Genomic DNA, 120,432 nt, shown 5'->3' on the forward strand with positions numbered 1-120,432 from the left:
ATATGCAGGTGCGGAGTGAAGACTGAAGGCTCTGGCCCGAGCGAAGACTGAAGAAGACTGATGAGGCTTGGGTTCTCCGCTGCGGCCGGAGCGGAGCAGCCAAGCCTCGCTGCAGCTGGAGCGGAGCAGCCAAGCCTCGCTGCAGCTGGAGCGGAGAAGCCTAGCCTTGGGGGTTAGCTTCTCTGCTGCGGCTGAACCAAAGGCCTGGGTCCCAGGTGCCGGAGGAAAACCTATGCTGGCAGCCAGGGGAAGGAAGGCCTATTGCACGAATCTTCATGCAATGGGCCTCTAGTATTCTCTATAATGTCCCAAAAGTGGACTCAGTAACTTTCTTGCCATGTTTTCTTTTCCTATATATTTACAGGTTGGTTAATGGCTTTAGTATCTGTTATAGCTCCCTAGACTAGTGATTGCTTGTGGTGTTGAATTTGGAGGCTGGGGGCGTTTGTGGTGTGTATCCATTTGGACTTCACCCTCTCTTTGTGCATATTCAGCAAATCATTAAATCCTGTTGCTTTTACCTCATCAATATCTTTCATATTTAGAATGCTCCTGAATGCCCACTGTCACTGTCTTTGTTCAATTTCATTACTTTAGACCAGGGGTCCTCAAACTACGGCCCATGGGCCACATGCAAATACAAATATTGTATTTGTTCCCATTTTGTTTTTTTACTTCAAAATAAGATATGTGCAGTGTGCATAGGAATTTGTTCATAGTTTTTTTAAACTATAGTCCGGCCCTCCAACGGTCTGAGGGACAGTGAACTGGCCCCCTGTTTAAAAAGTTTGAGGACCCCTGCTTTAGACCGTACTATTACTTCGGTGCAGTACCTGACACAGCCTTGGCCTGTGTGGTTCAGTTGGTTGGCACACTGTCCTATACACCAAAATGTGGCAGGTTCGATTCCTGGTCAGGGTGCATACCCAGGTGCAGGTCCGACCCCTGGTAAGGGCACATATGGGAGACAGTCAATTGATGTTTCTCTCTTGCATAGATGTCTCTCTCTCTCTCTCTCTCTCTCTCCCCCCCCCTTCCTCTCTCTCAAATCAATTTTTAAAAAAGTACCAGTGGCTTAAAAATACAGTTAGCCTTTTTGTATATATGGGTTTCATAACCACAGATTCAACCCACCTTGGATCGAAATTATTCAGATTTTAAAAAGTTACCTTGTGGCTGATATGTACCATGTAGTTAGGCCTAGGATGATTGCATCTGTACTGAGCATGCACAGACTTGATCTTCCTTGTCATTATTCCCTAAACGCTACAGTATAACAACTATTTACATAGCATTTGCATTGTATTATCTACACTAATAAAAGAGAAACATGGTAATTAGCGTACGACCGCTACCCTTCCCATTGGCTAATCAGCATATCCTTATGCAAATTAACTGTCAGCCAAGATGGCGGCTGGCAGCCATGCACTGAAGCGAACAGGGAGGCTTGCTTGCTCCAGTGACTGGTGGGCTCCAACGTTCCCCGCCTAACTTGCTGGCCTCTCAGCTGCAACTCTAAGCAACTATGTAGCAAATATAGAAGCTAAACAAAACCCCAGAAACCGGCAGCCAGGGGGACCGCAACATTGTATCAATGTTTTCAGCAGTGAGGCCTCAGAACTAAAGCTGGCCCAGAATAGAAAAAAAAAAAAGAAAAAAGGAGCGGTTGGGAGCTTCAGGACCCGCCAGCCGGAAAACAGCCCTCAGCCCCTCAGCCAGCCTGGCCAGGCACCCCAGTGGGGTCCCCCACCCTGATCCAGGACACCCTTCAGGGCAAACCAGCCGGCTCCCACTTGTGCACCAGGCCTCTATTCTATATAGTAATAGGGTACTATGCCTCCCAGCACCGGGATCAGCGGGACAGGGGGCAGCGTCCAAACCTCCTGATTGCCCTGCGGCTCTGTGTGTGACAGGGGGCAGGGCCACAACCTCCCTATCCGCCCTGCTCTGTTCGTGACAGGGGAAGGCACCCCAAACCCCTGATCAGCCCTGCTCTGTGCCTGATGGGGGGAGCTCCCCAACCCCCTGATCGCCCTGTGGCTCTGTGTTTGACAGGGTGCAGCGCACCAACCCCCTGATCGGCCCTGCTCTGTGTGTGACAGGGTGCGGCTCCCCAAGCCCCGCCCCCCAAGGGCCCTGCTCTGTGTGTGACAGGGTAGAGCCATAACCTCTCCATCGGCCCGGCCCTGAGTGTGACAGTGGTGGCACTCCAACCCCCTGATCAGCCCTGCTCTGTGTGTGACAGGGGGCGGTGCCCCAACTCTCCTATCGGCCCTACTTTGTGAGTGACAGGGGGAGCTCCTCAACCCCCTGATCGGCCCTGCTCTGTGCGTGACAGGGGGGAGCTCCCCAACCCCCTGATCGACCCTGCTCTGTGTGTGACAGGGGGGAGCTCCCCAACCCCCTGATCGGCCCTGCTCTGTGAGTGACAGGGGGCAGCACTCCAACTCCCTGATGGGCCCTGCTCTGTGCGTGACAGGGGGTGGCATCGCAACCTCCCCATCGACCCTGCCTTGAGTGTGACAGGGGGTGGTGCCCCAACCCCCCAATCGGCCCTACCCTGAGCGTGACTGAGGGTGGCATCGCAACCTCCTGATCTGTCCTGCTCTGTGCATGACGGGGGGTGGTGCCCCAACTCCCCAATTGGCCCTGCTCTGAGCCCGACCAGGGGCTGCACCTAGGGATTGGGCCTGTGCATCTGCCACCCGGGAGCAGGCCTAAGCCAGCAGGTCTATATCTCCCGAGGGGTCCCAGACTGTGAGAGGGCACAGGCCGGACTGGGGGACCCCCCTGCAACCCCCCCCGAGTGCACAAATTTTTGTGCACCGGGCCTCTAGTGTATTATAAGTGATCTAGAGATTATTTAAAGTATATGGGAGGATGTGTGTGTGTGTGGGGGGGGTGTGGTGGTCAAAATGTATTTCTTTTGGATAAAAGCAAAACATTTCAAAAGCCAGTGATCTAGATGATCTCTAATGCACCTTCTGGCTTTGAGAGTCTTAAAGCACTCAGAAACTCTCCATGTGCTCTCTGTGTTTGCTACATTAAACACTAAGAGGTGCTTCATATACTCAGTATGGCTGTTGAATACACAAGTGAGAAAACACCAAAAAGACTCTGCTCCTCTCTCAGTCTTCATCACCTTAGTAAGTGGAAGCACCATTTTAGACTTTGTGTGAGAATTAAAGAAAACGATTTCTGGGCACGGAGAGTAGAGACATGGTTTTATCAGTTATAATTTTATATTTATAAATTGTTTCATAACCTCTTGCTACCAAGGATTAATTTGATAATAAATTTAATGAGATGTTAAAACCAGATATTTTCTTAGTGGTTCCACCAGGGAGTCATGAGATAGGCTGTTATGGGGTCCATATGAAGTGATTAAGATCCTCAGTACCCTAAATATCCTGGTCTTCATAATCAGAGACAGAGTAAACTAGAACCAAAGTTCTTATTGGAACTGACTAACTAGCCTCATTTAACTTTTATTTATCTACTGGGACTGTTTGAGTCAGAATATGTGAATAGTGTGGATGGAAACAATTGCATAAAATTAGGAGTCAACTTGGAATGTATGTTCATGCCTTTCTCGATGCTCTAGAAAATTATGATTTGTGATTTTACAGTTTTTCTTTCCTGAAGAGGACAGACCATCTAAAGTGAATTAGAAGTCAGTTTACCCTTTTAAAAAAGGTAATAATAATTTTCTAACTTGTGTGGGTATTACTTTAATTTTGTTATATTTGTAGTAAGGGGTGTCTGAGTGATAGAATTTCCTCTATATACGCCTCCAAATTAAAAAGGTAAGACTTTACAGTCATTTCATCAGTAAGGCCTTTGTCATCTCTCAGCTGGAACAATGTCCAATTCTATAGCCTACCTCTAAACAATGAGCTTATATCAACATTCAGGAGTTTAAATGGCTTGAACAATTATGGGGAGGAAGAAAAAGTCCTGAATTGACAAAGTTTAAACTTGCAATGACTGGGAAAAAACATCCTAAATAACTACATTAGGTCATTAGTTGGAATGGAGGCTAAAAAAAAATTGAGTTGTACAAGGATAAAATTACAGTTCATTGACATGAGGCAGTAGATTAAAGACATGTTGTCTGCAAACACTCCAATAAACTATGCACATTCACTCAGACACAATATGCACATGAATCTCAGGACTCTTATGAGAACTATAGACACAGTGGTAAATGAAAAATCTACAACATGAATGGCTGCATTCTTTCATGTTATCTCTTTGGAATGCCCATTTTGGACTTCTTACATCAGCCAGTGGTAGCCTGTTAATTGTGCTTGTTTACCTCTAGTGCTTCAGAAGTTGTTCAGGTTAAACAATTCTGTCCCACTCTGCCTGGTATATATTTTACAAATCTGTCTCCTCTTTGCTTTCTCCAATACGGTTTGCCCTGATTTTGATCCTTATCTCTTGCTAGAGTTGCCTCAAGCTCAATTCCTCTTGTGTTGCCATCTCTAAAATATCCATCATATATCATATCACTTAAAGAATCTTTCTAACATATACAATAATGTAATCATATTTTGCCTAGCTCAAACTGTTTCAAATCCCGCCTCCCCCCCTCCCATGTACACAGAAACACACTGCTTAAAGAATAAAATTTAAATGAATTAGGACAGAATAAAAAATGTGCTTTAGTCACCATTGGATTTTCCTTCTACTACTACTACTACTACTTGCTCTTCCATTATTATACTTCTAGAGGCCTGGTGCATGAAATTTGTGCGTGTGTAGGGTCCCTAGGCCTGGCCAGCAATCAGGGTCGATCAGGTTCCCCGCCTCCTGGCCTCTTCACCTCCTCCTTCCCTCGCACCCTCAGCGCCCCGCCACCGCCACAGGTCGCCCGCCATGTTCTGCACCGCCCCCTGGTGGTGAGCGCATGTCATAGTGAGTGATCGAACTCCCGGTCTCCCAATTGAACTCTGGAGGGGACAATTTGCATATTAGCCTTTTATTATGTAGGATGTGTGGCTCCTGAAATGCCATGGTCTATCTCAACATCATACCCTTTGCACAGGTGAGGATTAGATTAAGCTGTGAGTGACAGAAAAAAAGAAAAACAATAAAATAACAATAGTTTAAACAAGATGGAAGTTTATTCCTCTTTCATGTAAAAGAAGTATGAAGGGGTGTCCAGGACTAATAGGACAGTTTTCCAAAGGTAGGGACCCAGGCTCTGTCTGTATTGCTTGGCCATGCTCTACATGTGGTCTTGCCTCCAAAGTGGCTGTGTATCCACATTCTAACAAGCCAGATGAGGGAGGAGTGAAGTGCACACCCTCTGAGTGATTCTTAGTGAATCCCAGAACTTTAGAGAAAGCTATTAATAAAGGGAATGTCTCTTTCAGTTGGATTTGAAGTGTTGAGGCTAATGAGTGCAGCCTCCCTGCCATCATGAGGAGAGAGAAAACCTGGAGGAAACAGATTTTTAAACCCAGAAAAGAAACTAAGTTCTTTTGATATCATCTGATCCCCAGCATCAAGCTATAGCTAAAGCAACACATACCCTTGAATTTTAAAATTTCAGGCACACTTTGTTTTATTGAGCTTCTTTGTAGACATTGCATTTTTTACAAATGGAAGGTTTGTGGCAACCCTGCATCAAGCAAGTGTATTGGTGCCATTTCCCCAAAAGCATTTGCTCATTTTGTGTCTCTGTGTATCACATTTTGGTAATTGTTGCAATACTTCATACTTTTCATTACTATTACATTTGTCATTGTGATCTGTGATGTTATTATTGTAATTGTTTTGGGGCATCACACACTATTGAAGATGGTGAACATAATTAATAAGTGTTGTGTGTGTTCTGACTGCTCCACCAACCAGCTGTTCCCCCATTTCTCTCCCTCTCCTCAGCCTTCCTATTCTCCCAGACACAACAATATTGAAATTAGGCCAATTAATAACTCTACAATGACCTCCACGTGTTCAAGTGAAAGGAAGAGTCAATCAACATGGCAAACTTCATTGTCTTATTTTAAGAAGTTGCCACAACCACCCTAACCTTCAGCAAACACCACCCTAATCAATAGCCATCAATACTGAAGTGAAAAGGTTACAACTAATTAAAGGCTCTGATGATAGCTAGCATTTTTTAATTTTTATTTATTTTTTAAAAATATTTTTATTGATATCAGAGAGGAAGGGAGCGAAGGAGAAAGAGATAGAAACAAAAATGAGAAAGAATCATGATTGGTTGCCTCCTGCACGCCCCACACTGGGGATTAAGCCAGCAACCCGGGCATATGCCTTAACTAGGAAATCAAACTGTGACCTCCTGGTGCATAGGTCTATGCTCAACCACTGAGCCATGCCAGCTGGGCAGTTAGCATTTTTTAGCAATACAGTATTCTTAAATTAAGGTATCTACACATGTTGTTGTTTTTTAACATGATGCTATGCATACTTAATAGACTACAGTATAGTGTAAACATAACTTATATGTACTGGAAAACCAAAAACTTCTTATGTCTCACTTTCTGGTAATATTTGCTTTATTGCAGTGGTCTGGAATCAAATTGGCAATATCTCTGAGATGTGCCTAAATTATTATAAATTTAGGCCATGGTTAAACCAAAATGGTGTGATTGGATCTGGGTTCATTGTCTCTCAAAATCTAAGAATGAGTTCATGAGCAAAGAAAATGAGCAGAAGCAAACTTTATTGAGAAATAAACAGATTCCCTGCAGCAGGGAGGGGGCCCAAATGGGTTACCACTGAAGCTTCATTGTCTAGGGGTAGATATATGCCATGTTAGCTCTTGATTGGTCCTTTCAAAGTATTCTGCCTTGCCCTAAGCCGGTTTGACTCAGTGGATAAGGCGCTGGCTTGTGGACTGAAGGGTCCCAGGTTTGATTCTGGTCAAGGGCACATGTCTGGGTTGTGGGCTCCATCCCCAGTAGGGAGTGTGCAGGAGGCAGCCAATCAATGATTCTCTCTCATCATTGATGTTTCTCTCTCTCCCTCTCCCTTCCTCTCTGAAGCCAATAAAAATATATATTAAAAAAGAGTATTCTGCCTTAATAACAACCATACATTTTCAAGTTCACATCTGCCCCCATCTGGGTTGCCTTAGCAACTTCCATCCATCTCCACCCCCTCTCCTCCCCTCCCCTACCCCCTTCCCAGCCCCCACTGCAGGTTCACCTGTAGGTCACTTTGTTTTTTCTAGGAACATGGCGCAATCAGCAGGCTATATCCTGTTCATGTCTGCAAGGTCCTGTTATTCTAGGAGTTCCCAATTCTTCTCCCAAGGTCCTATCCTGACTTATCTAGCCCTCTTCTATCTCCTCAATGGTACCTAAGGTGGATAAGAAAGACAAAAAGACCTTGGTGGCCGTGGTGGTGTCAATGGATAGCTGCTCTTAATGAGATGAAGAGTGTGGCAGTATGCTACTTGAGTAAAAGAGCTAGGTGGACAGCAAAGAAGTTGAGATATTAGATTTGTCATTTTGGAAGTGATACAGTTTCTGGCGATGACATCAGGATGTGACTCTGGAAAGTGGGTACCTTAAGTAGTATGATAAAAAATGTCCGCCCTAGCCGGTTTGGCTCAGTGGATAGAACGTCAGCCTGCAGACTGAAGGGTCCCAGGTTCGATTCTGGTCAAGGGCACATGCCCGGGTTGCAGGTTCGGTCCCCCCGTAGGGGGTGTGCATGAGGCAGCCAATCAATGATTCTCTCTCATCATTGATGTTTCTATCTCTCTCTCCCTATTACTTCCTCTCTGAAATTAATAAAAAATATATATATTTAAAAAAATGTTCATGGTGATGACAAGGTCATATGAAAGTTATGTTTACACTATACTGTAGTCTATTAAGTATTCAGAGCACCATGTCTAAAAAAACAATGTAGATACAATAATTTAAGAATACTTTATTGCTGCCCGGCCAGTGTGGCCCAGTGGTTTAGCACTAACCTATGAACCAGAAGGTCATGGTTCAATCACAGGTCAGGGCACATGCCCAGGTTGCAGGCTTGATCCCCAGTGTGGGGCATGCAGGAGGCAACTGATCAATGATTCTCTCTCATCGTTGATGTTTTTAACTCTCCCTTTCCCTCTGAAATTAATAAAAATATATGAAAAAAAATACTGTATTGCTGCCCTAGGCGGTTTGGCTCAGGGGATAGAATGTTGGCCCTAAATCCGAAGGGTCCTGGATTAGGTTCCAGTCAAGGGCATGTACCTCCTTGGTTGCAGGCTTGAGATCCCAGACTAAAGGAGCTAAATTCTCCCTTGTTTCAGGACCCCTTGCTGTTTATTAACACAAATTGTCCTAAGGCAAGGTAGATATACACATCAAAGGGCCTGGTTTGGTTTACAGAATCCATTGTCAGATTGGGGGAATTTGTCTGTGGCTATTCAGGTGTTTGGCCAGTAGGAGGCAATAACATGTAGATTGAGATGCCCTTAGCTGTCTGGCAGTAAGCAATCATTTATGCATCCTTTTCAGGGTTGAGGAAATGCCCTCAGCCATCTCCAGATGATTCAGCCCTGCTGTCATGCTGGAATTGGCTTCCGGCAAATATTTTATTGCTAAAAAATGCTAACTATTATCAGAGCCTTTAACTAGTTGCAAATGCCCTTCAGTGTAAGCCAGTGGCATCATGCCTGACCTTAGTTCTGCAAGAACAGATGCTAGAGGCCAGGGCCCAACTCTCTTCTGGTTTGGTCTTTACTAATAATAGATCTTAGCATAAACTAGAAGAATAGACCATTCAGTCAATCTTCCATAAAATATTTGTCTCACTTTGGACAGGTATTGTGAATTCAGTTATTCTCATTGCCAAGCACTTGGAGTGTAGTTATCCTCAAGAACTAGTTCGGAATTCACTTTAGCACATAGATGAGAGGGTCAAAAGCCCACAGAGTTTTGTAACTTAACTTGGGCAGTTTTTAAGTTAGGTGAAACTATTGCCTATCTCAACATTCAAAGTGAAAATACATGTCGGTTACTCAATGGGTTAACTTGTGTAAGTTTATGATAAAAGTAAGTTAAACATTAGCATCTGTCTTTCAAGGGTAAGAATTTATTTTTAGAACAGTTGAGTTTCTAGAAACATTTCTTGTCTGAAAATAGAGAGCAGATCAGTTATAGCAAAAACACTAAAACTGATTTACATTTGAGAGGAAGGCTGGTATTTGTGTTTTGTTTTGTTTTATGGCTAGAGGCCCGTAATCTACTCATCCAGGAACAGTAAGTATCATTAAGGAGCAAATTTAAAAAAAAAAATTTTTAAATATATTTTTATTGATTTCAGAGAGGAAGGGAGAGGGAGAGAGCTAGAAACATCAATGATGAGAGAGAATCATTGATCGGCTGCCTCCTGCACACCCCCACAGGGGATTGAGCCCGCAACCCAGGCATGTGCCCTTGACCGGAATCAAACCTGCGACTCATCAGTCTGCAGGCTGACACTCTATCCACTGACCCAAACTGGCTAGGGCAGGAGCAAATTTAAAAAGAAAGGGACCAGTTTGTCTTTATCCCACTGGAAATTGCTATCTGATTTATCAAAAGACCATCCTACCTGTGAACAGGTTATTCACAAATGAAGAAATATAATGTCCATTAAGCGCTGAAAAAATGTCTAACCTCTCTAGTAATCAAGGAGATGTAAATTAAATCATTGATATGCAATTTTTACCTGTCAACTTGACAGTTTGCTAAGGATGACTAGTTTGATGATCGATCTGTCTAGTTTTTCTTTACCTCACTTTTCCCATCATTGGAAATTGAATGAATCAAAGGTCAGGGTATACAAATCATCACAATGAATTTCAAGATCATTAAAGAAAGCAATTTGTTGGAATTTCTGAACTGTGAAAGTAGAAGCAAATTTTCCTCTAGAACCAAGCCTAAAACATTTAGAAAATTTTGCTTTATAAATATATCCAGAGATCAATATTATTGAGGAAGATAAAAGAGAAAGAATTGGCTCTCTTCCAATTCTAAGCCTTCTCAGATGCCAGTTATTTCTGATTGGAAGTCTACCAAAGAGTGTGCAGGACCTATTCACCTCATCAGAGCTAAATGCTTGGGCTCTGATCATTCCTTAAGAAATGATTTAGCTTTTACTACGTTTTTACCAAGGAACATTTCATTATGAATAGGCAACCTGAATGTAGCCTGCATTCTTCAATAATGCATTCATGGAATTACTGCAAAAGAGTGCCCATTTATTTTTATTAAAAACGGAGACCTGGCATATTATGAAAGAGTCAATATTATGGTCCTCCCTAGAGTTAAACATATTGAATTGCATTTCCCTAACATCCTAAAGATCTCAAAATGAAGAAAAGAAAAGTTTTTTTACCCACCAAACCACTTAAAGTATTTTCTGATGATGGTGGCTGGCCAGTCATTCTTTGAAATCTTGTCTGGTCATCTTTTCAGCCTGTCCTTGGAGGTGTTCAGGGACAATCAACAGGATCTACATGGCTGGCTGCTACACTCTTCCCTGATCACCTCACCCCACATGCTTGTATCCCTTTTCTATCTCTCCTCTTGAAATACACCTGCCCCCACCCATACATATACAGTTTTTATTTTATTTATTTACTAGTGACCCAGTGCACAGATTCGTGCACATTGAAAGGGAATTAATTAGAAGGTGGCCAGTGGGGCAGGACTGAGCGAGATGGTCCAGACACGCCCTGGAGCCAACCTCCCGAGATCCCTCCCCGGCTGGCCAGCTGCACCTGGGGCAGCTCCATGGCTCAAAGGGCTTCTGAGGAGTGAACAGAGGTCCCTCTGGCAGGTGAGGTTCCTTGGCCTGGCCTGTGGGGATTGGGCCAAAACCGGCTCTCCAACATCCCCTGAGGGGTCCTGCATTGCAAGAGGGTGGTTACCGGAGAACCGACGCTGCCAAGTCATTGCAGCTCTGCAGCTCCTGCGTTGAGTGTCTGCCCCCTGGTGGTCAGTACACTTCATTGCTACCAGTCGGATGGTTGCTTAGCCTTTTATATATAGACTAGAGGCCTGGTGCACAAAAATTTGTGCACTTGGTGGGGGTGTCCCTCAGCCCGGCCTGTGCTCTCTTGCAGTCTGGGACCCCTCGGGGGATGACCACCTGCTGGCTTAGGCCTGCTCCCTGGGGAATTGGGCCTAAGCTGGCAATCAGACATCTTTCTGGCAGCCCGGCAGCCCTCGGGGGATGTCCACTTGCCAGTGGGGAGCAGACCTAAGCTGCAGTCAGACATCCTTAACGCTGCTGAGGAGGAAGGAGAGGCTCCCACCACTACCGCTGTACTGGCAGCCATCAGCCTGGCTTGAGGCTAGCAGAGTTCCCCCATGTGGGAGCACACTGACCACCAGAGGGCAGCGCCTGCATTGAGCGTCTGCCCTCTGGTGGTCAGTGTGTGTCATAGTGACCAGTCATTCCCAGTCTTTCTGCTGTTAGGGTCAGTTTGCATATTACCCTTTTACTATATAGGATAGAGGCCTGGTGCATGGGTGGGGGCCGGCTGGTTTGCCCTGAAGGGTGTCCTGGATCAGGGTGGGGGTCCCGCTGGGGTGCCTGGCCAGCCTGGGTGAGGGGATGATGGCTGTTTGCAGCTGGTCACACCCCCTTCAGGGTGGGGGTCCCCACTGGGGTGCCTGGCCAGCCTGGATGAGGGGCTAATGGCTGTTTTCAGGCTGGCCACACCCCCTTTAGGGTGGGGATCACCATTGGGATGCCTGGCCAGTCTGGGTGAGGGGCTGAGGGCCATTTTCAGGCTGGCCGGCAACTGAAGCTCCCAGCCTCTCTTTTTTTTCTTTTCTTTTTTTTAAATTCTGGGATTTATTTACCTTCTATAATTGAAACTTTGTTGCCACCACTGGAACTGAGAGCAGACTCCTGCTCGCTCCAGCTCTGAGGCCATGGCCTGCTGAAAGCAGGTATCTGGGGTTTGTTTAGCTTCTATAATTGCAACTTTGTTGCTTTCAGTGTAGCTTAGAGCTGGGCCACGGAAGGTGGGGAACCTTGCCTTCCTCCATCACTGGAGCAAGCAAGCCTCCTGCTCGCTGCAGCTCCGTGGCTGCCGGCCGCCATCTTGGTTGGCGGTTAATTTGAATATCTCATTGATTAGCCAATGGGAGACATAGCGAAGGTACGGTCAATTACCCTTTTTGTCTTTTTTTAGATTAGACTAGAGGCCTGTTGCCCAAAGAGATTTGTCCTGGCTATCTGTTCCAATGCAAGAGCAAAGGAGAGGTTGAGGACGTGTTGGGACTAAGATGCATTTATTTTTTTTATTTTTTCTTTCTTTTTATAACCTGTATTTCTCTACTTCATTTGGGCAAAGGATGAGTATTTTCTATATATCAGAAGGAAATCATGCATGTGAGAGAGCCAGCATGGAAGTCTTAGGTTCCATACAAAAGGATTCTGTGGATGTACCATTGGATGCCCATGGCATGGAAGGAACAGCAACCAGCTGGAAGCACCCAAGGCAAGGGACTGACAAGTGAAAGCTTCCTGGTGATGTGGGAGTTATGAAGAGCCCACAAAATCTGCCAAAGTGCCCAGGAAAAAAAGAGCTGGTTTAAAACCTTCTCTGAGACCAGAGAACATTTTGCCTTATCACTGCAACAGTGCCAGTTAGGTACGGATTTTTCTGCTTCTCTTTCCATGCACTCAGACCTTAGAGTGGCCAAAATCCAGGATTGGCAAGATGTGGGAGGAGAAGGAGAAGCACTAGGCCAGTGGTTCTCAACCTTGGCTGCACATTAGAATCACCTGGGAATCTTTTTAAAATCCTGATTTCTGGGCCTCATCTCCGGAAATTCTGTTTCTTTGTTACTAATGTTGTGGCCCTACCCTATAACAAAGAAACAGAATTTCCAGAGGATGAAGCCCAGAAATCAGGATTTAAAAAAGATTCCCAGGTGATTCTAATGTGCAGCCAAGGTTGAGAACCACTGCACTAGGCGATATAGGAGGCAGAAGCTGCCTTCCCCCTCTTCCCTGATTGCAGCCTTCTCACTGCAGAACAGAGTACCGACGGGCCATAGTCCAGGAGCCTTTGGGGGATGTCTGACTGACAGCTTAGGCCCGTGTGGAGTGGGCCTAAGCCAGCAGTAGGACATCCTTAGTGCTGCCACAGAAGTGGGAGAGGCTCCTGCAACTGCCACTGTGCTCACCAGCCATAAGCCCAGCTTCTGGCTGAGCGGCGCTGCCCCTATGGGAGTGCACTGACCACCAGGGGGCAACTCCTGCATTGAGTGTCTGCCCAAAGTGGTCAGTGCGTGTCATAATGATCAGTTGTTCCACTGTTCAGTCTATTTGCATATTAGCCTTTTATTATATAGGAAAGACTTAAAATAGATTTTCAGAGAGAGAGAGAAAAACATTGACATGAGAAGGAGACATCAATCAGCTACTTCCTGCATACTTCTTGGGATTGAGCCCAGAACTCTGACTGGGAGTCGAACTGGCAATCATTTGGTGCACGGGATGACACCCAATCAACTGAGCCACATCAGCTAGGGGAGAGGAGAGGAGAGGAGAGGAGAGGAGAGGAGAGGAGAGGAGAGGAGAGGAGGGAGAGAAAGGGAAAGAGAAAGAATCTAAAGAAAATATTGGGGAAAAACACCAAAAAACCAAACAAGTGAAGTTCATCTTGGCAGATTTTAGTGCTTTAGGTTTCCCTTTGGACCCTGCTTTTATGCTGCCTGAGGCTAATTGTATGCTGATTTTGGGTCTCTATGGAGGACTTTTGTGCCAGCCAATGTCAGAAGCTGTCTAAGTTTGGTTCTCAGCATCCTGTTCAAAGCTTCAAGTGATCCACAGCTTGTGGCTGCTTTCATTGGGCTAGCTCTCCCCCAGGAGGAGCCGAGCTGAGCTCTCAGGTTGGCTTTTTGTCAGCACACGGCACTAAGGCAGGTGGAGGGTGTGTACCTGCACTATTTCCCTGTCCTCCACTGGACCACATGGAGACACTGAGGGAGGCCAGCTGGGTCTACTGGAAGCCAGGAGTTCCTATCAGCTCTTGCATGAGAGGAAAGCGCGAGCCAGGTTCCTGGGATTGTGGGGGGATGTCTGGGCCCCACAGGCAACCACTGACACTGCCCGAGACCGCTGCTCCCTGAGGCTGCTGCCGCCTCAGCTGGGTTTGTGGGGCAGAATTGGGCAAGCTGGATTCCAGAGCGGTAATTCTTAAGGTGGGGCAAGCTGGGGTGGGGGTAAGGGGTAGGGTATTTGCCTTTCCCCAGGCTTCAGCTGTTGGGAGGGGCTTGTCGCTCTCAGGATGTCAGTGGATGACTCAGCACAGGCATCCTTGCAGCCATCCTCCCAGTCACTGTCCCCAACTCCCTGCACTCCCGTCCCTCCTCAGGCAGTTCCAGTCCACACCACCCTCCCTCCCCCAAAACCTAGAGTGAGTGGCTGCGAACGAAGATCCTGTGGGCCAGTCCCTCCAAAGCAGTGGCTTTACCTCCCCAGGGAGCTCCGTTCTGTGACCAGTTGTTGGAGGGTCGCTCAGCTCTCTGTCCAGTAGAAACCCTGCCGCTGGTCGCCACATGGCAGTTGAGGTCGACGCTGGCTGTCCCAGCTGGGGTGCCCTTCTGGGGCTCCAGCCCCCCTCTCTCTGGGGGAACCCTCCTTACCCTTGGCCCATAGCTCCTGAGAGCTTGGCCAGTGCCTCTTGGGGTCCCATCCTTCCTTCCTGCCTCAATGTGGTTTCTGTCCTTCCTTGTTTAAAAGTCTCTTCTTGGGTTGGGGGGAAGGGGAGGTAAAAGTCTCTTCTTCAGTCAATCCCCAGCCGGTATTTCAGGGTGACTACTCCCCAGTTTTATTCTAATTCCAGTTAGATTCTGGGAGGAGATGGCAGAAAGATCCTCTTATTCTGCCACTGTCTTCCACCCTCTCCATTCCTGAGGTTTTGATATGTCATATTGTCATTCTCATTCGTCTCTCTCTCTCTATTTTTTTAAAAATATATTTTTATTGATTTCAGAGAGGAAAGGAGAGGAGGAGAGAGATAGAAACATCAATGATGAGAGGGAATCATTGATTGGCTGCCTCCTGCACGCCCCCTACTGGGGACCGAGCTCAAACCCGGCATGTGCCCTTGACTGGAATCAAACCTGTGACCCTTGAGTCCTCAGGCCGACGCTCTGTACACCAAGCCAAACTGGCTAGGGCTCTCTCTATATTTTGATCTCACCTTGTATTTCTTCTTTGACTCAGTTATTTTTTCAGTAATATGTTGTTTAATCTCCACATATTTGTGGGTTGTTTTTTTTACTTCCTTTTTGCAGGTGATTTCTAATTTTAAAGCATTGTGGTCAGAGAATATGCTTGGTATAATTTCAATCTTCTTTAATTTTTTGAGGCTAGTTTTGTGACCCAACATATAGTCTATCCTTGAGAATGTTCCATGTGCACTGGAGAAGAATGTATAATTTGATGTTCTGGGATGAAAGGCTCTGTAAATATCAATGAAGTCCATTTGGTCTAGTGTGTCATTAAGGCAGATATTTCTTTATTGATTTTCTGTTTGGATGATCTATGTAGAGCTGTCCATGGAGTACTAAGGTCCCCAACTATGATTGTGTTTCTGTCAGTTTCTTCCTTTAGTTCTGTTAGTAGTTGCTTTATATATTTTGGTGCTCCCTCTTGGGTGCATATATATTAAGATGTGTTATGTCTTCTTGATGTAGTGTTCCCTTTATAATTATGAAATGTCCATCTTTGTCTCTTCTTACCCTTGTTATCTTGAAATCTATTTTGTCAGATATAAGTATGGCTACACCTGCTTTTCTATGGATCTTATTTGCTCAGAGATTCATTTTCTACCCTTTCACTTGGAGTCTAACTTTGTCTTTGCAGCTTAGATGGGTCTCCTGAAGGAAGCATATGGTTGGGTTTTATTTTTTTCATCCAATTTCTACTCTGTGCCTCTTTATTGGTGAAGTCAGTCCAATTATGTTTAGGGAAATTATTGATATATAAGAATTTCCCATAGCCATTTTACCTTTTGTTTTCTGGTAGCTCTGTTGCCTCCATTGGTTCTTTTCCTTTGTGTTGCTGTCTGGTGTTTTTGTTTGGTAGTATTCATACTTCTTTACTCTGTTTCCTCTTTTTTTTAAATGATGTGTCTCAATTTTGGGTTTGTCATATATGGTCACCATTGGGCTATGAAAAAGAAAGTTTCATATATATAGTAGTCCTTTTTCTTTTGAATGCATCTGATCTTCATCCTCCTTTGCAAATTCAGACCTTTACTCCCTCTGCCTTTAGGTTGTTGTCACAACTTACCCGTTTATGCTGTAGGTTTGCTGGTGATCATACTTGTAGTTCTGTGACCTTTTGTTCTTTGTTTCTGGTAGAATAACCCATTTGAGTACTTCATTTCACTTTCATTTTTTTGTTGTTGTTGTTTTTAGGAAACATCTTTTATTTGGGAAACATGTCCCAAAACAGATCAGTAAGTAGAATAGATTCCAGAGAATATGGCCCTGTGCACAGCCCTACCCCCCCCCCCCCCAAAAAATAACCCTGAGGGTGAACATTCCCCTTCCCTCCTTGGGCTCCTATGGTCTAAAACATGTTGGCAGCTCAATGTTTGTCTTCTGGGTATGGGGCACCATATCCATGTCACTGTTCCTAGGGTGCAGAGTGGTAGGGCCCGTGGGTCTGCCAACCCTCCCTCCACCCCAACTCAGCAAACATTTCTGCCCCACCCCAGACTAAAATAAGGAGCAAGAGGACCCCTTTACTGAGGTGCTGAGCAGGGCTCAGTCCATCACCGTGCTTTGAGAAAGAGGGAGGCATTTTACTTGGCACTTTAAAAATAGAGTGAGCAGAACTGGAGAAGCCAGAGAAGGTACCAAAACTGGCAGGAAGAGGCCAATTGGCACTAGTGTCTTGGGAGAAGGGAAGAGGGAGATGTGAGAGTAGGAGCTGAGAAAATTAGGAGGGATCCACTCCAAACGACAGAGGGATGAAATGGGCTAGAAACAAGAGAACTGCTGACTCTGGGCCTGTGTCCTCTCTACTTCCATCCCCAAGCATCTGGGTACCGTACCCAATTTCAGCCTCCCCTGTGCCAGCTTGTCCCTGTGTAGTGTCTGCCAGATTCTAGCACTCAGAGTCTTCCCCCATACTAATGTCTCTTGACCATGTCTCTAGTGACTTGACCATGCCTTGTCCCTTGAGCCTGGGGACCAGGCTTTTGTCTACCCACTTCTTTCCCATTGGTCAGATTGTCCCAAAGGCTCCATCCCACCTCTCAGAGAATTCTTTGGTCCTCAATACTTCTCTTCCCCATTCCTGAGGAGGGGAGGTGGGTCAAGGGCACCTGGTACCCAATCTCCCCTGCCCCTCTTGGAGCCCCCTAGACTTGGATGAAGAGTGGGCCAGTAAGAAGGGCAAAGCCTGATAGAAGCAGAATGATCTTGAGGATCCTCAGCTGGGAAGTGGCCAGCTCCTGGGGCAGGATTTCCAAGAAAGTGATATAGAGAAAGGTGTCAGCTGCCATGCCCTCCAGCACAGACTGGGCCAGCTGGTGCAGTGGGCCAGCTGACTCTGCCAGAGCTGCACCCAGCCCAATGCCCGGGGTGTCGTGCATGAGAAGAGAATGCCACAGCCAGCCACCACCTTTGCTCGCAGGTGGCTCTGCAGCAGCCTCAGGGACAAGCTGAGGGCCAGCTTTGCTGATGGAGCAGCAAAGCCAAACACAGCTACATGGCCCGAGCCGGTCTCGTTGCAGTCCCACTGCCAGCCCCTCTAACACTGAGTGCAGAGCCAGGGAGGAGACCAGTACACCAGCACGCAGGGCTGAGGGAGCTGCCAGAGCTCCGCTGGCCTGTGGGAAGCTTTGTGTGTGCCAGTGCTGCGGCCCACCATTCACTGTTCCCAGCAGCGCCCTTGTCTCCTCTCGAGGTGGTGGCACTGGCTGCTCTTTGTAAGCCAGCGTGATCTGCTCCATCTCCAGGACCAGGAAGAAGCCCAGGACCAGGATAAACTCTTGTAGGGGAAACTGGAGCGTCACACGCAGGGCTGCCAGGGCCTCATCTATGGCAGACAGGTAGTCAGGCAGCAGGTCCAGGAGACAGGTGACCAGAAACACATCTCTGGCAAAGCAGCTTACAAGGCTCAGCGCTTTCTGGCGGAAGGCTCAGGGCTTCCGGGTTAGTTCCAGGCGAGCAAAGGACACGGATGGGCACTGGACTGCAGGTGAGAGTGAGCACCAGCAGGAGCACCAAGGCCCCCAACTTCACCTCCAGTCCCACGGGCACTGGGGGATCCGAGGCCCCTGCCTCTGGGCGCCACACCAGGAGCTCTGGTTCTCCCAGGGCCCCATGGTAGCTGTGGTTGCTCCAGTGACTCTCAGACCTCGCAAGGGTCTCACTGCATGGCACCCGCTCGGTTCCAGCCTCCAGTCGGGCCTCACTTTCATTTCTAAAGGATTACTCTGGACAGATCACCTTGGCTGGTAATTTCTCTCAATAGTTTGAATATCTGGCTCCACTCTCTTCTGGCTTGTAGAGTTTCTACTGAGAAGTCCCATGTAACCAAATGGGCTTTCCTTTATAGATTACTTTCTTCTTTTCCTTGACTGCCTTGAGAATTCTTTCTTTGTCATTAATTTTTGACAGTCTTAATACCATATGCCTTAGAGAAGACCTCTTTGGATTGAGGCAAGTAGGTATTCTGTTTGTTACAGCCAGGGTCTTTTGCTTATTCTTCCATGGTCACACATAATATTCTACTTTTTACATTGCTTCCAAATGCTCTCTTACTTCTCATCTGTTCAAGATCCTAACCATAATTTAAAGCTCAGGAAAAAAGGGTATTTTGCCCCTAGGAAGTCTTCTCTGAGCCTGGAATCATCTCACCTAATTCTGAATATTTGTAGAATTTATGGTGCTTGATATTTACTGTTTTACTTTGTTAGTCAACCTTTATTATACACTAGAGGCCTGGTGCACAAAAATTTGTACACTGGGGGGGGGGGGGGACTGCGCATCCCTCAGCCCAGACTGTGCTCTTTCGCAGTCTGGGACCCCTCGGGGGATGTACACCTGCTGGCTTAGGCCTGCTCCCCAGGGGATCAGGCCTAAGTTGGCAGTCAGACATCCCTCTAGCAGCCTGGCAGCCCTCGGGGGATGTCCACTTGCCAGCAGGGACCAGGCCTAAGCTGCAGTTGGACATCCTTAGTGCTGCTGAAGAGGCAGGAGAGGCTCCCACCATCACTGCTGTGCTGGCAGCCATCAGCCTGGCTTGTGGCTGAGCAGAGCTCCCTCTGTGGGAGCACACTGACCACCAGGGGGCAGCTCCTGCATTGAGCATCTGCCCCCTAGTGGTCAGTGTGTTTCATAGTGACCAGTCATTCCCAGTGGTTCTGCTGTTAGGGTCAGTTTGCATATTACCCTTTTATTATATGCCTGGTGCATGGGTGGGGGCTGGCTGGTTTGCCCTGAAGGGTGTCCCAGATCAGGGTGGGGGTCCCATTAGAGTGCCTGGCCAGCCTGGGTGAGGGGCTGAGGGTCGTTTTCAGGCTGGCCACAGCCCCTTCAGGGTGGGGGTCCCCTGGGGTGCCTGGTCAGCCTGGGTGAGGGGCTGATGGCTGTTACCAGGCTGTCCATGGCCCCGAGCCATGCAAGGTCCCAGTGGAGCCTGGATGGAAGCAGGTATCTGAGATATATTTATCTTCTATAATTGAAACTTTGTTGCCTTTAGCGGAGGCCACAGCAGGCCAGGGAAGGTGGGAAGCTTGGCTTCCTCCATCGCCGGGGCATCCAAGCTTCCTGCTTGCTCCAGCTCCGTGGCTGCCGGCCACCATCTTGGTTGGGTTAATTTGCATATAGTCGCTCTGAGTGGCTGGTGGGCATGGCTTGGGGCGTAGTGAAGGTACGGTCAATTTGCATGTTTTCTTTTATTAGATTAGATGTTATATTTTGCCAATAAAGACCTAAGTTCTTGATGTATGTGTGTGTATATATATATATATATATAAATATATATATATGTTAATGTCTTGAGCCTAAGCACTGCATACATTAAACCAAAAATTGGGACATATGGTCTGTGAAAATGTGTACTTATAGGGAGAGAATACTGCTATTTGAATTGGGCCACTCATAACTTGTAGAAATCCATTAAAACTTCAAACTTTATGTCTTTTTGTTGATGCATTTAAATTTGTTTTCTAACAATTGAGTTTGCAGGACAGTCAACGTGATGTTATTTGGCATATATAAGTTAAAAGTTTAACTTTAAAAAATATGTTTTTATTGATTTTAGAGAGAAAGAAAGGGAGAGAGAGAGAGAGAGAGAGAGAGAGAGAGAGAGAGAAATATCAATGACAGATAAACATCATTGGGCTGCCTCCTGCTCCCTCCACACGGGATCAAGCCTGCAACCTGGGCATATGCCCTGACTGGGAATTGAACCGGAGACCTCTCTGTGCATGGGATGATGCTCCACCAACTGAGCCACACTGGCCAGGGCAAGTTTAAATGTTTTATTAATTTTAATTTATCTGATAATGAGAAAGCAAATAAATCAAAGCACGAAAATAAAATATATTAAGTCTAAAAATATTCTTAGCTGATTTATTTTGACAAGTGTTTAAATTATTTAGCTGTTCTGAATTTATTTTATTTTAATTATTTATAACAATACACTGTAGTGCATTAGGGAATGTCTTGAAAAGTGTTTTGTAAAAGTGGGCAGCATCTCAGTAATAATAGCACTATAACTCTGCCATTTAATTTTTGCTGACAGTGGGTTGAACTTGTGAGGATAATCATAAGAAACGTTAGGGGACAGTACCTATGCAATTGAGACAGGAAGGCACTGTAGTTGCCTTTTCAATTTTTTGTGCTACTATAGTTTTTCAATACTTTTTAAAACTGTCAGCAGTTCAATAAGACTTTTAGTTCTTTCTTGATCTTAAAATATCTTCTTTACATGCGCTCAATGCTATATGCACAAATTTCTCAAGTGCTTACCTCCTTACTTTTCAAAAGCAGTACTTTTAAATGATGTTCCATTACCTTCTAAATGTTCAAACCTCTTCTTTTTTTTTACTCCTGCTTGGAAACTCTTTCAAAAGCACTTCAGTATTTGCACAATAATGCAATAGTGTACAATGTAAATTTTATGTGGAACAACTTTATGTAATGAACCTAGCTTCCTTATGCATTTTTCTTCGTGATTTCTTTCCTGTTGACATTTCCAGTAGACGTACCTCAGTTATTCCCCAATGAGAATGAGATAAATAGAAAGAGGGCTAAAAGTTTGTTGACTTTGAGAAGAATCAGCTCTGGCCAGTGTGGCTCAGTTGTTTGAGTGTTACCCCAGATACCAAGTCGTCACCAGTTCAATTCCTGGTTGCGTGCTCAGTCTGGTGGGGAGTGTGCAGGAGGCAGCCGATTGATTTTTCTCCCTCTTTTCCCCCCTCCCTTCCCCTCTCTCTCTCTCTAAAAATCAATAAAACATATTTTAAAACAACAACAACACAAAAACCCAAGAAGAATCAATGCATGGGTTATTTAACTCCTGCCGTGGACATCACCTGTGTTTTTTGCTAATAAACACTGTGCTTAGACTACTCTTAGTTCTGGTTAATAACCCAGAAATTTGTAACCTTCAGCACTATCCAAGACTTATATTTATATCTGTGAAATACAGAGATAAATACTTACTGGAGAGATGGACTCTATGATGGGACAAAGGCTTTCTAATTTATGTATCGACTCTTTTGTGTTTCATGTAGGTGGTAACATCATGACTTAGCACTTGATCTCCATCCTTCCTAGCACTTGATTTCCTTCCAGTGAGCTTTCCTGGTTAGCAAAGGCTGGAACGGTAAAAATTAGATCCCCAGACTTTTTTGTGGCTTTAAAATAAGAAGTCCATACCTTCAGGATGGACATTACAAACATTTACAAAAGTCGGAAGGCTAATATTTTGGATCCTACATCCAGCTTCAACAATGATCAACATTTTGCCACTCTTGTTCCATCTATCCCTCTCTACTTTTTTGTTGTTGGAATTTTAAAAAACAAATTTAAGATGTCATTTCTTTGTGCCTATAAATATTTCAGAAGGCATCTCTAACGATAAGTACATTAAAAATATTGACAACAGCTAGGTTCTTGCAAGATGTGTATGATCACGATATGGAAGGTAGAGGTGAGGTAGAGGTCATCTGTCTGTAACGTCTACTGCTGAGCATGGGTGGTGAAGACTTTTGGGTGTTTTTTGCAATAGCAGTCCAGTGTCTAGTTCACTATTGGCTAATACAGGGTCACTGCACTTCCTAGATGATTGATCTTTATCATCAAGGATATATAGTGTTGCCACTAGCAATATAGGGGACCCAAAAAAGGAGTTTTTCTGGAATCTAGGGAGGCCTCTGGGTTGCCTCTTGTGTACCATGCCGGTGATAAAAGTTAATGGAAGGCTAAGCTACTTAATACAGGCAGGACTTCTCAGGAAATAAACAACAGCTTACATGGCATCGACTATGTGTCATTTACTCTAAGCATTTCACATTTATCAACTCATCTAATGCTTGCAATAACCCTATGCTGGAGACACTTTCATTATCTTTGTTTTACAGATGAGCATCGAGGCACAGAGAGATTAAATGACATGACCAAGGTCATAGAATTAATAAGTAGCAGAGCTGGGCTTTAAACCCAGAAAATATAACTCCAGAGCCAGGTGCCTAAAAACTGCATTCTACTAGTTATTAGTTTGGAGCATCCTACCAGGTAAGAATCAAACCAGTTGAGGGCAAAGGGAACATGGAATGAGTAATGAAGAAGCAAATTATAAGTATCAGCTGTGGTTTTAGGACCTGTAGCAGAAATATGACCTGTAGTAGCAACCCAGATATCTTTCCTTTCTGTTTATATATTGGTGCTCTTTGATTCATCTGCAGTTATTGCCAACAGGTTCCCTGGTAGACTATTCCTTTGCTTGCTGACATGACAGTGCCTCACTGCGAGTTTTGCTCTGTTTTCCTGCTTAGGGCTTTCTCTGAAGTTGTTAGCGTCTGCTCAGCCCATGCACAGGGCAGCCCAGATGGGAGAGGCATTAATGCCCTGGGGTAACTCTCTACCCTGGGGGGTTGGAATTGTTGGATAAATGCCCATCTTCATTCTTCAGAGGGAGAAGTTGGAGTTGCATTTGATCTGTGCCTTAGGGCCGTGGTGGGCAAACTGCGGCTCACGAGCCACATGCGGCTCTTTGGCCCCTTGAGTGTGGCTCTTCCTAAGCCTTAGGAGTACCCCAAATTAAGTTAATAACAATGTACCTACCTATATAGTTTAAGTTTAAAAAATTTGGCTCTCAAAAGAAATTTCAATCGTTGTACTGTTGATATTTGGCTCTGTTGACTAATGAATTTGCCGACCACTGCCTTAGGGGATTCCCAGTGGAATGAGCTCCAGTTACCCCCAGTGGTAACCAGCTCAATAATGGATTCTAGCCGAAGCCCGTTTGGCTCAGTGGATAGAGCGTCGGCCTGCGGACTAAAAGGTCCTGGGTTCGATTCCGGTCAAGGGCATGTACCTGGGTTGCGGGCGCATCCCCAGTAGGAGATGTGCAGGAGGCAGCTGATCGATGTTTCTCTCTCATCGATGTTTCTAACTCTCTATCTCTCTCCCTTCCTCTCTGTAAAAAATCAATAAAATATATTTAAAAAAAATAATGGATTCTATCTCTCTACTATCTATCTATCTATCTATCTATCTATCAATCATCTCTTTATCATCCTCACTGGAAGATTTTTAAAAATTTCTCCCAGAGAGAGAGAGAGAAACATCAATTGGTTGCCTCTTGAATGTGCCCTGACCAGGGATTGATCCCATAACCTGGGTATGTGCCCTGACCCGAAATTGAACTCAGGACCCTTTGGTGCATGGGTTGACCCTCCAACCAACTGAGTCACACCAGCCAGGGCACATACTTTATTGTATTTCCACCTTTCCTGCCTCACACACCCCACTCTTTTATTCCTCCTTCGAAGGATCGCCTCCCAAATACATACATGCATTCATGTCCTGTCTCGGGTATATTTATACACGTGAACCAATTTCCATAATTTTTCTTCTTCCTTTCTCATTTGCGTAGTGTGTGTTGGTGGTTAACTTCATAATTTAGCCCCCTGCTTATAGAATATGATGGTAGGATTGGGACTAAATAAGATGAGGAATGAGCAGCACCCTGAGATGGATGCAGTGATTCTTTTTTTTTTTATAACCTTACTTTTTTTTATGTAAAGAGTATAGAATAATGGGGGTTGCAAATATTATATACTTTATTGATTTTTTACAGAGAGGAAGGGAGAGGGATAGAGAGTTAGAAACATCAATGAGTGAGAAACATCAATCAGCTGCCTCTGGCACACCTCCTACTGGGGATATGCCTGCAACCAAGGTACATGCCCTTGACCGGAATCAAACCTGGGACCTTTTAGTCTCCAGGCTGATGCTCTATCCACTGAGCCAAACTGGTTAGGGTGGATGCAGTGATTCTTAAGAATTCGAACCTACCCTTCTTGTGAGAGATTTCACATCTTTTTATTAGAAAGGGTAATTGCATTCTGTTAGGTAGGAGCAGGTTGTTTTTGCTTTCTGTTGTTTAGAAGGTTAAGTATGGCTATTGAGAAGCCAAAGGGCTGAATTATACAGAATATAATTCATAATTCAATCCCCATTTCCAATGCCTTCCACTTTCCCTTCATATACTCAGAATCTGAAAAGTTACAAAATGCACGTTTAAGACTCCCTTGTAGTTGTGATACAATTTCCACAAGTTAGATGCATTTTGTATGCTTTAAAGGTGGGAGTGAGACAAAGCTATGTGGTAGCACTTCTAGTATTTTCCGCTACCAAGTATGGGGGTGGGGTGTTGGTTTTTTTCTTCAATTCTTAGCTTTGCTGGTAGCAAGAGGCAAGGCATTGGACAGCTGACAGGCACGGAGAGAGCTGACAACCACCACGTGTGGCGGCAGAGACTTCGTGATCATCGCGGTCTCCATACTGTGTTCCAGACTGTGCAGAGGCCCAGTCCGCTGGCCAGCTAGTTCTACGGTGCTGTTCTTCCTACAAGTCATCCCTGGAAACGGGGTTAGTGTCTGCTTCTCCAGGCACTCAAAATGTTTCCTTTTGTAAGCACCTAATTCTCTTATATCCTTTATGTTTAAAATAGTTCCCAGTTACAACTGGACCCTGACTGAAAAAATTAGAATGAGACCTATCTCTAGGTGGTATCACCTCAGGGTTTATTACCAGACTCAGCTTCTGGATCAGCAGAGTTTGGACCTCAACTACTCTTTTTTTTTTTAAAAAAAATGTTAATCCTCACCTGTGGGGATTTCATTGTTTTTCTACTAAAACAGAAGCTCTTATTAAGAATCTTTAGGGCCCTGGCCAGGTAGCTCAGTTGGTTAGAGTGTCATTCTGCTATGCCAAGGTTGTGGGTTCAATCCCCAGTCAGGGCACATACAAGAATCAACCAATGAGTGCATAAATAAGTGGAACAACAAAATGGATCTTTCTCTCTCTTTATCTTTCTCAAATCAATCGATAAAAAAAGAGAATCTTTAGGTTTGGAGGCATGTAAGAGATAATCTCTTTCAGCAGCCTCATTTTACTTCATTTTATTGTATGTACTATGTTTTTTCTGTTTGGTTTCCTTTTTATCTACTTTTAAAAAATTGGTATAACTTAAAGTGCACACAAAAGTGTAGCTCTATGAATTTTTAAGTATGTGTACACCATGTTAACACCACTCAGGTCAAGATACAAACATTTTTTAGTACCCCAGAAGACTCTTTCATGTTCTCTCCCAGTTGATAGCTCCCTATAATGTATTAGTTTTATAGGACTGCCATAGCAGGAGGTCAGGGTTTGATTCCTGGTTGGGACTCGATCCCCAGTAGGGGGTGTGCAGAAGGCAGCCGATAAATGATTCTCTCTCATCATTGATGTTCCTATCTCTCTCCCTCCCCTTTCTCTCTGAAATCAATAAAAATATATTTTTTAAAAAGGAGTTCTTAAAGAAGATAATACAGTAAATAGAAAAAGGGCACTATCCATTGAACGATATCTTCAGATCCAGAAAGCCCAGCAAATTCCAAGCAAAAAATCTAGACAGATCATAATGAAATGCACAACCCCAAAGAAAAAGAGAAGGTAGTAAGAAGTCACAGGAAAAGAGTCAAATCACCTACAAAGAAAAGGTAAATACTAGTAGATGGCTGGATGACTCTCATTGCCACAGTGAAGACAGGGAAAGTATATTCAAAGTGATTAGAGAAAATATTAGTCAATCTAAAGTTCTATACCCACCAAAGCTATCTTAAAGAACAAAGAGGGCCCTAGCCTGTTTGGCTCAGTGGATAGAGAGTAGGCCTGTGAACTGAAAGGTCCCAGGTTCTATTCCGGTCAAGGGCACATGCCCGGATTATGGGCTTGATCCCCAGTGGGGGATTTGCAGGAAGGCAGCCAATCCATGGTTCTCTCTCATCATGTCTGTCTGTCTGTCTGTCTCTCTCTCTCTCTCACTCTTCCTTCCTCTCTGAAATCAATAAAAATGTATTTTAAAAAAAAAGAACAAAGGGGGTAAAAATAAAGATATTTTCAGAAAGCAAAAATAGACTTTACCACCAAAAGACTCCAAAATAAATTCTAAAGACCTAGCTAAAGTAGAAAGAAAATAAATTCCTGCTGGGAGATCTGGCTACATAATTTTTGGGTCTCAGTGCAAGGCCCCCAAAATGCAGGGGTCTTTGTTTAAAAAATATTAAGAATTTCAAGCCCTAGCTGGTTTGGCTTAGTGGATAGAGCCTTGGCCAGCAGACTGAAGGGCCCCAGGTTCGATTCTAGCCAAGGGCACATGCTTCGGTTGTGGACTCAATCCTCAGTAGGGGGCGTGTAGGAGGCAGCCAATCAATGATTCTTTCTCATCATTGATGTTTCTATCTCTCCCTCTCCCTTCCTCTCTGAAATCAATAAAAAATATTCTTTTAAAGAATAAAGCTCATTCTCTCGAAAGATGGCGGCGATATAGGCAGACGCGTCCCAGGTCTTGTCCCGGAGCAAACGGAGTAAGCAGCTGAAACTAATAACACCCACCCCGAATTGGCAAATTTACTCAGCTGGTGAGACGGCTTGCAGCCTGGAAGGGCAGACCTCCCCTGGAAAGGTTAAAAACCAGGGATCTGGGCAGGAAAGTTTGCCAGACCTGAGCCCAGAGGGTCGGAGGGAGACCGCATGGCAGACAGCCGCGTCTCTTGGGACAGACACAGACCCTGACCAGGGTAAGGAGTTCCGCGGGTTTGCTGGCGCCAGGAGATTTGAGATTTGGATTTTGTGACTGCGGAGAACTGAGACTAAAGGGGGCATCCTGAGGAACTGATCAGACCATGCAGTGCCCATAAGAGAGGAGCGTTTCCCAGACCGCAGATCCAAGCAACAGCAGCCCCCTGAGCACCGCAGCCTCCTGATCACCACAGCCTCCTGATCACCACACCCTCTGTCTGTGGAACAGCAACTGTACGTGAAGCCTCCCCCCACCAGCCAGAAGAGCCAACACAGCTGTGAACAACACCCACCAGAGGAGCTGCTGCCAACTGGAAAGCAGCTGCTACCGCAATCATCTGAGCAGCAACCACAACCCAAGGAGCCCCTGCCACCCAGGGAGCAGCCACTGAACATCTCAACATCTACATATGTCAGCGAGATCAAACATGGGTAGGCAAAGAAACCCCCAAAGGAAAGAAAAGGAGGACTCCCCAGAAAAGCAGCTAAGTGAGACAGAGATATGCAACATGACGGAAAAAGAATTCAGAATAAGGTTCCTAGAGTACATGCACCACATGTTCAAGAAGCAAGAAGAAACAGATGAAAAACTCAACTACTTATGCAAGAAGCTAGAAGAAACAGATGAAAAAATCAACAACTTAAGTAAGTCCCAAGAAGAAATGAAGAGTGACATAGCTTCAATAAAAAACTCCATTGAAAGTATCAACAGTAGACTGGGAGAAGCGGAGGACCGAATTAGTGAATTAGAAGACAAGGAAGCAAAACACACTCAAACTGTACGGCAAATGGAGAAAAAAATTAAAAGACAGGAGGAGAGCCTAAGGGAGCTTTGGGACAACATGAAACGAAACAACATACGAATAATAGGGGTGCCAGAACAACAGAAAGATGAACATGGATTAGAAAACCTATTCGAAGAAATAATATCAGAAAACTTCCCTGAGGTGGGGAAGAAAAAAGTCACACAAGCCCAGAGAGTTCCAAACAAGGTGAACCCGAAAAGACCCACACCAAGACACATCATAATTACCATGGCAAATGTTCAGGATAAAGAGAGAATCTTACAGGCTGCAAGAGAGAGACGGAAAGTAACATACAAGGGATCTCCCATTAGATTATCAAATGATTTCTCAACAGAAACACATCAGGCCAGAAAAGAATGGACGGAAATCTACAAAGTGATGCAAAGCAAAGGACTGAATCCAAGAATACTCTATCCAGCAAGGCTATCATTCAAAATTGAAGGGGAAATAAGAAGCTTCACAGACAAAAAAGGGCTAAGGGAGTTTATCACCACCAAGCCAGCCATGCAAGAAATGCTAAAGGAACTGGTCTAAACAGAAGAAATATCAAGCTCAGAAAGAAAACAGCCACATACACACACACAAAAAAAGAAATGGCTACAAACAAATACCTTTCAATAATAACTTTAAATGTAAATGGACTAAATGCTCCAACCAAAAGACATCGAGTGGCTGAATGGATAAAAAAACATGACCCATACATCTGCTGTCTACAAGAGACCCACCTCATTAGAAGGGACTCACACAGACTGAAAGTGAAGGGATGGAAAAATATCTTTCACGCAAATGGAAAGGAAAAGAAAGCTGGGGTAGCAATACTTATATCTGACAAAATACATCTCAAAGTGAAGGCCATAACCAGAGATAAGGAAGGCCACTTCATAATACTAAAGGGATCAATACAACAAGAAGATATAACCCTGGTAAACATATATGCACCCAATGCAGGAGCACCCACATTCATAAGAAAACTTCTGGAAGATATCAGGGGAGAGATCGACAACAATACAATCATAGTAGGGGACTTTAATACACCACTGACATCACTGGATAAATCCGCTAGACAAAAACTCAGCAAAGAAACAGCAATCCTAAATGACTCACTAGATCAGATGGACTTAATTGACATCTTCAGAACACTTCACCCCACAGCTGCGGAATATACATTCCTCTCAGGTGCTCATGGGACATATTCAAAAATAGACCACATATTGGGTCACAAGCAAAGTCTCCACAAATTCAAGAAGATTGAAATCATAAAAAGCTTCTTCGCAGACCACAATGGCATAATGTTAGAAATAAACTACAATAAAAACAACCCAAAATACTCAAACACTTGGAAGCTGAATAGCATGTTATTAAATATTGATTGGGTTACCGATGACATCAAAGAAGAAATTAAAAACATCCTGGACACTAATGACAATGAAAACACAACAATCCAAAACCTCTGGGACACAATGAAAGCAGTCCTGAGAGGAAAGTTTATAGCTCTACAGGCCTATCTCAAAAAACAAGAAAAAATGGTAGTCAATCATCTAACTCTACAACTCAAAGAATTAGAAAGAGAGCAACAAGAAAACCCCAGAGTGAGCAGAAGGAAGGAGATAATAAAGATTAGAGCAGAAATCAATGAAATAGAGACCAAAAAAACAATACAGAAAATCAATGAAACCAAGAGCTGGTTCTTTGAAAGGATAAACAAGATTGACAAACCCCTAGCCAGGCTCACCAAGAAGCAAAGAGAGAGGTCCCAAATAAACCAAATCAGAAATGATAGAGGCGAAATAACAACAGACCCCACAGAAATACAAATGATTGTTAAACAATACTACGAGCAACTCTACTCCAACAAACTGGACAACCTGGAGGAAATGGAAAAATTCCTAGAAAAATACAACATTCCAAAACTCAATCAGGAAGAATCTAAAAACCTCAATAGGCCAATAACTATGGAAGAAATTGAAGCAGTCATCAGAAAGCTTCCAGCAAACAAAAGCCCAGGGCCAGACGGCTTCACAGGGGAGTTCTACCAAACATTCAAGGAAGAACTAAAACCCACCCTCCTCAGACTACTACAAAAAATTCAAGAGGAAGGAACGCTTCCAAGCTCATTCTATGAAGCCAGCATCACCCTAATACCAAAACCAGGTAAAGACATCACAATGAAAGAGAATTACAGGCCAATATCCCTCATGAACATAGATGCCAAAATCCTCAACAAAATCTTAGCAAATCGGATCCAGCAGTACATCAGAAGGATCATACACCATGACCAAGTAGGATTTATCCCAGAGATGCAAGGATGGTACAACATCCGTAAATCAATAAATGTGATACATCACATAAACAAATTGAAAGAAAAAAACCACATGGTCATATCAATTGATGCAGAAAAAGCATTCGACAAAATCCAACACCCATTTTTGATAAAAACTCTCAGAAAGGTGGGAATAGAAGGATCATACCTCAACATAATAAAAGCCATATATGACAGGCCCACAGCCAACATCATACTCAATGGACAAAAACTAACACCATTTCCCCTAAGAACAGGAACAAGACAGGGATGCCCACTCTCACCACTCCTGTTCAACATAGTCCTGGAAGTATTAGCCATTGCAATTAGGCAAGAAGAAGAAATAAAAGGCATCCAAATTGGAAAAGAGGAAGTAAAACTGTCCTTATTTGCAGATGACATGATATTATACATACAAAACCCTAGAGACTCCATCAAAAAGCTTCTAGACTTAATACATGAATTTGGCAATGTAGCAGGATACAAAATTAACGCCAAGAAATCTGAGGCATTTCTATACACCAATAGTGAACTTTCAGAAAGGGAGATCAGAAAAACAATCCCATTTACCATCGCACCAAAAAAATTAAGATACCTAGGAATAAACTTAACTAAAGAGGTTAAAGACCTCTACTCAGAAAACTACAGGACGTTGAAAAAAGAGATAGAGGAAGACATAAACAGATGGAAGAACATACCATGTTCTTGGATTGGTAGAATCAACATTATTAAAATGTCCATACTACCCAAAGCAATCTATACATTCAACGCACTTCCCATTAAAATACCAATGGCCTTCTTCACAGATCTAGAACGAACTCTCCAAAAATTCATCTGGAATAAAAAAAGACCCCGAATAGCTGCAACGATCCTGAGAAAGAACAAAGTAGGTGGGATCTCAATGCCAGATATCAAGCTGTATTACAAAGCCACTGTTCTCAAAACTGCCTGGTACTGGCACAAGAACAGGCATATAGATCAGTGGAATAGAATAGAGAGTCCAGAAATTAGCCCGAACCAATATGCTCAATTAATTTTTGACAAAGGAGGCATGAACATACAATGGAGCCAAGATAGTCTCTTCAATAAATGGTGTTGGGAAAATTGGACAGACATATGCAAGAAAATGAAACTAGACCACCAACTTACACCATACACAAGAATAAACTCAAAATGGATAAAGGACTTAAATGTACGACAGGAAACCATAAAAATTCTAGAAGAATACAAAGGCAACAAAATCTCAGACATATGCCAAAACAATTTCTTCACTGATACAGCTCCTAGGGCAGTTGAAACTAAAGAGAAACTGAACAAATGGGACTACATCAAAATAAAAAGCTTCTGCACAGCAAAAGAAACCATCAATAAAACAACAAGAAAACCCACCTCGTGGGAAAACATATTTGCCAACGTCATATCTGATAAGGGCTTAATCTCCAAAATTTATAGGGAACTCATACAACTTAACAAAAAGAAGATAAACAATCCAATCAAAAAATGGGCAAAGGATCTAAATAGACACCTTTCAAAAGAGGACATTCAGAAAGCCAAGAGACATATGAAAACATGCTCAAAGTCACTAATCATCCGAGAGATGCAAATCAAAACAACAATGAGGTACCATCTCACACCTGGCAGAATGGCCATCATCAACAAATCAACAAACGACAAGTGCTGGAGAGGATGTGGAGAAAAAGGAACACTTGTGCACTGCTGGTGGGAATGCAGACTGGTGCAGCCACTATGGAAGGCAGTATGGAGGTTCCTCAAAAAATTGGAAATGGAACTCCCATTTGACCCTGTGATCCCACTCCTAGGAATATATCCCAAGAAACCAGAAACACCAATCAGAAAGGATATATGCACCCAGATGTTCATAGCAGCACAATTCACCATAGCTAAGATCTGGAAACAGCCTAAGTGCCCATCAGTAGATGAATGGATTAGAAAACTGTGGTACATCTACACGATGGAATACTATGCTGCTGTTAAAAAGAAGGAACTCCTACCATTTGCAACATCATGGATGGAACTGGAGAGCATTATGCTAAGTGAAACAAGCCAGTCAATGAAGGAAAAATACCACATGATCTCACTCATTCATGGATAATAAAGACCATTACAAACTTTTGAACAATAATAGATACAGAGGCAGAGCTGCCTCAAACTGATTGTCAAACTGCAGTGGGAAGGCCAGAGAGAGTTGGGGGGCAGGAGGGAGGGGAGTAAGAGATCAACCGAAGGACTTGTATGCATGCATATAAGCATAACTAATGGACATAAGACACTGGGGGGTAAGGGAGTGTAGGGGTTTGTCAAGGGGGGGGGGAAGGATACTTATGTAATACCCTTTGTAATACTTTAAGCGAAAAATAAAAAAAAAAAAAAAAAAAAAAAAAAAAAAAAAAAAGAATAAAGCTCATTTAAAAAATATTTCAAGATGGCAACAGCAGAGCATGAAATCAGGCATGGGGCCCTTCTGAGCAGGGGTCCTATGTGACTGCCAGGTCACGCACCCATGAATTTGACCCTAAACATTTCTAAACAATCAACTGCATGTAACAATAATAAATTTATCTACTTTATGGGAGAGAAAAAGCAAGCTAGAATTAAATTACTAGACAAAAGCATATAAATTGGAGGAGTTACAGTTCAAGTATTCTAAGGTTCGTGTATTATTTGGGGAGAATGAAGACAATTTTTAACTTTAAGTTTGCATGTTAAAATAGCTATGGCAACCATAAAAGAATAGACATAGTGGAATGCATATATGCATAACCCCAGGATACAGACAATAGTGTGGTGAAGGCTTGGGACAGGGGTGGGGGCAAGCTAGAAGAGGTCAATGGGGGAGAAAAGGGAACATATATAATACTTTCAACAATAAAGATTAAAAAAAAAAGTAACCTAACAAAAAAAAAAGAATAGATATAGTATATATAACTTTCAAATAAGTAGAGGAGAAAAAAACATAGCCAAATCAAAAGGCAAGAAAGAGGGAAAAAAGTACCATTAAGTGACATAGTAATTTGATATAAATAAATCCAAATATTCCAGTAATCCTTTCATAGGCAAACAGACTAAACTCCAATGAAAAGTCAAAGATTGCCAGTTTGCAAAATAAAACAAAATCCAGCTATATGCTATTTCAAGAGACGTATAAACATCATTATTATACAGACATACTGAAAGACAAAGAATGGGGAAAAAATACCCCAGGCCAATACTAAACTACATTAAAAGAAGCTAGTAAAGATACTAATATATTAGTTTCAAGAAAAATGGACTCTAACACAAAAAGTATATAGATAAAGATTGTCATTTCATAATGATAAAAATATTCGATTCACTAAAAATAAATAACATTTTAATAGTTGCTATGTACCTAATAAGAAAATATTAAAATATACAAAGCAAATATTGGCAAATCTACAAGGAGAAGCTGACAAAGCCCCCATCACAGAGGGATTGCTTAATGCACTGGTTCTCAAACTTCAGTATACATCAGAACCCACTGAAGGCTTATTAAAACATAGGCTGTTGGGCCCACCTCCAGAGCTTCTGATGTAACAGGCTGAAGGTAACCCTGGTTGGTGTGGCTCAGTTGGTCAGAGTGTCCTCTGGTACACGAAAAAGTCGCAGGTTTGATTCTGGGTCAGGGCACATACCCAGGCATCAGGTTCCATCTCTGGTCAGGGCGAGTGAGGAGGCAATGGTCTTTCTTTCTTTCTTTCTTTTTTAAATATATTTTATTGATTTTTTACAGAGAGGAAGGGAGAGGGATAGAGAGCTAGAAACATCGATGAGAGAGAAACATCAACCAGCCGCCTCCTGCACACCTCCCACTGGAGACATGCCTGCAACCAAGGCACATGCCCTTGACTGGAATTGAACCCGGGACCCTCCAGTCCACAGGCCGATGCTCTATCCACTGAGCCAAAGCGGTTAGGGCGGCAAAGGTGTTTCTTATCTCACATCGATGTCCCTCCCTCCTCCCTCTCTTTCTCCCTTCCTCTCTCTCTCTCAAATCAACAAAAAGCATGTCCTCAGGTGAGGATTAAAAAAAAAAAAATGCTGAAGATGGAGTCTCAGAATTTCCAGTTCTAACAAGTTCTCAAGTACTGTTGATGTTTTTGGTACCAGAATTACATTTTTAGCATCACTGGTTTCAATAATGGATAGGTCAAACACAAAAAAATCAGTAGGAGATGGAATATTTGAAAGGCACCATTACTAAGCTTGATCAAATGGACATATTAGAACATTAGAGAATACACATTATTTTAAACACACTGAAACCTTTATGAAAATTGACCATTTACACTCAGTCTTAAAGCTAGGCTTGGCAAATTTCAAAGTATTGGTACCAGAGGCTATATTATCATGCAATTAAGTTAGAAATCAACTGTATAAAAATAACTGAAAAAGTCTTATTTTGCTTAGAAATTAAGGGATGTCTTAATAACCCCTGAGCAAAGAAGAAATTATAATGGAAAGATGGAAGGAAGGGTAGAAGCATCTTTCATTTCTTGAATACCACTGATCATATCTGGAACTGTGGTCTGTATATATTTACTTTCAGCCAATACTGGTAGATTGATTTGCAATCTGTCCTATAATAAGACAATGGAAATAATGTGAATTCTTCAAACAAAGTTGCCATCGAAGCACACAGTATTACTGATTTAGTCTGTTTAATAACAAATAATTCTGACATTTTCATTTTTGGTACCTTCTGTACTTTTGGAAATTTAAATTGAAGACAGATTGACTCCAACATTCTTAGAACTCCTCTGAAACAGAAAATAAGGAGGTTTAGCTGGAACAAGACAGTTATTTGTCTTTGGGGATTGCAAGTATAATAGCTACAGATGTATTTAATAGATGCTATAAATAGGACCTTTTAAAATAATGGGTTTTCTCCCTTCACCTCATATAATTATCATTTTTGTGTGGCCGCAACAATAGTTCCCATCTCTCACATATGACCTCTCACATATCTCCTATCACGATGTGGGGGTTGTCTTAGTTTGTTGGGGCTGCTCTAACAAGTTAGCATTGACTGTGTGCCTTAAACAACAAACCTTTATTTCTCACAGTCTGCAAGAGGGAAATCTGAGGCCTGGGTAGCAGCCTGGTCGGGTTCTGGCAAGAGTCCTCTCCTGGGCTGTTGACTGCCAACTTCTCATTGTATCCTCACGTGGCGGAACAAAGCCAACGGGCTCTCTGGCCTCTCACAGGGCTCAACTCTCATGCTCTATAACAGCGGTTCTCAACCTGTAGGTCGAGACCCCTTTGAAGGTCGAATGACCCTTTCACAGGGGTCACCTAAGACCATCGGAAAACACATATATAATTACATATTGTTTTTGTGATTAATCCCTATGCTTTAATTATGTTCAATTTGTAACAATGAAATTGGGGGTCACCACAACATGAGGAACTGTATTAAAGGGTCTCGGCATTAGGAAGGTTGAGAACCACTGCTCTATAACCTCCCACAGTCCCCACCTCCAAATGCCATTGGGAATTAGATTTCAGAACACGAAATTTGGAGGGTCATAGACATTCACTCCATAACAGTGTCTCGCCTTGTATCTCGGTTTGTGATTATGGTATTGATGGTGCTCTGTGACTTCTGAAGCTAGGTCATGAAAGGCGATACTGGGGGGAAAAAATCAGTCTTTAACATTTGGAAGCCGGCCATATTTTTTCTCTTATTGAGCATAAACAATCTTAAGAATATCATCCTTAGACCTGATTGTTCTGAGACCATGATAAAATGAGACAAAGTAAGGCCAGTTCATAATTTTATCTAAGCACAAAAACAAGGTCACTGTGCCACCCACACAATACCAACTCTCCTTCTCTTGGTCAAAATGAGTGAGGCAACTTCTTCCCCAATTGCAGTTTTATTCTTACCTTAGTCTGCTCTTCGTATAGGTAGGATAATTGAGATATCAACTGGAATTGCATCCAATCTGACAGCGTTCAATCCAGGGAGAATCAATCCCTCCTTCCTCAGATCCTCCCTCAAATAACTCAAGCACAGCCTAAATCCTTTAATAGGTTCTTTCTCTTTTTTTTATTGTCTAAAATTTTACATATGTCTCCTTTTTCCCTGATTAACATCCTCTTTTTTAAAAAATATATTTTTATTTATTTCAGAGAGGAAGGGAGAGGGAGAGAGAGTTTGAAACACCAATGATGAGAGAGAATCATTGATTGGCTGCCTCCCACATGCCCCACACTGGGGATTGAGCCTACAACCTGGGCATGTGCCCTGATCGGGAATCAAACTGTGACCTCCTGGTTCATAGGTCGATGCTCAACCACTGAGCCACGCTGGTTGGGCTCTAACATCCTCTTACTGAGACATCCGATGGTTCTCCCATGGGATTTTGTTCTCCCTCACTGCCAGGAGAAATGAATTCAATTTGTTTAACGACATGTATATTCATGATGGTCTTTGACTGGAGTATATCAACTACATTTTTTTTCCTCCTAGGACACTTGGGGGTGGGGGTGGAGACAGGGTGGGGAGGGAAACCAGGTGCCAGGTAAGCAGACCAATTACCCTAAAGTCACCAGGTTGTGAGGACCAAGTGGAGAGAGATGGGCTGGTCAGCCCCTAGATGCTCCAGCCCTAATACCCCACTCCACTGTCCCCCATCTCACCCCACCGCGGGACTTCTAGCTTCAGCTGCCTTCTGACTGGAACTGCACGGAAGACTTGAGCCAGATCTCCTGGCCCAGACCTTCCTAAATTTCTGACCCACAGAAACCACAGAGATAATAAAAATGATTGTTGTTTGAAACCACTAAGATTTTGGGTGATTTGATACATTCAATAGATAACTGGAACAGGATTGAAAATGTTTAGCCCGGCTGGTGTGGCTCAGTGGTTGAGTGTTAATCCATGCACCAAGAAGTTGATGGTTTGATTCCAGGTCAGGGCACGTGCCTGGGTTTGGGGCTCCATCCCCCAGTAAGGGGTGCGCAGGATGCAGTCGATCCATGATTCTCTCTTATTGTTAATGTTTCTATATCTCTATACCTCTACTTTTTTCTCTAAAATCAATAAAGGCATTTAAAAAAATGAGAAAATGTTTATAACATATCTGGCACACAGCAGGTGCTCAATAAGCGGTAGCTGTCTTTTGAAATTTATAAGAAGGAGATTGCTATGTACAAAATCTCTAACACCCAAGTAAATATTTTTTTTTCCAGTGAATTTTCTTTAACAGAAAAATCATTGGTGCCCATGGATCCACTCAATTTATTTTAGTCCTGATACCAAAATAATGGAGACTGATCAATAATCCTCAGTAAGGGGATGAATTTATTTTAGACCAATGCTAGAGCATTACTATCATTGCTACTTTTTGAGGAGGATTTTCTGTTTAGGAAATACTACCTATCAGTTAGGTCAGAACTTTAGAGTCCCTATCAGTGGTAGACTATATTTCCCAGCTCCATTTTCCTGTGGGGTGATATGTTGAGTCTAACATGTTTTGAATTAGGATTAATGTGATTTATTGAATAATATCTTAACTGAATATTTTTCAAATTGCAAAAGTAGAATATTCCCATAGTAAGAACACAAAATGAAGATGTGTAAGGCCATTTCTCTTCCCTTATTCCTCTCCTCACTTTTCCCACCACCACTCCCATGACCTAAACTAATATCAGTAGCCTGGACACAGGAAATATAAAGATATATATGTACATATAAAGATAGTTACTTAATTGGTGGTTTTTACTAAAATGTAATTGTGTTATACAATTATTCTGCAACTTTTTTTCCCACTTGACAGTATATCATGATCTCTACATGTTAGTGTACATGCATTTGCTTTTGTTTCCTATGGCTGCTACAACAAATTACAACCAACATAATGGCAACACAAATTTATTCTCTTACAGTTCTGGAGGTCAGAAGTCTGAAATCAGTTTTACTGGGCTACAGTTAAGGCTAAAGTTGGCAGGACTACTTTATTTTTGAGGCTCTGAGCTTCTAGTGACTGCCTTTATTCCTTGGTTTGTGATGCCTTCTCCATCTTCAAAGTCTCTTTTGCTATCCAGTAGTTCCCCGTACCCATGGGCATATGTTCCAAGAGCCCAGTGGATATCTGAAACCACAGATGGTACCAAATCCTATATATACTATGTTTTTTCTTATATGTACATAGTTTTTCACTTAAAGAAACACTTTTGGCATATCTGAATTGCCAGCATCATTACTCTTGTATTTTGTGGCCAATATTGAGTAAAATAAGGACGACTAGAACACAAGCACCGCGATACAGCAAGAGTTGATTTGATAATGGAGAACTAAGCGATGAGCAGATATTGTATACAGCATTGATATGCTGGACAAAGGGATGATTCATAATTTAAAATTCATGAATTGTTCACATCTGGAATTTCTCATTTAATATTTTTGGACTGTGGGTGACCATGGGTAACTGAAACTGGGGAAAGTGAAACCATGAAAAAGGGAGGGACTACTGTATAAAGCAGCATTCTCAGGTTCTAGGGATGAACTGGGTATTTTCGGGGTGACATTATTCAGCCTGCCACAACATCTAAATCCATCTTTTAATCTCATGTGTTTATAGAAAACACACATCCTATATCAGTGATAGCGAACCTATGAAATGTGTGTCAGAGGTGACATGTGTGTCAGAGGTGACACGTGTATCAGAGGTGACACGTGAACTCATTTTTTTGGTTGATTTTTCTTTGTTAAATGGCATTTAAATATATAAAATAAATATCAAAAATATAAGTCTTTGTTTTACTATGGTTGCAAATATCAAAAAATTTCTATATGTGACACAGCATCAGAGTTAAGTTAGGGTTTTTCAAAATGCTGACACGCCGAGCTCAAAAGGTTCGCCACCACTGTCCTATATAATAAAAGCCTAATATGCAAATCGACTGAATAGTGGAATGACCTGTCGCTATGATGTGCACTGACCACCAGGGGGCAGATGCTCAACACAGGAGCTGCCCGCTGGTGGTCAGTGCGCTCCCATAGGGGGAGCGCCACTCAGCCAGAAGCCAGGCAAGCGCAGCAGTGGTGGCGGGAGCCTCTCCTGCCTCCAGGGCAGTGCTAAGGAGCAGTGAGACGAGCAGTAAGGAGCAGCGAGCAGGTAAGGAGCGAAGGGTCCCAGACTGCGAGAGGGCACAGGCCGGGCTGAGGGACCTCCCCCCTCCAGTGCACAAATTTTGTGCACGAGGCCCCTAGTCCTATATAATAAAACCCTAATATGCAAATCGACCAAGTGAGGGAACGACTGGTCGCTATGACGCTTACTGACCACCAGGGAGCAGACACTCAACACAGGAGCTTCCCCCTGGTGGTCAATGTGCTCCTACAGGGGGAGCGCCGCTCAGTCAGAGCCGGCTCACGGCTGGCGAGCGCAGCAGCAGTGGCTGGAGTGGGCCAATGTCACTGCAGTCGGACATTGCCCAAGGGGCCCCATATTGCGAGAGGGTGCAGGCTGGGCTGAGGGACCCCCCTAGTGCATGAATGTCATGCACCAGGTCTCTAATTTTTACATAAAAGGGACTGGATCAGGCATGCTGGAGTGTCATAGTGTAGTAGTTTTCTTTTTCTTCTTTCTGTATCCCTTAACTTTTTAAAGATTACTTCTGTTGACATGTATCCCACCCTATTCTCCATGCTCACTAACCATATACATATTGCCAAATAAAAAACAAATCTGATTTAGGTGGGGAGAGACTTTATCTGAAAGGATTATTGCAAGGTGTGAGGGGTACTGCAATAGTAGGAAGGAGGCTCTTCCCTGACAGCGGGGAGTGGAATGAAAGGGTTCTTGACTGGATAGTAGATCAGAGAATATTTCACCCTGAGGCAAACATGTTCTCAGGACAGGCCTAATAAGAAGGGATTACTTGCTGACTCAGACCACACTGGGTGTAAGTTCCCAGGCCTTGAGGGAGAAGAGGAATTTAACCAGTTTGATTAAGGAGCACTTTATTCCTATTGGTCAGGGGCTACAGGTAGTTCAGCTAATTATTTATAAGGCAAAGGATAAAGTTGGAGAATCAGTGTCTGGCTTTGTTCTGGGTAACAAAGAGTACCTCTGGGTCTTATCTAAGTCCCATGGGGAATGCTGTTCCTTTGCAGTATGCCACTTCCAAGAACACAAAAATGTAGAAGTGTGAGCGGCGAAATGGCATCGGGTATTACTGGTGGAGTTAGGCCGGACCTGGGTTCAGCAACCTTGGTACTTGGGTTCTGGCTAAGAAAGAATTCAGATCCAAGACTCAAATAAAAGCAAAAGTTTATTTAGAAAGTCAGAGAGGTAGAAGTGAGCCATGGAAGAAGTGAGCCAGTTGGGCTGTGTGGGCTCAGGAAACAAGCTACAGAGGCAAAAGAAGGACCCTTGGAGCTTAGGAGAAAGAGAGAAGGCTATACATGCCTGGGGGAAGGAGAGTGGAGAAAGGCCCTGGTGGGCGTGGTCCTTCTCTCTCTTTTTTTTTAAAAAAAATATTTTATTTATTTTTTACAGAGAGGAAGGGAGAGGGATAGAGAGTTAGAAACATCGGTGAGAGAAAAACATCGACCAGCTGCCTCCTGCACACCTCCTACTGGGGATGTGCCACAACCAAGTTCCCGGAATTGAACCTGGGACCTTTCAGTCCGAAGGCCGATGCTCTATCCACTAAGCCAAACCGGTTTGGCCATGGTCCTTCTCTTGAGGGGTTTTATCTGGAGGTCTCCTCAGTAGACTATTCATCAGCTTTCCAGGTGTGTCCTCTCAGGGTTCTGGTCTTCACTGACTGGTCATGGCCAGGGCAGGTGGTCATTAGTAATGGACACTGGCCCTGATGTCAGCCATGGAATCACCCTACCTGACCTTGCGGTTTTTCTGGGCCTGCTGCTGAGACACAACTGAGGCCTACGTGTTATCTCTAGAGCTTAATACTTAAGGGAATGATCCTGCAAGGGCTTGTATGGGAGTCGTCTGAAGCTGTTCTCCAGTCCCATTTATACCTACCTCCTCTAAGGGTCTACTGTATGGTGGGCAACATGTCAGGGGAGGAAAGGTGAGGGGGGATACATCACATGATCAGTGATATGTATGCTAGGGGAAGAAAAGGTCAACCTGGGGATGAGGCCCCACCCTATAGTTGTCCATTGCTAGGCACCCTGGGCTTTCTGCCTTGGTGACCTCTGTACTTGGTCTACGTTCATACTCTGCTCAGGCCCAAGACCCAAGTCTGGTCTGACCCCATTGGTCTAACACCTCCCTCTCCCCCTCCCAACACTTCCCTGTATCTTATCTTTTTAGTCAAAAACAGCCAGAGAAAATCCTTTCAAGGTCTGTACAGCTCTTTTCCATTCTTTAAATGTCCTCATAATGTTTCATGACGTGGTTGTGAACCAGCACCAAATGTTAGACCCATAGGGTCATACCGATCCTGAGTTCAGCAACCTTGGTACTTGAATTCAGGCTAGGAACGAATTCAGAGCCAAGACTCCAACTATAAAATAACATTTACAGTACTTATAAAATCACAGAGGTAGGCCGTAGCCGGTTTGGCTCAGACTGAAGGGTCCAGGGTTCGATTCTGGTCAAGGGCACATGTCCGGGTTGCAGGCTGGGTCCCAGGTTGGGCTGGGGTGGGGGGTTGGGGGGGGGTGAGGGGGTGTGTGTGCAGGAGGCAGCCAATCAGTGATTCTCTCCCTTTCCCTTCCTCTCTGAAATCAATAAAAATATATTTAAAAAATAAAATAAAATCACAGAGGTAGAATAAGTAATTTCTAGAAAACAAGTTATAGAAGTAAAGGAAGGGGCCTTGGAGCTTGGGAGTGAGAAAGCTAAGCCTGGTGGAGAGAAGGAAGGGGGAGGGAAAAGGAAGGGCCTGGGGTGCTCTTGGGAGCACTGGGTCCTCATCCTAAGGGTTGAAGGGTGAAGAGTTAGGAGAGGTCCCAGGGGGAAGGTCTTAGTAGACTATTCAGCAGCTTTCCAGGCATGTCCATTCAGGGTCTAGGGCAGTGGTCGGCAAACTCATTAGTCAACAGAGCCAAACATCAACAGTACAACGATTGAAATTTCTTTTGAGAGCCAAATTTTTTAAACTTAAAACTATACAGGTAGCTACATTGTTATTAACTTAACTAAGGTACTCCTAAGGCTTATGAAGAGCCACACTTAAGGGGCCAAAGAGCCGCATGTGGCTCTCGAGCAGCAGTTTGCCCGACCACCGGTCTAGGTCTCCACTGATTCAATCAATCAGCTCCAGGGCAGGGGGTATCCAATGGTCCCCCTGAGGTCAGCCTTGGGGTGACTGGTCTGTGTTTTGCTGCTTTTCTGGGCCTGGAGCGAAAATACAATTGAGGCCCAGATGTTATCTCTCTGGAGGAAAGGTCAGAGGTTCCAAACTGCATGACCAGCGATATCCTAGGGGAGGAAAGTCACCCTGGGGGCGAGGTCCCCCCTACAGCTGTCCTTTGCTAGGCACATGGGGCTTTCCACCTGGTGACCTTCTGCACCTGGCCGGTGGTCCTTGCTCGGCTCCTGTCTAAATGCCTACCACAGTTGTTCCATATTATTGAGTCATCTCTCTATGGATGACCATGTTCCTCATTTTCATTTGTTCCCCATCTCACAATAACAATCGGAAAAAAAAAATCATTTCACTTAGACATTGGGGTTCCTGTAGCCGCTAAACTTGGGGTTCCCAAAGTTGCATTTCATTTTTCAAAATCCATTTTCTTTCTTAGAATCTCCTCGCAGAACCGTCCACCTGTTTGAATTTACATTTATTTCGCTCCTCCCTCACTTCCACCTCCTCCCACCTTGCCCGAGGCAGGAGGTGGTTGGGGGGAACACGGTCTCAATACCTTTTGTTTGCCTTCCTGCTCCCCTTTCCCGAAGCAGCAGGTGGCCCCCTGAGGTCCTGCCAGCGGGAGTCAGGAACCTGTGGGCGCAGCTCCTCGTCCCCGTCTCTCCGGGTCCGCTGCAGCCTGGGCAGGAAGGCGTGGCCAGACCTGGGCATCTTGGCCGAGCGCCAGGCTTGGCACGGTCCCCTGGGCTGGCAGCTCCCAGCCAACTGAACACTGAAAGGCAAGCCGCACACACCCCAGCGTGAGGAAGGAGGCACACCACAAAGACACGTTTCCGGGATCCGTTCAAGACTTTACCCATGTCTTTTGAAAAAGAAACAGAAGTAGAAGCGCCTCCAGTTGTTTTAGACCAGCGGTTCTCAACCTGTGGGTGGCGACCCCTTGGGGATCGAACGACCCTTTCACAGGCGTTGCCTAAGACCATCGGAAAACACATATATAATTACATATTGTTTTTGTGATTAATCACTATGCTTTAATTATGTTCAATTTGTAACAATGAAAATACATCCTGCATATCAGATATTTACATTACGATTCATAACAGTAGCAAAATTACAGTTATGAAGTAGCAACGAAAATAATTTTATGGTTGGGGGTCACCACAACATGAGGAACGGTATTAAAGGGTCGCGGCATTAGGAAGGTTGAGAACCACTGTTTTAGATGGAAAATGTGCTTCCTAAATGAGTCAGAGGGCGGCAGGCTGGGAGGGAGGGGCCAGCCGGTTCTCTCCAGTTTGCAAAGTTCAGGCAGTGGCTACACCTCTCCCTCCCCAGCGAGCACACGGGGCACAAGCTCGCCGCGCCTGGTTTGCTGGTTTTACACCAGGGCCCATAAAAACCTGGGGTGCGTGCTGGGTGCCACCCAACTCCGAGGCTCGACTGCCAAGGAGGAAAAAAAGCGCCCTTTCCCCGCCGCCACCCCGGCCCCGCTGCCGGGCTGTAATCGGCCAATGAATTCCCGTCTGGCCCTCGGGGCTTGACAGTTAATGATTTGCCGCAGCCGGAGCCGGCGGGGGAAGCCGGGGGACCGGGCGAGCGGGCGAGCGGGCGAGCGGGCGCAGGGGCCGGGCCGAGCCGAGCCCCGCCGGCCTCACAGGCGCCGCCTCCCGTCTTCCGGGCCCGGGCACATCGGGGGGTTCCGGGCGCATCGGGGGGGTTCCGGGAGCGGAGATCGCGGGCAACCCGATGGACGCAGCCCCGCCGGCGGGGCCCGGCGCCCCGCAGCCGCAGCCGCAGGGATCCGCGGACCGGGTCGCCGGTCTGCTGCGCAGGCTGCGGGGCAAACTCTTCACCTGGTGAGTGGACGGGAGCGCGGGGCCGCGTGGACGGGCGCGCGGGGCCGGACCCGCCCGCACGTGGCGGCGGAGCGCCCGGCGGGCAGCGGGGGCGGCGGCGGGGACTTTGGAGCTGGTTCAGGCGACCCCACATGTGCAGCAGGGATGCAGCGCTTTACCTGGCTTTGTGAAGCGCTCAGTGCTCCTCCCTCGGCCCCTCTTAGGAATCGCGGGAATGGATTGCAGAGGATCGGGGGGATAAATTCGCCCTGTTGGCACCGCGAGGTCAGTCCCAGGGGGCCTCCCAGCGGGACGGGGCCAAGCCCCCAGGGATGCTGTGCAGGAGGGGTGCCCACCCTGCGGCTTGGCAGGTGGGTGAGCTCCCCTTCCCGGCGCCGGCGCGCGCGTTCCTGCTGCAGCCGAGCCGTCCGACGGGCCCTGCTCCTGCGCTGCCAGGAGTGCACCCAAGTGAGAAATCTGGGTTAAGTTTGGTGGTGCCGCCCGGACGTAGCCTGGAGCCTGTTGCCTCCTCCCCGGGGCCTGAGCGAGGCGACACGGCCTCCTCCAGGGCCGGGGCCAGGGAAGCCTGCTTCTGCTGTCGCTGTGGGAGATGGAAACGTGCTGAAGGGATGGATAGAGGCGCTGGGACCCAGAAAGCATTTCTGTGGCTACCGGAGGGCTTGAATCTGGAAATAGAAACAACCCAGGATCTAAATAATGAAAGCCAAGGATTATTGAGCATTCACTGGGTCAAGTACTGTGCTTAGCAATTTAAATGGATAATATCGACTGATCCTCTCCACTTCAGGAGAGGGCACTATTGTTATACCCACTGTGCAGATGGAGAGAGAACAGAGAAGGCTAAGCAACTTGCCTCAGGCCCTGAGATGAACTCCGAGGAATGGTGCCTGCGAGCTCCAGTCCTAACTGCAGCCTCAACCACTCCTGCCCACTGGCACGGCTCATGAACAGGCATTTTGACCGCCCCCCTTCCCCCCAGCCAGATTAACAGAGAATTTCAGTGCTTGCTTTGGAAGCATATGTACAAAGAGAATTTCTCTTTAAAGATCGTGAAAACTATGTCCTGAAAAGTCATACCATTTTCAAAACTAGATCAATAATGCTTGTGTTTAAAGGGGAAAGCTGACCCAAAGTTACCTAGTACCAGGCAGCTGTATATGTCCTGATAAATGTAACCTCAAGTTCTCAGCTGGGAGGAGGCAGTGTACTGTATGATAATGACTAAGGCCACAGATTCATTCTGGACTCAAATCCTGTCTGTGCCACTTACCAGCTGGGTGACTTTGGGCAAGTTGCTCAACTTCTCTGCCCCAGTTGTCTTTGTGAAATGGAGACAGTAATAGCACCTGCCTTGGGGATGTTGTGAGCATTAAGTGGCTGACTGCACAGGAGCGTGCAGACAGCTTGCTCATGCTACCATCACTCACCACAGCTCTCCACACTCACCACCAGCGCTCCAGGGGTCCTCAAACTACGGCCCGAGGGCCCATGCGGCCTGCCGGCCACCGGGTGTTTTTGCCGCCGCTGTGTGCATAGGAATTTGTTCATAGCTTTTTTTAAAACTATAGTCCGGCCCTCCGACGGTCTGAGGGACAGTGAACTGGCCCCCTGTTTAAAAAGTTTGAGGACCCCTACTCCACACTCACCACCAGCTCTCCACACTCACCGCCAGCTCTCCACACTCACCACCAGCTCTCCATACTTGGTGATGGGAATATGCTCCCAGAGACACCAGCATCCTGGTTGTTGGGGCAGACAGTATGGCAGCTGTCATTGCTAACAAGGTTTAGCAATGTTTTTTTCTCTTAATGTTCTAATATTTTAAAAATCCCGGTATGCTTTACAGTCAGGAGTACCTAATAGCTTCCTAAATATGAGATTTCTTGTGCCTTTGAACATACTGCTTTGTGTCTCCCTTGTGGATCTTTACTTCCTTCCTTATGTGAGAGCTGTTTGGGCAGCTTCCATTCCTGATGGGCAAAGTCCTTAACAGCAGAATCAAGTCTTTTTCATTCCTGTGTTTCCCACAAGCCTTAGCACAAGAGTGAATGTACGGATGAGGGAAGGCATTCTGCCATACACCCTGCACTCCTCCCTCTATTGGCCTCTATGTATTCTGAGGGCCTTGGGCAGGTGCCTTTCTTGGGTTGGCAGAGCTCTTCAGTTCATTACGGGCTTCAGTCTTACACACCAGACACTGGGTTCTGGTGTGTAGTTTCTTCTTGCCTTAGCCAGCAGTCAGAAGAGTGCAGTTTACCAGATACCCAGCACTTCTTATACTCAATATTTTAAACTCTCAGTATTAAAACTTATCTCCCAAATTTGAGTTTAGCTCCACAAATCACTAACAGTGGCCAGGGGTCCAAGAGGGATGGAGAGGGGTTTGGTGAGTTAGATGTGTTATCATCAGATGGATAGGATATAGATGGGTAGTTTGTGACCACACAACCCTTTTCTACTCTTATACCAAAGTGGGATAAGAATAGCTTGGAAATGGTCCTAAATATAGGGGAAAAGCTTGGGGCCTAGAGCTGGTTCTGTTTTCATTATGGGAGGTACATATTTTAGGTAACCCCACCTACTGACGTAACTGCCTTACTAGCATTACAGATAACTTTTCTCTACGATGAAGAATATCAGGCCTGGCTGGTGTGGCTCGGTTGAGCATTGTTCCATGCACCAGTAGGATGCTGGTTCGATTCTGATGTTTCTATCTATCTCCAAAATCAATTAAAAAAAAAAAAAGAATATCAGATTACTGCCCTGGCCAGTGTTTCTCAGTGGTTAGAGTGTTGACCTGTGCACAGAAGGGTTGTGGGTTCAACTCCCAGTCAAGGGCACACACCTGGGTTTCAGGTTTAATCCCCTACCCCTGCGTGCAGTAGACAACCAATTGATGTTTTTTTCTCCCTCTCTACCTCTCCCTCCCTTGTGCTCTCTCTAAAAATCAATGGGAAAAATATCCTCGGGTGAGAATTAACAAACAAACAAAAGAATATCGGATCACTCATTCTGTGCCGAGCCGGCAGGGCCATGGGTGAGCCTGAGAGGGGGCAGTGAAGGATTTAGAAAAGACAGACAAGAAAAGAAAGCTGAGGCTGGGTGGATCGCTGCTCTCTCTGATGGAGAGACAGCGCCACAGCCTGTAAGCCAAGTCTTTATTTTATAGCCAGATTCCAGGAGGCAAAGTAAGGGCGTGGTTACAACGTTCTCGCGGGTTTCGAATCTACTCAATTACATGCACCTGTTCAAGCTTTGTTTACTTGCTGCACCTCCTGCAACCCATATCACTTAGCCACGTGGGGCTACAGGTTCATACCTTTGGCTATAATTGTGCTGGGACTTGCATGTGGCTTTGTCACGAGAGGATCATGCCCTCTCATTAGTCCCAGGCTAGAACCTGTCCAAACGCTGTAGCCACTCTCCACATCTCTCCCTTTTTTCCCCCCTGTTTTTAAACACTTCCATTTACATCATCAAAAGCTCTAGGCAAATTATGCAGCATAACCAAAACATCATGAACAAAACTCTGGCTATTAATAAAACAGTAAACACAGTTACTGTTAATGTAATACAGCAACAAGAGAGAACAAAACTCTGGCTATTAATCAACACAGCAATAAGAAAGAAACCAAACTACAGACATGTTAACATTTTCAGTCTATTAACAAAACGGCCAACACAGTAACAAGAGAAAAACCAAACCACAGATAGGTTAAAGTTTCTTTTGCTGTTGGTGTATATCTACTCAGAGTCCTCAGACTTGGCTGCGTAAGGCTTCACAGAAAACTGGCAGCTCACCAATGCTTGCATAGCCAGAAACATGGTTGAGGGAGTAGCTTCCACTCCTCGCTTTTCTACCATCTGCTGGGCCTCAGTCGCTGACTTCTTCAGCTGACCCCATGTTGGCACCTCGGTCCCTTGTGCGTAGCCTTTGTTATCTTCTTTCACATCACAACTCTCAGTCTTTTGAACGGAGTGACAAGGAGCTTCTCTGGGTCCACCATGGTGATGCACGTTCTGCCCTGGCACCCAAATCAGCTGCTCCGCTCCCTCTGGATTCTGAGGATCAGGCTGCTTGGACGGTTGGCTTTGGGACTGAGCCAGCTGGAAAGGCACCAGTCCCAGTCAGATCAGCCCCGTCCGCGCCTGTGGAAGTCTGGTCCCTTCCTCAGCTTCTTCAGCCGTTGCTGCATGGAAACCAGCTGCCCTCGGTCCTGCAGAGCTGGAGACCTCCAACTCCGAGTCTGGCGTCTCACACAGACCCAAAGTCCCAGGAAGCTATCAGGTCGCACAAGAAAGAAATAACCAAAGCCTAGAAACAATGCAATTGAGGCAAGAGCTTGCAATCTAGGCCCACTTCTGTGTCAGAAATAAAAGTTGCCCTAATCGGTTTAACTCAGTGGATAGAGTGTTGGCCTGTGGACTGAAGGGTCCCAGGTTCGATTCCGGTCAAGGGCATGTACCTTGGTTGTGGGCACATCCCCAGTGGGGTTTTGCAGGAGGCAGCTGATCGATGTTTCTCTCTCATTGATGTTTCTAACCATCTATCCTTCTCCCTTCCTCTCTGTAATAAAAAAAAAAAAAATCAATAAAATATATTAAAAAAAAGAAATAAAAGTTACTTCCACAAACATCAACCACAGCCATTTTTTGCTTTACAGTAGCTTAACAAAACCTAAGAGATTTCTACCTTATTTTCTACCTCTTCTTTTCTTTTCTTTTTTTAAAAATATATTTTATTGATTTTTTTTTACAGAGAGGGAGAGAGAGGGATAGAGAGTTAGAAACATCAATGAGAGAGAAACATCGATTCAGCTGCCTCCTGCACACTCCCTACTGGGGATGTGCCCGCAACCAAGGTACATGCCCTTGACCAGAATCGAACCCGGGACCCTTGAGTCCACAGGCTGACTCTCTATCCACTGAGCCAAACCGGTTAGGGCTCTACCTCTTATTTTCTATCTTCTATTTTCTAGCTCCTATTTCTTATCTTCTATCTTATTTTCTGTCTTATCTATCTTATTTTCTATCTCTTATTTTCTATATTTCTTATCTTCACTATCAGGACTTCCATTTTTTGCTTTACAGTTCCTAACAAAACTTAAGAAATTTAAAAAATGCTTCAATAAGCATTGTTTTAGGGATCCCCTTCCTCAGCTTCTGAATTTCCCATGTTTTATACCCAGCGACTACCAAACCTCGCTCCCTACCTTACTTTTGCTTTCTGACCTTACTTTTGCTTTCCTACTTTTGCTTTCTGCTCGTGCTTCAAGGGAGCCTCCTTTCACCTGACCACAGCAGTTCCCCGTACTCAAGTCCCTGTTCGGGCAACATATGTGCCGGGCCGCCATGGCCATGGGTGAACCTGAGAGGGGGCGGTGAAGGATTTAGAAAAGACAGACAAGAGAAGAAAGCTGAGGCTGGGTGGGCCGCTGCTCTCTGATGGAGAGACAGTGCCATGGCCTGTAAGCTGAGCCTTTATTTTATAGCCAGATTCCACTAGGCCAGTGATCGGCAAGCTGTGGCTTGGCAAACTGCGGCTCTCGAGCCACATGCGGCTCTTTGGCCCATTGAGTGTGGCTCTTCCACAAAATACTGACTCCTGCGCATGGGCCACAAAGTTTCAATTGGACTGTACGTGCGCACCCGCATGTGGTATTTTGTGGAAGAGCCACACTCAAGGGGCCAAAGAGCCACATGTGGCTCTCGAGCTGCGGTTTGCTGACCACGGCACTAGGCAAAGTAAGGGTGTGGTTACAACGTTCTCATGGGTTTTGAATCTACTCAATTACATGCACCTGATCAAACTTTGTTTCCTTGTTGCACCTCCTGCAGCCCATATCACTTAGCCACGTGGGGCTACAGGTTTGGACCATAAGGTCAAGCTTACAACTATAGCCTTTGGCTATAATTGTGCTGGGACTTGCACGTGGCTTTGCCACCAGAGGATTGTGCCCTCTCATTAGTCCCAGGCTTGAACCTGTTCAAATGCTATAGCCACTCTCCACATCATTCAATAAAAGTTTATGAGTAATTACTATGTGCCAGGCATCCTATATAGTAAAAACCTAATATGCTAAGTGTTCAACTGTTTGACCAGTCATTATGACGAGCACTGACCACCAGGGGGCAGACGCTCTGACCGGTAGGTTAGCTTGCTGCTGGGGTCCGGCTGATCAGGACTGGGCAAGAATGGCTGCACACACCTTGGAGCCCTCCTGCAGTCCCTTCCTGTCCGGCCAACCTCCCATGGTCCCTCCCCGGCTGGCCGGCCCTGATCGGCCCCGATCGACCCCAATGGGGACTAGGCAAGATGGCCCCGATTGCCCCAATCAGGACTGGGCTAGATGGGCTGGACACGCCCTGGAGCCCTCCCGAGGTCCCTCCCTGGCCCTGATCGTGCACTAGTGGGGTCCCCGGCCTGGCCTGCACTCTCTCGAAATCTGGGACCCCTTGGGTGATGTCCGAGAGCCGGTTTTGGCCCGATCCCCACAGGCCAGGCCGAGAGACCCCACCAGTGCATGAATCTGTGCACTGGGACTCTAGTTCATAGTAAGGACAGTTATAAGTTTCCAAGTGGACTATATCTATAATTTTGCCCTTTGCTTTTAGTGTTATGAACTCAAATGACAAATACTGTAGTAGGAGGATATGGATTTCTAGGAGTACCTAAAGATTTATTTAATTGTATGCCATCTAGCAGTTTACATTCTAATACCTTATTCCAATTCATACATAAAAAAATGTATATTCCTTATAATGACTATCAAATTTATATCTCTAGCAAAAATCTTTAATTATTATTTGATATATTTATCCTTTCCCATTGAATAAACCGTAAGCTTTTTGAGGTCATAAATTTTATCCTATTCTTTTTGTAGCACAATACTGGACATGTGTTCATTCATTCATTTATTCACTCATTCCTTCATTCTTTCATTCACCAAACCTTGAGTATCTATTATGCTCTAGGTTCTTGACTAGTCTCTGGGCTACAGAGATGAATAGGATTTGGTTCCTGTTCCCAAAAGAGCTCATACTCAAATTATGGTAAGAAGTTATGATAGGTGCTTTAGAGGTGAGCACAAAATACAGATAGCACAAACAGAAGCAGAGAGGTAAGGTTGGGGAGCTCAACAGAGAAGGTGATCAGGATTTTGAAGCACAAAAAAGAGTTTTCCAGCTGGGCTAGGTGAGAAAGGGTACTTCAGGCTTGGAGGTGCTACAGAGTTTTTCTCAAGGGACTGAAAGTAGCTTGGGGTGAGGGGGCATGGGCTTGAGGAAGAATGAATAATAGTAGTCGGTGAATCTGCACGGGCACTCCTTGTTATTGTCTAGCAAAGGGCCTGGCCCTCTCTAATCTCTGAAATCAATTTAAAAAATCCTTGCGTAAAAGTCCAACTATAAAATAGGCAGAGTAACAGACCCAGTGAGTGCCCAAAGCCTCCAGAAGCCCATCAGCAACTACTTCCCACCTTGCCCCTGCAATGAACCCTGAGGAACCTCCAGAGAACCCAAAGAACTCCCCCAGTTTGCAAACCACTGGTGCAAGTGATGGGAGGAAGCGGAAATGTTTCAGCCTGAACAGGATGCAGTGAGATTTCTGAACTAGTAAAGTGGGCCTGGTCTTCAGAATCAAATGAGCATCTCAGCTCTGCCTCTCACCAGGTATGTGCCCTAGGGCAAGTTACTTATCTGCTGTCCAAGGGACTAAGAAAACTATTTTCATAAGATTGTCTAAGGACGGATGAACTATAAGTAGAATGCCCACTACAGGGTGAATTCTCATTTGATGGCAGCTGTGGAGCCCTTTACTTTTATTTGGCATCACTCTGGTTCCTGTGTAGTGAGATGATTTGGAGGCATGCATGGAAGGCATGACAAGAGTCCAATGAGAGATGGTAAAGCCTGAACTGAAGTGGTGACAATAGGGATTGGAGGGGAAGGTGAACTCCAGAAAATTCTGGAAGTGCTGTAAAGATGGGGAATGAATAAACACTGGCAGCCATCTCATCTTCTTCCAAATCAGCCGCAAGAAAGGAGCAGAGAAAAGCAGGAATAACCCAAAGGTTGCCTAGAACTGATCTGTTTGGTAGAGGGGAGAGGACTATAGCCTGGGGCAGAGAACAGCCAGGGCACGTAGAGAAAAAGCGTTTAAAGTCCACCCTTACCTCTCCCCTGTATTCCATGGAGACAATTACTGACTGTCCCTTTAACAACTCCTTGCTGTATTGAGAAGCTAATAAAAAGGTTCATCTCTGTCCAGCCAGGAATCCAAGCTCCTAGGGCGAATGCCTGCTCTTTCCTCTTCCAGAGCAGCTGAGGGCAAACCCATGGTCATAGAATAGCCTGATGAAGAGGCACTGGACAATAGCAGTCGACAGGGGTTCTGTGGCACCCGAGGATCCTCCATCCCAGGGTTCACCCCTCCCTTCTACTTAAAGTCACCTAGAGGGACTCAGAACCAGGCCTCACCATTGGTTCTTCCTGCTGCATAAGGGGACGGCTATAAGAATACTCATCCCAGTGATGTTTGTGGAGGCTGGCAGCTGAAAACTACCTGGGTGCCCATCACTGGACTATCATGGAAGCACAGAATTGTCTGCAGCAGTTAGGAACAATAGGCTAGATCAGTGGTTCTCAACCAGGGGTGACTTTTTTCCCCTAAAGAGACATCTGAATGTCTGGAGAGATTTTTTAATTGTCACAATGCAGAGGGGAGGAATTGGGGGGTGGAGGGGTAAGAGGGGAGTGTTATACTGGCATTAATTAATTTATTCATAATTTTGGGTAGCAGTTCTTCAACATTTAATTGGCTTGCATCAAACAACTTTATAGTGTAGGGCAACCTATTGACTTATTTAGTGGGGCCATTTGCAACTAATCCAGGAGATTTTACCAAGAAAAACCCCACATTATTTAAAAGTCTTCATGGTGCATTTGAAACAGATGTATGGGACTACTTGCCTTTTAATAAACAACATATCACCTTTTCTTTATGACTCAGTTTCATTATTATGAAATTCATTCTGCTGAGTGGAACTAATCTGCTTAGGGGGCGTTGAAGTGAATTATTTTTTCTGACAGTCATTAGTCATGACGTCTTCCGTTACTAAGCCTATCTCTGGAAGCCTGAATTCTTTCTAAATTATGACTTTTAACCTGTTAACACTGTAAACACCGGCTACCCCAGTTCCTTAGAATTGCTTGCACTGAAAATATAAAAAGCTCCTGTATAAATATTTAAATGGTTTTCATTTTAATAAACTATAGCAACTTTTAGTCCACAGATTTGGGGACTTTTTTTTGTGGATGGTTACAGGAGTCCATGTTAATTAGCCCTCAGATAAAGTGACACTCCACAAACACTTGGTTATTTATGTTAATGATGCAGAGATAGAGTCCATGAAAAACCACAGGTAAGTCCCAAACTTCTTTCTAGTCATTCCTTGGAAACCAGAGCATTTAAGGATCAAATCCTTATTGACAGCTGGAGGCTAGTGTTTTGCTGTGATTTAGAGCTTCCTAAAGTAGTACTGGGATAAGCTTGCCCGGAAGTCTTTAGAACATTTCCTAAGCTTTTCACTATCTCTGGTATCAAGCCAGAGATAAAAATAATAAGCCAATGTTTCTTGAGTACAGCTTACTTAGTGTACCTAGAGGAACCCACTATTTGAGGACCTCGGGGTGGACTGACTCATGTCATCTTTACAATAATTTTCTGCAGCATGTCAAACTCAAAGGCTAACAAGGGCCAACTAAACAAGGTTTAAGTTTATGTGGGCCGAAAAAAAAAAGCTTCAATTTTCACAGAAACGTAGGTTTATTTCGATAGAGACATGCTGAACACAAAGGGCTGAAATAAATGAGTAATCACTAACATAAAATAATAGAACATTTTGATAAAATTAGTATTTCTTTCTTGAACATTAACTTACCAGATACTGAATAACTACACAAATTAGTAAGTGTAACGCAAATAAACCTATTTTTCTTTTTCTCCGAAAGCAAAATATTTCCTTTTGCACACACCAAATAGGTCAGTCCAAACTAATGAGATGGCCATCGGCTGCTAAAATATTTGCTGTTAATATTAGTGGAGAGAAATGGTGCGCCTGGGCATAAGGCATGTAAGGGAAATGAATGCAACACGATTGTAGTAATCAGTCGTTAGCAAATGTTGTAGTTTGTTATTAATAATTATGTATAAGAGGATATTGTAAAAATTAAGTTATGAAATTTTTATTAAAATGTTTCTTACATACCGTTATATTGGCTGGGCTGTGAAATTATTTGTTGTGGGCCACATGCGGCCGACAGGCCGGGAGTTTGACATGCTTGGCATAATAGTTTGGTTGTAGGCAGAGAAATTCTTTGCACCACTGGTGGAGGTAACAAAGAAGATTTATAACTTTACAGAATTCAAGGACGGCCCCAGTGCCAGGCCACAGAGCAGAGCAGCAGCAGGAGCTAGAGCCCAGCCACATCAGTTTCTCCGTCTGTGCTGTTATTTCCTTCTCTGACTGCAGACAGGTTGATTATCTTCATCAGAGGATTCCTTTTTACAGCTTAAACCACAAAAAGCAAGCAAAAAAAACCCTCAAGTTTCAAAACTGTATTTTTGTTTTGATAATCCACAAGGAGGTTCATTTAGATTTTACAGTAGTTAAAAAAACAGCCCTTTGAAACTTCCTATTCCGCCTCAATGGGCAGGCCATATCAGGAATTTAACATTTTATGGGCATGGCTTCTCGCTGCCTGTTGGGAACAGGGCTACTCTGTTCTCTTGGGCGCCTGTGCCAGGCTGGAGTGGGTGGAGAGTGGGTTGGGTGTCTGTCGCAGGGTTCTAAACTCTGATCATCCAGACCCTTGCAACGTCAGTGCATTATTGCCCGTTACTAATCCCATCCTTCCCTATCTATCTGCCCGTCCCCCACTCCTACACCCTCCTCAGCAGCCCTTCTCCAGCTCCTGGTCCTGGCTTTTGGAGTGTGTTCACATTGGTGCCCCTCTTAGAATTTTCACAGAAGAGTCGGGGTCGAGGTGAGGGAGGATCCTGGAGGTAAAGGCTACGTCCTCCTTGTATGGCCTACTGTCCTCCTTATAAGGCCTACTGTCCTCCTTGTATGGCCCACCATTTAATGTCGACCCTCCCCCATCTAGACTGTAGGACTCAGTTCCTCTGATGAGTATCCAAGAAGAGTAGGGATTTGGAAATGTTTCACCCTTTCTCATTTCAGCCAATCGAAAAATCAGAGGATAGCCCTAGCTGGTTTGGCTTAGTGGATAGAGCCTGTGGACTGAAGGTCCCCGGTTTGATTCTGATCAAGGGCATATGCCTGGGTTGCCGGTCGATCCCCAGTAGGAGGAGTGCAGGAAGCAGCTGATCAGTGATTCTCTCTCATTATTGATGTTTCTATCTCTCTCTCCCTCTCACTTCCTCTCTGAAATCAGTAAAAATATATTTTAAAAAAATCAGAGGACAGAGAATGTCATAAGTAGATTTTATGTCCTCTCTCTTAATTTCATTAGAACACTCCTTATTAAACTGTAGAACATACAACCAAATGGGTTGTGGTAATCAATGCCCATTGTTAGAGATGCAGGATAATTTGTATCAATTGATCTCCCTGCATGGTATCATAACCCTCAATGTTTTGTATATACATTGTTATTAGGGAGGCAATGTGTAGAATGGGAAACATATACTTACTAATTTTCTGACTTTAGGCAAGTTATTTAACTTCTCCATTCAACTGAAACTCAGTTTCCCACTGGTAGTTATAATCTCTCACAGAATTTTTGTGAGATTTAAATGAAATAACATACAGGTTGGGGCAAAAGTAGGTTTACAGTTGTGAGTATGGAAGTTAATTCTTGTATTATTATTTATTAATTATTATATTATTTTCCATACGACCAACTATAAACCTACTTTTGCCCCACCCTGTGTATAAGCATTTAATATGGCATCTGACATAGCTGTTTTTATTAAACCACCTCACTTTTGTTAGGATAATAAGGTGTTCTGAGTCCCTAATGGGTGCAAGTAGTGTACGTATGAACCACACTGCTTGATTTGCTCTCCAGGTTCTATTATTTGCTACCTGTGTGATATTGGACAAGATGTCTAACATCTCTGTGCCTGCCTCAAGTTTCTTTATCTATAAACAGCAAAATTCATAGTACCTACATCATAGGATCGTTGGGAGGATTGAATAGATTAGGACTATGAAATAAGTGTAGGTATTATTATTCATAATCATAGTAACTAAAAGTAGGAATAGTATAGTAACAATAACAATAATAACAACAGTACTAGATATTGTATGGTTATGTATATAAGGAAAGGGACACAACAATATCCCTGTCACAGTTTCTGCATTTATAATCTAGTAAAGCAAATACAGCAGACATATGAAACCCTACAGGCAGAATGTGGAAAGTGGAGAAAGAGGGTTGCCACCCAAATGCCATAGGAATCGAGAGGCCGTCATTCTGGAACGAGGTACCTTTCTTACTATTTTTCTTCCCACAATTATTTGCTTTTCTATTTCTTTAGAAAGAATAGCTTTAGAGTTTTATTTGGATTTTAACACAGTGCTATTTATTTACCATATGAATATGGTTAAAAGTCTTGAACTTTGGCAAAATGATACCTACATTTTAGTGTTGTATGAAAAACCAAGAAATTAATCGATGTAAGGGCTCAGTTCAGTGGCTGGTCCTTGCCTCTCTTTTATTGTATAGGGGGCAGGTATTAATGTTTCCCCTTTATTTTTGACTCGTTAAGAGTCAAGCAGGACATAGTATATAAGAAAAAACACACACACAATTTTCACTTCTGTTGGTTTACCTAAAATTAGTTCTATCATTTCCGGCTTGATGCATGGTTTTATTTTCCTCCTTGGGAAGTGATGAAGCTGTTTTAATCCAGAATGGCTCCTGATTAGCTTTGTCTGCAGTAATTTTAATAGATTCTGCTCATTTGATGTGATAATCTCATTACTAAGGAAATTCATTTAGATGAATGTAAATAGTTATAGCTTTATGATTCAAGGATCGCTTTAAAGCATCATAAGCATAATTAGTTTATTAGTTTCTATTGCAGTCATAACAAACTAACAAAAGCGTAGAAGCTTAAAACAACACCGGTTATAATTATTTTACGGTCCTGCAGGGCAGAGACCTGACAAGGTCTCACTGGGCTAAAATCAAGGTGTCAGCAGGGTTGTGTTCTTGTCTGGAGACTGTGGGTGGATTGGATTTCCTTGCCTTGTCCCGCTTCCAGTGTCTACCTGCATTTCTTGGCTCATGGCCCCTTCCTCCGCCTTCAAAGCCAGTAATCTCTCTCTTTTTCTGTGGTCACATCTTCCTCTGAGGACAGTTTGGGAAAGTTCTCCTTTTAAGGACTCGTGTTTAGATTGGGTTTACCTGGATAACCCAGGATAATCTCCCCATCTCAGAGTACTTAACCACCATCGCATCTGCAAAGTCCCTTTTGCCATGTAAAAGGAAAAAACTGTTTTCCTATACTCAGTACTTCTGACAACAAATGTGTGGGTTGTTTTTTTCCCCTCACATCAACCAGTTCTTCAACTTTCCAGACACAAACTGCATATCTTATGATTCATTTATGACACTAATTACCTGGAGTTAGCACAGCCCCCACAGGGTGAGGGCTCAGTCCCACAGGTTACCCTCCTACTCCGTCAGCCGCCCTTGTAGACACCAGTTTCAAGTCTCAGGTTGTCACCTTGTACTTGTGATCATTCAGGAGCCAAGACCAGTGTGTGTGTGTGTGTGTGTGTGTGTGTGTATCTTATTAGATCACAATATCACACCAGGTAAAGTTCCAGGGGACTGGGACATGGACTTTTTTGGAGAACCATTATTCTGCCTACTACATTTAGCGATACAATCTAAAAATGGCTCCAATAAAAAAATAGCTTTAGAGCACAGAGACCATCTGGATACTGGTAAAAATGTAAGCAAAAATTCATAAAATGTCGAGGCAGTCTTTTCTCATCTCACCTAACCCACAACCTTTGACCTGTGGCCAGTGTTTGAAATAATCCACCAGTAATTGCTGAACTCTTTTCCAGTTGTACCACAGGTTGGACGAGATTTGGTAGCTGCTGATTCCTTTGAAGACGTTGCATGTCCAGGCTCAGTCATGCTGGTCCCTCTGCGGGGACAGGCATTCCTGTTCCCTTTCTCTTGACCTGAATAACTTGTCTCCATTCTTCAAGTCTCAGGTGAAATATCACCTCATGAGTAAAGCCTTCCATGAAATCCCATCCTAATTACTGTTTTTCTTCACTTCTGTATTGTGAATTCCATGAGAGCAGGGGCTCTGTACTTCTCTGTATTCCCAGAGCCTGACACAGTGTCAGGAATCGACTAGGTACTAAAAAACATTTGCTGACTTGAACTGGGAACCATTAAGATGATGGTAATAAGGCTCACTGTGGGGTGCTGAAGTTGCCTGCCAGTTTGCACTATTTCACTAAAACAGGCAAAGAATTCCCACACATTCTGGTCTCTAGGTAGAAGTCTTAGAGTGGTGTAGTAACAAAGGCCATTCCAATAAAAAAAATCTACTTAGGCAATACAAGATCTGAAGCTGCTTGGTGAAGCTAGAACAAGGACAATAGAAATTACATGTTCCCACCTCCGTCAGGACACTCCTCTACGCTTGGTAGCTGCCTTCCAAGCAGTTAAGACTGAGTTGTTAATGGACCCCTGGACTTTTGCTGCTGTACAGACAGGGCTGGAGAAACTGGGCAGGTTTCCTTTTTCTAAAATTTACATTGCCCAGCAGAAGAGACCCCTATCACTCTGTCCTGTTTCAATATGCATTGCAATTTATTTTGCATTTTAAAGTTGAATGCTTTCTGGTGGTATTTGGGCTGACACATTTCCAGGCTACCCTGTAGAGCTTTCTTTTTGTAGTCCATTGTAGTTCCATCTGCTGCAGATGGGCTAATAGAGGCTTCAGAAAAGCCTGTTTTTCTGGTGGCATTTTTTTTTTTTTTTTTAACCTTTGCAGCAATTCAGCCAGATAAACAAAGATGAAAATTTACATGGATTCTGCCTTTCAGGAGCCTACAACCTACCTGGGGAGCCTGGCATATGCCAAGTAGAATACAGTGTGAAACATTTTTATTAGATCAGTAACCCTTAGGGTTTTATTCCATTATAAACCACTTTTATTAGTTTTCTGCCAGGAATTATATATTTTGAAAAATTTTGAAACTCCTTTAAATTGCAGTTGTTAAGTAATAATTAATTTATTTTCTCTTAACTAAAGCTTCTGATTAGCAAGAGAAAACGAGTGTTAATACACTTGATTGTTATAATTATAGCTGGAAGCATATATAGGTGATGCTTTGGTTTGTCTGTACAGCCTTTTCATGGGTAAATGTAGGATTTCTGTGTTTTTGGTTTTTTTTTCCCCCTTCAAAACCAACTTTTAATTATGGGAATGTTCAAGTAAAATTGGCCACTATTACCTATTGGATGAAGTGTCACCCAGTTTCAATAATTATCAACTCATCTTATTTCGTTTATACCTCTCCACCCCTTCTGGATTATCTTAAAGTCATTCTCAGGCATCATCTAACTTCACAAATAGCTATCCCAGTATTCATCTCTAAAAGATAAGGACTTAAAAATAGCCACAGTACCATTATTCCACCAAAATATAAACAATAATTCCTTAATATCATATATATCTAGTCCATGTTCAAATTTCTTCAGTTGTCATATAATTTTCTAAATAGTTTATTCAGTTTGTGAACATAGTTGGGGCTTGTGCAGGAGGCAACCAATTGATGTGTCTCTCACATTGATGTTTCTCTCTCTCTCTCTCCCTCTCCCCACCTCCTCCTCCCTCCCTTTCATTCTCTCTAACAATCAATGGAACAAAATCCTCAGGTGAGGATTACCGAAAAATAAATAAATAAAAAACAGAAAAGGGGCCACATAGCAGACCTGACAAGCTCAGGGGCTGGACAGCAGGCCTGACAGTCAGTGAGTGAAAATACTCACAGGATGATCTGATCATAAATTCCAAGCTGGGCAGGCCATGGTGGGCAGTCACATCCCAGGCCGACAGCTTCTTTAGTTTGAAACTTCTCATTGTTATCTTGTTGCCTGCATAGCATCTCTATTTACTGTAAATGTTAAATGTTCACTATTCTAGACCCACCAATGTCAAAGAAGTTTGTATCTCTCCATTTTACTTTTTACCCAATTTTAGAGTTCTCCCTGTTTTGCTTTCTCCCATCTCTTTAATCTACCACCAGTGGATTTCATGTAACCTTCCTTAGCTTTTCTCCTTTGACTCTAAATGTATAAAAGTAAGTAACTGCCATTCTCAGGAATATTTTCTCAATCCGTTGAGATCTTGCTTCCGGGCATGTCCTCAGTTATTGGTGGAAATAAACTCGTATAAAGTTTTTTTTTCTACAGGTTTGGATTTTCTTTCATTGACAAAATCAAAATGCACACAAGGCCCATGCATTTAAAGGTTGTTATATCCACATTTCTTTCTCCTGTAGGCTTCCCCTTATTCTTGTAGTTTATTTTTTGAAGAAATAGTTCATTTGTCATGTAGACTTTTCCATATTCTGAGTTTTGCTGATTGTATCTTTCTGGTGGATTTTCAGTATTTCTTTCTCAGAATAATGTGTCTAAATGCATAAAATAAACTACATAGGCTTATAATAGAAACCAATTACACCCATTTATTAAAACTATTGAAAACTCTTTGTGATATGTTAATATATGTGCTTCTTTTTTAAAAAACACACACTTAAATAAGATCTCACAATGGGTCTTTAATTGCCATGATTTTGGAGTAGTGATGCGTGTAAATGATATTTTGGAATTTCAACAACAGCTGTTGTATGATAGGAAAATGTCTGTGAGTTCTTTGGTAGCAAACTCATGCTTGCTGCTAGTGCTAGTGTAGTTGGTTGCTTCCATTCATAATCGGAGGGAATATTACATTTTAGTTAATTATTACTGAAAATCAAGATATGTTTTTCCCCCCATTCAAGTTCCTAGATTCCCCAGAATATTTTCATGGACCTAATCTATGAACACCTGTTAAAAATCCCATGATCCTATTTTTTTTTTTTTTTTGCCAGAATATTGCATAGATATTGTGTACCGCCATCACAAGGCACTAATGTTTGCTTATCTCTCTTTTGTTATATGAGGAGCTATTGAGGTTTATTGCGTAGATTCATTATCTTATTAGGGGTTATAAAATATTCTATTCCTGTCATTTCATTTTTATTAATTATCCACATTACTTCTACAAAGACACTCCCTGTCATTAACTCATTACTCCCATTAACTCATTACCCTGAGATGTAATTTGAATAGGAAGGGCAGGATAAATGTTTGCTCTTTCCTCCTTTATTTGCCAGTTTTCAAAATAATCTGTTGGTTCTCTAACTTCCTCCAAAGATGACCAATGAGTTTTGTTTTTTTAAAAAAATGTAAGTATTGCAATTAACTCATGGATTTAAACATATTGGAGGTATTTCAATCCATTGCAATTGTTCTTATTGATGTCAGAATGTCTTTTTGTCACGACTCCACTACTCTTTGGTAGCTTTCTTGCCACTTGGTGTGACAAGGTGTTCCAGGCTTAGGTTGTGCTTTTCTTGCCCAGGTCTGCAGTCACTCTCTAAGGAGGCCTGGTTCTCTTCAGTAGGAAGTATTATTTAGTTGCTATTTTCCAGGCACAGGAGTGTTCATGATTATTGGTGGGTCATTGTTTTGTCACAGATAGGAAATATATTTAAAAATATATAAAATGTCTTATGAGTTCATTCTTTCACGAATGTTCAGAATTATAGTTTTTTTTTAAACTTAGCCTCTTTAATCTTACACATTCATTTTCTTTCCTGTACCAAAAATTAATACATCAATATATTTTCTTGCTTTGTTCCACAGTATATACACACAATCTTAAAATAATAATACCACCTCCAAACAAATTAAATTATTGAGTTATTTATGTATTTTAGAGAGAGAGAGAGGAAAGGAGAGAGAGAAACATTGACTTGCTCCACTTATTTATGCATTCATTGGCTGACTCTTATATGTGCTCTGACTGGGGATCAAACCCACAACCTTGGAGTATCAAGATGATGCTCTAACCAACTGAGCTATCCAGCCTGGGTATCACCTCCAAACAATTTAAGATATTTTACATTTCTTACTATTCCTATGGTATATTCTAGTAGGAATGTTCTGTTAAATTAGTGTTTTGAAATCACTTGGAATAATTCCCATTTTTTTTTTCACTACCAACTTAAAATATCCTTAAGTTTATTTTATAATTTGATTTTACATGTGGCTGTTTAAAAAATTAATTTTTGTTTTATAATTATGTAAAATATTTACATGGCTCAGAAGACAAATCTATGAAACATTATATATATATATATATATATATATATATATATATATATGTATGCCTTTTATTTTGCTCTCTTTCCTGACCTATAGGTAACTTTAAAACAGTTTTTATCTTTATCTTTCCATTTGAAAATATTAACAAAGACAAATACATCTTAGCATCTCATATCATTTTTCTCCACATTTGCTTTTTTTTTTCTTTTTTAAAAAATTATATCCTGGCAGTCAGTTTGTATGGTGTGTGAAATATTTGCCTTGCTTTTTATAGCTGCACAGCACTCCTTTGTGTTTACTCAGCTAGTTTCCTACTGTTAACCCTTTAGATTTTCTTTAGTCTTTTACTATTATGAACAGTGCACGAATGAATAGCCTGTATATACACCTTACATATTTTTGCCAAAGTATCCACAGAATAGATTCCTAGAAGTAAAATTTAGAAATTGCACTTTCCCTCCCCCCATAAGTACTGTATCGCTTTGCATTCTTGCCAGCAATGGTCAGAAGTACTCCTAAGCTTTTTGAAATGTCCAAGACGAGCTCCTGAGCAGTCCATGGATTTCTGTCACCAGTTCCATGGATGCCTGGAGTTGCGAGACCTCCGAGTCGGAAGCACAGCTTTCGAGCTTTGCTCCTCAAAGTGTGGCCTGTGGACCAGCAGCAGAGGCATCACCCGAGAGCATGTTTGAAATGCAGAATCTCAGGCTTCTCGCTAACTTACTGAATCAGAAGATACAATTTAGCAAGATCCTCATACACATGAAGATTTGAGAAGCACTGGTCTAGAGCTATGCTCTTCAGGCCTTTAGCCTCCAGGCACATGTGGCTATTTAAATGAAAATGAATTACGGTGACATAGAGTGGAAAATTGAGTTCCTCATTCACACTGGCCGAATTTCAAGTGCTCAATAGCCACTTCTCAGCTGTTTCTGTCACTGCAGTAACTTCTGTGGCACAACACAGGTCCATGGCTACGCTGTCCAATGTGATGGTCGCCTGTAGCCACATATCACTCTTTTACTTTAAATTGAAATTGATAACACTAAAAATTCACATTTTTATTCCCATTAGTCCTATTTCAAGTGCTTAATTGCTACATAACTAGAAACTACTGTATTGGTGCACATATTGGACATTCTCATCATCACGGAAAGTTCTATTGGACAGCTGTGGTCACGGTGTTCCCAAAAGGCTGGTGAACCAGAAGAAGGAAGGAGGGAAGATTCGTTGGGTGCCTAAGGTGGTAGATATTTTACATAGCTTACATCAGTAACCCTTAAACCCACCAAAACAAAACAAAACAAAACAGTTTTGAGAGGCTAACTAATGTATTCAACTTCCTAACACTAATAAGAGATGAAGTTACTCTGGTTCAAAGTTTAATGCACTTTCCACTGTGTTTGGAAGGAATACTTTCCCAAAGGCTACCTCTGGGGCACAATCTCTACCCGCCTTTTACAAAACAAAACGAACTTAATGCAAACCATTGTTTTCACTTGCCCGCACCTATTTCTTTTTTCTCTCATGCTTCAAATTTAAATTTAGACTCTCATTTTTATCTAACTCCCAAGCTCATATTCGTTTTGCTATAAATGCCTTGAGTTCACATCTTAGGGTGTCCTAGCTAAGGGTCCCCTATCTTGCATTTTAACATTATGGCATCTCAATAATTAATTGCAGCATTTATTCATTAATTTAATAAACATTTACTGAGCACCTACTACGCATAAGATATAATGCAGGGGAAAAAGGAAAACATAAATTTCCTTTCCTACATGCCTGCCTTTTAAGGTAATATTTACACATTACTACATTTTCCATAGTTTGAAATTTGGCTTTTTTTGGTCACTTTGAGTTTTGAAAATGTCCCAATACATCAGAATGTGTGTTCTTCAAAACTGCTAGCTAGCTACTTATGCTCATTAGAATTAGGCGATACACTAATGGCTAAATTTTTGAACCATAGAAATGTAGATATGGAAAGAATATAAAGGTCAGCCAGGCTACTACTCACTATGTGAAGAAAAGCTACTATTTGCTTTCGAGGTTTCCAGCTTACTTCCAATATGATTTAAAATGCTCCAGTAACAGACACTAGGTCATCTATGTGCTAAATATGAGGATCTTCTGTAAATGAATATTTCTTTTCAGACTTGTACTAGGATTTTTACAGAAGTGCTGGGAGTTACTCTGTACCCAGTATTTATAGGTGGCAGATGTAATGCATTTAAAAATCTCCCCAAAGAAGCTATGCTCTGAAGAAGTCTACTACAGAATCCTGCCTCTAGTTGACAAGGTGCAATCTAGCAGCAGAGATTTATGGAGACAAAACGTGAAGAAAAATATATGATTTGCATCCAAACAATCTATTTTATCAGTCACCTGGAACTCTTTCTTCAAATAAAAGGGAGAGACTAATTCAGTGGTTTGCCATCCTATTGCCTGGTAGACTCATTGAGAGGGCTTTTAAAAATAGGCTGATATTTGGATCCATCTCCTGAGAACCTGATTCAGTTGGCTTGGGCTAGTCTTAATGTCATTTTTTTTTCTGTTTAAGCCCTCAATGATTATTTAATGTACACCCAGGTGAAGGGATACCGATCTAACCTGACATTGCAAATGAAGAAGAGCTAACGAAACGCATCAGTCCCATCATTTTATGTAAAACTAGTGTTTGAATTAGGCAGAAGCCCTAATTCCAGCCTTCCTTCAGTCCTGAATCTATCTGGAAATTGTTTTCACATTTCTGGTCTGTGATCAGGGGTCTTTAGGTTTCCTGTAAGAAAGGCAGAGGGAAAATAAAATGCCTTCAATATTTTCTTTTTTCAACCCTTAAATTCATACAATATCTCCAAATAGTAAAGTAGTCTGAAGTGACCTTACTCAGGTTACTTTCTACCCTGTGTGCCTGCCTCGGCCCCAGATGACCCATAGCTCTTGTTCGCTCTGCTTTCTGCTGGCCGGGCTCCCCCAGTGTGAAGTCGCCTTGGGAAACATGTCTTGGAGTTGGACCACATCCTACCATTGAAGTTCACATCAGTGGAGGTTCCGTTTGAAGCCCTGTAACAGGATATATCCCATGGTTAGATGCACATTGTTTCTGGCAGCTTCCTTTAGAGAGGGACAGGTTTTGTTAAGGCATAAAGAGTCCCTGGGTTCAGTTCACAGTTCATATGAATGGGACCTTGTGGTGGAATGCTTAAATGTGAAGCTATAAGTAACAAAAATTGTTTTGAGGCCTCTCTCTACCAGTCTGTTTTTCTCTTCTTTCTCCTTTTGTTCCGCCTCCACCCCCCCAACCCCTTCTGCCTGCCTCCCCCCCCCCCCCCCCCCCCACCTTGCTCCCGCTCTTCCATTATGGATGAGGTCATTATGATTTGGAGCCAAGAGAAGTGCATTCTGTAACCTTAAATATCCATTCTCCTTTTTTTTTTTTTTTTTTTTTTTTTTAGAAGATGGCTATACTTTATTGTTGGAGGACAGCTTGCTTAATTGGGATGTTTTAGAATGCAAATATGAGCTTGCTGGAGGAATTTTGTCCATTTGTGAACAGGGACACACTTATTATTCTCACTTATTTCACATGCATAATGGTTTCCACGTCCATTATGGGATGTGAAAAATGGTCTAAGTTTGATTAGGTTATTGGACACTTGATTGGCTTTTCCACAACCTGTACTTTGGACAGCTAACTCATCCCCTGATGTCCCCGGAAGTAGTGTAAAACTGGTGGGAGAGAAATCAGGCCAGACTCCTTTCCCGACAGCAGGGTGGGGTGCAAGAATCTCTTGAAGAAAGGGTTTACTAATATAAGCTCTATTATAAAATCGTAATGGAGAAGTAAAGAAGGGTATCTGGGGGAAGGAGAAAGTGATACAGAAGGTAAGAAGGTGTCAACTCTAAGGAGAGATGACCACACTTATCCCAAGACCATGTGCTGTTGTGGGGGCAGCAGATGTTTAATGGTCAGAAAATTTGGGCATCAATTCTGCTCCTGTGTGATCTTAGGCAAAACACTTTCCTCTTCTGGGCCACAGTATCTTCACCTAAAAAAATGGGCCACAGCACCGAAGTTCTGCAGTTCTGAGACTTCCTTCCAGGAGAGGAGATGTTTCCCTAGATCTGATTCTTGGAAGTAAATTTGAACTCCCTCATCTAGGCCTTTCACAGCAAAGGGCACTGACTTCCTCTGCCTTTTAATTACTGTGGGACTGTGGGTGAATTTGGAGCCACTCTGAGTCTCATGCTTCTCTCTGTAATAGGAGTGGAGGAAGACTACTGTTCTCAGGGTTGTGGTGAGCATTAGGTTGAGAATGTGTGCTCTGATGATGCCAACTGGACCATGAAATACAGGAAAATCGGAACCATGTCCTTGGCCAGGCACCCTTCACCACAGGTTTCTTGAGGGGAGTATGTGACTGGGGACAATGACACCTGTCTCCCAAAATGTACTTTTCCACTCGTGGCTTTGGCTCTACAGGACCATGTGGTGAATTTCTTTTGTCTAAGATAGGGCAGCCTAAAATCCAGAATCAGGGCCTTGTTCAGGAGGAAGTGAGTACAGAGAACGCCGCCAGGGATAGATAGAACATCCCTAGGAACACTGCTGCCTCTGTGGGAGCAAGGTCTTAACCCTTTGCTCACCTGGGCAAAAAATTTGCTTCCCTAGCCTAATAAAATGTCTGCCTCTGGCCAGTTCCTGCTATTGTTCCTCCCCTGGAAGGGTGGGGGGTTTTGGCTCCTTCCTTTTGAGAATACAGAGCAAACAACATGAAGGAATATAACTTTTGAAGAGCTATCTAGCAAAACAAGTAAATTTGAAGATGCTTATGCCCTGAGACTAACAATTCCACCCTTTGATGTATCTTCAAAGCAAACGGTCCTTTTAAACTTCATGGCACAAATAGAAAGTCATTATAATTGTAGGTACTCTGAGTACACTGCTTGCAGAGGATGGATGCCTTCAGTAGGCCCAGCAGGCCATCCTGAGTCCTGACAGAGACTTTATCTTAGCACATCAGGGACGCATTTGCACCAGTTTGCAAAACAAACCCAGAAAAACTCTTAGATGTGTGCATCAGGAGACATAAGCAAGAATGTTTGTGGAGGCATTGTATATAAGAGAAAAAAAAGAGCTAAATATCAACAAGGAATGGATAAAGTGACAAATCATGTTGTGGAAAGGCATGAACTAGAACTAATGCATCAATATGGATCCCTCTCTCCAACAATGTTGATTAAAACAGCCAGTTGCACCCTAACCGGTTTGGCTCAGTGGATAGAGCGTCAGCCTGCGGACTGAAGGGTCCCAGGTTCGATTCTGGTCAAGGGCATGTACCTTGGTTGCGGGAACATCCCCAGGAGGGGGTGTGCAAGAGGCAGCTGATCGATGTTTCTCTCTCATCGATGTTTCTAACTCTATCCCTCTCCCTTCCACTCTGTAAAAAAATCAATAAAATATATTAAAAAAAAAAAAAAAAAGAACTTGCAAAGGGATCCGGAAAAACACCATAAAAAAAAAATAAAACTGCCAGTTGCAAAAGTACACATATAGTACTTTAGGGATACTTATGTAAATATTAAAATATATAGAAATACATGGAATGATAGATGCCAAGTGGAAAACACAAGGGGGATATGTTGACGCTGCCAATATTTTCTTTCTTAAGCTGCCTAGTAGATATATGAATACATGTTGATTTTGCATATACTTTATTATATTTTAAATATCTTTTAGGAAATTTTAAAATATTAAAACTTAAAGCTATGAGAGAGTAGTCCAAGATGAGGCTGGAGAGCTAGATGGGGGTCAGATGGTAGGGTGCCTCAGAGGCCATTTAAAAGTTTGGCTTTCATTTGAGGGCAAAGGGGAGCTACTGAAAGGTCTGAGGCGTGGGAGGGATGCCATTAGGTGACCCTTCAGCACACCAACTCCTGCTGCAGTGCAGATGCTGTGTGTGGGGGAGGGAGAGAGGAGCAGGCGGAGTAGGGGGCTTTGCTGCCGTCCTAGCTCCAGGGCACTTCCTCCATGGAACACCATTTCCTCTTGCTTCCAGGAAGCTCTTCCTTCCCTGTTCTCTCTCTGCCTCTCTGGCCAAGCCCCTTCGTTTCTATTTACAATTCCTCTTCCTCCTCCAGCCCCTTACACATTGCTGTTTTCAAGACTGTTTTTCTTAACCCTCTTTTCTAGTTTTAGGCCTATGTCCCGATCTCATTTATAACCCAACTTTCAGCTACCACCTTTATGCTCATGATTCCCAAATTTATTTCTTCAGCTTGGTCCTCTATCTCAGGTCCAAACTGTCTACTGGACATTTCTTCTCGACTGGATTCATTCTCCCTTCCAAATGTACCTTTTCCTCCTGTTTTTGGGATATTGATGAACCATATTGCTGTCTATCCAGTTATCTGATCCAGAAAACTGGGTATTATTCTAGACTGCTCCGTCTCTGCCACCTTTCCTGTTTATTTTGCTTTCATGTTGGAGCGAAGGGTAAGGCTTAGGTGCTTTGTGCCACGATGTTTGTGCTGTGACACATCTAGAAATGCTCGATTCCCACCTTGCTGATCACTTTGCTCCATGCTCTTCACATGATTGGGATGACTTCACCACCGTCCTGATCTGGCTCCTGTTGGCTGTTCCCCCCTCATCTGCTGCTGTGTTTCTCTCCTACACTCTGTGCTGCAGCTACCCCAACCCCCTGAGGCCCCCAAATGAACCGTATTGTTTCAGCTCCGTGCCTTGGTGTGTGGTGTTCCTTCTGCTTGGAATGCCTTTCCTTACTGTGCTAGCTAGTGAACTCTTGAGTTTTTTGTTCTTTTAAACTATTTTCCCACTGGTCTGCCTGTGCCCTCATTGCTAATTTACATGCCTACTTACTAGTATTTCCAATAGTATCCGAGCTCCCGAGACACAGAGAGAGCTGTTCAGTTTTGTATCTTCAAACCCTGACGCGTGGTAGATGCCCTACAAGTGTGTTTAGGGTTGTCCCACCCTGCAAACTCCCCCTTTCTTTTCTGCCCTGTGCAGGGATTGTTTGGGGTTAATTGCTTGTTACTGAAACAGATATTCCAGAGAAAAGAATACACGGCAAACTTTCAGAAGAGATATTCTGTGTCTGCTGTTTTGGCTTTTTTTTTTTTTTTTTTACTTTGTGTAAAACAACTCTGGAAGGAAGTACTTATATGGAGAACATTTTAAATAAAAGTTGCAATGTTCTCCGTCCTGGCCCCTAAACCTTGCAGGCACTGTCGCCTTCATCATCTCTTAAATTGTTTTGCCAGTCTTCAAGGTTTTACTCTTATTGCCTTTGCTCATCTCCCAAACATCTATAAGTTTCCTTAATGCTTTAACAAGATAATATTAATCTCCAAACTCTTACCCCATTCCTATTCTCCTTTTCATCATTTAAAAAAAAGCTATTTCTGTTTGGTGCTTATCTTCTCACTCAGCCCACTAACAAAAAGCTTTCCTTCAAAGATCTCTAGCGACTTCCAGCTTGCCAGTCCAACTGTGTCTCTCTAGCTGTAAGGCCACCTCTTCCCTCTGCAGTTTTGGACACTACAGTATTGATTTCTTCCTTCTTAAAATGTTTTCCCACTCTTAGCTTCTGTGTCACGGCACTCTCATAACTTGTCTTTAACTATGGCATTTCATTGGAAGAGGTGGGGAGAGTCTTACCTTGGGCATATATAGTCACTTCTTTATCAATTTATATTTATTCAACAGATATTTACTGAGTGACAACCAAGTACCAGGCACTGGATATGTAGTGGAGAGCAAATCAGATATGGTCTAATTTTCTGAAGTCCAGAGTTTTAACCTTATATTTGTTACCTATTTGCTGTTTAACAGATGACCACAAACTTAGTGGCTTCAAACAACACACATTTATTATCTCACAGTTTTTATGGATCAGGCATCTGGGCATGGCTTCAGGGTCTCACACAGGCTGTAGTCGGGGTGTCGGCCAGGGCAGGGTCTCATCTGCAGCCTCGGCAAGTTCATTTTGGTTGGGCGGGATTCATTTCCTTGTGACTGTTGCTCTGAGGGCCTCGGTTCCCTGCTGGTTGTTGGCCAGAGGCTACCCTCAGGTCCTTGACATGTGAGCCTCTGTATATGGCAGCTTGTTTCATCAGAGCCAGCAAGGAAGAGAACTAATAAGAGAGTTGCCTAGCGTGATGGAGGTGATGACCTTACGTGATATATTCATGGAAACGACATCCTATTACTTTCATTGTGTTCTAATGGTTAGAAGTGAGTCGTAGCTTCCTCCTCACCCTCCCACCCTCCCACCCCCGCCCCCCTACTCAGGAGGAGGAGATCACTTGGGGCAACAATACCAGGAAGCACAGATGCACTGGGCACACCTTAGAGGCCACCTGTCCCAAGCCTGGTATTGTCTCCCCTGCCCCCCTTCTGCCTTTTCCGCAAGGTTCCAGGCACCTCAATTTCTACTGCTCTCAAATGGAACTCACTACTCTCCCCTTGCCCCAAACCTGTTTCTCACCCTGTCTTCCTGTCCCGGTCAGTAGCCCCATAGGCATCCAATCATTTAGTCTAGAAACCCAGATATCATTTCAACACCTCCTCCCGAGAGCTAATGGTGTGCTGAGCTGTGTGGAGTCTTTCATGTCATTCTCTGCTTTCCGTTCATGCTAACATGGCTTTCAGTCAGGTCTTGCTTTGGCCTGGGCCATTGTATTAGCTTTCTTTTATTTATTTTTTAAATTAAAGATATTTTATTGATTTTTACAGGAGGAAGGGAGAGGGATAGAGAATTAGAAACATTGATGAGAGAGAAACATCAATCAGCTGCCTCCAGCACACCCCCTATTGGGGGATGTGCTCGCAACCAAGGTACATGCCCTTGACTGGAATCGAACCTGGGACCCTTGAGTCCACAGGCCGATGCTCTATCCACTGAGCCAAACCGGTTAGGGCTGTATTAGCTTTCTAACTGCTTCTCTGCCTCGTTCTCTTCTCATCAATTCTTCTTTTCCTAACCACCAGAGTCACTTTCATCAGTCCCTCTGTTCGAAACGCTTTGTGCCTCCCAGCCGCCTATGGCATAAAGGCCTAATTTCTGAGTTTGCTATTCAACCTTTTACGATCTGGCCTCAGCTCTTCCATTTGCCCACCACTCTCTGCCGTTGCCCTTATGCCCCAGGCACACTGGGCCACTTGGTGCTCCCTGAGCCCATCCCTGCCTGTGTGTGCCTCTGCATTTGGTCCTAGTTACTTCTTCCTGTATTCCCTTTTCCTTCCTCCTTCATATACTTCCAAACCTGTCTGAAAACCCCCTCTTCCAGGAAGCCTTCCCCGGTGTCCCCTGCGGGCTGAGGCCTCACTCAGAATGAATCGCTGTCCCAGACTGCTGTTTGCAGTGGGCTGCTCAGGTGCCCCTCTCTCTTAAAATGCTAAAGGGCAGGGTCTGGGTTTTACTCTTCTTTGGATCCAAAGTGCCAGGCTCCAGCGCAGTGAATCACAATCTTGGCTGCATGTTGGAATCACTTGGGGAGCTTCAAACATCACTGATGCCTGGAATCCACCCCAAAGGTGATGCTGTGATTGGTCTCAGGTGTAGCCTGATGTTGGCATTTTTAAAAGTGCTCTGATTGCCCGGCTGTGTGCTCGGTGGCTGAGCTTCCCCTATGAACCAGGGGGTCTCCATTCGATTCCCAGTCAGGGCACATGCCTGGGTGGTGGGCTCGATTCCCAGTGTGGGGTGTGCAGGAGGCAACCGATCAATGATTCTCTCTCATCATTGATGTTTCTATCTCTCTCTCCCTTTCCCTTCCTTTCTCTGAAATCAGTAAAAATATATATTAAAGAAAATAATGGTGAGGGCCTTCGGTGGGGGGCGGGGGGTAAGCAGCGGGGCCGACTGGAGTAGGCTGGAAGAGGTTATTGGGGGAAAAAGGAGGACCTATGCGATACTTTCAACAATAGAGATAAAAAACAAAAACAAACAAACAAAAAAGGCGCTGTGATTCTAACATGTAGGTAACATTGAAAACCTCTACTTCTAGCTGAAGAAATCAAGACTAGGAGAAGGAAAGGATGAGACTATGCTAAACATTTAATGTATAGGAAGGCCTTAAAACAAGTGAAAACTGAGTTTTTAAAAGTCATACACACAAACTCACTTCAAACAGTATATCACATAGCTAAGTAATCAAAATGACTTCTAAATGGGTGGACAATAAAATGGGGGAAATACGTATTTTTGTGGTAATGAGGGAAATCAGAAACGTAAAAGAGAATAAAATCTCAAAATCCAACACTTACTCATGGACCTGGACAGCAGTGCGGTGATGGTGGGGGAGAGGAGTGGGTGGAGGTAGAAAAGGGCAGAGGGGGGATAAATGGTGATGAGAAAAAAAATCCAACACTTTAATTTTTCTACATATGAAGTAAGCAATGAAATGAAATAATGACAAAACAGGAATAACTAGCATTTCCCTTTTCGTTGAGCACTAAAGTATATGTTATATGTTGTGTGTTGTGCATGTTTGTGTTTGTGTCAGAGGTATAACTTACTTGCATGTTATTCAGATTTCCTTCTTGTTTTCTAGGAATATTTTGAAAACAATTGCCCTGGGTCAGATATTGTCCTTGTGTATATGTGGAACAGCCATCACCAGCCAGTATTTGGCAGAAAAATATGAAGTGAATACCCCCATGCTTCAGAGCTTCATCAACTATTGCTTGCTGTTTCTAGTTTATACAGTGATGCTGGCGTTTCAGTCAGGTATGCCGAGTGTGGGAATTAACTTTTTCAGTGACCTATCTTCATTAAATATCTGAATTCTGTGAAAGTACTGATTAGAGATTTATGCATCATCTCTGGCATTGTTGATTAAAATAAATAGCACCAAACTGGAACAGTACAAATTATCAGAAAAATTAAATGTGTAAATATTGTTACAAGTTAGGTTGATAAGGTTAAGAGACAATATTAAAAACACTTAAAGTCAAGAACCTCACTCTTCAAAGGCTGTATATGCAGCTAAGTGGAGGATGCTAAAGGGAGCATCGATCGCACGTAGGTCAAATCTATGTTATGAGAGAAACAAAGACAGGGAATTGGGAAGGAATTAACATCTTTATCACTGACTGGTTAAGTTGTTTTAGAATCATTACAGAATTATCATTTCTCACTAGCTACACACACACACAAAGGAAAAAACTAGGTTCTGACAAACATTTTTGTGCCAGAAATAATTTTAATTGCTTAGCACATCTAGGTTTGGTATAAACTCATTGAAGACTTCCAACAAGTCAAATGAGTATTATTACTATCCCCACCTTACAGATGATCAAACTGAGGCAGGTAGTACTTACATAACTTGCTCTAAGTCATATAGGTGGTAACTGGTGAGCCAGGATTCCAACCTAGGCAGGCAGCCCCCGCCCCTCCCCCTCCCCCGGGGCCCATGCTCTTACCACCAATCTGTATTAGGGACTCCTAGTCATGCTAAGAAGATTCTTCTCACAAGAAAAGAGCACGGTACTATAAAATAAATTAAGTGAGATTGAATTTAGGGATGTGAGGACAATGGGTAACTCAACCAAATCAATTGGCCGGTTGCAATACTTCTATTTTCACCGTATTTAAAACACAGAAAAAGTACCATAATAAAAGCAGATTTGCTAATCCTCTTTTTAAAAAAATTTAAATATTTTAAAAATTGATTTGAGAGAGAGAGGGAGAGAGAGAAACATTGATGTAAGAGAGAAAATAGGCTGGCTGCCTCCTGCACACACCCCCTATTGGGGATTGAGCCTGCAACCTGGGCGACCTTTTAGTGCATAGGACAACACTTAACCAACTGAGCCACACTGGCCAGGGTGCTAACCCTCTTTTAATATGGACCTTAAAGCATCAATAGTTTTCCTATATGTCAGGATAAAAAATGTTCTTTGAAAGAAAATAGAAACCAGTGGTAGGAGTGGGGAAACCATCTGAAGGGTAATGCACCAAATTTGGCAAGAGCTTTAGGAGTTGGAAATAGAACTGGTATTAGTACGTGGCTAGTAGGGACTTTGCTCTTCTCTGTAAGCACTGGCCTTTAGTAAATTCGTGTGATTCATAAACACAGCAATACGGTCTCCCAAAGGGATGGTTGTTAGGTCCCTTCCGTACCATCTCGTGTCAAGGAAGACTGACTGTGCTTTCAGGATTTTCTTGTAAATTGGGTTTTTATGATAATTACCTGGCTGTGAGTCTCACTACCTTTATTTCTTTGTAGGTTATCTTACAAGAAGCCTTCTAATCTATGTTCCAACTCTGTGTCCTGTGATGCTAGATTCTCCAAAGAAGTGAATCATAGTTAACTTGAATAATAGAATTTGGTGAATAAAAGGTGTTTCTTCACTGGTGCCACTAAATCCTTTTTTCCAAACTTATAACTGACATACTTTTCTCTTGAAAGCACATCTTTTTTTTTTTTTAATTTTATTTTTTTGAAAGCACATCTCTTTTAAAATAATGACCAAGGCAGAGTTTCCTTTGAAGAAGCTCATGAATGGAGGTTCCATAGCCAATGGATTAATAAGAAAACATTGCATTTCCTAGGATAATCGGTAGCTTGTCAGGAATGGCAACACCCAAACCTGTTTTAGATATTAGATTTCTGTCACAAAGAGGAAGGGGATTTAACCACTTTTCTCTACTTACTGTCTCTCTGGTGTTTTCATTGAACATTTGGTCTGTGATGACACCTTAGCTGGGTCTCATATTAGAAAAATTTGATTCTGCTGAACTGTTGTAGGAATTTGTAGGAACTATTGCATTAGGAGGGGCCACTTCCAAAATATACAGTAAATATAAATAAACATGCACGGCTTCATTTTCAAGGAACATGTACTAACCCAGATGTCTTTCAACCAGGCCCTGATAGCCTTTTACACATCTTGAAAAGAAAATGGTGGAAGTACATCCTGCTGGGCCTAGCAGACGTGGAAGCGAATTACCTGATTGTCAAAGCGTACCAGTACACAACTCTCACCAGCGTCCAGGTGAGAGGGCGTTCTCGACCAATTTGGCTTGTATAGTTTTAAGAGAAGAATCTGAACTCGTATGCATGAACCTCATTTTGTGGCGAACCTGTTCACTCGAAGAAAACCTAAACACAGGTGGTTGCTATCTGTTTTCAGAGGAGCATATGTGCTAGTGAGTAAGCAGCTGGGAATTAGGGAACATGTACATGAGTTAATGAGTTCCCAAACTGCAAATGCTGTAGCATATTAGAACAGTGTCTTCCCAAATAAGCATAAATATTTAGTTGGCAACCGATGCTGTGATGTTGACGAGAGCTCTGTATACGTTGCTCACACATGGCATATAAAGTGGCTGTACATTTGTGCTATGGAAAAGTGGGAGGTTTGCAAGTAGGTATTCAAACAAAGGAGCGACTGGAAGGAATCTGCTAGACATCTTGGGTAGAGATGGTAGCCAAAGGCAAAGCTTATATCCTTATTCATTTATTACGTTTTTGCTTGATTGAAAGAAATAGGTTCCTATATAGCAGGATTTTTCAGCCGGTGGAGTTGAGTGAGACCCATTCAGTTGCCTTTTTTAAAATTGAATTTATTGGGTGTCTGTGAATCTAATGAACAGAATAAAGTGGCAAAGAAAATAAAAACAGAGGCATGGAGACATGGAACAGACTGACTGCTGTCAGAGAGGAGGAGGATGGGGGGCTGGATGAAAGAAGGTGAAGGGATTAAGCAAAAAAACATATGGGAAAGGGAGTGGGAGTAGGTAGAGGTGAGCAAAGGGGGCTTAAATGGGGATGGAAAGGGACTTTGCTTTGGGTGATGGGTGCACGATGCAGTTGTTGTAATGTTAGGAAACTATGGGAAGTATCGTAACACTGAGTCACCAGTACTAACAACAAAATGTTTTATAAATGGAGGTGAAAGTGAGATAGACGCCATTGCCAGGTTTAGACTTCACCGTTTAATGAATTTATAACTTTCTGATGCATTGTTCTTCTCACTGTGTAAAACAGAGATGTTTATTTGATCTCCAAATTTTAGGAATGTTGACAAATTGAAGTGAGATTAGACTTACTTCATTTGGAAAACATAAGGACAGATGGAAACTCAGTATTTTTCCAATGTGAATATACATTAAGTGCTATTATTACCAGAATGCATTTTATTAAATGCTCGCTTTTCTGTCACATGGTGCTAAGCACGGTCTATAGCAGACCTCTTGGTTTTTGACTGGCATGAGCTTCAAAGTCCCGATAGGAAATATTTGTTGTCAGACATTATAGGAGGTACATGGAAAAACCCAGAATTTCATAAAAATTAAAACCGGAAGTTAGTTTCCTAGAGGGTGAAGTTCATCACAAATAGTATTAACTGTGCTTTAAACAACGGGCAGGGAGAATGTAGAAAATAGCATTTTCTAGTCACATCTACCCTCATAATCTCACACATAATTCAATTAATTGACTACAATTTCCAGAAACTTTGATCTCTGACTAATAATAATTAGAAGATTTGAATTGGTGCAAGGTCTAAACACAAAGGTGTGTTAAAACACTTGCACTGGGGTTTTTGTGACTGAAGGTCATGCCTTACCAGTATACTACCCAAAATGTCTTGTAGCCTCTTAGAAAAACCTAAGCATTTGGTTGTCAAAAGTTACGTACTTAGGGCTCCAGCAAGGAGTATATTTTTATTTTCTTTATTTTTTCCCCCATCACCATTTATTTATTTTTTATTTTTTTAAAATATATTTTTATTGTTTTCAAAGAGGAAGGGAGAAGGAGAGAGAGAAACATCAATGATGAAAGACAATCATTGATTGGCCGCTTTTTGCACGCCTCACACTGGGGATTGAGCCTGCAACCCTGGCATGTGCCCTGACCGGGAATCGAACCCTGACCTTCTGGTTCGTAGATTGATGATCAACCACTGAACCACACTGGCAGGGCTAACTCAATGTTATACTTATGCCTTCCCTGCCCCTCATGATCTTACTTAGTACCGTGCTTACTATGGCTGCACAATAATTTATAAAAATTAAAATAGGGGGACTCTCTTAGAATTGAAAGCATCAGAGTCACCAAGAATACATTTTGAAAAGGAGGTTCAATGTAGATAAATAGCTGGATGTGATAGATATAAGATAAGAAATCCTGGAGTTTTGGAGTTGGGAGAGATTTGTGAGGAGATCATTTGTTCTGGCCTCTTCATGTCCTATTTTGGTTTAGAGGTTGACTGGTTGTAACTCACACAGTTGGTTGGGGGTCCGGGGAGTCTGGAACTCTTACCATGACCTAGGCAGTTCCCTTTATGTGGCCACTGATTGCCCACTAAAATTGTTAAAAATAGAGCAAATTTAAGTTTGATTTTAACATAAGATTCAAGGACAGGGAATCTCCTGTGAGAATTTTTAGAGCGACTTTTTCTTTTTTGCTTAAGGAATGTAGTACTTGAGACTTTAAGTCATTACAGCCAGATCCTGCTGTGTCTTCTGGGACAGGCTATTATCATTTGCATCGTTTGAGGCTTTGTTATTCAGGCAGGCTCGATAAAGCACTTAGGAGATTAGAGTTCTGCAGCTGGAATAAATAACAAGGCAAGGCGCCCATTCCTGCACAGGCATCTGACTCCAGGAATGACACTGCAGTGAAAGATGATGAGCTAGCAACTGTGGGCAGGATCTAACAGGCTGCTGCTGGAGACTTAGGGGCCTGCCTTGTCCCAGGTTAGAAAGACATAGAGAAAATCCAGGACAAGGTTAAAAACAAGAAGATATGCAAAAAACAGCAGATTGAAGAATGTTATAAGGACTATCTTTTATCCTTGAATTTTCGAAATTTGTGAAGAACTGAGTGAATGAAATCTCTATTTTTTCCTTGATCTTACAAGTAATTTTGGATTTGCTATCATTTTGTCACTCTTAATCCCCCTGCTTTTCAGACTGGCAATAGTAGGGTGTAGCAAATATTTTCTGGACCCAGGATCAACAGGTGATGACAAGCAAGAGTATTTGCTCTGAGCAGGTGTTTGTCTGACAAAGTGGGGTTGGACTCTGTCAGGGAGATGGTGTCTTCTTGCTTTCTCATAATAACCAGTACTTTTCCGTAGCTCTTACTCCAACGGCAGAAATATCTGGCTGTGTGATTATTTATGCCATGTCTGTCTAGCCCTGTGTATGCTACTGAGGGCAGGACTGGGGGGTCTCTTTTTCTCTACATTCCAGCTCCTCTCAGTGTTTTCCATGCTGAAATATTTGTTGACTGAGTGAATGGGGACATGCAGGTAGGAAAGTTTGCTTATTGAGTATAACACAGGAGGGAGTGTAGAGGTAATTTGCACAGGCTCTTGGGCAGAATTCCTGAACTGAGCAACTATCTCCCAGACTTTTGTTTGTTTGTTAATCCTCACATGAGGGTATTTTTTCCATTGATTTTTAGAGAGAGGGGAGGAAAGGGAGGGAGGGGAGATAGAAATACAGGGAAACATCGATCTGAGAGAAACACATTGATTGGTTGCCTCCCATACATGCCCCGACCAACCCACCAGGGACTAGGGATTGAACCCTCAACACAGGTAGGTACCCTTGACTGGGAATTGCACCTGCAACCCTTTGGTCCATAGGCCGATGTCGTAACCACAGAGCTGGCCAGGGATATATCTCTTTGACTTTTATTTATTTATTTATTTATTTATTTATTTATTATTACTAGAGGCCCAGTGCACAAAAATTTGTGCACTCGGGAGGGTCCCTCAGCCCAGCCTGTGCCCTCTCGCAGTCTGGGACCCCTTAGGGGGATGACCTCCTGCTGGCAGTCAGACATCCCTCTGGCAGCCCAGGAGCCCTCGGGAGCTGTCCACTTGCCAGCGGGGAGCAGGCCTAAGCTGCAGTCGGACATCCTTAGTGCTGCTGAGGAGGTGGGAGAGGCTCCCACCACCACTGCTGTACTGGCAGCCGGCAACCTGTCTTGTGGCTGAGCAGAACTCCCCCTGTGGGAGCACAATGACCACCAGGGGCAACTCCTGCATTAAGCATCTGCCCCCTGGAGGTCAGTGTGTGTCATAGTGACCAGTGATTCCCAGTCGCTCTGCTGTTAGGGTCAATTTTCATATTACCCTTTTATTATATAGGATAGAGGCCTGGTGCATGGGTGGAGGCCAGCTGGTTTGCCCTGAAAGGTGTCCCAGATCAGGGTGGGGGTCCGGCTGGGGTGCCTGGCCAGCCTGGGTGAGGGGCTGAGGGCCGTTTTCAAACTGGCCACACCCCCTTCAGGGTGGGGGTCTCCACTGGGATGCCTGGCCAGCCTGGGTGAGTGGCTGATGGCTGTTTGCAGGCTGGCCAAGCCCCCCAGCAGGGACCCTCATCCCATCAGGGTGTGGCCATCATGTGTGAGGGGCTGATGGCTGTTTGCAGGCTGGCCAACCCCCCAGCGGGGACCCTCACCCCATGAGGGTATGGCCATCCTGGGTGAAGGGCTGATGTCTGTTTGCAGGCTGGCCACAGCCCCCAGCCACCCAGGCTCCCAGTGGAGGTTGGCTGGAAGCAGGTTTCTGGGATTTATTTAGCTTCTATATTTGAAACTTTGTTGCCTTTTGCAGAGGCCACAGCTGGCCAGAGCAGGCAGGAAGTTTGGCTTCCTCCATCGCCGGAGCAACCAAGCCTCCTGCTTGCTCCAGCTCGTGGCTGCTGGCCGCCATCTTGGTTGGGTTAATTTGCATATAGTTGCTCTAATTGGCTGGTGGGCGTGGCTTGGGCATAGCAAAGGTATGGTCAATTAGTGTCTTTGTCTTTTATTAGTGTAGATTATTATTATTATTTTTAAATGGTATTATGGGAGACAGAACTCAAAGGGCACTATATATTGTATTTTCTTTCCTTCCTTTCTTTTGTAAATACATTTTTATTGATTTCAGAGAGGAAGGGAGAGGGAGAGAGTGATAGAATCATCAATGATGAGAGAGAATCATCGATCGACTGCCTCCTGCATTCCCCACACTGGGGATCGAACCTGCAACCTGGGTATGTGCCCTGACTGGGAATCAAACTGTGATCTCCTGGTTCATAGTCAATACTCAACCACTGAGCCATGCCAGCCGAGCATAAATGCTAACTTTTATTATTACTTAATCACCTACCTCTTGGCTAATGAGAGGTGTTTTAAGCTGTCTGTTTCTCCTTCCATGCAGCTTTTGGATTGCTTTGGAATTCCCGTGTTGATGGCTCTCTCCTGGTTCATCCTTTATGCAAGATACAAAGTGATCCATTTCGTTGCCGTGGCTATCTGTCTGCTGGGCGTAGGAACTATGGTTGGTGCAGACATATTAGCAAAGAGGAGCGACAATTCAGGTAAGACTATGACTTCTTTCTGGTTCAGTCCCAGAGAAAAGTTTTGCTTAGGTTTTCACTTTTATTTTTTAAACACACAGTACAATGGAAACATGCCCTGGTTCACTATCTTTTCAATTTTATCTTCAGATTTACTTGCTTCTGGTATAGTGACCATTTCCACAAAGCACTCTTTATGCTCCCACCTGCCCACAGTTCTTGTTCCTTTTTGTCACACTGGTTTTGTTTCATTTCATGAAATAAATTTCTTTATATATTTGCAACCTTCTTTTGGTCCATACATTTGGATTAGTTATTAGAAATATACTGTAGATTCTTTTTTTAAAAAAAATCAAATAGAGACTTTGTGTCTACTCTGTTGATGAAAATACTTTGATATCCTTTGGGTCAAGGTTCAGACAATTGATGGTGTAAATCTCAATAAGGTCTATGAGTTCATCCAACCTACAAGTGACTTCAATATCTCCATTAAGAGAGAAATGACCTTGTTTACCTACCTTCCTTCTTTATCCTTTTAAATTAATTCCCTTCAATAGATTCCATTAATTTCTCATGTCATAGAATGATTTTCTGAGACCTTACATTAAGGCATATACCACTGTCTTCCAGTCTGTTAGTCTCTTGAGCAGTCACGATATGAAAAATCATAGCAGAATTGTGCCAGAAAGAAAGAAGATCAAGAGTCTTTAGACATCTAGAAATCAGGGTTTCTCCTTCCTTAAAATCTTAATCTTAAGTGAACACTAGCCACATAAACTCCTAGGAGCAAGCTAAAGAGGTTTTCCTATTGATAATTGTTCCTTTTTGTGGCTTGTCTTTCTGTAGGCAGCGATGTACTGATTGGTGACATCTTCGTCCTTGTTGGGGCTTCCCTCTATGCCATTTCTAATGTGTGTGAAGAGTACATCGTGAAGAAGCTGAGCAGGCAGGAGTTTCTAGGAATGCTGGGCTTATTTGGAACAATCATCAGTGGCATACAGCTGTAAGTCTAAAATATTCCTTAAAAATAAAATAAGCAAATATGTCATAGGTTATTACTTCCCAACTACTAATAGTCATTGTTTACTTGGCCCAAACTCACATTTAAAATCAGTAACTTGCTATAATGAACAACATAAACCGATGAACAAAAATAGAACCAGAGACATAGAAGTATCGAACAGACTGTCCAACCTATGAGGAGATCAACCAAAGGACTTATAGGCATGCATATGAGCCTAACCAATGGACTCAGACAGTAGGAGGGTGAGGGCATGTGCTTGGGGATGGGAGCGGCTGGGGAGAAAAAGGAGACTCATGTAATACTTTAAACAATAAAGAATTTAAATTTAAAAAATAAAATAAAACCAGTAACTTGCTACCTATATATTAGAGGATTTTTGAAATGTTAAGAATTATGTCTCATTTTCTTATACATGTGGTAGAGGCAGTACCAATAAAGAGTCTCTTTATCAATTATTTCCAGAAAATATTAACTTCCTATCCAAAGGGAAAACACAATGTCATATTTTTCTCCTATAGCTGACTACTACTGAAGAGTGCTTTAAGACAGTCAGATATGTTTATGGATCTTTTTGGTTTTATTCTTTGTCATTTAAAAGAATATTTTTATTGATTTCAGAGAGAAAGGGAGAGGGAGAAGGAGAGGGAGAGGGGGAGAGAGAGAGAGAGAGAGAGAGAGAGAGAGAGAGAGAGAGAGAGAAACATCAATGATGAGAGAGAATCATTGATCGACTGTCTCCTGCATGCCCCACATTGGGGATCAAGTCTGCAACTCGGGCATATGTCCTGACCGGGAATCGGACCGTGACCTCCTGGTTCATAGGTCGACACTCAACCACTGAGCCACGCCGGCTGGGCTCTTCTTTGTCATTTTTTTATAAAAAAGATAGTTATTTTATACTTTAAGAAAAATTCAAAAGTCAACATAATTCCTCACCTTATTTGAAGTATAGCAACTAAGTGCTTATACAATAGTGAAAACTAGTGTGTGCACCTCTCTGTGACCTCTTGTTTTAACCTTAGATTGCTTATGGAATATAAGAATATTGCCAGCATTCATTGGGACTGGAAAATTGGTATGTATATAAATGATCATTCTTTTTAGTCAGTATCCTTTCCTCTGACAAAGACACACATCAAGAAGTAAATACTTCATTTTAATAATATTTAGGCATTTTTTGTAAAATCACAGAGTAATTCAATACCCAGGATAGTGATTTGCATTGAGTTTTCTCTGAGAACTTGTAAATGAACCTCCATAGAAGTTAATTTTTAATCTTTACCTTCAGGAATAGCCTTTCTTTACCAGGAATTCTGAACAAGAGAGACCTTTGTCACATGAGCTTTCAATGACTAGATCTGTATCTTCAGTCTTCAGACTTTTTGTGAAGGTTGCCTGCTTGATCATTCAACACCCTGTTGGATTTTTTATTTTTATTGATTTCAGAGAGGAAGGGAGAAGGAGAGAGATAGAAACATCAATGATGAGAGAGAACCATTGATCAGCTGCCTCCCGGAGGCCCCCCACTGGGGATCAAGCCTACAACCCAGGCATGTGCCCTTGAGCGGAATTGAACCTGGGACCCTTCAGTCTGTAGGCTGATGCTCTATCCGCTGAGCCAAACTAGCCAGGGCCCCTGTTGGATTTTTGAAGTCCTTTATCTACATCACATCTTGCTGTTCTTTTCTTTCTTTCTTTTTTTTTTTTTTTTTGAGGGTGTTGTGCGTATCATTTGCAAGGCTGTTATTAACAAGGGGCTTTGTAGATAGTGTTATAGGACCAGCAATTTTAAATGGCTGCCAGGCCTTAAGCACGTTGACTTCTGATTTCTTCCATGTTTTCACAGCCCTGCTGTTCGTGGCATTTGCCCTCTGTATGTTCTGCCTGTACAGCTTCATGCCACTGGTGATTAAAGTTACCAGTGCCACCTCAGTGAACCTGGGCATCCTGACATCTGACCTCTACAGCCTTTTCTTTGGGCTCTTTCTCTTTGGCTATACGGTAAGTAAACAGAAACCAGGTTCACATAAGAACACTTTGTTTCATCCAAAAGAAGTAGTAAGTTTTTTTACGACTTTAGACCCAAAAGTAAAACCTTCTTACCCTCTTGGCAAAAATGTCATTGCACAGTCCTCACTCCCTTTGTTACTGCTTCCAAGTTGGAAAATTGGCCCAAATAAGAATTGTTTTTCTAGGTTTTTCTAAAAGGTGAAATGCAATGAATTTCCTCTTCGGTATGGCCCATAACACCATTGCATGGAAATGCTAACGCATGTCGCCTGGTGATAAGCAAGGAATCCCAGAGCCACTGTTGACTCTGAGAGACCATCTCAGGTTGGGCATCCTGAGCTTTCCCCCTCCAGATTTATTGAGACATAATTGACAAGTGTATGAATTTAAGGTTTACAACATGTTGATTTGATACCCTTACATATTGCAAAGCCCTACTACACAGATAGAGTCTGTGGTACCCGGTGGAAGGGAAGGAGGTCATTGTATTATCATGCATGCAGTGATGGTAATTTTATATCTGGAAGGGAGCTTAAAGGTAATTCAATTTAGTGGGTTTTTCAGACTTTTTCTGTCTCCAAAGCCTCACAGCATTTCGAGGTGTAACCTGCTCCCAGTAGGAACAGCTCTTGTGACATGTAGTAATTCTCAAAAAGAGTGGGGTGGGAGGGAGTGGATCAGTGTCTTCAAGGGAAACAGGAGAGCAAAGATAGTATCTCCAGAGAATTTGCTTCACCTTCCCTCGAAAATTACAGAATGAATGATTTTATTTTAGAAGTGAAGAAACAAAGGCTTATCAGTCTTATAGTGCAGTCTTCTATTGACTGCACTTTTTTCTCTATTGTAATTAATAAGACGTGCATCTCAAGCTTATGTATTTATCAAGGTAAAGTCTCATGCATTAGAAAGAACCAAATAGGGAGATTTTTTTTTTCTGTACTTCACAGCTAATTTAAAAACTCTTTGGACAGCAGTTCTCATACTTTTTGATATCAGGATCCTTTTAAAATGCTTAAAAATTATGAACTGCAGCTCACTTACTTCTATATTTATCATATTAGAATTTAAAACTGAGAAACTTAAACAATATTTATTAACTCATTAAGAAAATAAAAAACATATGTTAGCATAAAACATTTTAAAAAAAACCTTAATTGCCCAAAATAAAAAAAAAATTAGTAAAAATGGTATTGATTTACATTAAAAAAAATCTCTTTAATGTGTGGCTTAATGGAAAATAGCTGGAATTCCACATCTGGTTCTTCATTTTGCCTTGTGATATCACATGTCATGTAGTCTCTGGAACATTCCATTGTGCACTTCTAAGAGAATGAAGGTGAAAAAGGCAAATAGCATGTTGGTATAATTATAAAAAGAGTTTTGACCTGACAGACTTTGACCTTCAAGAGTCTTTGGACCACATTTTGAGAACTGCTGCCTTAGAGATCCGTCTTTCCTTGCATGCCTTCAGTGAATGCTTCTGGACCTGTTTGCTGTCTTTGCAACAAATAGTTAGGGTGAACAAATAGTTGGGATGTTGGCCGTCAACTGGTAATTTTAGTTTCGGCAGGGAATAGCAACTGCATTTCTTAGTCTTTGTACAATTTTGTATCCAGGCAGAAATCTTTGGCACTGATTTTACACTATGCCTAGGAATTGGCTATGAACTCACACTGCTTAGTTCAGTGGATTCTCAGAAATTTCTACTTAAGGAGTGTAAACTATTTTGCCTTGCCAGGTACACGTGACAGGAATCAGCTGTTATCTTTGCAAACTTGCTGGTTAAGGTATTCCTGAACTAAGACTAAAAGAGTATTTTTAGTTTTTTTTTTTTGTTTTTTTTTTAGTAGCAGCATTAAACAGTAAAAAATTTTCAAAGTGAATCAGTGACCCTGACAGGCTTAGATTTCTTTTCCTGTGTGAGTGAGTTGTTCTGTGGTGCTGAGCTTGCATTTCACAGAGCCACCACTAGAAGACGATGGTTTTTCTATTCTTCAGGTCAAGGCCAGTTGTTGGCTACCGTGCCCAAAGAAAGCTGGAGTTCAACAGTGTAACTAATGGCTCTGCTCACCCGTGCTTTTTTTTTTTTTAATTTTATTTTATTGTTTAAAGTATTACAAATAGTAGTACATATGTCTCCTTTTTTTCCCCCATTGACCTTCCCCCAGCCTCTCCTACCCTTGGGCACGTGCCCTTACCCACCCCCCCCCCCCCCCCCGCCCCCTTCCCGTGTCTTGTGTCCATTGGTTATGCTTATATGCATGCATTCAAGTCCTTTGGTTGATCTCTTACCCCCACCCCCACAACACTCCCTAGCCTTCTCTCTGTAAACATACTGATTTAGCTTTAGTAGTTTAACTTTAACTGTCCCTCATAAGTAAAATAATGTTCAAGGAGGAAGTAAGGTTAAAGAAATAAAAGCTTAGAGGTAAAAGTACCCTTGTCACTACCAAACTGTTGGAAGCTCCCTTAATGTAAATATTTGCTCTTTAACTGCTCTAACTGTAATATGTGTAAGTCCTTCTATGTGCCATTTTCCCCCCCCGGTCATGTGACTTTAAACTATTCTCAAAATTGGAGACCACAAATTGTAAATTCCTTTCTGGCTGTTTTGCTTTTTGTTTCCTTGACTCTGCATGCCTAGCAGTTCACTCTTGAATCAGATCAGATTTCATCGCTCTTGGTCAAAGGTCATTTCAAGACAGAGCAAAGAGCGGGTCTTCTGTGATTTTCAGAGTCAGTTACAGAGGTGGAAAACCAAACATGAAGAAGCAAAAGAAGAGCATAAAGAAGATACCTACCATTTTAAAAATAGTTTTTAAAGACAGAATCGTAAGTCCAGTGTACCTCCAATTATTAAAATTGTAGTATCTAAATTAACTGGCTCTGACTTTTTGAAAGACAGTTGAAGAAGAGGTTTAAAATTTTCTGCACTTGTCTGTGTCAGACTCTGCCTCCTTTGGAATTGATCTTGAGTAAATACCTAGAGTGTCTAATTCAGGAGACTTACCTCATTTCTTCTCAGTCTCTCCCTTCTAATAAAGGTGCCTTGATTTAATCACCTGTCTTCTTAAGAAGGACAAGATGATTTTTCTTCTAAATATTTAAAACTACCAAACCAAACAAGACATGTTTTGAATAACATATGTAGGTTTTCCCTCAGTAACTGAACATTTTATAGGAGAGCATGATTAACTTTCATAATACCAACCTAAAAAGTTCAGGGTACTCTAAATAGCTTTCACTTTTTCTTCCTCTAATCTTCTCTGGATCTTTCCCTCCAACCCCCAATAAACATTATTAAACACCAGCTATGTATAGGGTACTGGGCTGCATAGTAGATCCAAGAATTAAAGGCAATGGTAGGAAATGAGTTGGGTTGCTCAGCTTGACATTCACACTGGCTTTGCATCACCACTGGATCCCGTGAAGGCTTTTCTGCCCCAGGGAGGGCTGTGGCTCTTCCATTCCTTAAGCCAGTGATGGTGAACCTATGACACACGTGTCAGAGGTGACACGCAAACTCATTTTTTTGGTTGATTTTTCTTTGTTAAATGGCATTTAAATATATAAAATAAATATCAAAAATATAAATCTTTGTTTTACTATGGTTGCAAAGATCAAAAAATTCCTATATGTGACACGGCACCAGAGTTAAGTTAGGGCTTTTCAAAATGCTGACCCACCGAGCTCAAAAGGTTTGCCATCACTGCCTTAAGCAGTTCTAACGGTTCAGGGTTAAGAGGTAATTGAGCATCACCCTTGAGCCAATGGTGACCCACGGAAGCCCCCAGCTGGAGATGACCAGAATCTACCCAATACTCATTCCAAAATCTATTTAGTTTTTTCTTCTACCTTTGAGAGTGTATCTTGCTTTTTCTCCTGTCTCTCATCTTTCTCTTCTCCTTTCCCAACCCACTCTGTTTTGTTACTGTTTTTCTTTGTTATCTCCCGAGTAGAACTGTTTTTATTGGGCACACTATGGAATCTAAGCTAATTTAAAAATATTTATTGGCTTGACTAAAGTAGCACCCCCTATTTTTAATTTACAGTCAGGTTAGCAGGGCCACTTATAAATTGTGTTTGCTTGTTCCAAAGAAAAAAACACGATCCTGGGCATTTAATTACACATTCATTATGCTGCATAGTTTCCCTAATTTTTATTACATCCTTCTTGGCCAGTCTTTCCTTATTCTCTTTCTGTGTTTTATTTTTCATGCTGTTAAAAACGCGAATTTCCTTACACTTGAACTTTTGTATGGATCCTTAATTAAAATAAAAACAAATATGCAGAGTACTTATTATCAATTTAATTAATTTATTTTTGTTCATCTTCACCCGAGGATATTTTTTCCATTGAATTTTTAGAGAGAGTGGGAAGGAGGTAGGTAAGTGGGGGAGAGAGAGAAGGAGAGAGAGAAACATCGATGTGAGAGAGACACAGCGATTTGTTGCCTCCCGCATGCCCCCCCCCCTCCCCCACTGGGGCCAGGGATCGAACCTGCAACCTAGGTACATGCCCTTGACCGGGAATCGAACCCACAACCTTTTTTGATGTACAGGATGGTGCTTCAACCAAGTTAGCACCCGGCCAGGACTGTGCACCCACATTTTATCTGAGATCCTGTGCTCCTCTGTTTCATACCAATATTGTAAGCTGTGCTTTGGGTCTGAATTGGGCTCTCTCATGGTATCCACTCACCTTTCATTCTCTTCATTAAGTGGGACTGCGGCCAGGTTGTCACAGAAAAAGGCAGAAGTTCCATTTCCTAGAGCTGTAGGTAGCCAGGAGGCTGATGTGCCAGGGGACGTTGTCAGAGACCCAGCGTTTACCAGCACACACACACACACACACACACACACACACACACACTCTCTCTCTCTCTCTCTCTCTCTCTCTCTTTCACACACACACACTCTCTCACACACACACACACTCACCCACACTCACACACACGAGGGTTTTGGCAAAAGGCAGCTGCAAAGCTGTGTGTGTGAGGGAGCATAATCCTCAGCTGTTCTTCTCTCCTAGTTTTCGGGGCTCTACATCCTGTCTTTCGCCGTCATCATGGTGGGCTTTATTCTGTACTGCTCCACCCCCACGCGCACGGCAGAGCCGGCCGAGAGCAGCGTGCCCCCCGTCACCAGCATCGGCATCGACAACCTGGGCCTGAAGCTGGAGGAGAACCTCCCGGAGACCCACTCCGCATTCCTGTAGCTGGAGAAGAAGGGGCGCCGTCCCCCCGAGGCCTCCTGGGAAACGGGGAGCTGCCACTGGGACAAAGCAGAGCCCGCTGACTGCCGAGTGGAAACCTGGGAAATGATCAGACTGAGAGCAAACACTCGGAGCATCGGATTGGATCCACCGGTTAGATTTTACAAAGGGATGTCCCACAAGTAGAAATACCAAGATGAAGCAGAAGCCAAGGCGAGGACTGTGTTTCTGTGTGTGAGGGCCAACACTGTTAGTGTCAGGAGACAGGGTGTGGGCCCCATTCTGGGGTCTGGGAGGCACAGGTGGGCGAGCAGGATGGGGCAGAACCCACACATGAGCCAGCCTCAGAACAGGGCTGTCGAGGCTGGGCTGGTGGGCAGGAGTAGGGGCGGCCCAGGGCAGTTTGGGAGTGGGTTTCCTCTCGGTTTTGTCCTTCTGAGGCAGCCATTGTCCACAAGCCCCAGCTGAGGTCTGGGGACTGCTTGCACACGGCAGGAAAGTGGGTGGGGCAGCACCGGAGAATCCTGAGACACAGTGAGTGCCACAGAAGCTTTGGAGTGGAGTGCCGTAAACCTAGGGACCCTCTCTTCTTGGTTAAAGAGGATGCTACCCCACTTCTTACAACTATTTACGCTCCGTGAGATTTTTATGATCCTTCTTCAATGAAAGTGTTCATAGGCAGCATCATTATGATACCAACTACCAGTGTGCAACTTTACAGAGACTGCATGCAAGCTTTTTTTGGATAAAAATATAATAAAAGAAATTGAGGATAAGTGTTCATATTATTAAAAGATTTCTGATTTCATGGAAATACACCCGCTGTGGGTTTTTTTGATTAACCAGTTTCCCTTGTTGGTTTTATTTCATTTAAAAAAATATTTTTATTGATTTCAGAGAGGAAAGGAGAGGGAGAGAGAGACAGAAACATCAATGATGAAAGAGTATCATTGATTGGTCGCCCCCTGCACATCCCACACTAGGGATTGAGCCCGCAACCCGGGCATGTGCCCTGATGGGGCATCGAACCGTGACCTCTTGGTTCTTAGGTCGATCCTCAACCACTGAGCCATGCCGGCCGAGCTCCCTCATTGATTTTAAATGTCATAATATACTCAAGATTTCTTCACATCCAGCTTTTCAGAATCATGTCTTCTGTAAGGTAAAATAAACCTATCTCTTTGGAGCTAGGATGGGATGAAAGGAAATTCAGAGTGAGCTCACAGATAATTTGCTGGAATAAGTATTTTAAAATTATTTTAATTTCTTTTTTAGAGTGAAATATCTCTCATTCTCTGAAGCCTGTTAAAACTGATGTTTGGTTTTCACCTCCTACCAATAGCAACTGTCAATAACTGAAAAAAAGTTGTGTTAAAATGTTGGGCACTTTGGGGATACAATACTTTCAGTTTGTACACACTGATTATTTCTTAAAATACCTCACTTAAGAATAAACCTGTGTGTATAAAGGGATGGTGATGACTCAGGGGCTCTCCGGTGACAACATCCCAGATGTCTGCCTGGCGGAGCTCCAATGTCATCTCTTCTATGGAGCCTCTCCCAGGCCCGCCGGGCGGGGGCTCCTCGGCGCTTGTTGGGATCCTCCTCGTAGCTCCTGCTGAAGTGCTTGCTGGGTACCTGCCCCTCCTCACCACAGGTTGAGCTCTTCCAGGTCAAACACAGACTTTTTTCATCTTTCTGGTCCCACGGTTCTCTCATGCGTTCTGTGTTTATTAAATGAACTTTGTCTCTGGTGCCAGATCAGAACATTTAAAGGGAAATAGACCTAAAGGAAGGCCTTATATGCAGGTACATGTCGGTAGTGAGTTATTCTACCCCGCTCTGCTCTTTCCATCATCCCCCTTCATACTAGTGTACGCTCCCTCCGGAGCTGGGCAAAGTAGTTCCACTCCGGGTGTCCTGAGTTAAAACTCAGAACTCAGTGTACACTGCAAATCACATTCAGCAGCTAAACAACAGGGACTGTGAGCCTGTGCATCCCGTTTAAATAAGTGTGTGGAGACTGGGAGTTGGCTGAGCCAGCCTGGGCAACGTGGTCTTCAACATCTGGCTTATACGCACGCTTTTGAAACTCAGCACGTTCTTACGTGGAGAACCTCCTGTAAGTTCTTTTCAGCCCATTAGGACAGTATTCAGTTTTCAAGAATTTTGTAGCTATCGATGCCATTAAAGAAGCCCGCTGAATAGTATAATAGTTGCTAGATTGTTCCCTAGTGTTGTAGAGAGGTAATAAATTGTGTAACTGGACTGCGGTAACACTGAGAAGAGAGGGCTTGGCTGCTGCCATTTTCGCTACTCGCATTTTGAAGCGAGGTTCTCTTTTGTGGACAGGTAGCGAACACTTCTCACCTTTCTGATACCAGCATCTCAGAGAATTGGTATGTCTGATCAGTGGTGTTTCCAGCAGGTTGCACTTTAACAAATATACCAAAGACCCATGACAAAAAATAATCTCTCATTTTATGGAGCCAAGATAATGTCCTGTTAAATCAGTGGTTCTCAACCTTCTGGCCCTTTAAATACAGTTCCTCATGTTGTGACCCAACCATAAAATTATTTTCGTTGCTACTTCATAACTGTAATGTTGCCACTGTTATGAATCGTAATGTAAGTATCTGATATGCAGGATGGTCTTAGGCGACCCCTGTGAAAGGGTCGTTCGACCGCCAAAGGGGTCGCGACCCACAGGTTGAGAACCGCTGTGTTAAATCAAAGTGTTTTGGTTTAAAAGAGGGTGTTAGGATGACTGCCCTCAGCAGGGATCACCCTTGATGAACAGATGAAGAATGAAATCTCCAGAGAAGTGGAAACATTCTTGCGGGCTGCATGGTTATTGGGTTGACAGGGCCAGCCTGACAAGGTTGAGCCGGGCTGAGGCAGGGAGGTGGGCATCGAGAAAAGAAAGAACGACAGGAAAGCAGGATCGGGAGGACTCCAGTTCTCGAAGAACTGAAGCGAGTTTATTAGCTATACAACCTTATTTATACATAACACACTGAATAGGAGGTCTGTCAAGAGGAATGTATTCTTTGTTCCTCTTTATCTCTAAGAGAGAGACACAGCAGAAGGACAAGTTCTCAGTACAGCATATCTCAGTAAATAGATACAGACTTCTTGGTAAGCCATGAAAGGCTGTTCTCATTCTACTGATAATCGCCATCCAAACAAGTCTGGGAAAACTGTGTGGGTAAGGGTCCCAGCCTTGCTAGCCCCTTCAGGTGCAAGGACCTTGCCAGCTTACAAAAGGCTCCAAACATTGGGTAAGGGGAAAACGAAATCCAGGATTCCTTTCAGCATGACTAGCAGCTTACAGTTCGCCACTGCTTCTCTGAAACAGTGGACTCCAAGGGGGCCGTGGTTCTTGTGGACTGCTGAGCCCGCGAATGTGAGTGCATCTCTCGTGAGAGGAATTGGGTAGATTTTCGTGTGAAAACTAGCTTGATGGTGCCATTTTCTCTGCAGCTCTGGAGCCTGCCCTCTTAAGAAGCTGCCCACATTCATCTCTGTGAGGTCTTATGTATGCCAAGGCACGATTCCCTTTTCTGTCATTATGGGATGTACCATTTTCATCCACATTTAATCACTTAGTATCTGGACGTATCCTCAGCCCTCATAAGATGTCAATAAATCATGGAAATTCGGCAGATAGCCACTTAGCTGATTAAAAGGCAAGAGATTTATGAGGAAATTAGGTAATGCTGAACATGCAGCTCTCCCACAGTCTGATGCAGGGTGTCTTGAGAAGCCTGGTGATGAAGACGAGGTGTATCCAGGGAGATGAAGCCTTTTCAGAACACCACGATTATACTTATAGGACTGAATGTCCCTAAATTTCTTCTCCCAATGCTTTCATCATGCACTTTATCCCTTGGCTTAAATATTGCCCTCTTTCAGCAATTGTAATTTAAAGTGTAGATACCTTTGGGGAAGGAAATTTAGATCGAAAAGGGGAGAGCAGTGATATCAATAAAACCATAAACCATTTGAGCAATTATTGGCTTCAACTGAGCACGACAAGCCTTCAGATGGTGCCCTATCATCACCATTCATTCAACTATTAGTATTCAAGGCCTGCTCAGTGCGGAGGCCGGATTTCCTACACAAGCTGTGATGTACAGGACTTGCAGTGCTGGTAGCTAGAGTGTCCATGTGGAATCCCACCTTCCCTGACCTGGGATGTTTCTTTCCACCCGGTGACTGTGTTTTTCCATTTTTGCCCGAGTGTTTCACATTCTTTCATATTCCTATTCTGACTCTAGTCTTGTGATCTATGTGGGACCTTACCCACCTCGGTTGTCATGAAAAGCCTGCTGGTTCAGTGCATGCACCTTTACACGGACACACACACGCACACACACACACCGTTGTCACCATCACCCCCTCCTCTCTGCCCCCAACATCTTATTTCTCCAGAAATTTCTGTTGTTGATAAGACTGCAGCAGCGTCAGGGAATCTGCTCCCAGCCCTGACGAACAACTAGAAGCATTCCTGTAGAACTTCATTCCCCCAATCCACCCATTGGGTTGAGTGTATGTGATACCTTTAGTCAGACATAATTGATGTACAACATTTATTTGATCTCTGCTGTCAATTTGGAGGGTTAGATAGCAGGGGGAGGGCCAAGGCTTGATCCCTGATCTGCTAACTAGTGTGAGACGTTCCAGAACAGGGACATGTGGCTCAGTTGGGAGCCAAACTTGGCTGGTCAGCATGGTGTACTGTCTTGAGAACTCTTCAGTCGTGATGTAGGGATATGGCTCAAGCCCAATCTCATTGTGGGGAGCAGAGTGGAGGATTCAAGGCCAGACCAGGAGACACTGGAAGATAGTAGAGAGCGGCGTACTCTAATTGCCTGGAGTTGAGTGACTTCCTGCTAATCTAGGAAGAAGTCTGGTGAGGGAGGACACTCAAATAGATCTTCTCAATGGGGATGTGTGGGGTAGGGAGAAGAAAGGGGAAGGTGAGAGTCCTAGGCCCTTGGTACTAGAATGAGCTCAAGAAAGGTAACCAGGAGCACCAAAGAAAGCACTCCATTTATGTGGGGAGCAGCTATAGGGTTAAGCCTCGGACTGACCTGTTGGCAAAGTCACAAACAAGTCCCAGCTAGAGGGCACAGTCCTCTTAGCATAATTAGGCTTAACCTTATGACACTCCCTAGATCTTATCTGGGAAGCTAATGGGCTGAGGGAGGTGCAGGAAGTGGCCAAAACAAGTGAAACTCACAAGAACAGTGTAACTATGGTAACCACTACCTTGTTTACCTCTGACTATAAAATAAAGGCTCAGCTTACCTCTGGATCTTTCTCTGTGGCCTCAGCCAGGCACAGGAAGATCCGCAGAGACTAAAGAGAGCTATGCTGATCATCTGAACTCTGTCTCCATGTAAATCATTCTTCGCCGACTCCGTCCACACCTTTGGGAACCCCTGGCCCGCTGGGGCTGGACCCTGGCATATTTAGCCTCCAATAATATGCCTGTACCCTCTGAATGTTCTTTAACCTAAAGTGGACATTTCTCCAACTCTGTCCCACCATTGCCTCAAGTTCAGTAAGCTGAACTGAAGTCCATCATGGTTTCTCTGCCCTTCATGTCCTTTATCATCTGCTCTCACTTCTGAGTCAAAATGGCACATCCTGTAATGACAGAAAAGGGAATCATTGATCGGCTGCCTCTTGCATGCCCCACACTGGAGATCTTTCCACTTCTGATTTTCATATTTTATTAACGGCATTATTCTAGTGCAACTCAGTTCAAACACTTGAAGTTATAGGGGATTTATTCCTCACCCTTCACATCCAGCAGGGCACAAATGTCTGCTAGTTTTTTTGGTGACTTCTCTCATGGCTGTCTCTCTGTCTGTCCCTTTTTTTTTCTTTCTTGTTTTTGTTTGTTTTCACATCAGCTTAAAGCCTTGTTACTTTTGCTTGGACCAGCCCTATAGCCATCTAACAATCTTGAGTCTCTGTCGATGGTTTCTTTTATTCTCTAAATATTCCTAAAGTTGTTGCAATCCGGCAAGTTCCTGCCAGTGGAACCTTTCTCAAATATCCCCAGTTGCCCAGAAACCTTCAATGGCTCTTGATTGCTCTTAGAATAAAGTCCAAGCTGAACCCAACTCACTCTGTTTTCACCATCCCAATATGGTTACCTGTTACTGTTTGTTCACATGAATTCAGCCAACAAGCATCCTCCCTGATCTATACTCACAGCCTTGTGGATTCTGACTCCACATGCTTTACAGGCAGTTCTCCTTAGCTACAACTCCTCCTTCCACTTCGCCTTTGTGTACCCAGTGCTTACTTCACTCTCCAAGCTTCAGCTCAAGTCCATCTCCTCCTTCCCAGTGATGGAGTCCACAGGATCTCCTCTCTCTTCAGAGTGCCCATTACACTTCCTCTTTTCTTCTGCTCTGTTGACACATCTGTTGACACATCAGTCATCCAGTAGCATGAACATACTGCCTTCCTTGGAATGTGCAACCTGCTGGAAACACCACTGATAATACATACCAATTCTCTGAGATGCTGGTATCAGAAAGGTGAGAAATGTTAGCTACCTGTCCACAAAAGAGAACCTAGCTTCAAAATGCAAGTAGTGAAAATGGCAGCAGCAAAGCCCTCTCAGTGTTACCGCAGTCCAATTACACAATTTATTACCTCTCTACAACACTAGGGAACAATCTAGCAACTATTGTACTATTCAGAATGTGTATGACAGTTGTATGTGGAAGCTACTTGTGTTGTGCTCAGAGTTGCCCAGGAGAGGGTAAGCTGTGGACCAAGGCAGGCTGATGCTAGTGCTGGGCCTAGGGCCATTTATTGATTGGTATGGGGCACACTGAAGCCAGCTGCTGCTTGTTTGAGAGATTTTAAGAAAGTCTGAAGCCTGAGCTAGGACACTCCATTCATATAGAAAAGTAACTGGAAATGGCTTAGATGAGCCTGCAAGTTGGGTGGGGCAGGGTCTCAGGGAATCACCAGAGCAGGGTGAACAGTGTGAGACAGGTTGATGGAGACTCAGACATGGTGACTGTCTATAGGCACTATGGTGGAAAGGTCTCAGAAAAGGAACAATGGCCTCTGCGAACACTTTTGTCTGGGAGAAAGCTGCACCCCAGTTCTTGCCCTGATGCCAGACAATTTAGTTCATCCCATATGTCCCTGGATCCTTCCAAGCTGCTGACCCAGTGCTGGAGCTCAGAGGGAGTGAGTCTGAGTAAATCCATGCACCGGCCCTTTAGGAGGAACTGCCTGGGACTCCAGTAAACCTCCGTCACTCAGCCACAATTTCCCCTAGTTTCTAAAGCCCAAAGTTATGGGGACTTCTCTTCTTGGCAGTGGAGCTCTGGGCTGAGGATCTGGGACCCTTTGCTCCACACAGGGGACCTCTACCGTGAAGATATCCCTCCAAATTAAAAAAAAACATCTCAGGTGGGTGTCAGACCAGTCCATTCTGTGCCGCCACCCCTCCTACTAGTCTCAATGTGGCTTCTTCTTTAAATCCCTAGTTATGGGATTTCTGTTCAGCCAGATTTCTGAATGATGGTCATTCTTTAGTTGTGATTTTGATGTGGTTGTGGGGGGAGGTGATACTGCATTTACCTATGCCACCATCTTGATCTTCCTCCAACTTGTTTTTGTTTATTTATTTATTTATTTATTTATTTATAAATATACTAGAGGCCCAGTGCATGAACTTCATGCATGAGTAGGGTCCCTAGCGGCTGCTGGATGCCGGCTGGGGCCTTCCTTTATTCCGTGCTGCCGCCTGGTGGTCAGCGAACATCATAGAGAGTGATCGAACTCCCAGTCGGTTGAACTCCCGAGGGGACACTTTCCATATGAGGCTTTATATATATAGATTTTTATTACTTTCAGGGAGAAAGATAAAGGGAGATAGAGATAGAAACATCAATAATGAAAGAAAATCAGGGGCTGGAGAAACCAAGATAGCGGCATAGGTTAACACGGGAGTTTGCTGCCTCGAACAACCACTTCAAAAATACAACTAAAAGACGCAACGGACATCATCCAGAACCACAGGAAGGCTGGCTGAGTGGAAGTTTTACAACTAGGAGGAACCGAGAATCAGAGGAGGCGCAGTGCTGAAGTAAAATACTAAGGTGCAGAGTGCACGCAGTGCGGGCTGCTGGCTGAGGGTGAGGTTGACTGTTTCAATCCGGAGGGAGCCTCAGACTCTGAGCTCCAGATCTGGCGAGTCTCTGGGGACCCAAACCTTCGAGGTTTGCAGTGGTTGCTGGGACAGAGAGGCAGAGCCCCTGGGGACAGACTGAGAGCAGCCATAACTGCTCCCTCCTCCGCCCTGTTGATCCTGTGGGACCCGCCCCACCTAAACCCTGCACAGAGCCATTTGCCGGATAGCCTCAGGCAAAGGCTAGATTAGCACCTCCCTAGAGGACAGAAGTTCTCCCACTGCAAACACAGCTGATTCTCACAGCCAGTTGGCCTGGAGGTCAAGTAGTAATTACCTACAACAATCAAGGCTTGACTACAAGACTGCTCACAGAGACCACAAGGGGGCACCAAGAGTGTCTACCTCAGGTAATTGGGACACTTAACACGGAGAGCCACTCTATCGACACAGCAAAGCATAAAAAAATGCCAAGACAAAGAAACAGGCCACAAAGGACAGAACCGGAGGAAAGCAAGCTACTGGATATAGAATTCAAAACCACACTTTTGAGGTCTCTCAAGAGGCTTCTAGAGGCTGTCAATAAACTTGATGAGATGTACAGGAAATCTAATGAGACCCTCGATGGTGTGATAAAGGACCAACTAGAAAGTAAGCATACACTGACTGAAATAAAGAATATTATACAGACTCCCAACAGCAGACCAGAGGAGCGCAAGAATCAAGTCAAAGATTTAAAATACGAAGAAGCAAAAAACACCCAACCGGAAAAGCAAAATGAAAAAAGAACCCAAAAATACGAAGATAGTGTAAGGAGTCTCTGGGACAACTTCAAGCATACCAACATCAGAATTATAGGGGTACCAGAAGATGAGAGAGAGCAAGATATTGAAAAGCTATTTGAAGAAATAATGGTAGAAAACTTCCCCTACTTGGTGAAAGAAATAGATTTACAAGTCCATGAGGCGCAGAGAACCCCAAACAAAAGGAATCCAAAGAGGACCACACCAAGACACATCATAATTAAAATGCCAAGAGCAAAAGACAAAGAGAGAATCTTAAAAGCAGCAAGAGAAAGAAACTCAGTTACCTACAAGGGAATACCCATACGACTGTCAGCTGATTTCTCAACAGAAACTTTGCGGGCCAGAAGGGAGTGGCAAGAAATATTCAAAGTGCTGAATACCAAGAACCTACAACCAAGATTACTTTATCCAGCAAAGCTATCATTCAGAATTGAAGGTCAGATAAAGAGCTTCACAGATAAGGAAAAGCTAAAGGAGGAGTTCATCACCACCAAACCAGTATTATATGAAATGCTGAAAGGTATCTTTTAAGAAGAGGAAGAAGAAGAAAAAGGTAAAGATACAAATTATGAACAACAAATACGCATCTGTCAACAAGGTAATCTAAGAATCAAGTGAATAAATAATCTGATGAACAGAATGAACTGGTGATTATAATAGAATCAGGGACATAGAAAGGGAATGGACTGACTATTCTTGGGGGGGAAAGGGGAATGGGAGATGCGGGAAGAGACTGGACAAAAATCATGCACCTATGGATGAGAACAGTGGGTGGGGAGTGAGAGCGGAGGGTGAGGTGGGAACTGGGAGGAGGGGAGTTATGGGGGGGAAAAAGAGGAACAAATGTAATAATCTGAACAATAAAGATTTAATTATTAAAAAAAAAAAAGAAAATCATTGATCAGCTGCCTGCTGCATGCCCCACACTGAAGATCGAACCCACAACTTGGGAATATGCCATGACTGGGAATTGAACCTTGACCTTCTGGTTCATAGGTTGACATTCAACCACTGAATCATGCCAGTCGGGCTCATTTGGTATTTTTAAAAACTGTGCATTCTTTCTATTTACACAAATGATCAATTATTGTTATGAAAAACGGAATAAGTACAGATAAGAATAAAGAAGTAGCAAAAATTACCCCAAATCCTACCAACCAGAGATACCATCAATAATTTAGAAAATGTTTTTCCAGATTTTTATGTATGCACATATAAAGTTTGCACACATACATACACACAAATCTACATGCATGGAACTATATAGTACATATCATTTTTAAATGTTTCCTTTTTTCATTCAACAAAGTGTCTTAGATATCTTTCCAAAGCAGAGAATATTGATCTTCCTGTTTAAGAGCTTAACAGCTTTTCCTTGAATGGATAACCTGAGACCTGTTAAGTCACAGAACTGGACACTAGATGGCAGTGTTGAAATAAAAAAATTGGAAAATAAATAGTACTGGGATTTATACAGAAACAAGAGCCCCCTGGGACCTTGTTCAGCTGAATCCTGTTATTGACATTCTGATAATTAATAACTGGTGAAAGGACATTTATCTGATTAAGATTGTATCACTTTGGAGGCTCCACATCCCCCTAGCTTGGGCTGCAAACATCAAGCTCCTAAGACAAAGATTTGTAAGACTGCATTCAGATTTGTTTCATCATCCATCTGTGACAGTGAAAATTTGCCCTCTATGGAAGGAATAAAGTACTTGCCATCTCTTTCACACTCTCTCCGCAGCCCCCATACCAGATACAGCAGATGGACTGACGCTCTTGCTGCTCGCCCCCCGCCCCCCCTCCCCCCCAAAACAACCCCTGATTCTTGTACTCCATCCAAGGCAGCAGGAGAAGCCATGTTCCATGGCAGTTAGAACCGGTTCCCTGTCTGGCTCACGGTCTCAGGGTGGTGCTTCACTCTGATCCATGTCTCCTGAGAATTTATACTCCCTATAGCAACTGCATGCACGGAGAGAGAGCAGGTCAACCCAGGCCTTCAGAATCCCAGGCTTCCTTACGTCACAGTGTTTTTGTTTTTATTTATTTAATTATATATATATATATATATATATATATCTTTATTGATTTCAGAGAGGAAGGGAGAGGGAAAGAGAGATAGAAACATCAATGATGAGAGCATCATTGATCAACTGCCTCCTGGACACCCCCTACTGGGATCCAGCCTGCAAACCAAGCATATACCCTTGACCGAAACTAAAGCCAGGACCCTTCAGTCCGCAGGCCGATGCTCTATCCACTGGGCCAAACCAGCTAGGGCTTGGTATTTTCTGCTCCAGGCCTTCACCACCCTATTGTCTGTGTCCATGGGTTATGCATATATGCATACAAGGTCTTTGGCTGTGTTTTTTGTAAATACTTTCCAATTTTGATTCAAAGACATAACCGCCCACACGCATGCACACACATGCACATGCATGCACATATATATGAATGCATGCAGACATACACAACACACACACACATCCCTTGCTTGGTATTTGTTCTGAATGCTCTATTCGGAAAAGTGTAAGGTGCATGTCTGGAATTTCAGCTCTGCTACTAATTGACCTTGTGATCTTGGTTAAATCCCTAAATATCTCAGTTTTGTTACATATGAGTAATAACTATAACTGACCCCATTCTGGGGTGTTATATATGTAGATTGTACATGTGTTTAGGGTTTTCTCAGCCACACCCATAAAAATGAGAAAAAAATATTCTGAATTTGGTAATTTCTATTTTTAAAAACAGCTGTCTTGGGAAAAACAGCACTTTATGAGTTTCTTTACATTTATCTTACGACTTTGTTTGTATCTTGCACTCCACTGATTTCCTAAACCACTCTATGGTTAGAGGCTCCCACAAGCTTACTACCATCAAAATACTCTGTGATTCAGGACATGAGGGCGTTTTCAGAGTCAGAGCTCAGCCATGCCACATTCACTTGCAGTAACCCCATGGGTCTGCTATAGCACTGAGTCATGGACACAGATTCCATCTTATGAGAAGTGACTTTGTTCACACAGACTCTATGGAAAGCCACAAGAGTCACTTGCTCTGCAAACTGACCTTTCTGGCTTTTACTGAAGAAAATATGTCTTAATTCAGAGCCTGAATAGGGAAAGCTTGAAGAGATGATTTGGGAAAGGCCGTTATTGAAGATTTAAAGGCAATCTAGCTCTCTTCCTGGTCACGAGCAACCAAAATGAGAGTTTAACTAGTAACCCAAATGAAGCATTATCAGTTTGATAACATTTTATTGAATTCAAATATACTTCAATTCAATTAACAGCTTTTGAGTGCCTACTGTGGCTAGAATAGGTAACAGATGAAGTGACTGTGACTTCCTCCCTGCCTTTAGGAGATATAATCTAGAAGAGACAACCATACACTCAGGTCTCTTCTCTCTGGTAGCCAGTAAGCACAGGGACTTTGTATATCTTACCCATTGCCCTTTATCCTGTGCTTTGAACACAGTAGAAGCTAATGATTGTTTTTGGATGAATATACATATGCTTATATATTATTATATATGAATATATATTATCCAGGCCAGGCAGAATGTGACAACTACTAACAAAGAGATAAAGAGTAATGTTACCGTGCCAATTAAAAGGAAAAAAAAAGAGTGCTGAGGGAAGGATTTGAGCAGAGGTTTGAGGGATGGGTAGAATTTTTGATGAGGGGAGTGAGGGTGATAGCGAAAACATAGGCAGAAAAATCTCTGGCATTTGTCTTAGCAATATTTTTCTGATATATTTTTTCAGGCAAGGGAAACAAAAGAAAAAATAAACAAATGGGACTACATCCAGTTAAAAGGTCTTTGCATAGCAAAAGAAAACATCAACAAAACAAAAAGATAACTACTGCATGGAAGGAGATATTCACCAATGACACAGCTGAGAAGGAGTTAATATCCAACATTTATAAAGTACTCAGACAACTCAAACCCCCCCCCCCCCCAAATCAAACAAACAATCCAATTAAAAAATGGGCAGAAGAGCTGAATAGACACGTCTCCAAGGAGGACATACAGGTGGCCAATAGACATATGAAAAGATGCTCATAAGAGAAATGCAAATTATAATCACAATGAGATGTCACCTCACACTTGTCAGAATGGCTATCATCAAATTCACAAACAACAAATGTTGGTGAGAATGTGGATAAAAGAGAACCTTGTTCACTCCTGGTGGGAATGCAGATTGGTGTACTTGAAAAACAGTGTGGAGGGACCTAAAAAAATTAAAAATGAAACTGCCTTATGTCCCAGTGATTCCATTTCTGGGTGTATACCCCAAACCCCCCCAAACACGATTCGAAAGAATATATGCACCCCTGTTCATTGCAGTGTTATTTACAATAGCCAAGATTTTGAAGCAACCCAAGTGCTTATCATGAGACAAGTGGATAAAAAAGTGGTGGCACCTAGTATACAAAATAGAATATTACTCGGCCATGAAAGAGTAAAATCTTACCATTTGCAACAGTTTGAATGGACCTAGAGGGTATTATGCTAAGTGAAATGTCAGACATAGAAAGACAAATACCATATTATTTCACATATATGTGAAATCTAAAGAAAAAAATAAACAAACAAAATTAATACAAACTCACAGAAACAGACAACAGAATGATGGTTGCCAGAGGGGAGGGGATTGGGGAACTGGGTGAAAAAGAGTGAAGGGATTAGAGATACAAATTGGGCCCTAGCTGGTTTGGCTCAGTGGACAGAGCGTCGGCCTGTGGACTGAAGGTTCGATTCTGGTCAAGGGCACATGCCGAGGTTGCAGGCTCGAACCCCAGTGGGAGGCGTGCAGGAAGCAGCCGATCAATGATTCTTTCATCATTGATGTTTCTGTCTCTCCCTCTCCCTCTCTCTCTGAAATCAATAAAAAAAATTATATAAAAAAAGAGATACAAATTGATAGTTGCAATATAGTCATGGGGATGTAAAGTACAGACTAGGAAGGATAGTCAATAATAGTCAATCCTATATAATAAAAGGCGAGAGGCATCACGCCCAGAATGACCAGAGACCAGACCACCACGGCCCCTCGCCAGGCTGGCCCCGCCCCCAAGCAAGCGATCAGGGGCAACCAGGCAGGCAGGCAGAGCGATTAGGGGAGATCAGATAGGCAGACAGCCCCTCACAGGGCTGGCCCCACCCCCCAGCAAAGAAAGAGGGAGAGCCAGGCCAGCTAAGCCATCACACCCCAGCTTGTCGCCTGCAGAGGGAGGCCACCGGTGGCAGGGGAGGGAGGGCAGCCCTGCACAGATGGCAAGCAGTGGCAGCGGCGGGGGTGGGGCCAGCTGCCTGCTGCCGGGGGAAGGAAAGCCCCAATAGGCCCTGATCTTAGGCCAGGCCTAGGGACCCTACCAGAGGGGTCCCGGATTGTGAGAGGGTGTAGGCTGGGCTGAGGGACCTCCCCCTTCCTCCCGAGTGCACGAATTTTCATGCACTAGGCCTCTAGTATTATAATAACTATATGGTGCCAGATGGGTACTGGAAATATTGGGGGGGGGGAGGGGGAACACTTTGTAAAGTATATGATTATCTAAGCACTATGTTGTACACCTGAAACTAATACAAAATAATATTGAATGTAAACTGAAATTGAAAAAAATAGATTATGATTCTGGAGAGGTTGAAATAGTCATTAGGTCAGGTATTAAATCTAGGTTTGGTGCCATGGGCTTTAGCACAAGTGACACCATTTGGGGCTTGTGGACTAAGACTTTAAAATAAAACAAGCTTAATAAATACCCTTAAAGAATTAGGATTGTAAAGCAGGGACAAAAAGGAACCAAGAAGAACCAAGTAGATATCCTGAGTATAAGATCTTAATAATTGCACATTGGATTCAATAGGCATGTCACTAAGCAGAATAAATACAGACAAGACTACTGAGTGAGAATGTCAGGTCAGAACAGCTTCCCTCGTCTGTGCTTTACATCCCCGTGACGATTTTGTAATGATCGATTTGTACCTCTTAATCCCTTCACCTTTCTCACCTTTTACGAGTATAAAGAATTGAGGCCTTGGCTCCACTCTAGTTCGCACCAAATCCTGGAGAGTTTCGTTGAAATAAATGTCTAGGCCTAAGAAAGAACTACTCCTGTCCAGGGTGCCACATCAGCAAACTGCAACTTAGATAACTTTCATGCCCTGTAAATGCGCTGCTCGACCAGAAAATTAGTATATTGTCAGCCAATCCCCGAACACTAAGTCAACTCTGGGATCTAGTCTTACTTCTTTGTTCCATATTCTTTATTCTGTAAAAGCTTTATGCCTTGTGCCCCATGTTGCAGTTCTTTGGACCCTTGGGAACAGAGAGAGACTGCTCTCTCTCTCTCTCTCTCTCTCTCTTGCTCTCTCTCTCTCTGTCATCTGTTTCTCTTCTTTTTAATCCTCACCCAAGGATATTTTTCCATTGATTTTTAGAGAGAGTAAAAGAGAGAGGGAAAGACAGAAAAGTTGCCTCCTGCATGAGCCCTGATGAGGGCCCGGGCCAGGGAGGAGCCTGCAGCCAAGGTATATGCCCTTAACTGAAATCAAATCCACTGAGAAAAACTGGCTAGGGCCTGACCTTGCTTTAAAAAAAATATTTTATTGATTTCAGAGATGAAGGGAGAAAGAGAGAGTGATAGAGACATCAATGATTAGAGAGAATCATGGATTGGCTGCCTCCTGCACGCCCCACACTGGAATCAAGCTGACAACCCAGGCATGTGCCCTGACTGGGAATTGAACCATGACCTCCTCGTTCATAGGTTGATGCTCAATCAGTGAGCCACACTGGCTGGGTGGGCCTTATTGATGGATATTTGGATTCTTTCCAGTCTTCCTCTGCAATAAACAGTTTTATTTGCTAGTACTTTTAATGTGTCAAGGAAGTCCTGGCCAGTTTTAAAGCAAGAAAAAGACACAAGAGATATCAGGACTGAAAAGGAAAATAAAACCAATCTATTCAACATGCACATATATGGGAACTAGTACAAATATTTGGCAAAATTGTTGGAAAGGAGGTCAACTTATGAATAAATCAACACTCTTTCTCTAGGCCAGTAATAACAAACTTGAAAATAATATAAAAATTAAGATTATGTTGACAATAGCAATAACACTTGCACAAGGAGATGGATAATTAAAATATAGTGGGTACAGACTGCACTGGAAGCTTTTAATTAGATATTCATGTAGGAATAGATGTGTCTTAAAAACGGTGTTGAAGTGATAGAAGTAAGAAACAGATTAAAATCATATTAGAAGTACATAAACACAGGGGGTGGTGTGAGTTGGAGATCTCGATGTGGCGGGGGGTTTGTGGTGGTGGATTGAGCCAAAAAGAAAAAAGAGAGAAAAAAACGCATGGAAATGAGTAACCGTGTATTGATTGCCAGGGGGCGGAGGGTGGGGGTTGGTGGAGTAGGTAGGGTATAAGAAGCATAAATGTTGTTGGGCTGAGAGTTGACTTGGGGTAGTGAACATACAATACAGTTTATAGATGATGTGTTGTGGAATTGTGCACCTGAAACCTGTATACTTTTGTTAACTAGTGTCACTACAATAAAATCAATAAAAAGGGAAAAATAATTATAAAAAGGAAAATTTTAAAAAGTACCTAAACACATAACACCACAAATTTCATGAGGCTATATGCCTAGTTCAGAACATTATATAAATTATATTATAGTTAGTGACTTTGGGGGTCAGGAATGAAGGGAAAGAATAAAGAGATAATGCAAAAGAGGTATTTTACACGGACTGATGATGACAATGTGTTAAGAAGTAGGATTGTGCTTAATGTAACTCGTCATCTAAGGTAAAACAAAACAAAACTAAACCAAACCTCATAAACAGACATCCCTGCAAATCCACAGGGACCAGGCTCAGGTTACCCTGGGCAAACGGAGGTTACATAAATGGATCCTTAGCAATCCCATGGCATGCTGAGAAGCCCTGGACAGATTTCCCAAGCATGTAAGTGCTCTGCTGAAAGAAATCCAACAGTTTGTTAAATCAAGGTCTCTGCCCCTTAACTGAAATGGCAGGTATGGTACCACAACATCTTGCTTCCCCTGAGATCTGAGCATAAGAAACTCAATGCATTTTCTCGCAGGAGGCCTGGTTAGCAAAATGCAGGGGCTTTCCCACTATCATGTGGTGACTGTCACTCCACAAGATTTAAAGTGGGAAGCAACTGTGAGCGACCTTGAGTCCCAAAGATTCAGGGTTAGAATAGTTCTGCCTGGTGGAATAGTCCCAAAACACCACCCTGTGTTGATGGAATTAACACCAGGGCCCCTCTAGAATGATGGTATTTAAAATGTGCATAATCCTATAGAGGGCTGAGTTTCAATTGGCTTACTCCATTTGACTAAAATGTGAGCTGCTGGCCCTGTGGTCAAAACAAAGGTATCCAAGGGAGCTGTGTTCCTTTGACTCATAAGTATTATTTTTAGAAAGAGCCATTCTGTCCAGCTCGCCATCTGATACTGACGCTACTTAGCAAGATTCCATTAATTAGTCATTTTTATGATTCAACATCCTTGTCTAGAGCACTCATCAAGCGAGGAACAGAATTGTATTACCTTTGTCATGCGTTGATATGTTCATTAACTCAACAAATATTTATTGAACACCAAGGACATATAGGTTGCATCAGACACACATTTCTTACTCCGTGGGTCTTACTGTCAGGTTAGAGAGAGGAATCACATACAGATAAAGAAGACTATGTTGCCTGGCCCATGTTGCTCAGTGGTTGAGCATCGACCTGTGAACCATGAAGTTAAGGTTTCAATTCCCCATCAGGGCACATACCCAGGCTGTGGGCCCCATTCCAAGTGGGGGACATGCAGGAGGCGACTGATCAATGATTCTCTCCTATCATTGATGTTTCTATCTCTCTCTCCCTCTCCCTTCCTCTCTGAAATCAATAAAAAACATATTTAAAAAAGAATAAGTCACTGAGTAATAAGTATAAAATAAAACTAAAACAGGGTGGTGTAATAAAGAATGATGGGGCAGGGAGGCTGTGTTAGGTGGGGTGGAATGGAAAGACCTCTTTGAAGAGAAAATATTTAAACAGATTTGAATAGCAAGGCGAAGGCAGTCACAGGAAGTTTTAGGGAAAAAGCATGTAAGCCTGGGGCAATGGTGCAGAGACTCAGCGGCCAGAACAAGAAAATCTGATGTGTTGGAGGAAGAGGAAGATCTTTATTGGCCAGTCATTTGGTTTCTCTATTTTGTGAATTTTATGATTTACTCATACTATTTATTTATTCATATTATCTTTTAAAAATTGGATGTGCTTTGTTTTGTTTTCAGGTGTCCCTTTAAATTAATTTCTTGTTGGTTTTACATTAGCTCCCCCTTATCTGAGGGAGACGTGTTCCAAGACCCCAAGTGGATGCCTGGAACAGCAGATGGTACAGAACCCTATGTGTACAATGCCTTTTCCTACACATACATGCCTAGATAAAGTTTAATTTATAAATCAGGCACAGTAGAAAATTACAGGCACACTTACTTTTTTTTTTTAGAGAGAGAGAGAGAGTGGAAGAGAGAGGGAAATACCGATGTAAGAGAAACATCGATTGGTTGCCTCCTGCACTCTCTCTGCAACCGAGGTATGTGCTCTTGACCGGAATCGAACCTGGGACCCTTCAATCCGCAGGCCAGTGCTCTACCCACTGAGCCAAACTGGCTAGGCCTGGCACACTTACTTTTACTGTGCTTTGCTTTACTGTGTTTCACAGGTGTTGCGATTTTTGCAAATAGAAGGCATGACCTTCCACCAGCAAAATGATTACGACTTGCTTTGTTGCCATTCTCCCTTTATTATGGTGATCTGGAACCAAACGGCAATATCTTCGACGTGTGCCTTTGACAGCAACAACTAATAATAAAATAGAAAAATTATAACAATATATTGTGATAAAAGTTATGGAAATGCAGTCTTTCTCTCAAAATATCTTACAATACTGCACTCATCCTTCTTGTGATGATGTGAGATGATAAAGTACCTAAGTGAGGAAGCGAAGTGAGGTAAATGATGTAGGCATTGTGCCGTAGGTTTAGGCTTCCATTCACCTTCTGACAATAGGTAATAAGCACTTTATGGCTTCTCTTTGGCATATCCGACTTGCCAGCATCACTGCTCTTTTTAAAAAATTTATCTTTAATGTTGAAACTATTACAGACATCCTCCTCTCCCCGCCCCCCCATTGACCTCTCCATCTCACCCTCTGCCCCAGGCCTTACCAAACTCTTGTCTGTGTCCCTGGGCTGCCAGCATCACTACTCTTGAGCTTTGGGGCCACTGAGTAAAATAAGGGTTACTTGCAACAGGAACAGTCTATCTGATAACCAAAACGGCTGATAAATGACCAAGGTCGGGGTTGGGGGATGGTGTTTAGTGGATACGGTGTGGATATGCTGGGCAAAGGGATGAATCACATTCCCAAGAGTTAGAGATTTAATCATGCTACTCAGATCGGTGTGAACTTTAAAACTTAGGAGTTGTTTATTTCTATTAAGTCCCCACTGAATATTTTTGGACCTTGTACACTGTCTGTAACTGAGACCTCAGAAAATGAACCTGCAGATAAAGTAGGGACTAATGTATATGTTGCAAACATTTTCTAATCTGTTACTATACCACTGGGTGGTTAATTGAACAGAAATCCTTAATTCTGATGTAGTCAAATCTCATCAACTTTTCTCTGTATGGTTTTTGCTTTCTAGTCTTGTTTAAGAAATCCTTTACTAAGTTATAAGATAGTTTCTTACACTTTTTATTTGTTTTATAGATTTAACTTTCACATATAGTTATTTAATACATCTGAAATTTACCTTGATTAATTGTGTGAACATTGTTTTCCATAATGAAGCCAAAAATGGTGTTTAAAAAAAGGGTCTTTTTTTCCCCCGAAACCATTGCCCCCTCTAATTTGGTGTTGCCACTTCTATAAACCAAGATCTGGGCACGAGGAATGCTCATTGCTGCTGGTATGTTTTAGACATCACGGGTTCATGCTTATACATCCAATGCCAAGTCAATATCACAGGGATCTTCCCTTCTTTGCCCATTCCAGAGTTGTACCTCCTTTCTTCCACAGTGAGAACTTCGGCTTCCTCAGACATAATTACATTTACTCAGTCCTATAGCGAATATAAAACAGATTCAAAATTGTTGTATGCATACCACTCTGAAAAACAAACTATGAAAAAGGATGAGTTCAGGATTTGTTTGCCATTCTCTCTCTCTCATTTGAAATAGAATTGGGTTCATTTGTTTCTGTTTATACTCGGTTTTAGGGCTCCTCTGTTCTTGTGGGTTTAATTTCATTATTTGAATATGTAGAAAACTAATATGCTTCCAAAAGGAAATGCTATACTTCTGAGAGGCATCACTCTCTTCCTAGGCAATTCATGTAATGTCTCCCCACTCCTTATGTGTAATCAATTTCATTGTTTGTTACGTTTCCTGTGTTTCTTTTTGCAAAAATAGATACACATGTGTTTTCTTTCTCTCTCTTTTAACAAAAAAAGTAGCATATTACACATTCTCTTTAGTACCTTGCTTTTTACACTTTATAAATCCTGGAAATCACTCCGTTTCACCCCTCCCTCCCCGTATGTAATGCTATAATTACTATATTTACTATGTTTATTTACTATTTAAAACATTGCTTTTGGTATTTAGGAAAGTTTGTATTATTAGTTATAATAGACTAGTGGCCCGGTGCAAGAAATTCGTGCACATTAAAAGGGAATTAATTAAAGGAAATATTTTAATATTGCTATTTGCCCTTTCTCTATAATAGAAGAGATGAAAGAAAATTAGTAAAATGTAAATGAAAATCTCCCTCCTGTCAGAGTCTGGGGCACACCACGGGATCTAGAGTCAAGTCCCCGCCCACCACCTGCACGCGCTTTGAAAACGCAGGAGACCCAGACCCGGCCGGCCCCAAACCCGTCAAGCCCCTCCAGGTGGGGGGGCATGGCCTGAGGTCCCCATCAAGCCCCACTGGGCAGGGGGCGTGGCCTGAGGTTCCCCGGCCCAGCGCTGGGGTGAGGGGCATGGCATGAGGTCTCTCGGCCCAGCACTGGGGTCAGGGGTGCAGCCTGAGGTCCCCCATCAAACCCCACCAGGTGGGGGGCGTGGCCTGAGGTCACCCTTCAAGCCCTGCCAGGCAGGGGGCACAGCCTGAGGTCCCCCGGCCCAGTGCCAGGGTTGGGGGTGCAGCTTGAGGTCTCCAGGCCCGGTGCTGGGGCGGGGGGTGTGGCCCGAGGTCCCTTGCCTTGGTCAGGCGCCATGCAGCCTCAGGTCACTGCTGTTCGGTTGTGAAGTTACAGTGTCCCTGCTAATTTGCATATTCCTCTATTATATAGTTATCTTTGTTTTGTTTAAATTAAGATAAAATTGAAATATAATATTATGTTTCAGGTGTACAACATAATCATATGATATTTGCATACATTGATCACCACAATAAGTCTAGTTAACATCCAGCACCACACATAGTTACAATTTTTTATGTGATGAGAACTTTTATGAGCTATTCTTTTTAAAACTTTCAAATACACAATACAGTATCATTAACTACAGTCACCATGCTGTACATTATATTCCTTGTACCTTTTGACATTCGTCACCCATTTCTCCAACTCCCCACACTTCACCTCTGGAAACTACTAGTCTGTTCTCTGTATCTATGAGCTTGTTTTTTTGTTTGTTTTAGCTTCCACATATAAGTGAGGTCATACAGTATTTGTCTTTCCCTGACTTATTTCACTTAACATAATGCCCTCATGGTCCATCCATATTGTCAATAATAGCAGGAGTTTCTTATTTTTAATGGCTGAATATGTTTCATTGTGTGTGTATAATATCTATCTATCTATCTATCTATCATTTGATGAACACAGGTTGCTTTCATGCATTGGTTATTGTAAATATGCTGCAATAACATGGGGGTGCATATAATAATTTTCTTTGTCTTAAAATATTTTCTAGTTCTCCTAGCTTCTCTCTTTTAAACTAATTTTATACTTTAAGTTTAAAATGGCACTCTTTTCAGAACCATCATCTCCCCCCAACCCCAGTTTTCTTCTTCATCTCTTCTCATCCCATTATTTTAGTTGTTTCTATTTTGTTTACATACTACTCTTCTATTTCTTGATCCTTGTCTTATTTTTATTTTACAATGAAATATATTAAATGTTCATCATAATACTTTTGCTGAAGTTTTCTTATTTCTCTCTTGGTTGCATGAAACTTATCCTTAGTTGATTTCTCTGGAAGGGTTTGTGTGCACTTGAAGAGACAGCTGGACTATTTATAAAATCCTTTTTGTTCTGCCAGTCTTTCCATGGAACTTAACTGGTTCCTTCAGTTTCTCACAAGACTGAAGATTTGCAGGGAATTGTCAGACCTGTCATATCACAAGTTCTACGTTCGGTTTCAATGGGTTATATGGCTGCCCAACTTCTAAGCCTAGTGTTTTATACAAGAATTAGTGATAATGAAGTTTCATGTCAAGGCTTATGGCTTGGAGCGAGGGGAGAGAGATGGACCAGAATATCCACAACCAATTACTGTATAAACCTTGTGTGGAAGCTTAATTTAGATAGGGTTCTCAGAATATAAATAGGAATGCCTCTGGAGTGAGACTACTGCAAAAAGAAGCTTTCATAGTTTACAAAAATGTTCCAGGGCTTCCTTCCCTTGTAACAGCTGACAGTATATTCCTAGCCCCTTTCCAGACCGTATTCAAACAAAAGGTCACGCATCTATAACCTCTTCAAAGTCCTCCAGGTTTCATTGGAGGGCTGAAAGGAATCTTAGCAGTGATCTAATCTACCTTTTCTCCCTTTAACAGATGGGGTGGAAGAGAAAATGTTTGAAATGTATATGAAAACTAGAGGCCTAGTGCACGAATTTGTGCATGGGTGGGGCCCTCAGCCTGCCGGGATCAGGGCTGATTGGGGCCAGTGGGGGGAGGGAGGGAGGAGGGACCACAGGAGGTTGACCAGCCATGGGAGGTTGGCCAGCTCCTGTGTTGAGCGTCTGTCCCCTGGTGGTCAGTGCACATCATAGCGACTGGACATTTGGTCACTTAGGCTTTCATATATATATATAGTATCACACTTATTTAAATGTTTTGAAAACTAATTTTGGTGCAGAAATAAACAAAGAATTACCATATATTTTCAGTTTTAGATTCAGATTAAAACATTTTTTTTTTAAGAATCAAAAGGGTCCAACAAAGTTAAAGTTCTTATGTTTCCCTCTCTTCATCTTACTCCTCTTCTGTCCTAGAGGAAACCATTATTGTAGACTTGGTATGTATTCGTCCTTGCTTTTACACTTTTGTGCATGCATATGTATTAAATATTATGTAATTATTTTTATTCATAGAAATGATAACATAGTATATAGCATTCTGAAATTTTCTTTTTAAAATTTTGGTGGCAAACAATGCTTTAGTGACTCTCCTACATAATTCTGTGCATGTGTGATTATTCTATCTATCTATCTATCTATCTATCTATCTATCATCTATCTATCTAGAAATTGAAGTAATTGCTGGGCCATAGAGTATTTTCAGCGTGACTGTACATAGTCTGATTCCCTCTCAAAGTGGAGTTCTTTGTTGTCCAATCTTCACCAACACTTCCTATTGTTAGACTTACAAATTTTTGTAAGTCATATTGGGGTGAAAGATTATCTTTTTTTAAAAAATATATTTTATTGATTATTTACAGAGAGGAAGGGAGAGAGATAGAGAGGAAGGGAGAGAGATAGAGAGTTAGAAACATCGATGAGAGAGAAACATCGATCAGCTGCCTCCTGCACATCTCCTACTGGGGATGTGCCCACAACTCAGGTACATGCCCTTGACTGGAATCGAACCTGGGACCTTTCAGTCCGCAGGCCGACGCTCTATCCACTGAGCCAAACTGGTTTCGGGGTGAAAGATTATCTTATTGTTTTCCTAATCAGCTTTTGATTTACTATGAACATTTTTCATGTGTTTGTTGGCTATTAGGGCTTCCTAATTTTTGTAAATTGCGTATTCATATCCTTTGCCCATTTTTCAATTGGGTTATAGGTCTTTTTCTTATTGACTTGGAGGAATTCCTTGAATTCTGGGTAGTATGTCTTAGCTTTTATATGAGTTAATATTTTCCCCTACTCTATGGCTTATCTTTTCATTTTGTTTATGGAGCCCTGCTTTTATAGACATTTTACATTTTTATATAACCATAATTAACAATCTTTTAATTTGTGACAAGGCCGACTTATAACCTGACACCAAGTGAAGGTAAGACCAAGTAAACCCCAATCATTCCAGTGTCCCCCAGGCTATTGGCCAAGTCATTCGGCACAAGTGTTCTTGTAATTGGGACACAGCGTGATAATTAGCAGGGCTCGGTCTGTATCAGGTGTCAGGACGCTCTTGCTTTCTGGAAGGAGTTGTCTCCTGCTGGCTCTGTTCCTAATGCTAAAGTGTGGCAGACTGAACATTGGACATGGCACCAGAAAATCTGGCCTCCAGCTCTACCACTGATTCCATTTGAGCCTCAGTTTCCTTATATGTAAAAATAATGCTGCTGCTTCGTAGGGCTATTTGGTTCAAACTGAAGAGGGGTGAAAATCCTTTGTAAGATGAGCGACAAAGGCAAAATAGTGTCATTACTATCTTTTGTGGGGTTCAGTGTTTATATTTGTAGAATAAGAGGGATGGACCCAGGTATTGATGGCCCTTTTCAGTTCTACAGCTGCCTGTACTTTGTGGCTTTTGTGAAAATACTCCAAATGAAAGGGAGTAGCTGGCAATTTTAGGACTCTCAGTAAGGTCACCTTCTGAACAAGAAGTACTGCAAGGCAATGTGGTATTCCCTCCTCCCTCCCTTTATCACTTCCTCCATCTCTTCCTTCCTCCCTTTCATTCTTTTCTTTCTTCCTCTACTCTTTCTTATTTTTTTTATATTTCTTTTTCCTTTCTCCCATTCCCCAAATTAGCTATACTGGAATACTCATCCTCATCCTTCCTAGCTAACTTCTTTTATTTATTTATTTATTTATTTATTTATATTATTATTTTAAATCTTTATTGTTGAGATTGTTACAGATGTTCCTCTAACCCCCTCCTCCTCCCCCATCTCCCTCCACCTGGTTCCTGCCCCACCCAGGCCTTCACCACACTATTGTCTGTGTCCATAGGTAATGCATATATGCATATAAGATCTTTGTTTAATCTCTTCCTATCCCCACCCCCCTTCCCTCTGAGAATCATCAGTCTGTTTCATTTCCATGCCTCTGATTCTATTTTATACACCAGTTTATTCTGTTCTTTAGATTTCTTATTCATTTATTTTGATTTTTAGATTCAATTGTTGATAGGTATGTATTTGTTGCCATTTTGTTGTTCATAGTCTTTATCTTTTTCTTCTCCTTCCTCTTCTTAAAGAATACCCTTCAACAGTTCATATAGTACTGGTTTGGTGGTGAACTCTTTCAGCTTTTTCTTGTCTGTGAAGCTCTTTATTTGACCTCCAATTTTAAATGATAGCTTTGCTGGGTAGAGTAATCTTGGTTGTAGGTTCTTGCTATTCACCACTTTGAATATTTCTTGCCACTCCCTTCTGGCTTGCATAATTTCTGTTGAGAAATCAGCTGACAGTCATATGGGCATTCCCTTGTAGATAACTAACTGCTTTTCTCTGGCTTCTTTTAACATTCTCTCTTTGTCTTTAGCCCTTGGCATTTTAATTATGATGTATCTTGGTGTGGTCCTCTTTGGGTTACTCTTGTTTGGGACTCTCTGTGCTTCCTGGACTTGTAAGTCTATTTCTTTCACCAGGTAAGGGAGTTTTCTGTCATTATTTCTTCAAATAGGTTTTCAATATCTTTCTCACTCTTCTTCATCTGGCACCCCCATAATGTGAATATTGGTACACTTAAAGTTGTCCCAGTGGCTCCTTACACTACCTTCATATTTTTGGATTCTTTTTTCTTTTTGCTGTTCTGATTGGGTGTTTTTTGTTTCCTCATATTTCAAATCATTGATTTGATTCTCAGAATCCTCTACTCTACTGTTGAATCCCTGTATATTATTCTTTATTTCAGTCAGTGTATGCTTAATTTCTGACTGATCCTTTTCCATCTTTTTGGAAACTTTTAGATGATTCTTGAGTAACCTTATAACAGTGGTTTCGAACTCTATATCCAATAGTTTGCTTTCTTCTATTTCTTTTATTTGTGACATGTTTATTTGTCTCCACATTTTGGCTGCTTCCCTGTGTTTGTTTCTATGTATTGGGTAGAGCTGCTATGTCTCCTTGAGTTGGTAGAGTGGCCTTGTGTAGTAGGTGTTTTATAGGGCCCAGTGGCTCAGCTTCCCTGTCACTTGAGCTGGGAGCTCTAGGTGCATCCCTTTTTGAGCTGTGAGCACAGTCTTGTAGTTGAGACTTGATTTCTGTTGGTGTCACTGGGAGGAATTTACCTCCAGGCCAGTTGGCTATGAGAAACAGCTATGACTACAGTGGGAGAGCTGCTGTGCAGGAGACACCCCTATGGAGCAGGACTTGCTTCAGTGGGGCTTTGGTGTTCACTGAGTCTGCCCTTTGAGTGTGTTGCTTATGGATGTGTAGAGTTGTAATCTGGTATGGTCTGACATTGACTACTGGTACATGGCTCTTTGGTCTCCAAGTAGGTACAAAGTCAGCCACTGCTTGGGGCCACCTGGCAGGAGCTACAGAGAGATCTGCAAATTCCTCCCCTTTGTGTTGGGTTTGGAAGTTCCCAGATGAAGCCCAGCTGTGAAGCAAGGCAGGCTGGTACTGGTGCCAGGTCTTGGGCCTTTTATTGATAGGCTTGGGGCTCCCAGACCCAGCTGCAGCTTGCTTGAGATTTTTGGCCTGAGCAAGAACAGGCCTGTCATAAAGCTTGGATGGGGTTGCAAATTGCATGAGGCAGGGTCTTAGGGAATCACCAGGGTAGAGCAAACAGAAATGGCTGTCAGTCATCCCTGAGACTGGGGAGGTCCCAGCATATTAACAATGATCTCTGTGAGCACCTCCATCTGGGAGAAAGCAGGCCCTGAGTTCCTTTTCTGATGCCAGACAATCCAATTCCTCCTCATATGTGTCTGTGTTCCCCAGAGCCTCGCCCTGTGCTGGTGCTCTGAGGAAGCAGGACCTTGTAAGTTCGGTTCATGGTGCCGGCCTTGTAAGAGTAACAGCTGGGTCTCCAGCAGCATCTGTGTAACTGAGCCACAATCCACACTGGTTTTTACAGCCTGTATTTCTTACTACTCATAGGGGCTTCTTTTCCCAGCTCTGGGACCCTGAGCTGGGGGTCTGGTGTGGAGCTGGGACCCCTTGCTCCTCCGGGCAGCCTCCATAGAGATGATCTCCCTCCCGATTAAAAAAGCAGCACACATGGGTATCAGACCAGCCCGCTCTGTGCCCCCACACCTCCTACCAATCTCAGTGTGCTTTTTTCTTCACTTTTCTAGTTGCAGGACTTCCATTCAGCTAGCTTTCCAGTGCTTCTGGATGATGGTTGTTCTGTATGTTAGTTGTAATTTTGATGTGGTTGTGGGAGGCAGTGAGTACAGGTGTTTATCTACACTGCCATCTTTCTCAATCCCCCTAGCTAGCTTCTGTATATTCCCCAGATAGTTTTTGTTTTTCTGATTCCTCAAATTTTGAGTGTGATCAAAATTTTTCCTTTGCTCCCATAATGCACAATAATGCACTCACAACCTCTGGCATTTACCACACTTACTTTAATTCTCTGAAATCCTGAGTAGAATGTAAAGTTGGAGGCATAGAAGGCTCATGTCTTGTTCACTGCTGTATTCCCAGAGACATTCTAGTGCATGGAACATAGCAGGTACTCAAATCCTGCTGCACAAATGAATAAATAAATACACAGGCACTATGTGAAGTAGCAAGGATGCAGAGTTACATAAAGCAAAGCCTTAGACATCAAGAAATTAAAAGTCTTGTAGGGAGGACAGACATGTAACCAAGTAACTGCAATGCTGTGTTATAAGAATAAGCAGCAGACATTTGTTCAAAGCACAGCTATACAGACAGGAAAGACTTTGAGTTGTCAAAGGAAGTTGTATAAGAAATAGATGAACTGGATCTTGAAGGATGGGCAGGAATGTGTTAATCTGAGAAAAGTAAAGTAATACCAGATAGAGCAGTGGTGTATTTATTGAATAATTTACTCAACAAATTTTTATGGACCTCCTACTATGTGCCAAGCACTGTTGCAGGTGCTGAGGGTGTAGCAACGCAAAGGGCAACAGCCCCCTTGGAGTCCCTCCAAACCCCCTGCAGAAGTCCTCCTTCTGTCTGACCCATGTCATCCTGTGTCTCTGCAGATCCTCTGGGAATGTGGGCATTTACTGCATCCTTTGGAGCAGTTGGCATGCCTTTCCTTGATCCAAGAGAACAGGGTCCTGGCTGTTTCTGTGCAGAGGAGGACGTGAGGGTTTGTGTTTCTTAGTATTTTGATCAAAGGCACACAGCTGTTACATGAGAACGCCTTGGAAATGTAATCTGAGTTCCCCAAGGCACCGACCGGGCCTCACCCTCTGTCTCAGGCCACTGACCGAACACTGAGGACTTTCTTTGGCCGAACACCTTTCACAGGGTCAAATATTAACACGGGGATCTGCCAAGGGAAATAACAAGATAAAAAATATAAATGAAATAAAGGCTGGAGGAAGTTTCATAAATCAACATATAGCACTATGCAGAGATCTTATGGAGAAGATCAGCAGAAAGAAATACAGGCTTACACAGGGGTGAAAAAGGGATCATTTCATGATAAAACTATAATTTCCATTTTCAGCAAGTTTTGGACTCATTTATTTAGAGTGCTAGAAAGAAAAATCATATTCATTGCTGTCTAATTGAGTTCTACTGATTTAGCAGAGTCAGTCAACTTCGTCTTTAAAACAGTCTCTCTTCTCCAGGTGACTGGTTGGAGGGGCTGGCATAAGACTTAGAATGAAAGGGAGAGAGAGAGAGAGAGAGAGAGGTATTTTACCATTTAAAAACATTATTTATATTAAAAGTCTTTTTGTTGGTTTCAATTTTTAAATTTACATATGCAATAGTGTAAATAGTTGTGCAAGACACCACAATAGTCCTGAACTTACTCCATTTCTCCCCCTGGAAGTCAACACTTCATCTTTCTGCTGATTCATTTCATGTTTACTTACATGTTTTTAAATAATGTGCTTGTATTACTACTTGAATTTTCAGGTTTAAGCACTATATTGATCTCTCACTATGGTAGAAAGAACTTATTTCTCTCTCCCTCTTTCTATCCTCACCCATTTGAGATATATTTATTGATTTTTAGAGAGGGAGTGAGAGAGAGACAAAAATATTCATGTGAGATAGAAACATAGATCAGTTGCCTTCCATGCATGTCCCGACAGGAGATTGAACCTACAACCTGCGTTTGTATCCTGGACGAGAATCTGACCCGAAACCTTCTGGTGTATGGGACTACACTACAACCAACTGAGCCACCCAGCCACGGCAGGTCTTTATTTTTTACTAGTCTTTCCTGGGTATCCCAATTGATTTATATTTTACTTTATTAGCCCAATATTCACGGTTTACATTAGGGTTATGAAAATGCTACGTCTAGTTGAGCCATGTAATAAACTGTGACTACTTTTGATTTTCTGTCCTAAATTTAATTTTTTTCCCACGGAGTAAAAATGGTCATCTTTTTTTTTGTTTGCCTGTTTTTCTAATACTTATCACTTATTCAACCCCAAACTTTGCTGATTCTTTAAAACTCCTCCCAAGATGTTCAGAGTCATCAGGTTTCCTAGTGGTTTGTGTTTTCCTGAAGGCATCTTTTATGCCATCTGACCTCCTCCAGTGTGGACTGATTGCCCTTTATTCCAGGTTCACAGATGAGACTTTGAGGTGATAACCCATTTACTATTATCTGGATATTCCCTTGGGCTCTCTTGTTTCCTGGACCCCATGTCTTCATTCATGGGTAACCCCCTCATTTTGGTGAAGCACATCATCTGGGGCTGAATTATGGGAGGTGAATGGTTTGAAACAGACCGTGTCCAAAAATATCTTAATCTTATCTTTTCACCTGCTTGATAGTGGACCAGGGATAGAATTCTCAGCTGGACATAGTTTTTTTTTTAAGAATTCTGAGGTATTTTCTCCATTCTCCTCTAGCTTCCAATGTTGCTGATAAGTTGGGAAAGATCTAATTTCTTTTTTGTATGTTTCCTTCTCCTTGTATAATTTGTTTCCTTTGAGTGCTTTTCTTCTATTTATTTTGGACTCTTTCACATTTTCTGCTAATACTTAAGTAGGTAGGACTAAAAACTGCTAAGACTCTCTGAGAACAGGAGCGAGGCTTGCTGACTGTGCACTTCTCTGTAAGATGAGCCATTGGAACCTTTTCATTGGGGGAATTCCAATGTCAGTATCCTTTTCCCTTGTCCCTTCTTGAGTCCTCAAGAAGGCTCTTCCAATCTTCTTCCCGGAGCTTCAAGTAAAGGCTTAGCTTCCACTCTTCTGGAACCTGAGTGAAGGAAGAGGGATTGGATGGGAGATGGGTTCATCATCCAGATGTACAGTCATTCAAATCCCCCTTTTGATAGGCTACTTCTGCCTTTAACTGTGCCTGTGTCTCCCAGTCCAGAGACTCTCCAGGGAATAAACTCCAGTGTGCTGTTTAGGAGCGGGAAGGTCAGTTGTTGGCTGTGCCATAGTTGGGGGCATGGTGAGATCTTGGGG

The 120,432-nt window shown here is 43.0% G+C and overlaps 1 protein-coding gene and 1 pseudogene across 1 annotated transcript; one reads left to right on the plus strand and one right to left on the minus strand.

Annotated features, from left to right (window-relative positions):
• Positions 1-17,362: 17,362 nt before the first annotated feature.
• LOC139018508 (zinc transporter ZIP1 pseudogene) lies at positions 17,363-18,427 on the minus strand (annotated as a pseudogene).
• Positions 18,428-44,445: 26,018 nt separating this feature from the next.
• SLC35F2 (solute carrier family 35 member F2) lies at positions 44,446-90,438 on the plus strand. Its single transcript, XM_070426930.1, has 8 exons — positions 44,446-44,605; positions 73,625-73,800; positions 75,943-76,070; positions 81,237-81,396; positions 82,222-82,378; positions 83,422-83,474; positions 84,246-84,400; positions 89,442-90,438. Exons 1-8 carry the CDS (start codon positions 44,496-44,498, stop codon positions 89,625-89,627), a joined length of 1,125 nt encoding a protein of 374 aa, XP_070283031.1. The 5' UTR covers positions 44,446-44,495; the 3' UTR covers positions 89,628-90,438.
• The last annotated feature ends 29,994 nt before the right edge of the window (positions 90,439-120,432 follow it).

Source organism: Myotis yumanensis, unplaced genomic scaffold, assembly GCF_028538775.1.
Source record: "Myotis yumanensis isolate MYYU_CA2020_CCGP unplaced genomic scaffold, mMyoYum1.0.hap1 SCAF_10, whole genome shotgun sequence".
Lineage (NCBI taxonomy): Eukaryota > Metazoa > Chordata > Mammalia > Chiroptera > Vespertilionidae > Myotis > Myotis yumanensis.

Bases quoted from the DNA above. Each gene is read 5' to 3' on its own strand.
- SLC35F2 (XM_070426930.1), top strand. From the start codon at position 44,496: ATGGACGCAGCCCCGCCGGCGGGGCCCGGCGCCCCGCAGCCGCAGCCG. The intron at 76,071-81,236 runs GTGAGAGGGCGT...CCTTCCATGCAG, and splicing joins CAACTCTCACCAGCGTCCAG to CTTTTGGATTGCTTTGGAAT. The intron at 81,397-82,221 runs GTAAGACTATGA...GTCTTTCTGTAG, and splicing joins AAAGAGGAGCGACAATTCAG to GCAGCGATGTACTGATTGGT.